We start from the raw sequence: 144,179 nt of genomic DNA, 5'->3' as shown, positions 1-144,179 counted from the left end.
AGTGTCGGGTCGGAAGGTGTGAAGTGAATGAGCTTGTTGATCCTTGCCTCCTCTCTCCTACCTCCTTGTCTCACTTCCTCTCTCCTAGAAGCCCAGGCCCCTGTTCAGGTTAATGAGGTATTGATTGGATGAGGGGCCGGGCGAGGGGCCGGGGGAGGGGCCGGGGGAGGGGCTTCGGTTACGCTGAATTATGAATGCTCAAGCACGGCTATTTATAGCTTCGGTCCAACGGTCACAAGAAAGCCAAAAGGCCGTGTTCCTCTTCGTCTCCTCGTCTTCCTCCCCTCAGATCGATCGCTCTGTTTCCTCCAGTGTCGAGTTCCTCTCCGTCCATTGTGTGTGTGTCTGTTGTGTGTGTGTGTGTCTCTGTGTGTGTGTGTGTTTGTTGTGTGTGTGTGTCTGTGTGTGTGTGTACATGTTCTCTGACTCGAGCTGGAATGAATCTTTGAGCAGCTCAGTTGCTCTCGACAGGAAGCGGAGCAGCAGCAGCACTGGGAGTGTTTTGATTTCCTTCCTCTGTCGCCGTGCCGACGCTGAAGCAGAAACCGACTTCGTGTCCGAGTCGTTGTCGTGAAGTTCATCTTTCAAGAAGCAAAAACATCTAATGACTTCCATCTTCTCCCCCCCCCCGAGCGCCGTCGACTCCCACCGGCCTCTGGCGACACCTCCTGACATGTGTCATATTGATGGTATCCAATGAGAAGTGTCAGCCCCCCCCCACCCCCCCCTCACAGTCAGAGCCTCCGAGTGTTTCATCCTCTGATGTTTTAATGCCCAGATTAATGTTCTGCATGTTTTAAGATATATGAATAATACTTCAGCTTTAAATGACAATAAGCAGTTTTGAGTTTGAAGTCAGGTGCTTAAATACTTTGTCAGGTGTGTGTCTCTCTGTGTGTGTGTGTGTGTGTGAGTGTGTGTTTATATAATCTACCTCTGCTTTATTATTTAAATCATATTCTGAATCGGCAGCACCTCCCTCGGCCTCATTCATATATTCACCGCATGTTTTAAGGCTGCATTATAGTTTGTTGTCCGTCCTTCGTGGTACAGATGTGGATTAGCTCGATGTCTTGTGATTCCCGTCATGCATGTAATAGTGTGTGTGTGTGTGTCTGTGTGTGTGAGTGTGAGTGTGCGTCTCTTAAGTTTGTGTCACGCTGCTCTGGGCTGTGCTGCTGGATCTGTGAAGTGAAACGAAGTGACACAATGGAGGTTTCAGAGATTGAGGACAGCTCTGTGTGTGTGTGTGTGTGTGTGTGTGTGTGTGTGTGTGTGTGTGTGTGTGTGTGTGTGTGTGTGTGTGTGTGTGTGTGTGTGTGTGTGTGTGTGTGTGTGTGTGTGTGTGTGTGTGTGTGTGTGTGTGTGTGTGTGTGTTGTATAGTCATGTGCATTTTTTGCATAACACACTGAGAGAATCCCAGATGCCATAATGTGTGTGTGTGTGTGTTAGTGGGTCTCTCTCTCCCTCTCTCTCTCTTTGGGCCCAGAGTTGCGTTCACTAACTGACCTACATTTTTTTTTTTTGTTGCCCGTGGCTCAGCTGAGACTTTTTTTTGTCGTCGTTATCTCATCGAGCCAATCACGTGCCCTCATGTCATTTGTTCCGGTCGCATCCTCGACCTCAACCGTCCAATCACAGCCCTCCAATCACAGCTTCAGCTCCTCCCCCGTCCACCACCGGAGCTGCGTTTGTGACGGACTGACCCTTTAAAAATATGAAAACACTCCATCATGTGGTCCAAGGGAAGGGGTGGGGGTGGGTGGGTGGGGGGGAGGGGGGTGGGGCTGTGTAACTTTGACTTGCAGTGCTGATTTCTCACGCTGCAACCACCCTAATTATTTCCCCCCCCCCACCTTGAAAGCCGTGTGGATGGCAGGAGCAGATTGAAGCTTTTGAAAAATTCTTTGAAGCTTCGGTTTTTTTTGTTTTCAAAGCTTCCTTTGTAGGCCGCATGAATTTTGCATGTGCAGGTTTAAGGGAACTTTGTGATGTGTGTGTGTGTGTGTGTGTGTGTGTTTTTTCAGAGGAGATGATCAGCTGCCTGTCAGAATCTATGATGGATTTAATCTCAACTGAATGAAATCTCCAAATATGAATAAAATGAACCTTTGAAAGTCTCAGTGTGGGTTTTGCAAATTCATGTTGAATATCTGAAGGGTTTGTACCATCGGGGCATGAAACCCAAAATAAACACAGGAGGATGAAGTGTGTGTGTGTGTGTGTGTTTGTGATACCATCGCACAATGATATCGGTCGGATGACACAACTTCATTTGTTTCTGGCATCTGGCCAAAACAAGACTGAAGGGTTGGTAATGAGGGATTACACAAACACAAATACAAACACACACATGCACACACTCACACACACACACACTTTAACAGCTTAACAACATGCTCTTTCACTCAAACCTTCACACTGAGCTGATATGAGATATCGTTGTGACTCAGTCTCATTTTTAAACGATCGGTTCTTTGTCCAGAAACTCACTGAAGTCAGAGTTTAAATCCTCTTCCTGCAGATGAATCCCTCAAATCAAAACCCGACCATCAGCATGTGATCCTCGCTGGTTTCAAACGTGCATGCTCGTGCACGTGGGTGCTCGTGCACGTGGGTGCAGCTGCTGTCAGGAGGTCACATGTAATGACTTTTTAACACAGAAACACGTTTGCACACAGGCTCGGTTTATTCGTCCGATGGAAAGTGTTTGACACGAGACATTGACCCTCTGCTGAGACAAGTGGCTTCACCTGGAGTGTGTGTGTCTGTGTGTGTGTGTGGGTGAATGAAATGTGAGTGTGTGTGTGCGTGCGCTGCAGACTTAACCTTTCTATTCCTGCTAAAAACACACACACACACACACACACACACTCATTCACACATGGACACTTTGTCTTTGTCTCTGTTTCTATCTGTCTGCCTCCATTTCCATTTAATGGAGGGTGAGGTGGGGGGTGCAGCCGCGGCAGTGGGCGGCAGCGGCGGGTGGGTGGGGGGGGGCCCTCTGGTTGAAAATTGCGATATGTATTTATGTTTCTCTGTATATGGTTGCTAAGCAACAGCAGAACGAGGGTATTTACAGTTAATAAAAACCGAGTGACATTAGCTTGGTGTATCAGAGGTAAAGCGTTCAGAGCTTTAAGATCCGGGAAGAAAGACAAGGCCGTGTGTGTGTGTCTGTGTGTGTGTGTGTGTGTGAGAGGGAGAGTGTCCTTTGTGAATAGTGACTAATAAATGGTTCCATATACTGTCTGTATAGATGTGTGTGTCTGTGTGTGTGTGTGTGTGTGCATTATAATTGCTCACTCAGCCGTGTCTTTGTAGATTTTTCTGTGTGTTTCTGTTTGTTTGTTCTGATTCCAAAAAGCCTTTGCATTAGCTCCGGCCTTGTGTGTGTGTGTGTGTGTGTGTGTGTGTGTCTGTGTGTGTGTGTGTGTGTGTGCTCACACATCATTGTCTGTGTGTGTTTGGAAACGAGCTTCCAGGCCATTGTCTGAACCAAAGTTTATTTTCCTTATCGGCATCTTTCATGAAATATTAAAACGTGTTTATTTGCGTGTTGAATCCACCGGTGATTTGCGGTGACAAACTGCTTTGTGCGGCAATCTTTGTTGTGTGTTGCCGCTGGGTGAGAACAGTGGAGGCTGTGCATCAGCAAAATGTGTCCTACGGGGGGGGGGGGGGGGGGAGGGGAACAATCATTGTCATTTATGTTCCTTACCCTTCAAAAGATAAAACCATGGTTCAAACAACCTTTCAAATTGTGTCTAAATATTGAATTGTGACGGTTTCTCTTTTTTTTTTATGGTATTTTCCTTGTTGTCACGTATGTTGTGTTGATGTTAAACACGTCAGCGTGTGTTAATATCACGTCTCTTCTCTGTTTCTCAGGCTTTGAAAGCATCTTGGAAGGCTTGTTTGGGCCGGGACTAGTCAAAGATATCACCCTGTTCCAAGGTAAACAAGCTCACACGCACACACACACACACACACACACACACACATACACACACACACACACACACACAAATAGGCATCTGTCATAATAATAATCATAAAATCGTGAACATTATATTAAATCAAATGTGATTTTTTAAAACCACTGATAGGATCTGCCCCTGGTGGTAATAACTGGTTTCTGTGAAGATAAACTTAATGACAGAAACAAATCAGGAAAATCCGAAATAATAAACATAATATATTAATAATTATAATTTAAAAAAGTGTCTGTATGTCTTCCCCTGACTTTGTTAGTGGTCGTGTCTGACTAATCGCTCCACGTGTTTTCAGTATCGTCCAGATAACCAGGGTCACTTTAACATCCACAAAAAAATATAATAACACACTAGTGGAAAGAAACACTGATAAAACAAAACCTCAGCTCTAAATCTAGATTGTTATCATCTAGATTATGATCTGTAAAAAGGTATTTTATGGCCCTGACCACAGAATGAACACATCTGAAAAGAAATATTTCATTCAGGACAAACTCTTTAGCGTCTCTTTGTCGAAGACTGAAAAGGACCAAATGCAGCAGCAGCAGCATTCATGGTCAGACCATGACCCACAGGAACCAGTCTGTCTGGTTTCCTATTGTCTTTATCAACAAAGGTGGCGTCCAACATCTGCTGATGCAACAGAACGACAACATACCAGAGATGCTTCTTAAACTCAACTTCCCACCTCAAGCTCATCCTGTCGAGTCAATTCAAAGGTTAACACACAGTTTCACTCTCGTGGGTCGTGTGATGCATTTAAATCAGCATTAACTCTCAGCTTTAATTTCACATTTTGTTGGACAGGCCAAACTCAGAGCTGTGATCCAGACGGATTCACAATAATAAAACTCCTGTGTAGAAAAAAGGTTGTTATTTATGTTTTTGTAAGAATTCATCATGTAGACCAGGGGTTTTCAACCAGGGGTCCGCGGCTTTGATATTTCTACACATTTCCAGATTACTCTTGAATATTTTGAAAAATATCTAAAATAAGAAAAATATGTCTAAAATAATATAAAGGTGCTGGTGATCATGAGGTTAAACTTAAGTAGGCCTCAATTGTTTGTGTGATATTGTATGATTATCATTTGTGACATATTCTGCATTACTTTGTCATCTTCCCTCTTCAGTTGTAGCCCCAGTTTATGTTGATTGTTATTGATCACCGTTACTTTAACGTTCTCTCAACATGTCAGCTACATGTCTGAACATTTAAGTCATGAACGTTATATATTGATGTACGTATGGTTCTGAGATGCAGTTCAACTACAAACTGCATTTTAATTTTGTGAAAATCAACCGTTTTTGTTGTTTTTCACACAGATTTTACTAGATTTGTTTGAGGTTTTAAATAAAACCAACATGGAAAACCAAATGTTACAACTTCCTTCTATACACACACACACACACACTAACACACACACACACACAGGTAGGCACATCAGTGGGCCGCGGATTACTTTCTAGGCAGAATGGTCCCTGGGACAGAACCAGTTGAAAACCCCTGATGTAGACGAAGCAGAATCTGTTCCTCAGGATCCTGATGAAGCCGTCCTGTGTCTTTGCAGTCGTTTTAATCCGTCATTTAGAATTTGTGCGTTTTATTTACATCCAGAGTGAAGTAAAAAACAATCTGCACTGAGGAACCATAAAACACTGTGGGATTCACGAGGCTGGTCATGTGACCCGTGTCTCAGAGAGGGGTTCCCAGCTCAGAGTGACACACATCAAATATAGATATAGATCATCTAAACACCCACAACTCTCTCTCTCTCTCTCTCTCTCTCTCTCTCTCTCTCTCTCTCTCTCTCTCTCTCTCCCTCCTCCATCTCAGGGAAAGGAGGTCAACATGGCGTCCAGGAGTCATGTGACCCCCTCCCCCACCAACTTAAGGCATTTTTAGAATATTTCCAATATTTTCACTCATGCATCACACTTCTCAGAGCGGAGCGGCCGTACATGCTACGTGCACACACACACACACACACACACACACACACACACACACTCACACACGCACACGCACACACACACCAGATCTCATATATACGTGCAGCAGCATTAAGGTTGAGAGATTTTGTGGCGTTGACATATTCACACATTTAAATAGAAAAAAAAAACCCCGTGGAACATGCTCCATACATGTTCCCCCTCAAATGGCGCCGATCCCTCTCGCCATCAGGGAGTAATGATTTCCAATATTTCCCAGAATTCCAGAGGCGCACCACTCAGGAGGAGGGGCTTGTGTGCGCTGCTGCAGTAAAGTGTGAATGTAGCGCTGTGAGCGTGTTGTGTGTTTGTAGACGTCAGGTCACTGCTGTGACACACCAGTCAGGCCTCAAGTCACAAGACTGGGACGAACATGAGGAAACAAAACCAGTCAGTGTCATGTTTGATTTTTAATTCTTTACACTCAACTACACACACACTCTCCTCCGTGTCTTACTGTATTCTCGGGGACCCGTCGTTGACTCAGTACAGTAGCTGATGTTTGTTCTCGGATCACGAGACCAGAGAGTTTCTGATTCTCGTTGAGTTTCACAGACAAAACCGACTCGGATCTCAAACCTTCTGGAAAGTCCGTCCCACTCAAGACAATCTAGGTGAAGGTGTCGGGGGTGCATGTGGAGAACCAGCTCTCCAATCCCTCTCAGGTTGTGTTTGGTTTGGTTCCTATATCTTGTTCTATATAAATACAGTTTATTATTATTCACAAACCCAAACCTGCCCCCTTAACCTGCAAGCAGCCATTTCAGCCTGTGGTGTCAGACCCCACAAATCCAATAAAACACACACACACACACACATTCATAAATCAGTGCAGCAGGAAAGCGTTAAACCGGTTTCTGTAAATATTAAATAAAGAAAACGATTCTCATTAACATGATGTTTAGATAAACAGGAAGCAGCAGGAACACGGAGCTGGTTAATTAAGAGACTGTCGACGCATCGACTGAGCACAAACACACAGAGTTAAAGATTCATGTAAACACACACACACACACACACACACACACACACACAGACCTGAGGGGTGGGGGGGTGGGGGGTCACGTTAGCAGTGGGACTGGAGCTAATTGGCGCCTTCCCAGGGAAACTGTATGTGGCGCAACCACAGGGTTCAAGCACAGTTCACCTTTGACCTTTTCATTACAGCGAGAGAGAGACTGTCCACACACACACACACATACAGACACACACACACACACACACAGACACACACACACACACACAAGTGTTGAGATTTGTGATCATGGTTATTGTTCTTAAAGTCTCCAACTTGTGTTTCTTGCAAGTCTTCGCTCGTCTTGTCTTCTCCTCTCGTGGTTAAAATGTTCATCTTGTTTCAGCACGGAAACAAAAAATTAAATTTCTGATTTTACAAAAAATGAAAAGATATCTGGAACGGTGCTTTTGAATTAGAGCCAGATATATTAGTCTGGATAGATGATAACACACGACAGACCCCAACCCTGTGTCTGCTGACTTACACCTGCATTACTGTCGGATAAATATACGTCTTTATAATTTCTCCATATTGTAAAACTATAAAAAAAAAAAAAAAAAAAAAGCCTTTAAATGAAATCCAATAAAAAGGGTTTTGCACGATGGAAAAGTCTCGAAGCCTTAAATAATGTTTAATGTTTATTACCTAGAAGTTACTGGAGATAAAGTTTTTTATCTGTAGAGACGAACTTTGTGCAGTTTTGGATTTTAAGACGTTTGCTGATGAGACCAAAAATAAAGTGAAAAGTCCACGAGCTGCTGCAAAGTGCGTCGTGTTGGGAGACGCTGAGCATCATGGGAAGTGGAGTTTGTGTGGATTCCTTTAACCCTCTGCTTCCTGTCCCCCCCCCCCCTGTGCTGCAGACTGCGAGCCGGAGGAAGTGTCCGACTGGTCCTTCGACGAAAACTGTCTCTTCTGCTGCTTAAGACGTGAGAAAATCAAGGTAAGAGACAGAAACTGAAAATACACACGTGTCCCAACATGTTCAAACGACTCCTTCAAACTAAATGTCGGACTCACAAACCAACAAATGGTTTTAGCTTTACACAACTTAATTAATCATTTAACATTAACTGTGCAACATTTTATATCCAAGCCTGATAATGAATTAATTATCAATATCTTTGTAACATATATTTAAAGCTTTCGCTCCTGATGGTTAAAACACATTTGATCGTAACGTTGAATATTTAACAAGAGCAAAAATGATAAAATATAAATGTGTGTTTCTATCACACACCACACATTTTGTGTTTTTTTTTATCTGCCGCCATTTTGAGCTGCGTGTTTAAAAAACTCTTCCTCTTCCTCCCTCACACTTGTTATTTGTGTTTTCCAACCATCATGGTCTTGACCCCAATTTAGCTCCGGAAAGGAATCCTACATAACCGTGTGTGTGTGTGTCTGTGTGTGTGTCTGTGTGTGTGTCTCTGTGTGTGTGTCTGTGTGTGAGTGTGGGAGGACGGAGACCGGGGTGTAAATTAGTGCGACTCCCACCGCAGCAGAGAGGCCGGCGACGCCTCCTCTCCGTGTTTATCAGATAAAAAAGTGATCAGAGCAGAATAATAACGAGTTCCTTCCTAACGTGCACACACACACACACACACACACACACACACACACACACACACACACACATGCTCGTGGTGGTTACCTGTGTCTCTGCTGCAGCCTCGGAACATTCACGTGAGGCAGCCTCTTGCCGTTACATCCCCCCCCACTCACACACACACACACACACACACACACACACACACTCTGCTTAAAAAGAACAAAAGGCAATGGCCCCTGTTTGATTCCCTGTGGGGGGGGCGGCTGCACGTCACCACACTGGCCCCAGAGACAGATTCCTTCATTAAAACACAGGAATCAGTGAAGTCTCTCTATTAATAAACATATCGATCTTATCAAAAACTCCGAGATGATTTTAACGTGACGAATGGAAACGTGTATATTTTTTTTATTTTTGCAGGAATTTTCTTCAAAACTTGTTTAATTGTTTAATTGAAAGAAACTTGGAGCTTAGAATGAGTTCCCCCCCCGGCTTCTCTTCTTCTGATCTAAATATTGGGTTAGGGTCGTTTTGGGGGATGTTTAGGGATGGTAGAGGGGGTCCTCCCCTCTACCATCGAGGGTCGCTTGTTTTTCAACTTGACCCCGGTTTGACCTCCAGGGTCGACCATCTGTCTCCTAAAAAACATCCCGGCTCCACCGGCTCCACCGCCGCTCTCCATCAACCCCATCTGTCGCTCGGTCGTCCTCTTCACTCTCTCTCTCTCTCTCTCTCTCTCTCTCTCTCTCTCTCTCTCTCTCTCTCTCTCTCTCTCTCTCTCTCTCTCTCTCTCTCTCTCTCTCTCTCTCTCTCTCTCTCTCTCCGTAGAGGGGTTAATAGAATCCTGAAGATCCACACAACATCACACAAGTTGCTTTGTGAAATACAGTAATTACAACAAAAAAAACACACATCTAAATAAACCAGAGAAGAATCAATTAAACAAAGTCTGTCAGGGATTAAAGGAGAGCGTCTGATTGGTCGATAATCCCGTTAGCCTCATCGTCTACAAACCATGACACCAATAACACCAACGATCCGCAGCCGGCTTCATTAGATTCCTCTTCTCACTCAATACAATTTTCATCTTTTATTAATCTGTCAGGGCTCCGAGGCTTCGTGAAATGCCAGCGGAGCTTCAGGGGGCGGAGCCATCGATTCATTGATCTGAAGCCGAAAGCAGAACGAGAGAGAAAGTGATGAGGGGGTTAAAAAACACGGAGAGAGGGAGGAACGGCCTTAAAAACACACACACTCCAACGTCTGTTTGTTCCTTTGTCTCAGACACACACACACACACACAGACACACACACACACACACACACACACAGTCCCTGTATAGTGTTGTAAACACAATGACAACACACTCATTATAGACACAATACGAGTTGTGGGTGTTAATCCCGTCTCCAACAAGACGCTGGATCCACATTCCGACTGAGCTCTGGTCCCTTTCAGAATAATAATGCCTCGTTGGCAGACCTGCGTCTCGCCCTGGGTGAAGCCATCCGATTGGCTGCCAGCTGGCCAAAGGCCCGCCTCCGACCAGTGAGCTGTCCCGCCGCCACGTCTCCCTGTCGTGGCTTTTCATTGGTCCTCGGGCCTTCGACTGTTCCCAGCTGCTTGGTGACACTGGGAGAGTCGAAGCATTTTGCAAAAATTCGCAAGTGACCAAATAAGAAGTGAGAGGGCGTCGCCGTGCGTTGAGAGGGCGTCGCCGTGCGTTGAGAGGTTTTAGATCCTGGGTTGAAGGTCGTGATGACGTCATCCTCTGACTCTGCTCGGTGACATGGAGACAGGAATGTGAAATATTCTCATGCAAACAATAGTAAAAGTCAACAGTCAGATTAGTGGTGAAGGGAGGAAGGAGAGGCTCAACTGAGCACTTTATTAGGAACACCACACTAATAGTACTCTTTGTATATGATTATTATGCGTACAATATATTTATGAGCTGAACAAATTGTGACATAAACAGAGTAAACAATTAATTATAATTGAAAAATATGTAAATAGCAGGGTTAATAATAAAAACTTAAAGGACACGTCACTTCACGTCACAATGTTAAAGAAAATGACATTTTTGGATCCGCCCCCTTAACTCGTCCTTCACCCCCCCCCTCCTTCCACCAAGTTCAGCAAAATTAGGTCGGCAGGTTTTGCATAATCCAGCGATGAAAACATAACCTCCCGGTAAGATTATGAGTTTCCTCCTCACGATGATGAACTTTCGTTTTATAAATCTATATTTTGCTGATGTGCATTTTTTAGACGGTAAAGAGTGAAAGTGAAAAATTGGGGGAGAGAGATAGAGACGAGGGGAATGTCTTTTAATGAATAGTGTAACCGGCTGGAATAGGGACCGGGGACCTGCTGCTGGGGACATGTGTGGTTGACACCTTAACCCTTCGGTCACAGACACTATGGAAGATCCACCGAGTGATTCCGTACACTCCATCACAACCAGGCTCAAGAACATGAGAAGTCTGCTCGTACCTTTAGATCTCTACAGTCGGACGAGGTGCAGCGAACCCGCGATGTGATGGTGTGACAGGGTATTTATCTTTTGACGGAACCGACTCACTAATTGTCTCCTGTGTGTGTGTCTGTGTGTGTGTGTGTGTCTGTGTGTGTGTAGGACCACGCTGCAGAGGACGGGGGAGGCAGCCAGTCGCCGTCCGAGTGTGAAGACTTCAAGCGGGAGCTGTCTCGGATCAGCCGGCTGGAGAGACAGGCCCAAGACTTCCTCAATGCTGTGTTCCACCGAAAAGGTACGACACACACACAGACACACACACACACACACACACACACACACACACACACACACAGGCTCTCATCAGTAATTTCTTTACTCATTATCACATTCCCTCTGGTCATGAATAACTAGAATATCTCAGTATTTCCAGAGGTGTATTTCAAACAGGTCAGAAAATTTGGTTAATCCACATGAGAAATCAGAAACCTATAAGGAAATATAATACCAGAGTATATTATATATTTTAATATTTCAGACATTACCTGCATTTAATTCTTTTCTGGACCAACTGTTGAAACGAGATCTTTTACGACCTGGAGGAGTCTTCATGTGTTTTGGAATCGGCCGCAGCAGAAATCTGTTTTATTGCTTTCAGTTGCAGAACTCGATATAAAAAACGTTATAATATCAATAAAAGCAAACGGTGCTGATGTCAAATGTTCTCGTTGCTTTGCTTCACAAAATCTAAATATGTTCTCGTCTGCGAATCAGTGTTTGTTCACATCAAGGAGTTCATTTGTTGATAAGTGCTTTGGAATAATCAGATGAGTGTCTCCTGTAGAAGAACTCAACTGTACTTTGGAATATCTGCCGTAGCTCATTAGTTTTCTCTAGGGCTGCGGAGAAGACAGAAATCAGTTTAATCATCACAAAAACATGAGCTATAAACTTCTTCAGGTTGTTAAACCTGTGGACTTTGGGAGTATTCAAGTTTTATACTCGTTGGGGTTTTGAAAACTATGTATAAAGCAGACTGAGGATATCTGAACCCTGAATTAGGAAGGACACACGTCTCTGTGAGAGACTGGAGTGTAAAGTGGAGTATCATCTGCATAATATGAGAATTTGTACAGTTTTTAAATGGATAGAGAAGGGACCGTGGATCGATCCCTGAGGGACGCCGCATGGAATTTTATCAAAGTTTTACATTTGGAACAAAGGCGTTTCTGCCCTGTAGGTAGAAGTTAAACTGGTTCAAATCTGGGCCAAAGAGGCCGACCCACTTTTCAAACTGAACCACCAGCCGTGTGGGAAACCCTGTAGAAGGTTATTTTACAGACAGGAGATGCCAGGGGTGAATTTCAGAAGCTGGAAACTTTAATAGAAGAATGAAAATTATCATCTGGTCGATTTGTCACATTTCTCAACAACTCACACAAACTGCAGGGAGCAGATACATGAAAAATACATGAACACAGTTAATACTTGGTCAAAAAAGTGCAAATCCGAGCTGCTCAGAGTATTTTCAGGGATTAATCAGAATCTGATGATGTGTTTTGGTCCATGCAGGCGGACGAAGGTCTAAATATCAACCCAGCGGATCTGTCCGGTTCACTGTAGGACTTAAACATAATTAGTCACAGGAGGATTGCTGCCTAAATGTTGAGAGCCAAATATAAAACTGCAGCATGTTGATGCAAATGTTGGGTAACCCTGAGCAGTGTGGGGGGGGCTGGTTCCCCTTCAGGCCATCGAGGAGACATTTCCATAAACCATGACATTGTTTTATTCAAGAGTGGAAGAGTTTTGCATTTGCTTTTCAGTACATATAATAAAAACAAACTCAAGATCTTTTCATTGGTATTTTTCAATACTTGATGGATTTTTTTTGTGCTCCAGCTCGAGCTGCCGAACCGAAGGTGCTTGCACTCATGGCACAGCAAATTATTTCCGTGGCTCTTTGAAGATTCAGTTTAATAACCTTGAGCCCGGGGGCAGAGGCAGTGAAAGGGGAATGAAATCCGTCCAAAATGTGTAGGCGCAGAGGCAAAGAGAGAAATGCACAATGGAGAGTTTAAGAGTTTCACTTGTCCTCTGAAAAGTTCTCATGGAATGAGTCACAGCACAAAGGTTTACGTACAGTTAAGTATTAATCATGAGTTTCTGAACCTACAGGAAATATTTAGCATTTCAAAACTCTTAAACTTCTTTCTTTGCACTAAAGCAGAATATATGTGAACATGAACTTAGAAGTTTTATAACTCAAACTATAATCAAAGCTCACAAATCAGAACTATGCACATTACAAAACATGCTCAGGTTGATTCAGGATCGGCTTTTTTAATTTAGAAAATTTGAGTTAGATGCCAAATCTAGGTCAGTGTCAAAATACATGTTCGAATCCTCAGAAAATATTATTTCATAACAAAGACGTATCCTGTTTTCCATCATGTTGCAAATACTAGACTCCGGTCGACAGATGAATTCTCCTGTGAGGAGCTCTCGCTTTCCTCCGTCCACACGAGGAATGTTTCATCTTGTCAGAAATAATTTCTCAATCTTTTTAAGACGCAATCTGCTTCTTGTGTTTCTTTATGTTTGAAAATGTACACATGAGAATATCCAGACTCAAACCAGCCTTTGGACTGATGTAAAAATACGATATTGGCGATTGATGGCGTATCTGCATCTGAAGAAATCGTCTCGAGTCTCATGTCGTCTTAAATATCCTTCAGTCTGTTTTTGTTTTTGTAACTTTTGATTAATGAACATTTGAGATAGAACCAGATAGAAGAGATAATATATAATTAATACGTGATGCAATAATTATGAAAGATCTGTTTTGATCCCAGTTCTTTATGGAGACGTAAATGTTAGGTTTTCTCGAGCTTTGATCAAGAGACCGGCAGCAGGTCGTTGTTTTCTGGAATCAGTGTTTTGTCACTAATCATTTTGAGGAGTTGGTGTCTGTGGTCAGTTCATCATTATGTGACAGCTGCCAAGTTATTAACTGGTTGTTAAACTGGAAATATGGACATGGTCATTTCTACACAACTCGTAACTGAGTTTGTTTCCACTTGTGTTCGGGACGTTTGGTAAAGAAGCGAAAGTTTCTCTGCAGGTCCAGTTGCTGGTTTGCTGCTCTTATCATATTTGTTCAGAAATGCTCTAATGCATCGGATGTGGTTGTTTTTGGAGCAGGGAGAATATAGAAATATAAATACTTCACTTAAGATGTGTTCATGTTGGTTCTGTATATTCTTGTATTTACATTCCTGCCCAGGTTTGTTGCAGGACTCAAACAAATTCAAAAGTCCCTGAATATTTGCTGATTTAACATTTTCCTTTCTGGTTGTACCGGGTTCTGTGTCGCGGTGGTTAGTTAGCGGCGAAGCGGAGGCCGGGCGCCGGGGGGGTGTGTTGTGTTGTTCCAGGAGTGAGGGAGGAAACAGATGTCTGTCCAATCAATGCCCAGTCCCAATCAATGTGGCTGTACTCACACACAGAGCTGCCCGAGGAACTGCTATATATAGACTCAAACAGTCACACAGGCCTCGCCACGATGGGACGCACACACACACACACACACACACACACACACACACACACACACACACACACACACACACACACACACACACACACACACACACACACACACACACACACACGCACACACACACACACACACACTGATAGAGGCACTCAGGGGCAGAGTACGGCTCAGGAATGTGTTGTCATGAGACGTCACTGCTCTGAGACAATGTTCTGCCCTCGTGGTCATTTTTTAATCGTTATACAGAAGCTAAAATGATATATATATATATTTATATAACTGGTTAAAATGAGAGATTGTGAACCTCCTGCTTCAGGTTATTTTAGAATAAGGCTTATTACGTCTTTTATGTTTTCATCTGTTAGTTTCTTAGACAGTTTGCAGGATTACACGGAAACTACCGGACTGATTTCCTGACTTTGCGACAGGATGTGATGCGGGTCAGGAAGGAAATCATCAGGGATCAGGGGGCGGAGCCAGGATATTTCCTTTGTTGATTTCTCAGAGAATTACTAATGGATCTTTATGGAAATATACAGACATAATTAGAAGCCTGATACTTTTTGTGAATTTGGTGCAAAGATTGGCATCTAGTAAATTTATATGCGGTTTTGTAAAGAGACTGTTGAGCCTTGATGAAAGAAGTAATAAGTAATCAATATATTAATTGTGCAGTTTTCTAACAATCAAATAATAATGTATAAAATAAAGTATCCTGTTTAATCAGCTGTAAGATAATTAAAAGTCAAAAATAAGGAATCATGGATATTTGTTAAAAGCTGAAATGTTTAAGTAAATTATCTAGAAAAGTAGCTTGTTACATCTTTTCAATTTCAAACACTTGTTTTGTTTTATCTTTTTTTCTATTTAGCTACGTAATTATTAAAAATTTTTTTTAACTCCAGTTTAATTCATATTAAAGATAATAGTTACGTCCCTATAATATAAAGATTTGCAATTCCAGGTACAGTCATAAATCGAATAACCCTTTTTATCACACCGACAGAAATACTGTATAATTTTGCCTTGACATTTAAAACATTTAAAACACCATCTACATCAAATTCCTAATTGTTGTCTTCTTTTAAATTCATTATTTCATTGTTTAATTCTTTCCATTGGAAACTATCTATTTAAATCTCGTCTTGTGATTATTCACTTGATTATTTCTCAGTCAGAAAAACATGTCGTCTTTTTCCTTCGGCCACGCTGGAGCAGCAGCTAAAAATACCCAGGATGCAATGTGACCTGATGTTCTGTCCCCGTGCATTGGACACAGCGTGGTGAAGAATGCAGCCAGACACACGATGTTATCTGCGTTCTAACACCAACACGTTGTTCCTGTCGGCTCTCTGCTGCTGGAAGCTTCCTCTCTCAGGGCGGACGCTAGAATTCCTGAGCGACTCAAGGAAATGTTTTTACAAAAAGCGCCGCTGCCTGACCTCTGGTGTACGTTTGCATAAGTGGCGTTGCACAATGGCCGTTTCCTCACAAACAGCAGCGGCTGCGGCGTTTCCCAGGAGAGACGCAGCGACACCACGCACCTGTAGAAACCAACTTCCACGTATTTACAGCACATTCATGCATTTTCTGGGTTTTCAAAAGGCCACTCAGGTTATTTACACGACTGAAAAAAACCTGATAAATCTGTTTATTGGTTGAACATGATACAGATGCTTCAGTTCACAGTTCAGGGTTTGTTATGTCCATGATAACCAGATCATGTCAGGAGCAGGGATTACAGGCGCGGGTCGTGTAGACCAGCGGGCGCAGAAATCAAACGGTATTAACCGAGGATTAATTCTTACTAACACAAAACATGCAGGTGAAATCAGAACCGTCTGGGTGGAAGTTTTTTAAAAGGACGACACGTACAGGAAGAATAAAACTGCTTTTGTAGCTTGTCTGTTTTTAAAATAGATGTTGTTCTTCAGAAGACACGAAATTAATTCTTTAATCACAACATCACCGTCGCTGACTTCTCCTCCAAAATCTACAGACGCTTGTTATTCAGTGGAGATGTGACACGAGCCCAAACACTCTTAAAACAAGTGTCATGTTGTTATTGAATATTGATTAAAGCAGCTCATGGTTTAATTATTTTTTCTCTCCGCCCGTTTCAGACGAGCTAATCGCTGTCGTCTTTAAAACGCCTCACACACAAAGAGGCTTTGGTATAAACAGCTTTATTGTTTTTTTCTGCTGTGTTTGACTCCAGGTTTTTATTCCTACCTGTCGACTCCAGTGTTCATGGTTACGCGAGACAATAATATGTGAACCGTCTGTAATTCTCCTGTGATATTAATTATGTAAAAAATTGAAATGTAAACTCACAGCGCTAAGTAGAGAACATGTTTCCTCCGAGACCCGACAGTCCAATCAGTCCTCTCAACAATTCAGTTTTTATTCATTCAAGATCTAAAATTATTCTCTGGGAAATTATTGAAAATGTTGAAAAACTTCCTATCTTGGGATGTAAAAGAAACCGATGTTTGATCAAAGTTCTTCGCTGATTAATACCTCAGAGTTTTCATGATAATCTGTTTGGTGGTTTTTGCTTAATCCTGCTAAAAAAACTAACAAATACGTCCTTGGCGGAGGGAATAACTTTATTTGTTTTAAACTGTGATTTTAATTATAACGTTTTTAACAGGTCACACCGTATTAGACACAAGAAAACTAAAGTTCCAGTTTAGGGATAAACTAGTGGGATAAATAAATAGGATAGAAAATAGTAAATTAAAAACTATATTAGAACCTGAGCTCCTCGTCCAGTGCTGCTGTTTCCCCGGAGCGAACAAGTGAACAAGTCCAAACAGCTTCAGGCCTATAGGTGCAGAGTTAAAAAAACAGGATGCATGCTGGGAAAGCAGATGTGAGCGGCACGGCTGGAAAATAGCAGCATTTAGGAGCGAGCCATGTGACTCTATGGAGCGTTAACCCCCCTCAGCAGACTGGGCTCAATATACCGAACATATACATTGTATGTGGGTTTCTGGATTATTTCATCATATCTCCAGGATTATATTTTGGGGATAATGTATTGTTTGCAGGATTTAGGGTTCGACTCGCTGGCGAACATGAAAGAATCCAAATAATAAAGCTGCTGGTTGTGAGGAGATAAGTACTGTTGACTTATCTGGGACAATGCCAGATTAATGCATTAATAACAAATGAGTGTCGTCATCGTCACTGTTTTGCTCAACGTGTATTAACCCGACAGATCCATGACCAGTGCTTGATGTGGGTTTGTTACGTGGCAGTGGGGATAATGGGAAGTTTTGTCATCTGTGTTTTCTGCTAGATACTAACGACCAACGTTTTAGTTTGAAAAGTGAAAACAAGAGTAAGATCTTTAGATTTCAAGGTTAATCCATGGGATCTCTACTTGAAGAATGACGAGCAGTTCTGTGTTGTCCACACTGATATCATGATGCTCTCATCACACGGATTAAGTCCATCTTCTCTGTGATTTTTGGATTATTTAAGCAAAGCATCAGGATTACATTTTCAGGATGAAATGGGATAATCGATCTGTTGAACGTAACGATGACTGAACACATTCCTGGAGGATTCTGACGTGTTTTGCTCTCCTGTGTTTGTTTCTCTCCAGACCTCCCAAGTTTCTCAGACCCGCACATTCCTCTAGTGGCTCGTGAGATCATGCAGCGAATGATCCGCCAGTTCGCTGCCGAATATACCTCAAAAACTACTCAGGACGACCTGCCCCTGCCCAACGGCACCATGAAGGACCAAAGCCTACCGCTAGCGGCGTCCCTGGCCCTGGGCTCCTGCTCCCCGCCCGGGGCCCTGCCGGCGCCGAGCTCCCCTCCATCGTCTGCCTCCTCCTCCCCATCTCCGACCCCAGGGCCAGGCCTCAGCCCCTCCTCCGCTAACGCCGCTAACGCCGCCGCCGCTGCTGCCGCCTCAGCAGCTACCTGCACCCAGAGCAGCAACGGCACGGGAGCCACTAACGGCGGAGGAGGAGGAGGAGGAGCTACGACGGCTGCTGCCTCTGCACAGAACCCCGTCCTCAGCAAGCTTCTCATGGCCGACCAGGACGGCCCGCTGGACCTCACGGTGAAGAAGAACCAGGTCGACGCCGAGCCCAGCCAGCAGGGTGAGAGCAACACACGGGTTTTTATCACTTGTGAGAACATCGGGTCAACTATTGATTTAGTTTCATCTTATACCGGACCACCTCTAACCCAGCTTTTATTTTAAACCTGGAAATAAACCAGTAACCTCATGGCACCATCTTTTTAGGCTAAAGACAGGACAGACCTCATAATGTAGCTGTGTGACCACGGTCCCCACATTGCAGTTAACACAGACACACACATAGATATAAGCACTAGATGACTCGTCTGCGTTGCCGGCCAACGGAGACAAACGTCACCACATGGCGGCCATCTTGCATCGGGCACCTCTCTCACCCATAACATTGTGTTGGTAAATAACCATAACTTGCTCAATTTTCAACCGATTTTGAAACAGTCTGGTTTGTTATAAACGTCAGAGATGTAGATATGACACTGTGTACTTGTGAATAATTATGTTACTTTCTAAAAAAAATTAATAATTTATGCAGTGTCATGACTACATCTCTGACGTTTATAACAAACCAGACCGTTTCAAAATCGGTTGAAAATTGAGCAAGTTATGGTTATTTACCACTACTAACACAATGTTATGGGTGAGCGAGCTGCCCGATGCAAGATGGCCGCCATGTGAGGACGTCCGGCTCCGTCGAACGAGACATCTAGTCTTTATATATATCTATGGACACACACACAACAAGTAGGAGGCAGGCTTTAGCATTTCACCACTTCCTGTTTCGAAGCCAAGTCGACAGGACAATAACAAATAAAGACAAAACATTCATATTAACATTCCGTCAACTATCCACACTATAGTCGGACGTTTGTTTTCCGTCTTGTTTTTTGGATTCTTGCAAACATTTTACACATCAGATGGAGAAACCCAGAGAATCCCACTTTTCTCTCGGAGAACTTCTCCTCACCTTCACATCAGTGACGCGCTGGTGATTGCAGAACAGATTCATTTCCTGCACGTAGAGACTCTGATTCCACACGTACGGACGCATGAGCAGATCGCTGAGTAGCCGTCGTCTTTCAGCCTGAGCCGCGGCAGCAGCGTGAGACCCGGCTCTGAAACGTAGCTTCGGCTCTCAGTCTCCGTTTAATCAAACTAAAGCAGCAGGGGGTCTCGGTTTCCATCAGCGAGCCGACCGCAGGGTGGAGGCGGCCGCTCGCTGCTTCAACCCTCAGCCTCAGTGTGACCGGTCACCCAATTTAATACCAGCTTTTTGGAATCTGCTTACAGTAAGCCTCCTTAATTTTTACAAAAAAGATTTAGGCATTTATATCCACTGCTTGCTCACATGTTATCTCTCTCTCTCACACACACACACACACACAGAAAACACCTTTTAGATGAATTCTGGCTCAGATTATCCTTAAAGCTGGATCATATACACGCCACTCCTTTAAATTATACCGTCCATGTCATTTCAGGAAATATGACGTTTTTAATGCTGCACAAATCAATGTTTCATCTAAATCAAGGAATCCAATGATTACATTAAATTTTAAAGCGTGCAGGGATGAACTTACAGACCTGAGCAGCTCCACTGGTTTTTAACTTTTTAGCTTCTTTCAGCTTTTAACAGTGTTTAAGTTTCAGGACTCTCCTCACCGGGGTTTCTAAAAACTTCAGGAAGCTGCTTCAGCGAACGAATCCTCAATAAATCCAAGAAATGTCCACTAGACGTTCTGTTTTCCACCAATACAAGACTCACATTGTTAATCTGGGTCTTTTTCAAGTCTTTAACACGTTTTCTCGTGAGTTCAGTAATGTGACTTACCCGGAGTGACAGGTCATGATCATGATTCAGACCTTTCCAGCAGGCAGCTCTCATTACTGCCACCAGCCTGTTCCGTGAAAACAAGCACGCTAATGTAGACGTGGAGGTTAATGAACATGTTGATCGGCTCAGGGAAGGACCTCGTTAGTGTTTAATAGTCACGTTCGTTATCACTGGAGGTTTTGTGACGAGCGTCATTTGATTTGTTTCGGTTCTGGATTCCTCGTGGTTATTGTCAGTGTGTGTGTGTGTGTGTGTGTGTGTTATTTCGATATCACCTAATGTTTTTCTGTTTTGTCCGATTAAACCACAAAAAGCCTCTGAAGATTAGCGCGTCGTATAGGGTTGTGTGGGTTAGAGGGGTCAGGAGGTCAGATGCACTTTAGGGATTACACCAGCAGAACATCGACAGAGACAGATTGTCCGGTTGTGAATTTATATTTATACGTTTTAATTTTTGTGTGTTTTCAGTTTTAAAGATGTGATATTTTACGTATAAAACTTATACCTTCTTTACTTCAGGCCACCACGTAAAGGCTTCATTGTGACGTAAATGATTTATTGCACTTTATTTGTCACACAAGCTTCACGTAAATCAACAATGATGCGGTTGCCACGGTAACACAGTTACTGCTCCTCAATCTTGACTAAAACATTTTTACCGTTGTCGAGTAAAAATGTGAATATAGGAGAAACATGTTAAGAGAGTTTTATTGTGAGTATAAAGGGAGATTGTGTATCTGTGGTATCAGCACTGAAGTTTAGAATTAGACAAACATTTTGCACAAGGCCTCTTGGTGTTTTATATTTCTTTGATCCTCATCATTTACATATTTTTGACATACTTTGTAGAACTTTATATAACGAAAATATGTCCAGCTTTAGTCAAATTTGATTTAAAAAAAAAGAAAAATTATGCCAAAATAGGTGTTTTTGTGATTATTTTTGGCCTAACTCTTACTGGAATTAATATAATAAGAAATAAATATATGTAAGTATTAATAAATAAAATCTTTTTGTTATCCTAAAAATCCCAAAATGTTAACTCTTCTCCTCAGTGAGTGAACAAAACACAAATTCATCATCAGAACTATTTCCCTTCTTGTCCTTTTGTCCAAATCCAATCGATCCTGTGAGTTAATATTCAAACCCACAGTTGTTAAACCTTTTGTACTTTTGTCTTTTGTGCGATTGTGTTCTCAGACGGCGTCCTGGACCTTTCCACCAAGAAGAACAACGGCGCAGACGTCCACAAAACCTCGTCCGGCTTCCCGCCTGCGTCTGGGGTCAAAGGGTAAGACAACAGGATTAGTCAAACTGGCAACTGTTCGCCGGGCGGCGCTGTCGTGGGCCTAAAACCACACGGCCGAGGTTAAAGCGCCCAGAGAGCAAATCCTGAGTTTAACACTGCGAGGTGATGATGTCATACTCAGGATCCAGATGCCAAACCACTGTCGGGGTTCTCATTAGTAAACAAACACTGGTGAAATGACAACTATCACAGAAACTGTTTCTTATCCTGTTGTCTGTTGAATATGCTTTTAATGTGCATGTGGATAATTCTCTGGAAGACAAACAGATGAGAGAATGAACATATCGACACCTTTTGTGAATATCTCAAGAAATAAAGCAGAGATTTATATTTTTTTAAACATCCTGAGCTGCACTGAGTAAGTTAAAGATGTGCAGCCACTTGTATTCGTTCATATTGTGCGGTTGCAGTTATTAATATTTGTCAGCGATGCAGCTTCATTCGTCCCAGATCCGATGTTTTTTGTGTTTTTGTGCGAGTTCATCCCAAACCTCTGCAACATTTAGAATCTGTCAGTGTAACGGTTTTATTAACTTCTGTGGGTTTATTATAAAAAATACCACAAACAGGCAGTGATATAAAATACTCACATTGTACAACACAGAGATGTCCACACTCTAAAGGAGCATGAGGGATTCTGTTGAACGGGGTTTGACCCTCGTTGGGATCGTCTCTGCTGCGTCTCCACGTTACTCGTGTTCCACGTCCGTCTGTCAGTCTCATAATAATCTGTCAGTTTATTAATAATCTGTTCACATAGATGCACTTTGAGAAATCACTCACAGGCTGAGGAGCAACCTGTTGATGGGAATCGACTTTGTAGAAACAGGAAACTGAGGATCTGCGGGTCTCGACAGGAACTTGCCCTCGGTCGGTCTTCCTACATTTCGGGGGCACATACTTCGATTCCCCCCCCCCCCCCCCCCCGATGGTCTTCGAGTGAGTCCTGCCAACGCCTCCCACATTTCACGCGGTTTATCTCGTACGTGTCGGGTTTTCGTTTAGCTGATCAATACCTAAGCTGCCATCCGTCTCACGGCAAGGTTGTACGCCGTGCTTGTGCACAGGTATTTATAATTCTGCTCCCGCCCCTGTCCCCCCCCCCCTTGATCGCCCGCCCGCCCACCCCAGAGAGAGAGTTCAGCGGCAGCACATGTCAAACACATGACGGAGGCTTGACCGCTTTTCTTTTTTCGTCCTGGTGTCAGTACCTTTTATTGACGACCCTCCGAGTTGCAGCCTGATCATTTATTGATGAACATGTGCTTTGCCTTGAAGTCATGTTGGAATCAGTGCTCATCATACTCAGCCCGTGCATCAGGAGGGAATAAGCAATCAGCGCTAATCGAAGCTGCCATTTCCAGGAATACTTCTGATCCGCAGGTCAGAGATGGATTAGAAAAGGTTCGATGAGCCGAGCTGCCTCCAAACGCCCGAGTGCGGCGAGGCAGGTGGAGGGCGTGAAAACCTGCGCCCACCATGTTGGCAGCGGAAGTGACACGTTCACATTACAGAGTGGTTCTCACGTGCTAATGCTAAAACTAATGCTGCTAATACAAAGCTACCGAACCAGTTTTATTTTACACAAACTCAAAGACAGTTCCATGAAGCCCCTGGTATTCAACCAGAGGCTTCAAAGCTTCGCACACTTTAGGTACTTTTATCGTTTTGTTTGGGATTAAATCTGAAACAGTTTACAGAACAAATTTCTCCGTTAAACATCAACCTGCTGCTTCATCACAACCATCAATTCTGCTTTTACTCCCCAAAACGTACAATTGTTTGTTTTCACCAAATACAGCAGAGTGAGGTCTCTGTTATTTATGTATTTAGTTATTTAAATGATCCAAATCAGGGGCGATGAAACTGTTTCCCATCAGGATCCAGTTCACATGTCTCAAAGATGATTTCTGGAGCTTCTCTTTAGGAAGGCGTCTGATGGCAGATGATAGTGATGTTGATGCTACTTGCTGCTGGTTTTCAGACAAACCTTTCTCTATGAAATCCTCATCGTTGTCTTTGTCAAACTCGCCTATGATTTCTTTTACATTGATATTTGTTACATCTTAATTGCAGGTTTAATTAGTAATTCTCTATGCAGCCAAAGGTAGAGTGAGCCCAAAGTCCACCGACATGCAGGTTAAGTTTATTGGAGACATTCAATTAAACTGGTTTAATTATTATGTATTTTATGTCCTTTAAAACATGCACATGTCTTCTCTGAGTCTTAACGGAGAAGCACACATGTTACACGTGTGTTTGGTCTTTAAGGGAGTAACACTCATGTGTTGGGTCCAGTTTTAACGGGTTAACACAGAAAGGTATTTCCTGACATTACATTCCACATGCGTGTCAACCCGGGCTAAATTAGAAACAGCACCTTAAGCCCCTCAGGACCGGCCTCCGTCTCCCGGCTGAGTTTTCTAATGCCCCAGAGGACCCGAGGCCAGAGCCTCAGTGTGCGTCTCTAATAATCAGGTCATATATTATTTACTGCAGGAGGGGGTGGAGCCTGTGTTTCCACCCCCACCAGCACCGACACAGCTACTGGACTTAGATGTAAAATTATTTTCTGACCATATTTGAAGGAAAATGGCAGAATAATAGTTTGTGGGTTTGTCACTAAAAGCATTCCTGTAAATGATACGTTGGCCATGAGCCCCAAACCCAAATAGATTCCTCTTAATGTCCCCTGATGGTTTAGATGAAACAAGAATACAGTACAATCCACAAGTGTTAAAAAATGTATTTAGTTTCAAATAATTAAATATCAGCTCCAGGATAAAACGTCCGTCTCACGCTGCAGAGAAGGAAACGCTCTTTCAATCCATCTCATCGGGGATCCTCCTCTGTTCCATACATTCCTTTGGTCTTTTTATTTCCACAAATATATGCATGCACTAAATCCTCAGATCCTCCATTAGCGGAGTCAGATGCTCCCCACCCCCCCCCCCCCCCCCCCGACGACTGTATGCTTACTGTAACAGAACGCTCCATTAGAGAGCAGACTCCGGAGCCTCTCGTTAACCCTGTATTGTTTTCAACGAGCCCGCGACCGCCCACTGTGATAATCTGTCTCAAAGCTCCTGCTGAGGACTCCCCACCTCGCACAGCCGGCCGCTCCGGAGCTCACCGAACACCGAACATCTCCGGAGCAAAGAGAGCCAGCGTTTCCCTCAAGTTTCCTCCCCCCCCCCCCCCCCCCCCCCCCCCCGCCGTCCGCCGTCCGCCGTCCGCCGACTTGACGAGCCATTTTCTGTTCATCTGAACCTGAGGGAACGCTTTTTTTAAGAGTCTTTCCTCTGTTGCTATAGTTACCCAGCAGTGGGAACACTGGCTGCAGCGGTTCAAGTGCAGCCACTTTGCATGTAAGTGTGTGTTAAAGCAGCAGAGATGGTTTTCAGAAATTTGAAACACTGGAAAACAAAATGCTTCCGGACCAGCGCTGGTCGACAGGAGGAGACACTTTGGTTATAATTTCAGTTCACGGCACCTTTATTCATCAGGAACATTTAAATATAAACATTAGTATATATATTAGTATATACTAATATACAAATCGAGTATTAACTCACAGGATCAGTTGGATTTGGAGATTTGGACAAGAAGAGAAATAATTCTGATGATGAATTTGTGTTTTGTTCACTCACTGAGGAGAATAGTTAACATTTTGGGATTTTTAGGATAACAGGAACATTTTATTTATTAATTCTTAAATATATTCATTTCTTATTATATTAATTCCAGTAAGAATAATTAGGCCAAAAATAACCACATAAACACCTCTTTTGGCATAATTTTTTTCTTTTTTTAAAATCAAATTTGGCTAAAGCTGGACATATTTTCGTTATATAAAGTTCTACAAAGTATGTAAAAAATATGTAAATGATTAGGATCAAAGAAATATAAAAATCCAAGAGGCCTTGTGCAAAATGTTTGTCTAATTCTAAACTTCAGTGCTGATACCACAGATACACAATCTCCCTTTATACTCCCAATAAAACTCTAGTATATTAGTTTATAAATAATTCAGAGTTATAAAACATGTTTTGAGCTTATTCATTTATAAGAATTTAGAATATAACGACTAATTATATTGTGTATTTTTGAATGACTAATGTCCTTGTGCCCACTCAGCTTGAATGCACACACAGAGTCACTGCAATCAACTAATTGCTGTTTAATAATGAAGGGCTGGGAAATAAGAAATGTTTTGCTAATGTCGCATTAACTGAGACAATACTAAAGACGTTTCTTGAGTCTTTTTGGTTTTACCGAGCAGGTGTGTGTGGGTATTCAGAGCTTCACTTGACCTCCGGTGAATTCCGCTTCCCACAATATGCTGCATTGTCTGGTTTTCATGGAGATTGTGTCACTTTGATTTGCAGATGTTTAGAAATAACCACCAGTGAGACTGAGACTGCCGATCTGACAGAGGGGAAAATGGAGAGATCTGTATTTGTACGAAAGGTTCACATTTAAAGTGCAGCCAGACGTTGTTCCAGTTTCTCACTTTCTCTGGACAATCCACAGCTTTTACTTCCAAGGGATTTAACAGAGGATCAAACAATGTTAACAAACAAAAAATTAAAGCTGCAGCAGCATCTGTGGCTTTTTTCCACAAATTAAATTAATCTCTGGTTCGTTAGGTCTTTATCCAATTAACCGATTAAAAATGATTTAATGATTAAATGTCACTAATCTTAAATCCTTGTCTTTTTTAATTCTTTCCAGACGTTCCCTCAAAGTGGAACATCCTCTGCCCGAGGTGGACGAGGACGACGGCCCTCTGCAGAAAAGCCTGCAGGACGGACTGAGGGAGAACTCCAGCTCCTTCAAGCCGCCGCTGGCCCGCTCACTGCGCATCAAGGAAGAGCTCCTCAGCCAAAAGCACCGCCTGCTGAGCCAGCCCGCTGCTCTCTCATTGGCCAATCTAGAGGCAGCCGGCTTGCTCAGTCACGGGCAGTCCCAGTCCTTGCTTGGCCAGAAGGGCTCCTCCTCCTTCTGGGGAAGCAAGGCCCATCTCGAGAGCCTGATGAAGCTGAAGCAGGCCAGCGGAGCTCTGAGTGGGGCCCTCAGCGACCTCAAAGACCTGCCTACATTCCTGGAGAATCACCACCACAACCACCATGGAGCCTTCTCCATCAAGAGTTCACTCCTCCATCACCACCACAATCAGGTCTCCAAGGCCCAACACCACCACCAAAACGAGGGCAAGAGAGACCAGGGCCACTCGCCTCCCGTCGACCTTAAGATCCCGCAGGTCCGGGGCATGGATCTCTCCTGGGACTCCCATGCCTCCGACCTGTACGGCTACAGCAGCATGGGCGGTGGCCATGGGGAGAATAGCCTGAGCCGGAAGTTGAGAGCCATCCTGCCCAAGCAGAACCGCCGGGGATCGAGCCTCGGAAGCCTGCTGGATGGGGCGGCCGACTACTGGAGCTCCGACTTGGAGCACTCCATCTCCGGACCAGCCTACTCCACCTCCGACGCGGAAGGGGACCCGAACTCCAAGCAGCCACGGAAGAAGAGGGGCCGCTATCGCCAGTACAACACGGAGATCCTGGAGGAGGCCATCACGGTGGTGATGAACGGGAAGATGAGCGTGTCCAAGGCTCAGAACATGTACGGCATCCCGCACAGCACCCTCGAGTACAAGGTCAAAGAGCGCTTGGGAACCCTGAAGAACCCCCCAAAGAAGAAGCTCAAGCTCATGATGAAGATGGAGGCGGGAGGCCAGGATTTTCCCGCCGAGTCGGAGAACACGCCAACCTCAACCCCGCGAGACGACGGGCCGCCTCTGGCCGCCGCCGAGCTCAAGGACAATGTCAAAGAAGAGATTGATGACAATTTCAAACCAATCGACTAAACGACTTACACATGTAAACCTCAGTCAAATGACTTAAGTGATTTGAAAACGGATGGGGCTTTATTTGTGCCAATTTACTTTGCAGTATCTGGGTGAGCACAAACGCAGGGATAATATGAGGAGGATTCTTAAAAACACACTGGAGAGAAACAACTAATCGGATGGTATTTAACCAGCGTCCCTAGAGCGACGCTGTGCCGGCATTTGTTTAGCTTTCATATCCAGGGGCTGAACAAATGCAGCTAAAGACATTGGTTAAATGACAATTAATGAAATTTCCTAAGCATGCTGATAATCCCGAGCCCAAAAACCCAATCGCCCTTTTTTCTGAACTTGATACACTGAACCACTGCTGCTTATAAACGCAGTTTGGGCTTTGGACTATACCAATTTGGGGAGAAACGAGGGGGGAAGTTTGAAAATTAACTCACAAATCTTGTCCCTTAACCACTCCCCTCTCTCATGGATAGCTGGTAAGTGGACTGTCTATTACATTCGAAGCCAACTGTAAAGTTTAATCATGCCACTGATGCTCCTCACCGGGGTTCTGAATCAAAGCCCATCCTCTTATCGCCAGGTAGCCACGACGCTTTAACTGCAAACCTTTACTTTCCTCCTGAAGATATTCTGCTAATCTCTGTGCGAATGAAAGCAACATTAACCCGTCCTTTTTGAAAAACGAGAAAAAGACACACAAAAGTCATTCAGGGATGCATGTCTGTGAGTAACGTGGACACTACTGACTTCTATAACTTGACTTCTTTTTCCTCTGTCTTTTCGTTTGATTTGTTTTTTTGCTTTCTTTTGCACTACACTCCGGGTCTGGCGCTTACAGACCAGGTTACCTCGGCATTGTTGCCCTCGCATCATGCACTTATTATGGTCTGTCTCTGAAGCCCAGTCGCAACCTCTCCACGGGTCAGAGGTGCACGTCGCCTGCGTTCGCTGATCCATCATCAGATTCAGGAGGCGGTCGAACCCTCTCTTCTGCCAACGGACAAGCGGAGGGCTAATCTGATCATGGATCAGCTGGTTTTTCAAGGCGGAATGCTACCTCATGGACCTCCTCCGTCAGTGTCTCACTGCTGATCCTGGAATGCCGGAGATGCCTTCAGGTTTTCCTTCCAAACGGTAACCGAAGTGAGCTCCTCCCCCGCCGCGGCGATCTTTACCTGCTGAAGGCCTTTTAGGATCAGAATGTGAAACTGCTGCTATACAGTCGATTATCTAGCTCCTACACGAGGCCTAAGCTAATGAGTTCTAGCTCGTCTTCGCTAACAACGATACATTTCTCATGGTTTTGTCTTTCTCCCTTTTTCTAATCAAACTAAGCCGAAGCAGCTTAGCTGATGAGTTTTTAAAAAGAATCTCCTCCCTCAAACGTCAAAGACAGTTTTAGAGGCCGTTTACTACAACAATGTGCATTTATAGAGGGGTGTTGATTTTGGGTGGCGGGTGGGCAATATGCAGTGGGGAGGTGTAGATGGTAGAGGTGAGGGGAAGGCAGATTTTAATATATTATAAGTTATTACTACTGATTATGTAAAAGCCGATCCGGGATTTCTTTCTCCTCATTTTGAACTCAGGGTAGCTGAGACGGATGATGTGGGTTTAACATCTGGTCATTTCCTCTCGGACCTGTAGTAGACACACAGGAGGACAACACACCAATCACACAACACTACAGGATACACACCGACCATGGGTTTAGGCGCTTAACTTCTTAAATAGCACTTTTCAAAAGTCAGAAAGACGAGAGATGTTTGTGGTTATGCATGTAGTTCTCTTCTCTGAGGGATATGGAAAATAAGCTTTAGTGTGTGAAGACTGTCAGAAGCTGCAGCTTGGGCCCAAACGACTCTTTTCTTTTTCTCTCAATTACCTCCGAGAAGTCAAGAGAAGAAAGAAGAGTTTTTTTTAAAAAAGGTCAACAGCTTGAACAAGTTCAGTTTTGTGTCGTCTTGTCACTGACGCACATGAAAAATGCTTTTGGTTGTTCTGTTTGGTTTTGCTCTGTGGTAAATGTTGCTCTTCGCTCCGAACACTGCCTGGTGCTCACCCAGTGTGTGAGATTTAACATGAGAATTGTACCTCTGCTCAGATGATGATGATGATGATGATGATTCACTCCTTTTGAAATGTATTGTATATTTAATTTATTTGATTTTTCTTTTATTATTCTCTTGAAAATGGCATGCACCACTTCCCTGGCTGATTCTGGGATCAGGCCACTTATTGATTATTTATGTTGAGAGGATTTCAACTCAATTAATCCTGAGCCAGAGATGCTAAAATCATCGAGAATTTAACTCTTTTACTACCTGTTGCTTACAATCTTCATTTTCCAGCTCAAGTTTTCCATTGAAGCTTGGTAGCTGCCTCGGCCTAATTGGCCCGTCCGCATGGCCAATGGGAAAAGCTTTAGCAAAGACCCCTGGACCTACAAATCGCCGGGCGGTCGTCATGCATGAAATGCGTCCAACACTGACAATGCTGAGCGTTGGAAGTGTCTAAAGGTTGTTGTTGTGTGCGTCGAGTCGGACCCAGCGAAGGACAATGCACTGACGTGAGAGTTAAGACAGGATCTCAGCCCCGGTGTTGATGCACTTCTCATGAACACGCCTCTTCTGAAAAGGCATGAAGCTGCTCACTCAGCCAGCCGTGAACAACCGCTTGAAAAAAAAACATAATTTAGCGTGAACACCCCCCCTTCCCCCCCGCTCCAGAAAAACAGAGCAAACACACTGCGGTAATCTGCCTGTTTGCCTGTCTCATGTAATGCATGTAAAGCATGAATTTGTGCTGGTAGAAAAGAAAATATATGTGTTTAGAACTAGTGAATTTGGCACTTACTGCACAGGCTTGAATGGAGAAACTCCAGCAGCACTTAGACTGAATTCCCCTGAGAGGGGCGATTCCTCCAGGGCCAAACGAGCTCGTGTATAATCTACACAAATCTCTAAATCACTCACAAAACTCCTTCTTTACCTTTACTGAGCATTCGGCTAAAAATTGTCTTTGCTTTTTAAAAATACTACTGATTTTAAATTGTTCTGAGGTCCCATTGTCAGCCGGATCTTATCTACTGAGGTGCATGCCATTTGTGGTATTTATTTAATTCCATTGTTGTTTTTTTTCTTGGGTTCTATTGATTGTTTCTGTGGTTAACAGCTCCCCCTGTCCGACAAGTCCTCCTCCTTGCAACTGAGTCTCACTGCAGTTTTTTTAAGAAACCCGATACTTATATTATATACTTAAGAGAGCAGTATATATCTATTTATATACATATATATTGACAAATACTCACATAATGAATGTAGTGACCTTCAACTTTCAAAAACACCTCAACAGTAATCTGCAAAAAAACAGAAAACCCCCACAAGCGATGGCACCGTCCGTTCATTTTTTTACAGACTGTTGTTTTTATCTTTCTTTTCTTTTCACTTTTCGCCGCCTGCATCGGAAACGTCTCGGCCGTCCGACGCGGGCGCAGCAGTAGCCTTCAGTACTGTAAACGTCTCAGGATCAAGCCAACGGGATGGGCAGCAATATTCGTCAGTCGGAAAATGGCGCAGACTTAACTACCTGTACTAGATGTAATTTATATACTCATAAATATATATAAATATATATATATATATACTAACTCAGCTTGGTCAGCAGAGACCAAGTGCTATACCTCATTCTCAGAATAATGACTGCTTTCCGTGCCTCGTACTTTTATGTCTCCCTCACCTGGGAGCCGGGCGAAGGGAAAGCCGATACTCTGGGAAATATAGTCTCCTCTGCTGTTTTCTTTTATTATCTGTTTGTTTCTCTCTTCTTTGTGTCGCCTCCCTCTTGTGAAGGGAGGAGGGAGACGCTTCAAGTGTCTGACTGACCAATATTTGCCACCCTACCTCTTTTCAGGTATATATATTTTTTTTTGCAACAACAAAACCTTATCGAATTATATCATGAGCTAAGTGATTGACAAAAAAACGAGCAAAGCGTCTGTGAGCGCCGGTCACTTCTTCCTCTAACAGTCCAGACATGTAGGGATTCAGTCGCCTGGTTTCCCCCGGGGGGGCAGAAGGTCCGGTCGGCCACGCCCGGCTCTGAGAACCAACTCGGCTTTTTGTTCTTTTTTACTTTATTGTGTGTTTTTAGATGTAACGCGACTCCAGGTTGAAACTTGACAGGGGGATTTCTTTTTCTTTTTTGGAGTGTTTTTGTTTTTTTATTTCTCACACCGAAAGAAATCAGAGACCCAGAGGGGAGATGGGGGGGGGGGGGGGGACGGGTGGACGAGTTAACCTTCCTTTATCTGCTTTTTACACTGCATTCCAAAAACACCCACCCCACACACAGGAAATGTACCTTTATATGATGAAAATGAAAAAACTCTATACAGTAAACCTATGAATATATGTATTTATTTTACTGTTTTTGCATCTTCAGGTAAACCAATCGGTTTCTCTTCTGCTTTTCAGGTTGGATTTTTATTTGATTTCGATTTTTTATTCTTTTGAGTGAAAGACCAAGTCAAAAACAAAGATGAAAAAAATGTCAAACAGCAACTACTGTAACCTCACCTCGCAGACGCCACATGACGCGCCATTTTGTTTCAGGATGGCGCGTGATGCCGTGCGCTGCCGGGAAAGAAAGAACCATAATGTATGTGATTGCCATGCTCCTCTCTGCGAAGAGGCTTCTTCTGTTTCTTCTCTCTGTCACGCTGCATATCTGGTTGTCATTAGTACCTCAGGTCTGACCACTTCAAAGCAGCTGATTGTATATTAGAAATACACACACACACACACACAGAGACACACACAGACACACAAAGAAGATTCAGGATTTTTAGTACGGCTCGTTTCCAGATTTTTAGATGTAACCAACGGAAGCAGTTTTTGAATAATTGTTGTTTCTTGTTGTCGTAATGTTGTTATTCTTATTACGTCTTTTTCCTTTCTTTGTTTTCCTATAAAAAAAAAGAAAAGACAAATTCTTTCACAGCCAGAAGCCAGGTCTCTGAATACAACGCTGTATTCTCTCTAGCACACACCGCCGTGGAAGAGCAGAACACACACACACACACACATAGAACATGACGCACCTACAGCAACTCTGCCTCCTCATCAGGTAGCCACACTTTGTGTGGGCAGGTTATATGTATAATTATGAAGCTGGAGTCTGCCGTGTCTCTTTTAGAAGCAGGTGGGTGTGTGTTTGGTCCACAGCCGAACCTCGGCCCTGCTGGCTGACTTTGATCTGACACACTGGGACACTGCCGGCGCTGCCTCTGTGAAAATCACTTTCTTTTGTTTCTCGCTTGAAATCGACCGACCTATGTTTCTGTGCAAAAGGAAGAAAAAAAAATCCTCCCCATCGTTTGTTCCGTCCACGTGACGCTCGGTTTGTGATGTTCGCTGCATTCCTGCTCTTATTTGGTTGTGGTTTCATTTTCTCTCTTCGGTATCTTTCCCTCAAACTGCCTGGTCTTTTCCTGCCGCCGTCAGAGATTGTCAACAACTCTCAGGTTGTAGACTCGTTGTACTCTGCTGTGTTAACTGTGGGAGGACCTGCTCATAACCACGACTGCTGTGAGTCTCAGGCTGCGCTCGGTTATTCGCTGGAAGTCGACGTTTATACGAACGTTTTGCTCCCACGTTGTGTCTTTGGTTTGCGGCTGTGCGATACTTTTTATCTTGTGATGATAGAAAGACGTCGATCGTTTCTTTTCGATTTTCCACAAATTGCACAGACTGTCCCCAATTAACACAGCTGAGGAACAACATGTGTTGTTTTCTGGATGTGAGATTATCTTCATCGTGAGATTTTGTGGTATCGCACAGCCCGACTTGTAGCCGCATTGCATGCTGGTCCATCAGGGCTTGAACGACTGGACTCTCTACCTCGACACATGACGAGTGAGACAGGAATGCAAAGAACATCACCAGTGCTTGATATTATTGTTTATATTCACAGATTAGTCTCGGACTGAAGCTGCTTTTCAGTGGCTAGTTGAGGATTTGGTTTATTCTCTGTGTGAGAAACCGCCTGCTGTGTTTTACATTTTCCTTGACGCATCACAGAGGACTGTCACTTTCTTGCAACAAGCTCTATTTTATACCGAGTGTGGTCTTAAAATAAAAATAGTAATCACGACGTTTACTGACAGGTTGTAAGCTTCTCCAAACAATCGTTTTCTCACGGCAGACATTTGTCAAAGTGCTGCGAACAGATCTGTTGAAATGTGCATCTCCTCTGTCGTGGAGCCGCGGTGTCAAGTCTTGTAAATGTCAAAGAATTTGTGAAAAACGTGACAAGCCGTCGCTGGGCTTTGAAAGCGGAGCTGAGAACAGATCTTAAAGGCCAGACACGCCTCCGGAGCGACGCTGCTCTGCAGAAACAACACAACGACACCTCCACTCACTGTCGCTGGGATGTTACAACTCACACACAGAAAAAACCTCACAGCCGAAAAAAACGTAGATCAGGATTTAACTTTACCTTTAATACAGAATTTACTAAACAACATGTTGACAGAAACATTTAGAAATATTTTGTTTCCAACCTGCACTCTGTAATTATCTCTGCAGCCCCGGTTTCCCTCCCTGACATTATTCAAAGCTATCGCTGTGTTTGTGTTCGCTCACATTCAGCGTCATGGTGCTGCCGAGAATGCGTGATTATATATTTGTTGTTCTTCAATCAGCGGAAGCGAGAGAGTGCCTTTTGAAAACTCTAATCAAAATCTCAAATCTAATCTTTAAGGGGGTTGGTTTCTTAATCACATACAATCTTAACCCCTCGGGTGAAATCACAGAGAAAAGGCCGGCTGTTCTCGCCCCCGACGAGTCCGCGGTGCTGGCGTACCATCCCCCCCCCCCCCCCTGTTAGAAAGCCTTCTTTCTGACGGCAGACAGACAGACAGACTGGCAGATAGACGCGTCGGTCTGAGGAGGTGGATGGGAGTGCGAGGATGGAATCTAAGTGCAGGAGAGAAGAATGAAGGCCGCTGAAGGTCGCCGTCCCCACCCCCACGCCACAGTTAAACAACAGGCTCTTAATGGCACAATGCTGAAATTCACGTTGCCTCGACGACTGAAAAGGTTGATCAGAAACTTGCCAGAAAGTAAAGATATAACATAAAGAGAAAAGAGATCATTAGGGACTAAAATATCAGAACTGATGTGCAGGTTAAAGTGTCAATTAGAAAAATAGAAATAAAAAAAACGAGGGCTGCGAGAAAGAAATCTGCTCAAAATGCTCAGACACAGAGTGAGGTGCCCTTGTGTGTTGCCATGACAATCCTGCAGCATAGTTCCCATGTGGAGGTGTGTCCGGCCCCTGAGAGCCACCGACAGGCACCAGCTGATCTCTGCTGGTTCTAACTCTGCTCACACCGGTTTGTCTCCGGCGTTCGCACACGAGCGTCGAGGGTTTAAGATTCGGAGAATTTGGCAGAACTGACTTTGTCTTGTTGCAGAAAGTATCAGTCCTGATTCCTCCATGTGGATTCTAAAGGTTTTGTGTCGTTTCAAGGAAAAAAACCGTCGACAGAAGATGGTAATTCTGAAAGAATCTCTGTCCGACACCGGTTGAGCGAACGGTTTCCACAGACTGTCGGATATCCACTTCTGGTGACCTCTCTCCCTCTGTTGTACTTCCACTGCCTGGCTCTCGATGTGAGAGCATCCGTCTCTTTGCTCGTCTCCGTTCTCTCAGCTACCTCACGCTGTCTCGAGGACTCGCCCGCGGGGAACCAGTCAGGAGCCACAAACTTGCACAAAGTTGATTTAAAACTAAAGCGTTGTCTATTTTAAAGCCGGTGAAGGACCATTACAAGCATTTCTTCCTACGCCCTAAAAGACGTTTGCTGGTTTGGACGACATGCGGTGAAAGTTGGACGCGGAGCCGAGCGAGCCGGATGATTTGTGAGGCGTCCCGCTGCCTGTCCTCTAAGACGCTGTCCTCTAATTGTCTGCTGACCATTGTAATCTTCCCTTCTTGCTTTTCCTCAAGCGCTGTGTCCGATCGTGATTGTCTTGTCACTCAAGCGTCCAGACTCGCGGTGTGATGCAGGTGCGCGGCTGCAGGTGGCCGTGTGGGGCCACGCGTCCCTTCCACATCTCCGTAAACATGGTTTGATTTTATTGTCACTTACTTTGATGAAAAGTCATAAACCCTTTCCTTCCCCATCCCTTTCCCCTCCGCCTCTTATTTATGTGTCCTCCTCCCGTCCTGCCTGGTCAGTGGAGCGTGAGCACCGCGGCTGACAGGCCCTCGTTCATCCCAGGAGAGATGGGACGTTCCTGGGCAAACGCAGGTCCTTCACTTCTCATCAGGCCTTTTCATAAACCTCCCTGCCACCTTCTGGGGGTTGAATCCACCACACACATGCCCCTGGGCCTCCACCTTTCTTTCTCTTGCTCTTTAATCTTTTCACAGAGGCTTTGCCACGCTCTCCTCTGAGGAGCAGCTCGCAGATTTAGATTTTAGAAAACAGGGCTCGACGGTCTTTCATTTACAAGGAGAGTCGATTCTCTTCTGCAATATCGAGAACTGATTCCAGAAGGAGGAGAGAAAAAAGCACTCACACATAGTAAACACTGTTCATGGCAGTTGGTTAATATTTCAGCCTCGGTGAAAATTTCATGAACCCCTTTCGCAAAAGAGAGAGTTCAATATTTTAACGGTCCGGACGTTTAATGTTGTATGATGTCTCTGATTTCTCGTTTTGATGTGTCAGGGTAACGGGCTCGGCTTTTAGTTCCTGTGTTTAAAAAACAGAAAAACATGGAGGGAAAAAACAGCTTTTGTTGAAATTGCCAGTGCGTCGCCGTGATCCTCTTGTAGCTTCTTTTCGACGTCTCTCGAGTTATCACTTGTCTTCTGAATTTGGACTTTGCTGTCTTGGACGACCACGTACCTTCTCTGTTACCTTTTAACGCTACATGCAGATAACCCCAGCAGCCAGTGTATTTATAGTCGAGCTGCGGAGCAACACTGGCTCGTGAGCCCGATCGATGGCCGGGTCAGACAGACCAGCGCTCGGCGAGCAGATATCAGAGTTCAGTCCTCAGCCAGGGAGTTTGACAGGTGAGATATTCCGTCAAACAGTACATAAAGTTAAATGTCATGCCGACGATTCCTGCTGCCAAACTGAATCTTTTCTCCTCATCTGGCAGAAGCTCACTCAACATCTGTTAAAAGGGTCTTGGAAAAGCCTTTTTTTTAATTGCTTTTGTCTGATTCTGTACATTATTTTCAGCCAAATACTTTTTCAGTGCTTTATAAACAGCAAGGATTGTAAATATGAATAACTCTTGGCAGGGGAGGCTCGTTCGGAGCTCACTTAACGGTCCACCTCGTTGGTCCTCTGGAGATCTAACTTGTAAGACTTGGACTGTTGCCTTTCCAAATGTCCCGATGAGGAAAGCTGCTCGTGGAAACGGAGAGAACGAGCGCTTTGTCCGAAGCTTGGTTTTTGGGGAAGCAGTGCTGAGTGTTCTTTCCCTTCAGTCTTTGATAACGTTGTCCATCTTGGTGTTTCTTGGTGTGCAAAAATGTAAAGAAGATGAAAAAAAATACAACACAGAATACCTCAGAAAAGAAATCCATGTAACCGTGACAACCTCCACATATTGTCAGATCTTGTCGATCAACACTCATCTCCTGGACATTTTTTTATCTCCTGTCCTTTATCGCTTTGTGTTTTCCCCTCTTGCGGTTTTCGCCATGCAGTCTGAAGCGCCCGGTGGAGGATCCATAGCTTTTTTATTACTCGTTCGTGCTGTTGATTTGTGAACATCCTCGGTCTCAAACCTTCTGCCGCCCACCTCGGGTTCCTGAGTAAAACGACGGGAGGAAGGTTGTTTCTCAAGAACATTTGATTTGTCACAATTTCCTTGGAAGATTCTCTGAATCCCTGCCACAGACGGGATTTCATCGAAAAAGAAAAACAAGGAAAAAAAAGAATCCTCGTCTTTTGAATTTGAAACTGGGCTTTCAGAAAGAATCAAGGCCAATAACACGTGGATCACTTGAAACCACACGGTCCACACGTTGTTCCGTTTACCTCTTTATCTACTTATCTACTCTTTATCGTTGTTAAGAAACTGAATGTAAAATAAAACGCAAACACAACTAACCTCTAATTTAACTATACATATTTAAGAATAAGAAATACTCTATATGTGCACATAGATATACCTATACAAGCCCCACACAGACATAAACACAAATGCATATGTATATAAAAATCTCTAATGTCATATACTTTTATCTTGAAAAGGAAGAGGATGAGCCTTTTCCATTGATAATTCAGGGAAACTACAGAAGTCCAGTGCAGTACGTTTAAATCACTCATTCTGTTGCTTTTGGTGTTCGTTTGCTTACTCTGTTCTTGCTTGTTATTTCCCTCATTATGTAGCATAGGGCAAAGGGGCATGGCGACTTGTTTTTTCTTTGTTTTTTCGTTAACAGAAGAAGAAGAAGAAGTAGTGGAACTAGGAACAAGTGTAGTTTTAGTCTTTTTAAGCCTGATTCTGTGAAAAGGGGAGTTGGGGGACGGGCAGGTGGGCGGGTCTTCTTTTCCTCAAGCGGACACTGTAAAGACAGTACATTTATGAAGATGACTTGGTGTATGAGTCAAAGTTGGGGGCGGGGTGAAGACGCGGGGTGGGGTAGGGAGGCGGGGTTATTCAGGATGGTTGTATATAGAATTGCTTTACCCATCAATCCTCGCCTGTCTTTTTCACAGGTGCGGTGGAAGTGTACATTGAAGGCACTGAGGAGCAACGGTTTGTGTGTTTTTATGTCTAGAAAAGTAAAGACTGTTTAAGTGAAGGAAACTGGGGGGGGGGGGGGGGGGCTGGGGGACGATCCCCTTCAGCGTTCGTTAGAAAGCTAATCTCCCTCAATCTGTGCCGGGAGCGACGGACGGTTTTGTGAACCTTGACCCTCTCGATATTTTTGCATGCTGGTGTACATACCTCTGTATCAGTCCTTTTGCTCTAAGAGGCTGGCTGATCCCAAAGCGCCATTTTGGGATGTTGTCCGCAGGACCGAGTCTGATGTTTTGAATATGAAATATTGCCCCTAAGAAAAAAGATCCCTCTCCCGAGAAGAAGGAGCACCTAAGGTGTTTGTTTGTCACTGCAGCAGCTTTCGTGGTGTTTTTTTGGCTAAAGCTCTTTTGCAATCATTTTTTTCCTCGTGTAAAGTGAAAAGTTTGTATGAGTGTGACTCTGTGTGACTGTGTAAGAAATAATGTGAAAAGCTTGATCTTTTTGAGTTTCCTCAGTTGTTCAACGATATTTTATCCACAGAGCTGTTTTTTGAGGAAAACTAATCGATTTGTGCTCTTACGGTAAATCAATGGAACAGTGAACCAGTTTGAAGAACTGCATCTCCTAACGTATCTTATCGCTAAAGGAGAAGACGCCTCACACGGGGCACCTCACAGATACATTACCCAGACACCCTCAGGGACCCTCGACAACACTGCTCTCACTCTTATTCAGGTACTTAATCTACACTGAGGCCTAGCAGTGATGAACCTTAACTCTGGTTTGTTTTCAATAGTCTGTTCCTATGAAGACGAAAATTACCGCCAAAATCTTTTTACGATCAGAAGCAGTTTTTCTCGCCCTCAGAGTTTTGTTATTTTATGTTCTACTCATGCGATAACTTCTGGTTTTTCTATCCTTTAGCTGTTTCTGCTCTATTTTTCATCCTCCTTAATATTTCTAATATCTTATGAATGTCAATCTTCTCAGTCCAGGACCTCTGAGTCTCTCTTCGCACTCCGTTCTCGCTCTGACTTCAGGAGCCACGGCGTCCTGCTCCGTGTTGAGCTTCAATGCAGGCGCCGGGTGTTGTGCGACGAAGAAGCCTCTATTTACAAACCTCTTAAAGCTGTATGTTGCCAAGCGGTTGTGTTGCTGCGCTCAGCTTAGCCGATGCAGAGGTCGTCTCCTGCAGACGTCAGATTCTGTTTCTCACCAAGAACCAATCAAAGAAAAGGAGCCATTTATTGCCCTGGTCAGGATGACGGGAGTGTGTTTTGAATTTTTGCCATTTTTTTACCTCTTACAACAATCAGTGACGTTTGGTGAGAACTGTGTAAAGACTCTTAAAAAAGAAGTTGTATTTAATGTTGTAAGAATTTAAGATTACTTTTCTACATTCCTTTCGGTGGTTTTGGTCGTAACCTGATTTTGTTGTGATAGAAATAGCTCTGATTGGTTTGGAAACAGCTTGTGATCTTTGGTTTAAACGCAGGAAGTGACGTCCGGGGGTTCGGACTCTAGTTTGAGTAAAACAACAAAACCTCCTCTTTTCTTCAGTCTCGATTGTTGTCCTTCTGAGGTTTCTAAGGTTTTCTAACCTCACCTCGGTTCTTAACGGGCGGCTGGACGCCCGCTGCCGGGCCTGCTGGGCTTTTTCCTCGTTTCTGCTGAGATTTTGCATTTGGGTTTGACGATATACCTCATTCCTCCAGTCCGGCGGGCCCTAGGGGGCGCTGTGCCGGTGCTCAGGACGCCCAAGCCCCCTCTTATGGTTTGGTCCCACCTGGACTGTACCTCTTACAGACACACAAACACTTACACCTACACACAGGTTCTCCAAATACCCCAATGGACCTAATTTTTTCAATATCTACTGTTTACAGTTTGACAAAATAATTGTATAATTTAAAAAATATTTTTCTCATATTGTAGTTTTATTTATGTACAATAATTTTTTGTTTTCGTTCTTATTTTGTACCTTGTGAGTTGGACATTTATTCTTCTAGGCTTATATTATCGATGTCCATGTAAATGAGCACTTAACGGGATCACAATAATTGGTTTTAGTTTGATTGACTGCACTATTTTATTTTTCTCTTGCTCTCCCTGTTCTGAATGCAAATCTGATTTTTCTGATTGGGCCAATGAATAATAAATTGTCTCATAATGTCTGTGATTTTTTTTTGACTAAAAGACGAAAGATGATTTGATTTCCTTCAGTCTTTTTTTTTTTTTTTTTACCTAATTTTGCATTGAACGTCAGGCAACGCTGATTAGATCTGTCTTTGTGCATGTGTAAAATATTTTACTGGTTATGTTATATTCAATTTGGTAAAAAATGTAAAATAAAAAAAAATTGCCATTTTTGCCACACATTTCAGCTGTAATGTTGTGTAAGGTAGTATTCACTGGATGCTAGGACCTTCTTTTCAAAACCACTATTCTTCTAATAAATTTTGTTGTGAAAATAAAAAAACATGTTGTCGTTTGTGTTGATTTGTTTGTCACTGGTGAGTTGTGGGTTTCTGCCGTGGACTAAATAAAGACAGACGACATGACACCGACCAAAGCGAAGCTTGGACACAATCTCAAGATAATATTGATTAGAAAATTATTCCCACCCCAAAAAAATGTATTATAGGACCATAGACACGAGCTCAAGCTGATCTATGTTGAAGAATTATTCATGATTTACTGTTATTATAATTTTATATAAGAGGACGTTTGGTATTTAACCACTGTTGAAGTGATGTAATCTTTAACATGCTTGTAAGTTTATTGTTTTGTTTTGAACTTTGACGCTGACACCAACACGCTGGAAGGTCAAAGCTGGTTTTCTGTCCCTGCTTCACGTCATCGACACGTTTATTCTTCCGTTCGCGGTTCCACGATGAAAAGTTTTCTCTGCATGTTGCGTCAGTGTCACTTACCCAGAGTTCCTGGTGCTGGAAGCTGTGAGTCGGCCAATGAGATCACTTCTGCCTGCGGACGAGTTTCTCTGCTTCCAGGGGAAGTTTAACTCCAGTGCAACATTTATTCTCTCTCCAGCTCACCTCTCGCTCTCTCTCTCTCACTTTCTCTCCATCTCTTCTCTCTCTCTCTCTGTCTCTGCTCTCCATTTCTTTTCTCTGTCTCCGTCTCTTTACATAAATGTCTCTCTCCAGGTCACCTCTCTCTCTCTCTCTCTCTCTCTCCCCATCTCTTCTCTCTCCTCTCCAGCTCACCTTTTGCTCTCTGTCTCAGTCTCTGCTCTCCATCTATTCTGTCTCTTTTTCTCTCCATCTCTCCCCCTCTCTCTCTCTCGCTTCTCTCTCTCTTCTCTCTCTCTCTGTCTCTGTCTCTTTACGTACATGTCTCTCTCTCTCGTCCCCTCCTCCGCTGCAGGGCCTGAGGACAGAGGCCTTTTGCAGTGGATGGAGGCAGAAAAAGACAAATAACTTTTCAGGGCACAGGAAGTAGGTCATTCTCCTATCAAATATTTATTTCTCATTCTGTGCCTAAGGCTCCAAAAGGGCTTCCTCTTTAGATACTGTATATATCTATCTATATATATATGTGCGTGTGTGGTTTCAGTCTCGGCTCATTTGCACATATATGGCTGCTCGTGGTCGTTGTCGGACTGAATTTGAGCAGAGATGTTGAATATTTGGAGTTTCGTCTCTCTCCGCGAGGTCTGACCTCTTTTCTTCATCCAGTCGTTTCTTTATTAAACACGTATGGAAATAGCTTTTCATTATAAATGTGTGTAGACATTATAGACGTGCACTTCTAGTTTAGCATCACGGGGAGTCACGAGCTGGAAACTGAGGATGAAACTAAAAATATGTTTTTATAATTAATTAGTGAAGTAATTCTTCAATTATCAAATGATGGATGTTTTTATTCAGATACACCGAACCTACAGTAATAATAATGATGAGGGAACTGTTATGAATATGAATGAATTCACAACACTTGTGAATAATTTACATTTTCTTATTCAGCTTTCTGTCGTTTCTCCGTAATGCCTTTTAAAAATCAATTATATTGAGCTTGGCATGAAGATGATTTAAGCTTTTTTAAACCCTTAAAAGTCCCAGAGGATCATTAAGGTAGAATTTTCTCTTTTGCCACAAAGAAAACTAAAAGCTTTGTCATGTCTCCGCTCTTCTGATGTGGTCCGGAAACATCTGAAGGTTCAGAGGTAGAATTTGTTGATCTAATAAATGAAATATCCCGGATTCACAATTAAAAGGCAAGGTTTAATTAATTGAAAGCAATGTTATTTAATAAGGCATAAATTACAGCATAAATACTAAATATTAAGAAAATTAAATAGGTGAAATTAATCTAAGCAATGTTGAGATCACAATAAAATTAAAAGTGGTTAATTGGTTCAGAGGAAGGTGATTAAAATACATTTGAGCAGTTTTTTGTAACCCTGTCAACAGGAGTTGTTTGGTCTCCAGGCTCTTAACGTTCTCCGCTGCAGCTCTTTTCCGCTGTGAGATGATGGAGAGATCGAGCGGCAGCGGCAACCTTGTGATAAAAAGCTTTAATGGCTCCATTGTGTCCTCGGCTCCGCTCAGCGCCACGGAAACCTCCGCCCAAAGAAAACGCACCAGCAGAAACATTTGATATGAGATATTTTCCTCATTCCAACCTTTACTCCCGAGACACAAACACGTCTCCCTCCTCTCTCCGTGTTTTTCATACACACACTGACTGCTGTGAGAATGTCAGAGGCCCCATCAGACGCCCGCCCCCCCGCTGCGGTGTGTGGTGGCTGCGCCCAGCAAGGATCCCCATTACTGATTAATGGAACCATATCAGCTCCATTCAATTAAGACTCAGCCCCATGCGGTCGTCTCCCCGGGCCTGTCTGAGCTGCAGCTCACCGAGGACCTACTTTTAAAAATCTTGCTTTTATTCCTGTGCCCCTGCTTCTCCGGGTAAATGTCGTTTAATGCTTCTTCTGAAACACTAAGAGAAAAACTGCGTGAGTCACAGATCAGGAAACCTCTGTAACCGTCTGTCGTGCAGCCGAACGTCTGAGGTTCAAGATAAATCCACTTATAGGATTCACTTTTAAAATACTGCTTTAGGAAACCATCCATTTTTTTTGTTTGAAAACTCGGGGGTCGTTGCTTTAGTCTGAACGACGCAGACGAACTCATCACTTTCCTGATTGACTGGTTTTATCACAACATGACAACCAGCCAAATGCTAAATACATTAATGTGCATTTATCAAAACAGTTGCAGAAGAATATCCCGTCAGTCGATTCATCTTCTTACGCATGAGAGCGACCTGCGTTCTCGTCGTAGATTGAATGAATTCTGTGGGAACCAGAGAAGCACTCGACCAATCAGACATCTTCTGCACTTCCTCTGAATGTAATCTAGATCCTGGTCTCTGCGGTGTAAACGACCGAGTTCCTGCAAAGGCTTCCTAGTTTCCGAGGAAATGTCCTGCGATGGAATCACTTTATAACAATATAATTTGATAAACATTTAGTCAAAGTCCGGACAAAGAGATTATTTGTCAGTGATCCAGTTTCTCTTCTGCTCTGAGTCCATAACTCGCTCTGTTGGATTCACAGGATTCATCGCACACAACAGATCTATGAGAAGAGACCTTCAGGAAACAACACTTTTTAAAGAGCGCCCACGCACGACACTCGAGTGTCTGTCGTCTTCACACAGCTCGGCTGCAGTTAGAGCACAGACACACACACTCTGCAGCTCCAACCTGTATTCATATGGTTCTTCAGCACTTCACACTCATCTATGTGCAGCACTTTCTATGAGAAGGGACATTTTGGGTTCAGTATCTTGCTCAAGGACACTTGGGCATCCCGAGTGGGGATCGAACCTCTTTCCCCGCTGAGCCACAGCTCGTGTAAATCTATTTTAGCAGATTATTGACACAACCTCTCAAATTACGTGAGTTGAAATCACGTTTCAGCTAAACAGAAAAACAACCACATTCACATAATACTGGTATAAATATTAGATAATGTGATGCACATAGTAGATATAACATAAACATATTATATAAATATATTGTATAGGGAATCAATTCATAACATAACAGTGATATGTGCAATGTAAAAGTAAGCAATATAATTATTGAACATAATCCACCTCACATTGAGTCTAATGTTGGTTTAATTTTTGTTTTTGTTTGAAAACCTCACGTCTCATTGATAAAAGGTTTTCACACATGAGCCTTAATGTTTTTAATAAAATCTTTATTTGATCAAAGCAGAAAAAGTGATTTCACAGTTTTCCTCCGATCAGCCTACGACAGACCAGGTTTAAATTTATTTTTATCAAACCTCAACCTGATTAATATTTAAACAAATGTTATTGATCAAAATCTTGTGACACTTTCATGCTTTTCGTCAAACAAAGATCTTCTCCTGACATCCAGATGAAACTGATCCAGAAACCTGCTTCATCAAACTGGAAGCGTTATTGTGATTAATTTGATTAAATTTGGAAGAAATTCATATAAACATCAACATGTCAAGAAAATTAACAAACTCACCTTCTGTCGACGTCTTTTATAAAACTGCTCAAAACTTCCCAGTCCACCTTGTTTTTTCTTTTATCATAAATATAACACGGCTTAAACTTAATTCATTGTTGTTTTAACTAACATCTCCATATAAGGAACTTTGTGCTATTTGCTTTTTTATGCTTTAAAAGATCTATAGGAATAAAGTTTATTTTATCATTAGAACTTTATTGCATTCATCTAAAAACACAAGTTTACGTCCCAGAGGTTTTTTTAATACAGCGAGAGAAATTAAACCAATCAGATGTATAGCTTTCACCTGAAATCTCACGTAAATCCCAGTTTATTCCACATTAATTTCACTATAGAAACTGAAATTCGTTTTACAGCAGCTTGTGTGTTATAGTAGAAGATATTTAATGTGGATCGATGCGACCTCTGACCTCCACGTGTCCGACTGCACGTCCTCAGCTCCGCCTCCTCCACATGTCACCGTGCCAACGCACAAACAAATAAAGGCAACATTCTCAGAGCAACTTAATTTAACGCTGAATGGAGAGAAAGTGTTTCGACAAGGTCAGAGCCGAGAGGAGAGAAAGGAAACACGGATCTATAGAGTCGCTCGTCCTTCTCTCTCTCTCCTCCAACACTAACTCCTCCCAGGTCACCTTGCTAGTTCCCACTTCTTTTGGCAAACGCCTGAAATATTCAGTTTGCCTGCGGCGCTCTCCAAACCCCCCCTCCCCCCCCATCTCTCTATATCTCTGTCACTCCTACCGCCCCCCCACCCAAGCTTCCTTTCCCAACTTCTTTCCTCCGTCTTCCCTCTTTTCTCTCTTTTCCATTTCAGCCTTCATCCCAACCTCCATCTCCTGCTCACTGCATCCAGGAGATGCTGTAGCCGCAGGGTGTGTGTGTGTCAGTGTGTTACAGTGTGTGTGTGTGTGTGTGTGTGTGTGTGTGTGTGTGTGTGGCTGCAGGAGGTTATGCAGTGGATCCAATGAGCACCTGGAGACCACTAACCATGATCATATCAATAAAAGGACATCTGCTCTACGGCAAGAAAGACCTGCACGAGAAGAGAGGAGAGAAAAAAGGAGGAGAGTGTGTGAATGGGGGGGGGGAGGAGGAAAAGCAGGAGGAGGAGAGCGAACAAAGAAGAGAGGATGACAAAAGGGAAAAAAGGATGAACAAAGGAGAGCAAGGTGATGGAGAGGAGGAGGAAACAGAAGGAGTGGAGGGGGAGGAAAAGACGAGTGAGAGAGGGAGGGGTGTGAATAAAGAAAGAGAGGGGGATGAAGGAGGAAAGGTGAACAAAGAAAAGTGAGCGATGAACGAGAGGAAAAGGAGTGAGGAGAAACAGGGGGAGGATAAAAGAGAGGAGAAGGAAAGAAAGAAGTGAAGAAATGAAGAGAAGAAATAAAAGACATGGTAAATAACAGGAAAGTAAACGTGGGAAGAAAGAGAGAGAGAGAGAATAAAAGAAAGACAGAGAGAAAGAATGATTACAGAAAATGATGGAAAATGCTGAGAAAAGAGTGTTACAGTGAAAGGAGGATGAATAAAAAGAGTAAAAACAAAAAGGAGAAGAAACAACTGTGTGTGTTAGTGTGTGTGTGTGTGTGTGTCTGTCTCCACATGAAAACAAGACCCCACTGTTTGTGTTGTGAAAAGTTTGGGACCATATTGAAGATGTAAAGGAATTCATCTGATTATTAATTATCTTTCTGATCAGTTTATTGATTGAAGAAAAATACTTTTATCAAACCTCGTTTTAGTTTTTAATATTCTATTAGAGGTCAAGCTCAAATTTCAGTCACACGTTTTGTCTCTATTCTTTACAAACGTGCTTTATGTTGTAAGAACTTTTCTGAGAAGTGTTTAATAATTAAAGACATAATAAAGTAAGTTTTTGAATCTTTATTCAAGCTGTTTTGGGCCTTTTTCATTTCTCTACAGGCAGTTCACGTGTTCATAAGCATGATGTGGGTTTCACGTCCGTTCACGTCTTTGTTTGATTTAATGAATCTAATAAAACCTGAAGAGACGATTCCTCTGAAGTCGCTCAAACATAAATTCTTCTTCTCACAGAACAGATGGATTTTAATATTTATCCAGTTTAGAGACAAACTGCTCAGTTATTGTGTTTGCGATCAATCAGAGCTGAGTGTGTGTGTGTGTGTGTGTGTGTGTGTGTTGTGGTTCTTTGTCAGTGTGAGAAGATGTGAAGGCTTTATTGGAATGGGGGGTTTTATCCTCCTTTAAAGACACAGGGAGACAGAAAGAGAGGAAGAGAGGGGGGAAGGGGGAAAGATGGCGGTGAGGAAAGGTTGTGGGGGGGGTTGCAGAGGTGGAGGATGGAGGGATGTGTGTTTGTGTGCTGGGGGGGAGGGCGGGGGGGTGTATATTATGTTTTATGGTCACAAGGGGACGAATAAATCACTGTTTCATTAAACGGCTTCAGTCTCTGAGTGCTGCCCCCCCCAACCCCAGCCCACCCCCCTCCCTGTGGGACGTCCCTCTTCCTCTCCTCCTCCTCCCTCCATCCGTCCTCACTTTGTCCTCCGTCTCCCACTCGCTTCTTAAAAACAGAGACAGAACCGGCGTCCCGTCCTCCTCCATCACTCCATCTCTCCGTCTTCTATACAGTAACACCCCCCGCCCCCCCCCGCCCGCCCCCCCGCCCATCACACACACTCTCTCTCTCTTCTTCACGAGCTGCCATCGCTCGTCCACTCAGCGCGGACACTAGACAGCCGCGACACAATGAGGTCAGAGGTCAGAGGTCACGGCAGCAACAAGGAGAGAAACCAGAGGCTGAAGAACGAGAGGAGGAAGAGGAGGAGGAGAAACAGCTCTTTATTTAAATAAATAGGAAAAAAGGAGAAGCTCCACTCGTCGCTTCCACTCGGATGAAACAACATCAACACCACTTCTTTTCTTTTCTTCTTTTTTTTTTAATTTCCATGAACGTGAAATCGCTTCGGAAACTTTTTTGTCTTTTTTGCAGTTTTGGTTTTTTGGCAAAATGAAAAAAAAACAGAGACTTTGAATCTAGAAGCTACAGACGAGACAGGTTCATCTTCAACATATAAAAATACTATGAGGAAATCAAAAGCATAAGAATAATATATTACAATCTGTTAGGCTGTTACTGTGTAGACGTTTCGCAGTTATAGTCATAATAACAATAATAATAATAATAATAATAATAATGACTATGTTAAAAGCTACGTTAGTTTACTTTATTCATGACACAACTCGGCCTTCATGACAAAAAACAACTAAAACAAATAAAAACATGTTAAAAACTCATTACACACACTTGTTATTTTTAGTTTCACGTCCATATAAATTACATGTCATCATATATATAAAAGTTACATCTGTCCCGTGTTTATTTGTACGAAGCGTTCACCAGAAGAGGAGGAGCCTGATCGGAGGGGAAACACGCGGCGGCGGCGGCGTATAATGGAGCTCATTAACATGGACGGCGTCTTGTTGTTGGAGGCGTCTTAACAATGACACACACTCACACTCGCACACTCACACACACACTTAGTTTTTGAGCATCTATACTTGTGAGGACTTAACCTTTAACCTTTTCCTTACGATTTTAAATGTTTTAAAACTATCGGCAGTAAAATTCCTGTATTTCTGTCAAATATCGAAGAACAAGAACAAACGTGCTCTCACACAAACTCACACACACACACACACCCCTCTCCTCACACACACACACCCCTCTCCTCACACACACACACACACACACACACACACACCAGTCTGGCGAGCAGCGGTGGGAACGACCCCGCTGCCGTCCCCTGTGAACTCCGTCACCTTTGACCTTTGGGTTCTGTTCATATTATATTAGAGGAAGTGGAACAAGCCTTTGTTATCCTCTTTTCAAACTGCAGGGGGCGCTGATGGTTCGACACATCAGATCATTAATTGACTTTATTCACGAGAGGAAGACGTGTTGATCTGCAGTGAATCAGCTGATGTAAAGAAAAGTTAGTTTTTTAATTTAGCAGCTTATTTTATGATAAATGTGATCAAACTTATTTTCACTTTCACACACGTCAACTTTCTGCTCTGCTCTTCAAACACAAACAGGTCTGAGGAGACTTGTCTTAAAATACCTGTTCAGTGTGATTTACATATATTATATTCGTATAATTATACTTTGTCACTGTAAAGTTTAAACATTTACAGATTAAATGGAGATTAAAGTTTAAGTAAAGGGGAGAAAAGTTTCTTTAATTTGAAAAAACACACAAACGACGCAGCATCGAGGGAAGAAGATGGAAAGTTGTGAATTCAGGACTCGAGTCAGATTAGAGGAGAAGAGCCGAAGAAACGACGAATAAGCAGCAACTTGTTCGGTTAGAGGAAGTTTCACAGATAATAAAATAAGTTTAGCCTCTTCAGCTCCACACGATCACTGGAATCAGGACTTTGTGTCAGATGTGAAGAAAGAACGAATGTGTGGTCGACTGGGACATTTATCATCGGTCACATCCGGGTCAAATATGATATGATTCCCTTCAGAATAGTAGAAATTAGACAATAAAATATGAACACGACTGTTTCTGCTGCTTCCAGTTGCTCTAATTTCTCCACTTTGACGTCAGACTGTTGAAGAAACGTTTCTCAACATGTCACGCGGCCGCTATCAGACTGAGGTCTTTTCACTTCCTGGTTGTCGTGTCTCCACCCCCCCCCCGTGACCCTCCAAAAGGACAAGTGAAATGGATGGATGCTGCTGGAAGGTCAGCGCTGTGATGGAGCGGCGGCGTGCTGAGGGTTGTTGTGAGGTCAGAACGCCACCGCCGCTGATCTGCTTCAATCAGCAGTCAGAGTCCGACCCCGGCAGCGTGAGGTCGAGTCTGAGGGACGATGAAGGAGCATCACTCGATTTCTAATACGTCAAATGGGACCTTTGAATAAAATGTGAACTCACGAGCATCGTAGGCGACATCCACACGACGATCAGGGTCGTTCAACTCGAACCTTCTCTGTGCACACAAGCTGTTTGTCTCGGTATAAATTTTAAACGTCCGTCCACGTGTGAACAGGACTCACATCCGTTCTCCTGCACAGGCAAAGACTTGTTTCATTGTAGACTTCAGAACTGTTAGTGTCTATGTCATCGTTTCCAAACATCTCCGCTTCTGTTCGTCCAAACTAAAACGCAGCTCCGGAGTTTTCAAACTAAAACGAGATCAGAGGCGTTTCCAAACTTCTGTGTTTTTAAAGTGTGGACGCCACACTTCTGGAGTTAGGTAGTTATCTCCCAGGTTCCTCTGCAGCCGGTGAGGAAGAGGAGGAGGAGTACGATGAAGATGATGATGAGGTTGACTCGTTGATGTCTCAGGAGGAAAGAACTGTCTTATGTTACAAAACTGCGTCTGTTCGCAAAAACACACGAAACAAACACGTCCGTTCATCAGTGAGAGTCCCTACAGTGTGTGTACCTCTACAGCTTGTGTTAATGTGTGTGGGTGTGTGAGTGTGTGTGTGTGAGTGTGTGTGTCTGCATGTGCGCACCACCCACAGCACTACACACACTCCTTGCAGCCACACTCCACCGGCTTCTCCACGTCCTGTGTGAACGAGGTCCCGTCGTCGCACTCGAAGGCGAGCCGCCGGCGCCGCACTCTCAGAGGAGCACAGCAGGGGGCGCCGCTGGCTCCCGGCCCCGCCCCCGGCCCGGAACCCGCCTGGCAGCGACCCCGACACTCCACCCAGGAGAAGGTTTTGGACGTCTGGCAGAGGACGGCGCCGCGCTGCAGCCGGTGGTAATCCCTCACCGGCTCGCCGCGGCACGGAGACTCTGAGGGCGGGAAACACAGGGGGGGGGGGGGGCGGCGGGTTAAAGAGCAGATCAGAGAAGATTTATATACGATCAAAAGTATTCATCAACAATTACAAACATGGATCCTGGTAGCTGTACAGACATGGAACATGGTTATTACTAACGTCCATGTTTTTCCTTTTTTTGTGACAACAGATAGTGTTGTTGTTGTTTCCTGTGTGGGCGGAGTTTAGTTAACGTAAACAAGTTGTCAAGATGATCAAATAACTTGTGAAGTACGAATGATATTTATTAACAATAAAGTGTAATATATATATATCTAATAATAAACCAACTTAATAACTGAATGTTTTAGACTTGCACATTACATTACCTACGACTTTTAATGTTTTTAAAACCATCGACAGTAAAATTCCTGTATTTCTGTCAAATATAGAAGAACAATAACAAACTCACACACACACACACACACACACACAAGTTTGAACTGAGAAAAAGGGCGTCTTGATATATTAATATTAACGTCCATGTTTTTCCTTTTTTGTGACCACAGATAGTGTTGTTGTTGTTTCCTGTGTGGGCGGAGTTTAGTTAACGTAAACAAGTTGTCAAGATGATCAAATAACTCGTGAAGTACGAATGATATCTATTAACAATAAAGTGTAATATATATATATCTAATAATAAACCAACTTAATAACTGAATGTTTTACAGTTATAAGCTACGACTTTAAATGTTTTTAAAACCATCGACAGTAAAATTCCTGTATTTCTGTCAAATATAGAAGAACAAGAACAAACGTGCTCTCACACAAACTCACACTCACACACACACACACACACACACACACACACACACACACACACACACACACACACACCCCTCTCACACACACACTCACACACACACCAGTTTGAACAGAGAGAAAGGGCGTCTGGATAAATTATTACTAACGTCCATGTTTTTCCTTTTTTTGTGACCACAGATAGTGTTGTTGTTGTTTCCTGTGTGGGCGGAGTTTAGTTAACGTAAACAAGTTGTCAAGATGATCAAATAACTTGTGAAGTACGAATGATATCTATTCACAATAAAGTGTAATATATATATATCTAATAATAAACCAACTTTATAACAATAATAGTGTGTTTACAGGTTTCTTCAGCGACTCAAACCTAAATTAAAACGTGATAGACAAACAAACTAATTAGCTAACGACCTTTTGACCTGTCGACAATAACTGGAAGTGAAACTTTGATTCAGTTCCTGATGTGTCGTCGATTCATTGACAATCTCATTATAAATGTGTCACAAAGCACAAACAACAGTTGAGATCAACTTTGACCACATCTCAGCGCTCGCCCACATTCCTTCTACACACAGGAACCTGAGGAGGCGGGGGGGGGGGTCAGCGGAGGAAACAGCCGAAGACACAAAGACGACGGAAACAAACGCACACAAAAACAACTAAAATCCGACACAAAGCTGCAGCAGATCTGACAAAGTGAACTGAACTCGGATCAGAGAGACGACAGTGACCAAGTGAAATGTCTTAAAATCAGTTTTCATTTGGATTTAAGTGAATCTGAAAAACACAGAAATCTGACATCAGTGTGAAATACGTACTTTTGTTTAACTTTTGTCGTCACAAACACAGAAAATGTGAATGTGTATTTTCAAGGTCGGCACGGATCATATTGTAATAACAGGATAAAGAGCTCAGGGAATAAAGAGGAGCGTCCACACCTGGACTGTAAATAAAGATGGACGATATGACGGCTCCAGTAAGTGAAGCCAAAGCGCCTTGATCGCCCCCTGGTGGAGAACAGCGTTCAGCACTGGGATAGTCTGGCTTCATGTCTGGACAGTTTAAGGAGGTGAAGACACGTCGTCCATCTTTATTTACAGTAGCAGTGAGAGTTATTAGAGATGTGTGACATCTAGGGTTGCAAAATTCCGGGAATTTTCAAAGTTGGAAACTTTCCATGGGAATTAACGGGAATTAACGGGAATATATACGGGAATAAACGGGAATAAAAGGGAATATACGGGAATATACGGGAATTAATGGGAATTAACGGGAATAAACTGGAAATGTTGTGGGTAATTTATACTAACTGTATTTACCTTGTCATATACAGACATAAATATAAACATTTTGTTGTGTCATAGGCTGATTTGAGCCCTGAGGAAACTTTGGGCACTTGACTATATGCTTCTGCATCGTTGTGTCATTCTTAACATAGGTCTTTGCACAGTATTTGCAAATGTACACAGCCTTTCCTTCTACATTGGATGAGGTGAAATGTCTCCACACATGAGAGAGTGCACGTGGCATTGTTCTGTAGAATAAGATGAGAAAAAAGTTTGTAAAAAAACACTAATGCAATGCCAGAGATATAAATAGTTAGCCAAACAATTGGAATCGTCTGTAAACATATTTTACAATTGATGGATAAATGAATGGAAATAGGCTAGATGAACAGATGAACAATCCTCAATCAGCATGCTCATATATTTTTCCCAGTAATTGATATTATTTTCAAAATTCACAAAATTCACAAAATTCACAAAATTCACAAAATTCACAAAATTCACAAAATTCACAAAATTCACAAAATTTCCGAGCTTAACTTCTCATGGAAAGTGTCCGGAAATTTACCGGATACTTTCCGCCCCTTTGCAACCCTATTGACATCACATCAGGATCCGTGGCTCCTCCCTCCTCGCTCACCTGTGGCGCAGCTCTCTCCGGTGAATCCCTCCTGGCAGACGCAGCGCGCCCCCCCCTCCGTCTCCTGACACTGTCCGTGCAGACAGGTCAGACCCTGGCAGGACGCCGCCGCCGCCGGCGCCCCCTGCAGGCTGCACAGCGCGCCGTGGTGTCCCTCCTGGCAGTCGCAGCGGTACGTCTGCGCGTCCAGCTGCACGCACACGCCGCTCACGCACCTGGACGCAGGCACACACGCAGCCAAGTCAGTGCCGGAGCCGAGCCTCCACTCAACCTCCACATTAAATATGATTCATAAACGTCACATTAAGTCTCTGTGCGTCGCTGTAATGACGTCTGACATTTGTGAAGAGTTTCTGTGTAAAGTGCAACGTGTGAAACGTCTTTAAATGCCAGAACAGAACAGAAACACTCTCACTTGTTGCCTTCACACGGGTTGACACCGGTTGCCGTGGCGACCACCTCCAGTCCGGTCAGGGCTCCTCCTATCGGCTGGTCACAGTGCTGTCCCGTCCAGCCGCTCTGACAGTGACACTGAGGACCCTGTGACGGGGGGACATGTTTACTACCTCGTGTGTCCCACTGAGACGTTAATGCACAGAGTGGGCGTGGCGCCGTCCGTCTCCTACCTGGGCGGCGTCCGCTCGGCACAGGCCGTGGAGGCAGGGGAGTTTGCGGCAGGCCTGGCAGCCCGGGACCACGCCGGGCTTCATGTGGCTGCGGGTGAAGTCCTGCAGCTCGTGGTTGATGTACAGGTTCCGGATGCAGCCGTGGAAGCTGGACGTGTTGAGGGTCGGAGAGGACAGACCCGGGGACGCCGGCAGCGCCTCCTCCGGCAAACCTGGACACACACAGAGGACAATGACTGTGGACTGTAGTGGATCAGGTCCTGATGCTGGATCAGGATCTTGCTGCTGACCAGAGACTATGATGCAGCAGGACTACTCCTTCCTTCCTTCCATCCTCCCTCCCTCCCTCCCTCCCTCCCTCCCTTCCTTCCTTCCTTCCTTCCTTCCTTCCTTCCTTCCTTCCTTCCTTCCTTCCTTCCTTCCTTCCTTCCTTCCTTCCTTCCTTCCTTCCTTCCTTCCTTCCTTCCTTCCTTCCTTCCTTCCTTCCTTCCTTCTCCTCCCTTCCTTTGCCTTCCTTCCTTCCCTCTGCGTCTCTTTCCTTCCTTCCTTCCTTCCTTCCTTCCTTCCTTCCTTCCTTCCTTCCTTCCTTCCTTCCTTCCTTCCTTCCTTCCTTCCTTCCTTCCTTCCTTCCTTCCTTCCTTCCTTCCTTCCTTCCTTCCTTCCTTCCTTCCTTCCTTCGCCTTCCTTCCTTCCCTCTGCGTCTCTTTCCTTCCTTCATTCCTTCCTTCCTTCCTTCCTTCCTTCCTTCCTTCCTTCCTTCCTTCCTTCCTTCCTTCCTTCCTTCCTTCCTTCCTTCCTTCCTTCCTTCCATCCTCCCTTCCTTCCTTCCTTCCTTCCTTCCTTCCTTCCTTCCTTCCTTCCTTCCTTCCTTCCTTCCTTCCTTCCTTCCTTCCTTCCTTCCTTCCTTCCTTCCTTCCTTCCTTCCTTCCTTCCTTCCTTCCTTCCTTCCTTCCTTCCTTCCTTTGTTCCTTCCTTCCTTCCTTCCCTCTCCTTCTCTCTCATCCCTTCCTTTGCCTTCCTTCCTTCCTTCCTTCCTTCCCTCTCCTTCTCTCTCCTCCCTTCCTTCCTTCCTTCCTTCCTTCCTTCCTTCCTTCCTTCCTTCCTTCCTTCCTTCCTTCCTTCCTTCCTTCCTTCCTTCCTTCCTTCCTTCCTTCCTTCCTTCCTTCCTTCCTTCCTTCCTTCCTTCCTTCCTTCCTTCCTTCCTTCCTTCCTTCCTTCCTTCCTTCCTTCCTTCCTTCTCTCTCCTTCTGTCCGTCCTGGGAGACGGATCCTCACATGTGTCTCTCTGATGTTTCTACATATTTTTACCTGTTAAAAGGGTTTTTAGTAGTTTTTCCTGACTCTTGTTGAGAAAATAAAATTTGATAAAATTTGATTGATTGATTGATTGACACAACATCCAGGTCTGTGTCCTGGGACGGATCAGGTTCACTGACATCTTGCGTCTGCCTCCACTCTTACCTCCCACATACAGAGGAGCCTCCCCCGGCACCAGCTGGCTCCGCCCCTGACTGTCCAGAGTGGTCGGCTCGCCTCCGTCCACGGACAAGTTCACCATCCGGTTAAAGGTCACCAGCTCCACCGTGTGGAAACGCCCGTCGTTCACCGTCTCAGTGCTGAGGGCAGAGGGAGGAAGGGTCACCGCCAGGTCACTGTGACCTTTGACCTTTAAACACTAAAGTCTAATCAGTTCATGTTTGAGTCCAAAGTGAAGAAATTCTCTAACGACAAAAACAACGTTTGACAAGTAAAATCTGCATCCAGAGACAAACATCCAGAGACAAACATCCAGAGACAAACATCCAGAGACAAACATCCAGAGACAAACATCCAGAGACAAACATCCAGAGACGAACATCCAGAGACAAACATCCAGAGACAAACATCCAGAGACAAACGTCCAGAGACAAACATCCAGAGACAAACATCCAGAAACAAACATCCAGAGACAAACATCCAGAGACAAACATCCAGAGACCAACATCCAGAGACAAACATCCAGAGACAAACGTCCAAAGACAAACGTCCAGAGACGAACATCTAGAGACAAACATCCAGAGACCAACATCCAGAGACAAACATCCAGAGACGAACATCTAGAGACAAACATCCAGAGACCAACATCCAGAGACCAACATCCAGAGACAAACATCCAGAGACCAACATCCAGAGACAAACTTCCAGAGACAAAACATCCAGAGACAAACATCCAGAGACCAACATCCAGAGACAAACATCCAGAGACAAACATCCAGAGACAAACTTCCAGAGACAAAACATCCAGAGACAAACATCCATAGACAAAACATCCAGAGACAAACATCCAGAGACAAACATCCAGAGACAAACATCCAGAGACAAAACATCTAGAGACAAACATCCAGAGATGAACATCCAGAGACAAAAATCCAGAGACAAACATCCAGAGACGAACATCCATAGACAAAACATCCAGAGACAAACATCCAGAGACAAACATCCAGAGACAAAACATCCAGAAACAAACATCCAGAGACGAACATCCATAGACAAAACATCCAGAGACAAACATCCAGAGACAAACATCCAGAGACCAACATCCAGAGACAAACATCCAGAGACAAAACATCCAGAAACAAACATCAAGAGACAAACATCCAGAGACCAACATCCAGAGACGAACATCCAGAGACAAACATCCAGAGACAAACATCCAGAGACCAACATCCAGAGACAAACATCCAGAGACGAACATGTAGAGACAAACATCCAGAGACGAACATCCAGAGACGAACATGTAGAGACAAACATCCAGAGACAAACATCCAGAGACAAACATCCAGAGACAAACATCCAGAAACAAACATCCAGAGACAAACGTCCAGAGATGAACATCCAGAGTAACTGGATGCAGTGTGTGTGTGTGTGTGTGTGTGTGTGTGTGTGTGTGTGTGTGTGTGTGTGTGTGTGTGTGTGTGTGTGTGTGTGTGTGTACCTGTAAATAGTGGTCGCAGGCTGGTTCCCGGGATCGTACGTGACCCTGACGTGACCCTGATGAAGCTCAACAGCGATTGGTTCATTGTCTCCGTTGTAGAGCAGGATGCCGTTGTCCTCTGCTGTCGACACCTGCAACACACACCAGAGTGTTGTGTGTGTTTGTGTGTGTGTGTGTGTGTGTGTGTGTGTGTGTGTGTGTGTGTGTGTGTGTGTGTGTGTCCTCACCTGCAGGGAGATGTTGGCCTGGGGCCAGTTCTTGACGTCCTGCAGCTCCACGTACGAGTCTCTGTCCACGAAGTTGACGCTGACCAGCTTCTCGCAGCTCTGCCCCTCGAAGCCGGGGGGGCACTGACACTCCGCCGTGCCCGTCCCCTCCAGGCAGGGGGCGCCGTTCTGACACTGAGCCAGCTGGCACGGGGACGGGGGGGCAGGGGCCACCTCACAGGACTGTCCACTGATGATGACATCACAGCAGATATCACAGGTGCTGCATTTGTATGATTTTCAGTATTTTAAATGTATTGAGATTATTACTTTCATAAGGAGCATTGTCAACATCCTTTTCAAGCTTGGTCTTATTGTTTCATGCATATTATGATATCAATATTATATTAATTAGATCAGGTATTAATATAAGGTTCTTTTTAATTATAATTCTGTTACTTTAGATAGATTACTTTATTCATCCCCGAAGGGAAATTAAGTCGTCATAGCAGCCGGTATACTTGAATACAATAAAATACAATACAATAGAAAAAAAAAAAAATATTGAGGTAGAAAGAATAAAAACAGAAACACAAGATAAATAGGTAGCTAAGGTGCAGTGGCAAGATGATGGTAATAGTACTGATGATATGATGGTAATGTTTTTGTTAGACAGTATATAAAAATAGTACAGTATATATAGTAAATAATATTACATAATATATACTTATATATGATAGTAATTATACCAATATAATAGCAGTATATAGTAATACTGGCAGCAACAGTATATATAATAATAATAGGAAATATAATAATAATAATAACATGTACACATGTATAAATATGTGTATATATACAAAGAATATACAAAGAGTATTATATAATATGATATGATATATAGTAGAGGTATGAATATAAGTATTTGACTTTACAATAGATAATATAATATACAATGAGTGTAAGAATATGTAGACAGAGTGTGCAAAAGACAATATTCTTGTATGAAATGATATATAATATCAATATGGTTTATATGAACACATATCACATATGATGTGAAGTAAGTGTATATGGAGCGGAGTGTTGTACAGGTTCACAGTGCAGGAGACAGGTCTATTTAGTGCAGTTCTGTGATGGTGGCTTTAGATCACCATCACTATATGATGCATGTGTCCCTGATTTTAAATCCAGATTCCTCTTCTGTGCTTCCTGGTTTTCCCAGTTAGTTTCTCAGGTACAGTTTCTAACAGCTTGATCCCAGAGCTCCCAGTGTTCCCAGTACCTGAATCCCTGAGGACAGACGCAGCTGTACCCGTCCAGATGGTCCACGCACTGAGCTCCGTTCTGACAGCCATGATCCACACACTCGTTATAATCTATACTGCAGTCCGGCCCCACCCAGCCGGGGATACACACACACCTGGAGCACACACACACACACACACACACAGACACAGACACACACGGGTACAAGATAACACGACACATGATTCAGTCAACACAGTTCTGCACAATCTACCCGTCTTGTTTATGTGTGTGAGTTTGTATTTTTCAGTCTTGTGGTCTTGGATCTTGAGTGTGTGTTTGAGGTTTGGGTGAAGAACCCTGAGTTGTGTGTAGTGTCACCTGGAGCCTGTGGGGGAGCTGACGCAGGTGGACTGATGCTGACAGGGGTTTCTACCCGGAGAACACGCCCCCTCCTCTTCCTCACAAAACCGACCTGAGTGACGATGAAGATAGAAACAGTTTGAACATGAACCAGCTCTGTGTTGTTCTGTGATAGAAGGGAAATGAATGGACGTACCTGTGTAGTTAGGAGAACAAAAGCAGGTGTAGTTCCCGACTCCGTCCACACAGGTGGCGCCGTTCTCGCATCCGTGGTCCTGACAGTCGTCCACGTTCACCTCGCAGAACGTGGCGTGGAAACCGAACGCACACGCGCAGCTGAAACAAACCGACAACTACTTCAGGGAGATAATGAAGACGAAGATATCTGAGAAACAAAGTCGTGATCGAACGATTTTATGAGAATCAAGTTGTAATTTTTTTCAGGATCCAGAATCTAGAACAATGTGATCGTTGATAATCAGACACAGACTCAAAGTCCTGATTCTGAGGATCGTGTGGAGCTGATGGAGATTTTTACTATTTATAAAACTTAAACTAAATTAAAACTGATACTCATACGACATCGTACGTGGGTTTCACAAATTAAAGGTGTTTTTCTTCTTTTTACTGGAACTTTTAATGAAGTCTGTAACTTAGAAACTATTTAAAAGCATAATTACACACATGTAATATATATAAATTACACTGAAAAGGTATTTTAAGATAAATAGTCACTATCTGGTGAAGCTAAAACTATCGTAATGAGATTTATAATATTTTTATTGTTTGTGAAACTTATACTAAAGTATAACTTAACATTACTTGTCCTCGACAGAATGATCCTTGGATTTTCTCTAACACGACAAGTAGCCTCAAATGTATTTATTCTCATAATATTACGACTTTATTATCGAAATCTCACATTTGATTTGTCTGAAAGTCGCTCAAACACTAAAACATACATATAATAATCTTATATGTGCTGTATGTGACAGCAGTACAATATTACATGGACCCATATGAATGATGAACATTCAACTTCGACCCAAACAGGGAAGAAATCTCTGAGATGAAATGACAGAAACAACGGACGGATCTTCTGATTTTCTCCCTCCAACGCAACACGTAGCCTAAGTTATTGCAAAAATAACTACTTGAACTTTTAATTTTAATTCTGTTGAGTCTGTAAATTATTCCAATTTACAGGTCGTTTCGGAGTCGAGTTAATGTTTAAAGACACGACGCTCGTTTTCGTAACGTTGACGTCTGTAACTATCGTAATGAGATATATCATATTTTAATTTCTTGTGCAACATACACTAAAGCATAACTTAACATTCCGTTACCTGAAGCCTCTGGTCTGCTCATCGCTCAGGCAGGTTCCTCCGTTGGTGCAGGGGTTACTGACACAAGCATCCACCGGGGTCTCACAGTGTTCACCCTGAAACAAACACACACAGACACACACACAGACACACACACAGTGAATAAGAATAAGCATATTTCTGTTTTTAAAAAGCACACAACATTAGATCAGGTCAACAGTCATTTGACGGGATTACCAGAGACGGCTGAGAGCTAAAAATAATCTCTGACAACACGCAAACAAAATATTGGATCAGTGGTTTTAAAACATTGGGCTCTGGGGGTGAAAATGGATTATTGTGCGTCTGCAGGGGGAAACTTTTTGATTAGACGACACAAGGCGCAACACACACACAGACACACACTGTTGCATACCGTGAATCCAGCCTTGCAGGTGCAGGTGTACGGTTGTGTGTGTTGCACTTGGCAGACGCCCTGGTTCTGGCAGGGGGACGACACACACGGGCTGCACTTGGCCTGAACAGACGCCTCCACGGGACCTGATCACACACACACACACACACACACACAGACACACACAGTTTATTAAAAAGTCACTAATGGAAACTTCACAGCGTCCCTAGGTCTCTTGAGAGGAGAAGTATCACCATGAAGCGATGGAATCTTTAAACCTGGAGCTGTGACCCTCTGTGGTTTTCACCGGTTTTCACACAACTTTAAATCCTCCATCTTTGTTGTTATAAGCTGTTATTACAATAATTTATTTTCACATCTTAAATTCACTGTGGATTAATTAAGCTTTTTACTCCCGAGTTAAAGATGAAATCTGAAATCCCCTTGGCAGAAAATTTAAAACACTGAATAAAAGATGGTTCTGTGAATCATCACACGCTTCAGTGTCACAATGATCTGAATGCAGATTGAAGCCGGAAACTGATTTAGATCCATAAGTGAGAGTTTATATTAATTTCTTAGTGACGCGCCCTGAGAAGCAGAAGAGGAGAAACAGGAACATTGAGATATGAACTATGTTCTCATGGAAAACTGGAGCGTCACAAAGAGCTCAACGGTCCCTTAGCATATTTATTATATTAATATTCAAGACGCATTCAAACTGGTGATTATTTTCTATAGATAGATAGATAGATAGATAGATAGATAGATAGATAGATAGATAGATAGATAGATAGATAGATAGATAGATAGATAGATAGATAGATAGATAGATAGAGAGATAGAGAGACAGAGAGACAGATAGATAGATAGATAGATAGATAGATAGATAGATAGATAGATAGATAGATAGATAGATAGATAGATAGATAGATAGATAGATAGATAGATAGATAGATAGATGGATAGATGGATAGATGGATAGATAGATAGATAGATAGATAGATAGATAGATAGATAGATAGATAGATAGATAGATAGATAGATAGATAGAGAGAGAGAGATGGATAGATAGATAGATAGATAGATAGATAGATAGATAGATAGATAGATAGATAGATAGATAGATGGATAGATGGATAGATAGATAGATAGATAGATAGATAGATAGATAGATAGATAGATAGATAGATAGATAGATAGATAGATAGATAGATAGATAGATAGATAGAAGGATAGATAGATAGATAGATAGATAGATAGATAGATAGATAGATAGATAGATAGATAGATAGATAGATAGATAGATAAGTAGATAGATAGATAGATAGATAGATAGATAGATAGATAGATAGATAGATAGATAGATAGATAGATAGATAGATAGATAGATAGATAGATAGATAGATAGATAGATAGATAGATAGATAGATAGATAGATGGATGGATAGGTAGATAGATATATATATATATAGATAGATAGAAGGATAGATAGATAGATAGATAGATAGATAGATAGATAGATAGATAGATAGATAGATAGATAGATAGATAGATAGATAGATAGATAGATAGATAGATAGATAGATAGATAGATAGATAGATAGATAGATAGATAGATAGATAGATAGATAGATAGATATATAGATGATTGGATAGATAGATAGATAGATAGATAGATAGATAGATAGATAGATAGATAGATAGATAGATAGATAGATAGATAGATAGATAGATAGATAGATAGATAGATAGATAGATAGATAGATAGATAGATAGATAGATAGATAGATAGATAGATAGATAGATAGATAGATAGATAGATAGATAGATAGATAGATTACTTTATTCATCCCCGAAGGGAAATTAAGTCGTCATAGCAGCCGGTATATTTGAATACAATAAAATAAAATACAATACAATAAAATAAAAAATATTGAGGTAGAAAGAATAAAAACAGAAACACAAGATAAATAGGTAGATAAGGTGCAGTGGCAAGATGATGGTAATAGTACTGATGATATGATGGTAATGTTATTGTTAGACAGTATGACAAGCAAGCAAACAATGGACAGGAAGTGAAAACATGATTAGTAGAGATGATTTAAAACTCTGACAGGAGAGTTTAAGTCTCACCTATAAAAACATTTGAATAATAACCTCAGAGGATGGAGCTGCCGTGTAGACGAATTGTCAATTAACATGCTCAGCCAATCACGGGTCAGTCTCAGCTGTCAGTCATGAGGTTTCACTAATTAAACTAATTCAAACCAAACTGATCAGAAACACTTGAGCAAACAAAGAACAACCGGAAATGACATCTTTTACAAACATTTAATTAACGTCTACTTTGAATTTTTATTGGTTCCACGCCCTATATCCTAACATGGAGGAGGCGGGGTTCACGATCTATGCTGCAGCCAACCACCAGGGGGCGATTGAGATGCTTTGGCTTCACTTTTTGGGAGTCGTCATGTCGTCCATCTTTAATTACAGTCATTGATCAAACCAGAAAAACGTTTTCTTTAAAAAAATAATTGTTTAAAGCATGTCTGGGAACTTTTATTTTAAAGGAATTTCTAGGACTTTTCTCCGGACTCACCGAGACACTGGAACTTGTCGGCGGGCGTGGTGAGCAGCAGCTTGCCCGACATGTCCCGGGGGCCGGCGCAGCGGGCGATCCCCGGCTCCTTGTAGCCGCTCTTCACCCAATCAGAGAGCCAGAGCAGCCGGCAGTCACAGTACAGAGGGTTGGCTCCGATCGCTCTGGAGACAAGACCAAGAGTCAGCTCAGGGACGGAGGGAGAGAGGGAGACGGACAGAGGGACGAGGAGAGAGGAGACACACAGAGGGACGAGGAGAGAGGAAACACACAGAGGGACGAGGAGAGAGGAGACACACAGAGGGACGAGGAGAGAGGAGACGGACAGAGGGACGAGGAGAGAGGAAACAGACAGAGGGACGAGGAGAGAGGAGACACACAGAGGGACGAGGAGAGAGGAGACAGACAGAGGGACGAGGAGAGAGGAGACAGACAGAGGGACGGACAGACAGAGGGACGAGGAGAGAGGAAACACACAGAGGGACGAGGAGAGAGGAGAGGAGAGGAGGAGACAGACAGAGGGACGAGGAGAGAGGAGACAGACAGAGGGACGAGGAGAGAGGAGACAGACAGAGGGACGAGGAGAGAGGAGACAGACAGAGGGACGAGGAGAGAGGAGACAGAGGGACGAGGAGAGAGGAGACAGACAGAGGGACGAGGAGAGAGGAGACAGACAGAGGGACGAGGAGAGAGGAGACACACAGAGGGACGAGGAGAGAGGAGACAGAGAGAGGGACGAGGAGAGAGGAAACAGACAGAGGGACGAGGAGAGAGGAGACAGACAGAGGGACGAGGAGAGAGGAGACAGACAGAGGGACGAGGAGAGAGGAGACAGACAGAGGGACGAGGAGAGAGGAGACAGACAGAGGGACGAGGAGAGAGGAGACAGACAGAGGGACGAGGAGAGAGGAGACAGACAGAGGGACGAGGAGAGAGGAGACAGACAGAGGGACGAGGAGAGAGGAAACACACAGAGGGACGAGGAGAGAGGAAACACACAGAGGGACGAGGAGAGAGGAGACAGACAGAGGGACGGACAGACAGAGGGACGAGGAGAGAGGAAACACACAGAGGGACGAGGAGAGAGGAGACAGACAGAGGGACGAGGAGAGAGGAGACATTCAGAGGGACGAGGAGAGAGGAAACAGACAGAGGGACGAGGAGGGAGGAAACAGACAGAGGGACGAGGAGAGAAGAGACAGACAGAGGGACGAGGAGAGAGGAGACAGACAGAGGGACGAGGAGAGAGGAGACAGACAGAGGGACGGACAGACAGAGGGACGAGGAGAGAGGAGACACACAGAGGGACGAGGAGAGAGGAGACAGACAGAGGGACGAGGAGAGAGGAGACAGACAGAGGGACGAGGAGAGAGGAAACACACAGAGGGACGAGGAGAGAGGAGACAGACAGAGGGACGGACAGACAGAGGGACGAGGAGAGAGGAAACACACAGAGGGACGAGGAGAGAGGAGACAGACAGAGGGACGAGGAGAGAGGAGACATTCAGAGGGACGAGGAGAGAGGAAACAGACAGAGGGACGAGGAGGGAGGAAACAGACAGAGGGACGAGGAGAGAGGAGACAGACAGAGGGACGAGGAGAGAGGAAACACACAGAGGGACGAGGAGAGAGGAGACAGACAGAGGGACGAGGAGAGAGGAGACAGACAGAGGGACGGACAGACAGAGGGACGAGGAGAGAGGAGACACACAGAGGGACGAGGAGAGAGGAGACAGGCAGAGGGACGAGGAGAGAGGAAACACACAGAGGGACGAGGAGAGAGGAAACAGACAGAGGGACGAGGAGAGAGGAGACAGACAGAGGGATGAGGAGAGAGGAGACAGACAGAGGGACGGACAGACAGAGGGACGAGGAGAGAGGAGACACACAGAGGGACGAGGAGAGAGGAGACAGACAGAGGGACGAGGAGAGAGGAGACAGACAGAGGGACGAGGAGAGAGGAAACACACAGAGGGACGAGGAGAGAGGAGACAGACAGAGGGACGAGGAGAGAGGAGACAGACAGAGGGACGAGGAGAGAGGAGACAGACAGAGGGTCAAGGAGAGAGGAGACAGACAGAGGGACGAGGAGAGAGGAGACAGACAGAGGGACGAGGAGAGAGGAGACAGACAGAGGGACGAGGAGGAGACAGAGGGACGAGGAGGGAGGAAACAGACAGAGGGACCAGGAGAGAGGAGACAGACAGAGGGACGAGGAGAGAGGAGACAGACAGAGGGACGAGGAGAGAGGAGACAGACAGAGGGACGAGGAGAGAGGAAACACACAGAGGGACGAGGAGAAAGGAGACAGAGACAGGGACGAGGAGAGAGGAAACAGACAGAGGGACGAGAAGAGAGGAGACACACAGAGGGACGAGGAGAGAGGAGACAGACAGAGGGACGAGGAGAGAGGAAACAGACAGAGGGACGAGGAGAGAGGAAACAGACAGAGGGACGAGGAGAAAGGAGACAGACAGAGGGACGAGGAGAGAGGAAACAGACAGAGGGACGAGGAGAGAGGAAACACACAGAGGGACGAGGAGAAAGGAGACAGACAGAGGGACGAGGAGAGAGGAAACAGACAGAGGGACGAGGAGAGAGGAAACAGACAGAGGGACGAGGAGAGAGGAGACACACAGAGGGACGAGGAGAGAGGAGACAGGCAGAGGGACGAGGAGAGAGGAGACAGACAGAGGGACGAGGAGAGAGGAAACAGACAGAGGGACGAGGAGAGAGGAAACAGACAGAGGGACGAGGAGAGAGGAAACAGACAGAGGGACGAGGAGAGAGGAAACAGACAGAGGGACGAGGAGAGAGGAGACGGACAGAGGGACGAGGAGAGAGGAGACGGACAAAGGGACGAGGAGAGAGGAGACAGACAGAGGGACGAGGAGAGAGGAGACAGACAGAGGGACGAGGAGGAGACAGAGGGACGAGGAGGGAGGAAACAGACAGAGGGACCAGGAGAGAGGAGACAGACAGAGGGACGAGGAGAGAGGAGACAGACAGAGGGACGAGGAGAGAGGAGACAGACAGAGGGACGAGGAGAGAGGAAACACACAGAGGGACGAGGAGAAAGGAGACAGAGAGAGGGACGAGGAGAGAGGAAACAGACAGAGGGACGAGAAGAGAGGAGACACACAGAGGGACGAGGAGAGAGGAGACAGACAGAGGGACGAGGAGAGAGGAAACACACAGAGGGACGAGGAGAAAGGAGACAGACAGAGGGACGAGGAGAGAGGAGACAGACAGAGGGACGAGGAGAGAGGAAACAGACAGAGGGACGAGGAGAGAGGAGACAGACAGAGGGACGAGGAGATAGGAGACAGACAGAGGGACGAGGAGAGAGGAGACAGACAGAGGGACGAGGAGAGAGGAGACAGACAGAGGGACAAGGAGAGAGGAGACCGACAGAGGGACGAGGAGAGAGGAAACACACAGAAGGACGAGGAGAGAGGAGACACACAGAGGGACGAGGAGAGAGGAGACAGCCAGAGGGACGAGGAGAGAGGAGACAGACAGAGGGACGAGGAGAGAGGAAACACACAGAGGGACGAGGAGAGAGGAGACACACAGAGGGACGAGGAGAGAGGAAACACACAGAGGGACGAGGAGAGAGGAGACAGACAGAGGGACGAGGAGAGAGGAGACACACAGAGGGACGAGGAGAGAGGAGACAGACAGAGGGACGAGGAGAGAGGAGACAGACAGAGGGACGAGGAGAGAGGAAACACACAGAGGGACGAGGAGAGAGGAGACAGACAGAGGGACGAGGAGAGAGGAAACAGACAGAGGGACGAGGAGAGAGGAGACAGACAGAGGGACGAGGAGAGAGGAGACAGACAGAGGGACGAGGAGAGAGGAGACAGACAGAGGGACGAGGAGAGAGGACACAGACACAGGGACGAGGAGAGAGGACACAGACACAGGGACGAGGAGAGAGGAGACAGACAGAGGGACAAGGAGAGAGGAGACAGACAGAGGGACGAGGAGAGAGGAAACACACAGAGGGACGAGGAGAGAGGAGACAGACAGAGGGACGAGGAGAGAGGAGACAGACAGAGGGACGAGGAGAGAGGAGACACACAGAGGGACGAGGAGAGAGGAGACAGACAGAGGGACGAGGAGAGAGGAAACACACAGAGGGACGAGGAGAGAGGAAACAAACAGAGGGACGAGGAGAGAGGAAACAGACAGAGGGACGAGGAGAGAGGAAACACACAGAGGGACGAGGAGAGAGGAAACACACAGAGGGACGAGGAGAGAGGAAACACACAGAGGGATGAGGAGAGAGGAGACAGACAGAGGGACGGACAGACAGAGGGACGAAGAGAGAGGAAACACACAGAGGGACGAGGAGAGAGGAGACAGACAGAGGGACGAGGAGAGAGGAGACAGACAGAGGGACGAGGAGAGAGGAGACAGACAGAGGGACGAGGAGAGAGGAAACACACAGAGGGACGAGGAGAGAGGAGACAGACAGAGGGACGAGGAGAGAGGAAACAGACAGAGGGACGAGGAGAGAGGAGACAGACAGAGGGACGAGGAGAGAGGAGACAGACAGAGGGACGAGGAGAGAGGAGACAGACAGAGGGACGAGGAGAGAGGACACAGACACAGGGACGAGGAGAGAGGAAACACACAGAGGGACGAGGAGAGAGGAGACAGACAGAGGGACGAGGAGAGAGGAGACAGACAGAGGGACGAGGAGAGAGGAGACACACAGAGGGACGAGGAGAGAGGAGACAGACAGAGGGACGAGGAGAGAGGAAACAGACAGAGGGACGAGGAGAGAGGAAACAGACAGAGGGACGAGGAGAGAGGAGACAGACAGAGGGACGAGGAGAGAGGAGACAGACAGAGGGACGAGGAGAGAGGAGACAGACAGAGGGACGAGGAGAGAGGAGACAGACAGAGGGACGAGGAGAGAGGAAACAGACAGAGGGACGAGGAGAGAGGAAACAGACAGAGGGACGAGGAGAGAGGAAACAGACAGAGGGACGAGGAGAGAGGAGACGGACAGAGGGACGAGGAGAGAGGAGACGGACAAAGGGACGAGGAGAGAGGAGACAGACAGAGGGACGAGGAGAGAGGAGACAGACAGAGGGACGAGGAGGAGACAGAGGGACGAGGAGGGAGGAAACAGACAGAGGGACCAGGAGAGAGGAGACAGACAGAGGGACGAGGAGAGAGGAGACAGACAGAGGGACGAGGAGAGAGGAGACAGACAGAGGGACAAGGAGAGAGGAGACCGACAGAGGGACGAGGAGAGAGGAAACACACAGAAGGACGAGGAGAGAGGAAACACACAGAGGGACGAGGAGAGAGGAAACACACAGAGGGACGAGGAGAGAGGAGACAGACAGAGGGACGAGGAGAGAGGAGACAGACAGAGGGACGAGGAGAGAGGAGACAGACAGAGGGACGAGGCGAGAGGAGACAGACAGAGGGACGAGGAGAGAGGAGACAGACAGAGGGACCAGGAGAGGAGACAGACAGAGGGACCAGGAGAGAGGAGACAGATAGAGGGACGAGGAGAGAGGAGACAGACAGAGGGACGAGGAGAGAGGAGACAGACAGAGGGACGAGGAGAGAGGAGACAGACAGAGGGACGAGGAGAGAGGAGACGGACAGAGGGACGAGGAGAGAGGAGACACACAGAGGGACGAGGAGAGAGGAGACAGACAGAGGGACGAGGAGAGAGGAAACACACAGAGGGACGAGGAGAGAGGAGACAGACAGAGGGACGAGGAGAGAGGAGACAGACAGAGGGACGAGGAGAGAGGAGACAGACAGAGGGACGAGGAGAGAGGAGACAGACAGAGGGACGAGGAGAGAGGAGACAGACAGAGGGACGAGGAGAGAGGAGACAGACAGAGGGACGAGGAGAGAGGAGACAGACAGAGGGACGAGGAGAGAGGAGACAGACAGAGGGACGAGGAGAGAGGAGACAGACAGAGGGACGAGGAGAGAGGAGACAGACAGAGGGACGAGGAGAGAGGAAACACACAGAGGGACGAGGAGAGAGGAAACACACAGAGGGACGAGGCGAGAGGAAACAGACAGAGGGACGAGGAGAGAGGAAACAGACAGAGGGACGAGGAGAGAGGAAACACACAGAGGGACGAGGAGAGAGGAGACAGACAGAGGGACGAGGAGAGAGGAAACAGACAGAGGGACGAGGAGAGAGGAGACACACAGAGGGACGAGGAGAGAGGAGACAGACAGAGGGACGAGGAGAGAGGAAACAGACAGAGGGACGAGGAGAGAGGAGACAGACAGAGGGACGAGGAGAGAGGAGACAGACAGAGGGACGAGGAGAGAGGAGACAGACAGAGGGACGAGGAGAGAGGAAACAGACAGAGGGACGAGGAGAGAGGAGACAGACAGAGGGACGAGGAGAGAGGAGACAGACAGAGGGACGAGGAGAGAGGAGACAGACAGAGGGACGAGGAGACAGACAGAGGGACGAGGAGAGAGGAGACAGACAGAGGGACGAGGAGGGAGGAAACAGACAGAGGGACGAGGAGAGAGGAGACAGACAGAGGGACGAGGAGAGAGGAGACAGACAGAGGGACGAGGAGAGAGGAGACAGACAGAGGGACGAGGAGAGAGGAAACAGACAGAGGGACGAGGAGAGAGAAGACAGACAGAGATACAAGGAGAGAGGAGACAGACAGAGGGACGAGGAGAGAGGAGACAGACAGAGGGACGAGGAGAGAGGAGACAGACAGAGATACAAGGAGAGAGGAGACAGACAGAGGGACGAGGAGAGAGGAGACAGACAGAGGGACGAGGAGAGAGGAGACAGACAGAGATACAAGGAGAGAGGAGACAGACAGAGGGACGAGGAGAGAGGAGACAGACAGAGGGACGAGGAGAGAGGAGACAGACAGAGGGACGAGGAGAGAGGACACAGACAGAGGGACGAGGAGAGAGGAAACTTTCTGGAGGTAAAACTGAGGAGGGAATAAATGAATGACTTGAGAAGAAGGAAAAAGGAACGAAAAGAGGAAGTGGAAGAGGAAGAGGAAGAGGAAGAGGAAGAGGAAGAGGAAGAGGAAGAGGAAGAGGAAGAGGAAGAGGAAGAGGAAGAGGAAGTGGAAGAGGAAGAGGAAAAGAAAAAGTCAAGAAAACCGAGAATGAAGAAGAGATAAAAGAGGATGAAGGTCACCAGCTGATTAACATGAACTGCACCTACATGCACTGCCACAAGGTGGAGCTGTTACACCTCACAGCTCTGCTCACATACAGGACAGGACACACACACAGGACACACACACAGACACACACACACACACTCTTCACAGGATCAAGTGATGACCACGACAACGGTTTGTGTCCGACATCACGTCTCAAAGTAACTAGTTACAGTTACTCTGCAGTTACTGTAACAAAGTTATGATGTCCTCCGAAGGAAATTCCTGAGCAGGTGATATATTTAGCTTTTTATTTCTTTGCACTGAACAAAAACGTTTTTAGATGATTTAAAAAAATAAAGTAGTTCTTATGTTTGATGGAATAACGTCTATAAATCAGTTTATTCTTTCATCTGCAGCAAAAAGCCTCAGAGAGAAGAAAGAGCTGAACTCCATCGAGATCATTTTCCAGCTCCGTGCGTCTCACTGGGATGATGTCACGTTTCACACCACCAAAATAAAAATGTCTTCCTCCCTCTGCTCTTCACCTCCTGTTCACATCCCTCCCCCCAACCCCCGACTCACGCTTGACAGAAGATGATTGTGCTGAATATGCACACACACACACACACACACACACACACACACCCACACAGACTCACACACAGGCATCAGATCAATAAAGCCTCATGAAACGATGGATCTTTCCTGCTACTTATTGAAACCCCTCACTCTCTGTGAACTGGACTCTGACTGGAGCCAGGACACACACACAAACACACACACACACACACACACACACACACAGTCCTCATTGTGTCAGTGTACGTGCACGTGCGTGGACTACATGTGTCTTTGCTTACAGGTGAGACAGGGAGGCCACGTCGCTGAAGATGCCCTGCTGCAGCTCCGAGATGTCGTTGCCATGGAGAGAGCTGGAAGACGAACACAGCCGAGGGTCAAGAAAACCAATGAGTTCTTGTGTGTGTGTGTGTGTGTGTGTGTGTGTGTGTGTGTGTGTGTGTGTGTGTGTGTGTGCGTGTGTGTGTGCGCTCACAGCAGCCTCAGGGAGCGCAGGCCGCTCAGCGACAGAGGAGGGATGCAGCGGAGCGAGTTGTAGCTGAGGATCCTGAAACATCACGATAAAAAAACAACGTTGAATAAAACACTGACAATGAACATATATAAAACTGTCTCATCGGTCTCATCTCTGAGGGTGAATCAACTTTATCAAAACTATCAAATCAAGCCTCTGGAGTCAAACAGTGATTTCAAACGAGGTGACATACAGATGGATTTGACCTCTAGGGGGCGCTAGCAGGACTGATGGCCTTTGTGACCCAGGTTTCTGTTGTACTTTTAACTTTCTCTCTTTCTCCGTCATTATTCTACATTATCATTATTAATAGGGCCCGAGCACCTACAGTTGGAGGCCCTATTGTATTTCGAAGGATTTGTATTTCCCTTTTGGGTTCAGGGCCTGGACGCTCAAATTCTTACCAAACTTTGCAGGAAATTCAAAACCCTAAAAAGTAATTATTTTGGATTAAGTGGCCATTTTGTCCTTTATCTAATTTTTTTCTTTGACGTACTTGTCCCAGGGTTTTCATCAGATCAACTTCATATGGACATGAGTGTCATCACAACAAGATCGAGATGTAAACCACCTAGAATTTCGAGTTTTCATCACACGGTGTGATCGTGGCGTGGCGTAAAAGTTTGATTACACGCCATCAAATCACGATGTTCCTGCTCTGGGAGCGAGTATTGTGGGTATTAATAAGCAGGCAAGGATCGACATTCCATGTCGGACGCAGGAAGTGAGGCGTTTATCCTTGCTGCAAAACGCAAGCAACGTGGAGACGTGTGCTTGGTCATCGATCGCTCTCTCCACCGACCGCAACAGGCTCCAACGTGCGGGTTTAATTTGTATTATGTGATTTATCATCAGCATTGCTATTAATAAAACTGGGTATATTATAAAATCAAAGAGTGATTGTGTTTCTCTGGGTTTGAATATTAGTGGAGACATTTTTGATCATGTAAGTCAACAAAATGCATACCGGAAGAAAAAGACTCAAAGAAGAATTGTTACATATTATAACTGGTGCTGCTTTAACTGGGCGGCTGTGGCTGAGGGGTAGAGTGGTCGTCCTCCAACCTGAAGGTCGGCGGTTCGATCCCCAGTCTGAACCATCTGCATGCCGAAGTGTCCTTGGGCAAGATGCTGAACCCTCATTAGCCCCCATAGAATAACAAAAGTGCTGTGAATAGATGCACTGTATGAATGTGTGTATGAATGGGTGAATGTGAAACTGTACTGTAAAGCGCTTTGAGTGGTCATCATCAGACTAGAAAAGCGCTATATAAATACAAATCCATTTACCATTTAATTAATAAAACCGTCACATCTATATCACAGTTATTATTGTGATTTAAACAACCAGACTAGTGACAAAGCGTCGGCGTGTTTCTGTCTCTCTAGTGTGGGGATAAGGTGTGTGTGTGTCGTGATTCGTTGCTGTAGAATTAAAATTGAATTGAACTTTAACTCTTGTTTGCACGTAGTTTAGTATCGTCTAGAAATCAAGGTTCAGCTCCGACTAACACTTTAAAACACTGACTTGTTGAACTGACAAACGTTATTTTTAAGTGTGTGTGTGTGTGTGTGTGTGTGTGTGTGTGTGAGTATGTGTGTGTGTGTGCACGTGGACTCACAGCGTGGTGAGCTGGCTCATGTTGGAGAAGGAGTCGTCCGACAGGGAACTGATTTTATTGTTGCTCAGATCTCTGCGGAGGCAAAAAGTCAATTCCAATGAAAACACACACGCAATGAATATCATGCAGGAGACACACACACCCACGCACACACACACCCACGCACACACACACACACACACACACACACACACACACACACGCACACATACACATTCACACTAAAAACATAATCTCTCTCCATTGACTTCCCTTCTCACACATAGACACAGTGTGTGAGTGTATGTGTGAGAGTGTTTTTGTACGTATTTGAGTGTGTGCGTGTGTGTGTGTGTGTGTGTGAATACATGAATGTACAGTGTGATCCTCATTGAGCTGAACCACAGTTTTAACTACAAAGTCCACAGCTCCCCCTGCTGGATTTCTATATAAATGCAGTTTATCTGCATGATGAGTTCTGGTGAATCTTTCTAAACATGTTGGATTATATATTAAAAATCTGCAGCCTATATAAGGCTAATATGCAGCTGATATACCGTCTATTACAGATGTTTAAACTGTACAAAGTCTTTAGGAGACCTCGTCCTTGTTTGTTTCTTCTCTTTTGGAAAAAAATATCCTGATCTCAATAAAACTGTCGGATTAAATTAGAGACTAAGAATAATAGTGATCCTCTTCCTGCTGGTTCTGGGGCCTGTCGCCCTCAGTTTGTCTTCTGAGGTTAAAACACGGACTCAGTCTGACTCCCTGTCTGAATCACTGCTCGACTACTTGGTCTCTTTGACCTGTTTTTTTTTTTTTGTTATGTCCTGATGTGTCTTGAAACGTGAACCATAAATAAAATGCATCCCTGTTGTTTTTCGAGTGTAATTGTGATATTTACAGTCAAGTTCATACGTCCACTTAAGCCCAACAGTCCCTTAAATTCACGCTCAAAGAGATCAGTGCCCTCAATGTCTCTGAATCTTCATCTACACCCGTGAATTACTCCCTTGGAAAATGGTGAAAATGTCACAATGTCTAAGAAAAAGAAAATAAATCCGGGATTGGGCGCAGATTCACATAAAAATCTGGATTTCCTGAATTCGAACGTGGTTTCATGGGGTTGTTGGAGCTTGTCGGAGGTCTGAGCTCTGAGGGATGATCTAGTTGTGTCAACAGGCTCAGTCATGTGTGAGAAGTCATGCTCTTACACGAGCTGCAGGTACTTGAAGGTGGCCAGGTCTTTGGGAACACTGGTGAACTGGTTTCCATCCAGATACCTGAGGAGACGACACAGAAGCGTTAATTAAAACAGTCTCTGAATCTTCATTAAAGATTCATCTACCATCCTGACTCTAGAAATGCATCGTGGTGTGTCGCCTGGATTTATTAAATCAAAGAACTAAGTTGAACAGATTCATAATCACTGTGTTTTTGTTACTTTGAGTCTTAATATCTGCACCAGCATGTTTCTACAGAAGCTCAGAGTGGACAAACTCCGGCTCTCGAGAGGCCTTTTCGTATTTGGCCTACGTAGATTCTCCTGGTGGTTTTGAGTTGGTCGCCATCTGCAACCTCACCACTAGAGGTCAGTAAATCACTATTAAAAGCATTTCAATTGGCCTAATGCAAAATTACAGAAAGAAACTAAAATTAAAATGTTACAGTAGACGTGTGGTTGTGTTGTGGGACTCACAGCTCGGTGACGTTGCGCGGCAGCCCCCTGGGGAGACCCTGAAGGTGCTTGTTGCTGCAGCGGACCACCGTGTCCATGCAGGTGCACTGGGTCGGACACTGAGGCCCCGAAACACAGCTGCTGTCGTCCAGCACCGACCCTGAACAGGAAAACAACGATTCGCCGCACAGTTACCAAGAATTATAAGTGTTTATATAAGTTCTTGCCTCTGTCTCTACTTTGTGAGGGTTTCCAGTTGAAAGTCCTAAGCCTCAATACAAATGGTTTAAATAATCCAGTGAAAAGAGTTGCTATTTTTGACCTCCTCCGCAAACAAGGAGTCCATTTTGCTATGCTACAAGAAACTCATATGGTTAGTCGTGATGTGAACTGTTTAACTAATAGATTTTTCCGGATACTTGCTCATTCTTCTGCCACCAATAAAACCAAAGGTGTAGCAATTATCTGCCGTCGTAATCTGCACTTCAAATTGCTGGATACATGGTCTGACAATAAAGGCAGAATTACTATTGTCAAAATTCGTATAGAAAATACAGACATTGCACTTGTATCGCTTTATGCTCTTAATGCTTTTGACTCACAATTTTATGAACAGATAACTAAAACTCTGCTTGATCTTCCTGACTTTAAGCTAATCATAGGTGCTGATTTTAATGCTGTATTGGACCACTCTTTTGATAGATCCGGTCAATCTGAAAACAAAGAACAAAACAGAGTTCGGATGCCTTGTGCTCTTGGTCAAATAACACTGGTGTGGTAGATTTATGGCGTTTGATACACCATAATTATATAAGTTCTGGAAAATGTGCAGAGCAACGAACTCTGAAAGTCGTGATCTCACACAGAGAGCCACCAGAAAACGTCCTGAAAATGTCCAGACAGGTCTTAGATCAGCTTATGAGTGTGCGTGGTCTTTACCATCATCACAGCGGAAGTCGGGCACAGCTACGTCCTGCAGGGGGATCTCCCGGAGGAAGGCGGGACCCTGGCAGCGAGGATTCCCCGTCACGATTCGCCTGCTCCGGAGCCACGCCCCGAACCAGGACAGGCGGCAGTCGCAGGTGAAAGGATTGGCCAGCAGGTTCCTGGTGGATGGAGAGGGGAGAAGAAGAAGAAGGAGATAAAGAGGAGGACACACAAACACACAAACACACAAGCGGTGGGTGTGTGTGCAGCGGGTGCGGCTCACAGCGTGGACAGGTTGGGCAGCGTGTCGAAGGCCCCGGGCAGGATGGTGCTCAGCTGGTTGTCGTAGAGCGAGAGAAGCCGCACGTTGGTGAGACCTGTGAAGCTGCCGTTATGGATACAGCTGATCTTGTTGTTCCTCAGCATCCTACACACACACACACACACACACACACACACACACACACACACACACACACACACACACACACACATAATGAATTCAGTTTATAGGGGGGTCAGCATTAACTTTCCTTTATAGAAACAACTGTTTTAACCTCCTCACGCTGGCGTCCTGTTTGTTTAAGGTTCGATTCCCTCCTGCTTCTGATTACATTTGAGAGCTTCTAATTCTGTATGAACCTTTTTGTAGCTTGAGCTCCTCGGACAGACACAGAACTTCTCTCTGTCCCAGAGGCTCCAGGAAACAAGTCAGAGTCGGGTTATTTACTTGCTCTCTTTAAGTCTCTGGATTGTGTCTTTTAGTGCGACGCTATGTTTCATTTTTGCTTCCTCTGTCTCGACAGGGTTGAGAATAAAGAACCATCGAATCCTCGGTAACGATGAGCTTCATGTTTCCTCTTCTACCCAGGACTCATACGTGTTGTTTCTCTGAATTTTTCGGTGAACTCACAGCATGCGGAGTCCCTCCATCCCTCGGAACATGCTTCCTCTCACAGACTCCAGGTGATTGGCCGTGAGGTGAAGCTCCACCGCCGAGGACGCACCGTCAAACGCTCCGTCCTCAATGTCGGAGATCTTGTTGTTGCTCAAGTTGCTGGACGGAAGGAAGACAAAGTGAATCAATCATGAGTTTCTGTACTGGGAACGTTTTCAGTTCCCTTTTGAAGAGCGGCCATTGTTTGGAGTTGTCTGAGCGACCTACATTTTCTTGAGCTGCGTCAGGCCCTTGAAGGCGCCGGTGGCCTCCAGCACCGAGAGGTCGTTGTTGTTGAGGCGCCTGCGACGGGAACATGGAAAACTTCATTAGCAGAAGAGTCGGTTTGGAAATCTGAGCGTTTGTGCGTCCATGCAGCACGAGTCCATACACACTTACTTCACATCATATGTGATATGTGTGCATATAAACCATATTGATATTATATATCATTTTATACAATAATATTGTCTTTTGCACACTCTGTCTACATATTCTTAGACTCATAGTATATTATATTACCTATTGTATAGTCAAATACTTATATTCATATTCATACTTCTACTATATATCATATCATACTCTCTGTATATTCTTGTTTACATAAGTCTATATACACATATTTATTTATGTGTACATGTTATAATTACTATTATTATATCACCATGACTATTATTATTATATATACTGTTGCTGCCATTATTACTATATACTGCTTTTATATTGGTATAATTACTATCATATATAAATATATATTATGTTATATTATATACTATATATATACTGTACTATTCTTATATACTGTCTAATAATACCATTACCATCATATCATCAGTACTTTTACCATCATCTTGCCACTGCACCTTATCTACCTATTTTATTGTATTTTTATCTTGTGCTTCTGTTTTTTTATTCTTTCTACCTTTTAATTTTATTCTATTGTATTGTATTTTATTGTATTCAAATATACCGGCTGCTATGACGACTTAATTTCCCTTCGGGGATGAATAAAGTAATCTATCTATCTATCTATCTATCTATCTATCTATCTATCTATCTATCTATCTATCTATCTATCTATCTATCTATCTATCTATCTATCTATCTATCTATCTATCTATCTATCTATCTATCTATCTATGTCAACACGGATATCCGTAACGAGGCCGTGCCCAGCATGTGTGTATTCACATGATACATATGTGTGTGTGTGTGTGTGTGTGTGTGTGTGTGTGTGTGTGTGTGTGTCTCACAGCTCTTCGGTGGACGAGGGCAGGTGCTCGGGGAACTTGGTGAGACGGAGGTTGGAGCAGTCGACCACGTTGGCTTCACAGCGACACTTAGCGGGACACACCGGCTTACTGTTACACTCGTAGCTCTGACGTCTGTCCTCAGTGCCTGGATGCACACGCACACAGACACACACACACAGACACACACACACACACGTAAACATAAGGCACGACATGTGTGGGTCCAACTGCTCGAGATACGAATCAGTCGCGACAGACAGACGCACACAGGTGTTACTCTTTTTAGTTTTCAATGATGATGAATGAAGTCTCATGGGTTAGGGTTGATGATACTTCATAAATATTGATGACAATGTACAAGACACACAAATACACACACTAACACACATGATCACCTGGGATGTGGTACTGCTCTTTGGCTGTCGTGGGAAAAGATAGAAAAACGACGTCAGTCAAAAGGTTTGAGAGTTTAGACACAGGCACACACGTGCACACACAAACACACACACACACACACACAAACACACACACACACACTGGCACTGACCGGAGCATCGGAACTTGTTGCTCTTGATCTGTGCGATGCGTTTGTTGGCGAGGCGGCGAGGGCTGGCACAGCGGGCGCCGCTGGTCTCGATGGGGTTCGAACGCAGGAAGTCGGCCAACCACTTCACGTTACAGTCGCACACAAAGGGGTTCTGAGCCAGGTGGCTGATGGGAAACCAGAGGGTGGTGGGACGTCAATGTGGTGGAGCTGAACGAAGCAGGACCTTAAACAGTGTGTGTGTGTGTGTGTGTGTGTGTGTGTGTGTGTGTGTCTGTGTGTGTGTGTCTCTCACAGGGTCTGGATGCTGTGCAGGGAGCTGAAGGTCCCTTTAGCCAGACTCTGGATCTTGTTGTCGTACAGCGACAGCAGAGCCAGATTCTCCAGATCTTTAAACACAGCGGCTCTGATGCAGTGGATCTTATTAGCGTTGAGTAACCTGCAGAACAGGAACAGGAAGTGAGTCGCACACAAGAAGGTTTTGTCTAAAACAAAGAGAAGTAACGTTAAAGGGACTCTTACCTTTGTTGCATTTGAGAATTACAGCACATTCAAATCATCCCGCCTTCCTCCAATGCCCCACCCCCCGCGTTCCCATCCGCGTTTTTTTTGAAGAAACTTTATTTACAAGCAGACCTACCACCCAATGCCTCCGCGCACGCACGTGAGTTTTTGTTTACCAAAGCAATGGATTCGGTAAGTTATATACATTTACATTCACATGCCTTGATGACGCGGGCCCGAATGCGCCACAAGAAGCAGACGGAAAACCTGCATGTCCATGCAGCAAACAGACAGGTCTGTCGGCCAATAAGGTCCTTCGGTCCGAAGAATTTTATTGGTTGAAGTTTTCACTAAATATTATGAGAGTGAAATAATTGTTTGTTTTTACTCCTGGTGGGTCTGTCTTGCATTTTAGAGTGTCATTACCTTATTAATACCAATTTAACCTTATCCACAAAAAGTGTAAAAATGCAACAAAGGTAAGAGTCCCTTTAAATTAATGTAATCATAGACTTTTTTTTAGACGGAGGGTAAACCCGGTGTAAACGATAAATCAACAAAACTTTGGGACGTATCTTAACAATGACTCCACCCATTTTCTTGCCCGACTCCCATCCCCAGATTATTCAAATATTCCAAAACTAATTCTGTTGATCATCCGACTTCTGAGCAGTGAAAAAACCTTTAATCTGTTCCACATCTATAATTTGACCCTTGGTTTTTCCAGTGTGTGTATTAAACTTTCATTTATATCACACACGTTAGTTTCCATTGTTGTGTGTTGTGTGTTGTGTGTTGTGTGAGTATTTGCACTCACAACAGCTCCAGTGAAGCCAGAGCGTCGAACACTCCGCCCGGCAGCTCCGTGATCTTGTTGCCGTACAGAACCCTGCAAACACACACACACACACACACACACACAAACACGCACACACACACACACACACACACACACACACACACACACACACACACACACCACGGGGATTTATGAGTTACTCTCTGAGTCCACTGCTGAAATGTTCACTTCAGACTCAATCACAACCCTGCTGATTGATGGACTCACACACACACACACACACACACAGACACACACACACACACACACACACACACTCACACCTACAACGCACAACACACACACACAAGCCACCCGCTGTACGTCCTTGTACTCTCCAACAAATGTGTTTACAGAGAGCAGGTTGCCACTTCTGCATTATTCATTCCAACAATCGCACAAACAGTCGCGTGTGTGGAGTTACAGACGGGCTGAACGTAAACACACATGTTGACAGAGACACACACACTCACACAACACTGTGTGTCCACACACTCACTCAGGACGCGTGTGTTACTCACAGGGAGTTGAGCGCTCGGAGGCCGTGGAAAGCGTCTGGAGCGATTTCAGAAATCTGGTTGTTACTCAGGTCTCTGAGTGAAACAAGAACACAACCACACTTGAGTCAGAAGGTTATATATTTAATATTTCATTCATTTTGGCCCAACCCGTCACACACATACATCTTTTTATGGAATCATATATATATATATTTATTAAATTATTCATATATTTATAATTTTCTAACTTGGCTCAGTTCTGGTTTAACGCTGTGCTTTGATTTCCATTTTGGGATTATTTTATTATTTTAATATTATTTGCCAGTTTCATTGCTTTGATTGAATCTGTGTGTTATTATGAAAACTTTTGTGACTGTATTTTGACTGAAGTACCATAATTACTGAGTGTATTATTGTTAAAAGGATGAATCTGTGCCTCCTCCTCACGTGAAGGAAATGAGAAAGACTCTTAATGTTGCATGTTTGTCTTCATGTGAATCCCCATGAGGAATTCTCCGGGGTCAAACGTACATGAATGGTTTTATAGTGTGTTCTTCGAATCCCCAAATCAGTCTGAACAAACAGAAAGCATTCATAACGTGGAGTGACTGCCTGGAATGGGAGGACGGGACCCGGAGTGAACTTGACAGCAGTGTTGTACGTGAGCGGCCGACTCGGAGAGAGAGAGAGAGAGAGAGAGGAGGAGCTTGTGGAAATTTGTACATGTCTGGTTCGGTCCGACCCGACCACAACACGTCAGATTAGAAAATCCTTGTTCTGCTGCCAGTCAGTCGCTCAACTGTCAAAACGAGTTCTGAGACAAACCACCAAATCCAGCCTGGTAATGTAATCAACCCCCCAAAGGCAAAGGAGGAGGGGGAGGATAAGATTGAGAGGAAAAGGAAAACCACAGAGAGAGAAATGTCTGAGGACAGAAACGGGAAGAGGAAGAGAGGAAGAGAGAAGCAGAAGGAAAACCTAAAGGAGGGAAGGGAATAAGAAACCAGAGCAGAGTCGAGAGTCAAACAGTCACGAGCATCACGGTAGAAACTGGACTTTGTTTCTGAACATGCAGCAGATCACAAAGATACGAGCTCCATCGTCTGGGACCCTGGAGAGGCCCAGACACACTAATCTGATTGGTTGAGAGGAACATGGGGGGGCGGAGCTTCCCTGGCTCGATGGCGCTTGGACGACCTCGTCTGAAGAAGAATGATTATTACATTATCATATCGTACAAATCATCCGTGCTGAGGGAAACGCAGAAAAACATTACGGCTCAACATTACAACAAAAATAAAAAGAATACGGAGGAAAAATGTATTTATATTTCATATTTAAAATCCCTCCAGTGAATCCAGAGTCTTCTTCTGCTGCTGACATTGGTACGACTGCCGCCTGAAAGATGAGGATTTGTATTATTCATTCTTCTTCTGTTGATCTCTGGCTTCTCTTTTAGGTCATAGTATATTATATTATCTATTGTATAGTCAAATACTTATATTTATACCTCTACTATATATCATATCGTATTATATCATACTCTTTGTTTATTCTTTGTATATATAAGTCTATATACACATATTTATACATGTGTACATGATTATTATTATTATATTTACTATTATTATTATACATACTGTTGCTGCCATTATTACTATATACTGCTATTATATTGGTATAATCACTATCATATATAAATATATATTATGTTATATTATATACTATATATACTGTACTATTTCTATATACTGTCTAACAATAACATTACCATCATATCATCAGTACTATTACCATCATCTTGCCACTGCACCTTATCTACCTATTTATCTTGTGTTTCTGTTTTTATTCTTTCTACCTCAATATTTTTTATTTTATTCTATTGTATTTTATTGTTTTCAAATATACCGGCTGCTATGACGACTTAATTTCCCTTCGGGGATGAATAAAGTAATCTATCTATCTATCTATCTATCTATCTATCTATCTATCTATCTATCTATCTATCTATCTATCTATCTATCTATCTATCTATCTATCTATCTATCTATCTATCTATCTATCTATCTATCTATCTATCTATCTATCTATCTATCTATCTATCTATCTATCTATCTATCCATCCATCCATCCATCCATCCATCCATCCATCCATCCATCCATCCATCCATCCATCCATCCATCCATCCATCCATCCATCCATCCATCCATCCATCCATCCATCCATCCATCCATCCATCCATCCATCCATCCATCCATCCATCCATCTATCTATCTATCTATCTATCTATCTATCTATCTATCTATCTATCTATCTATCTATCTATCTATCTAGTGCAAACATAACAAACATCGGTTATTAACGTAGTTAGCATGCGTTAGCTTGAAGGAGAAACTTGGCTTGTGAACTGTCACCGTGAATGTTTCTCTGAATCCTGCTCAGACATAAAGTGCTACATCATGAGGTTTTTACTAAAAGGAAAGAAACAGCTTCATATTTATATTTTACACCCGAATATGATAAAGGTTTTGAGAGACTGAAACCATAGATTTAGTCTTTTGTTGTCTTTAAAAACAAAAAGTTGTTTGCTTCAACCTGAACTGATTCTAAGGAGCATTATTAAATTGTGTGGTGAAATCGAGCTTCTTCTTCAGTGGACTCACATCCGTCTGAGTTTCTTGTAGGAGGTGAAGGCGCCGGGGGGGACTGACTTGATGCCGTTCTGCTCCAGACGACTGGGGGGGGGGTGGAGAGAGAGAGAGAGAGAGAGAGAGAGAGAGAGAGAGAGAGAGAGAGAGAGAGAGAGATTAGTAACAGCTCGTCCTTTACCTTCCAGTTCAAAACTCAAACACTTCTAGGCTCAGTAAGCTGCTCTAGAGGAGGGGCTGTGTTCACTCACATCTCCGTCATGGCCTCCGGGAGGTGGGCGGGGATTGCGGTGAGGCCCCGCCCCCGACAGTCCACGATGTTGTTGCTGCAGGAGCACATGGGAGGACAGGAGCCGGACGCCAGGCTGCACGGCTGAACGAAGGCGCTGCCTCCGTGGCCTGAACACAAACAGCAACACAAAGGTTCCAACTTCCACCTGAAACCATCGACCTTTTGACCTTTCAGAGAGCGAGCACCACCCGGGCGCGGCCGTACCCGAGCAGGCGAAGTCGCTCTTGCGCAGCTCGGCGAGGTTGAGGCCCCTCAGCGTGGGGGGGGCGCTGCACTGGGTGTAGAGGCCCAACGCCGGCCGCTGCCGCAGCCACGGAGACAACCAGGCCAGGTGGCAGTCGCACCGCAGGGAGTTGGAGTGGAGACGACTGGGAAGAGAAGGAAGAAGAGAAGGAGGAGAAGGAGGAGGAGAAGAGGAGAGGAGGGATGGAGAGGAGGGATGGAGAGGAGGGATGGTGAGGGAGAATCAATGAGGAAGGGGAAGAAGGAGGAAGGAAAAACCAGAGATAGAGGGAAGAAGTGCAGGAGGAGGAGAAGGAGGAGAGAAGAGGAGGGATGGAGAGGAGGAGAGGAGGAGAAGGAGGAGAGGAGGAGAGGAGGAGAGGAGGAGAGGAGGAGAGGAGGGATGGAGAGGAGGAGAGGAGGAGAGGAGGAGAGAAGGAGGGGAGGAGAGGAGGAGAGGAGGAGAGGAGGAGAGGAGGGATGGAGAGGAGGAGAGGAGGAGAGGAGGAGGGGAGGAGAGGAGGAGAGGAGGAGGGGAGGAGAGGAGGAGAGGAGGAGAGGAGGAGAGGAGGAGAGGAGGGATGGAGAGGAGGAGAGGAGGAGAGAGGAGAGGAGGAGAGGAGGAGAGGAGGAGGGGAGGAGAGGAGGAGAGGAGGAGAGAAGGAGGAGAAGGAGAGGAGGAGAGGAGAGGAGGGAGAAGGAGAGGAGGAGAGAAGGAGAAAGGAGAGGAGAGGAGAGAGAGGGATGTAGAGGAGGAGAGGAGGAGAGGAGGAGAGGAGGAGAGGAGGAGAGAGGGATGGAGAGGAGGAGAGGAGGAGAGGAGGAGAGGAGGAGAGGAGGAGAGGAGGAGAGGAGGGATGGAGAGGAGGAGGGAGGAGAGGAGGACAGGAGGAGAGGAGGAGAGGGAGGGATGGAGAGGAGGAGAGGAGGAGAGGAGGAGAGGAGGAGAGGAGGGATGGAGAGGAGGAGAGGAGGAGAGGAGGAAGAGGAGGAGAGGAGGAGAGGAGGAGAGGAGGAGAGGAGAGAGAAGGAGGAAGGAGGGATGGGAGGAGGAGGAGAGAGGAGGAGGAGAGGAGGACAGGAGGAGGAGGAGGGAGAGGAGGGAGGAGGAGAGGAGGAGAGGAGGAGAGGAGGAGAGGAGGAGGGGAGGAGAGGAGGAGAGGAGGAGAGGAGGGATGGAGAGGAGGAGAGGAGGAGAGGAGGAGAGGAGGAGAGGAGGGGAAGTGGGATGGAGAGGAGGAGAGGAGGAGAGGAGGAGAGGAGGACAGGAGGAGAGGAGGAGAGGATGGATGGGAGAGAGAGAGGAGGAGAGGAGGAGAGGAGGGATGGAGGAGGAGGGGAGGAGGGAGGAGAGGAGGAGAGGAGGAGAGGAGGAGAGGAGGGATGGAGAGGAGGAGAGGAGGGATGGAGAGGAGGAGAGGAGGAGAGGAGGAGAGGAGGAGAGGAGGGAAGGAGAGGAAGGGAGGAGAAGGAGGAGGGGAGGAGAGGAGGAGGGAGGGAGGAGGAGGGGAGGAGAGGAGGGATGGAGAGGAGGGGGAGGAGGAGAGGAGGGAGGAGGGGAGGAGAGGAGGAGAGGAGGGATGGAGAGGAGAGAGGAGGAGAGGAGGAGAGGAGGAATGGAGAGGAGGAGAGGAGGAGAGAGGAGAGAGGGAGGAGAAGGAGAGGAGGAGAGGAGAGGAGGAGAGGAGGAGAGAAGGAGGAGAAGGAGAGGAGGAGAGGAGAGGAGGAGAGGAGGGATGGAGAGGAGGAGAGGAGGAGAGGAGGAGGGGAGGAGAGGAGGAGAGGAGGAGAGGAGGAGAGGAGGGATGGAGAGGAAGGGAGGAGAGGAGGAGAGGGAGAGGAGGAGAGAAGGAGGAGAAGGAGAGGAGGAGAGGAGAGGAGAGGAGAGGAGGAGAGGAGGAGAGGAGGAGAGGAGGAGAGGAGGAGAGGAGGAGAGAAGGAGGAGAAGGAGAGGAGGAGAGGAGAAGAAGGAGGGATGGAGCGGGAGAATCAATGAGGAAGGGGAAGAAGGGAGGAAGGAAAAACCAGAGATAGAGGGAAGAAGTGCAGGAGGACGGAGAAAAGGAAGAACAAGATGTTTTTTAAGTCAATGAAACGACAGAAAAATGAAAAACAACAGTAGTTAAATGTGCTGCGGCATTCTGGGTAATGTAGTGAAGGACTCACAAGGTGCGGAGCTTGGGCATGTGGTTGAAACTGGAGACTGGGATGGTGCTGATGTTGTTGTTGTTCAACGTGCTGGTTCAGAGGAGATAAGAGAGAGGAGGAGAGAAGGAGAGGAGGAAGAGGAGGAGATGAAAGAGAGAGGGAGAGGAGGAGAGGAGGAGAGGAGGAGAGGAGGAGAGGAGGAGAGGAGGAAGAAGATATCAGAGCTGGATGTGAAAGAATCAGAATCAGGTGCACAGAGATTTTTCCTGATACTCACAGAACCTCCAGAGATCGCAGAGCTCGGAACGCTCCCTCCTCGATGCAGCTGATGTGGTTTTTATCCAACTGGCTGGCGACAAAAACACCACAAACACAACTTTACACAACTTTACACAACTCCTGCCACACAGGTTTAGATAGGTGTCTACACAAAAAGGACATTTTTGATTTTAAATAGTCTTTGTGACGAGCTTTTGTCCTTTATCCGCTATTTTGTATCCGATATGTGTTTGTGTGCGAGTGTGCGTGTGTGTGTGTGTGTGTGTGTCTGTGTGTGTGTGTGTGTGTGTGTGTGTGTGTGTGTGTGTGTGTGTGTGTGTGCCGTCACACACAGGTTCTTCAGGTCCGTGGCTCCTCGGAACGCTCTCCTCGGGACGGCCTGGATGCCATTTTCACTCAGGTCCCTTAAGACAGAAATGAAACAGTGGAGAAAAACAATTCAACATTTACTTTTAATACAAATTCAGTTGTTGCAAAATGTTTTGGTTGCAAACGTAAAGAAGCTGAAACCCCAAAAGACGATTTATGTGATGTTAGGCCTTAAAATCCACAAGGTGATGAGTTCACAGCTCATTCGCATGTTGCATCTTTCTTATTTTGAAGCTTTTTAACTTCCTGCTTCACCCTTCACCCGTCAGCAGTTTAACTCGAGGCTGATCCGCTCCGCTTCATTCACGGGTTGTTTAATGTGAATCATAACACAATGGAGTTTCCCCTCGTAACACAACACGTAACACAACATGTAACACAACATTACGACTTCACTACAGACAGAAAGAGGAGAGAGATTCATCCTCCTGCCGCTGAGAAGACGAATGAACAACAGAACCCGACTGATAAGAGCAGAACCACAGAGAGGATAAACCGTGTGTGTGTGTGCGTGTGTGTGTGTGTGTGTGTGTGTGTGTTAGAGATGAACCACAGAGGAGGATGTAGATCATCTCTGCCCTGGAGGACCTCAGACACACTCCATTAACGTCAGGGTCAAACCACAGAGCATGACAGCAGAGGAAACACCCAATTACTGAGAGCTGCTCTCACTGCTGATATAACAAACGCACACTTTCACACACTGCGCCTCAGTGATCTGCCACACAACCCTCTCTGGTGATCGTTCTCTCTCGTGTCTCTTCATTCAAATCTTCATTCGTGGTCTAGAACTAAGACGTCGGCTCAGACCAGAGTTCCAAAGAACTCCTCCAGCAGCTCCAGGTCATTCGCAGGTTAAAGAAACTATGAAAAGCAAAAGTTTCTCGACATCTTTAATCCACCCAACAATTTTATTTTATATGCATTCAGCCTGGCAGAGCCATGACCACAGCTACAGTCGTGTTTGTATTGTGAGGCTGAAGTCTTCAGTTCTCTGTCTGTCTGTCGGGGGGGTGGGGGGTGAACCAGAGGTTGTGATCCTCGGCCAAACCCGAGGATCAACAGAGAGGTCAGAGGTCAGTGGTGAAGAGCAGCCGGTCCGAGTGGAACCGAACCCACGAGCGGGACAGAACCAGAGGAAACAAGAGGAAGACAAACAGAACCTCGGCACAGGAGGTGAAGAGGGAGATCCAGAGCGACAGAGCGGGGGGAGGAGGAGGAGGAGAGGGGGATGGAGAGATGGAGGGAAGGAAGGAGGGTGGGCTGGTACAGAACATGCAGACAGATCCAGAGAGAAGCCAGAAGAGCGGAAAGCATCTCCACGGAATTCGACGGTGCAAAGAGACGGCTGGAGCGGGGGGGTGGAGGAGGTGAAGTCCAGTTTTTCTGCTTCATTTCAGAGAGCGCTGAAGGCCAGTGAACCGAACCAGCTCTTTACTGGAGTCTGTCTGCTCCTCTCTCTGTGTGTGCTGTGAGCTTCGTATCGAGCAGAAGAAAGAACCGAACGTTTCTCTACAACACAGAGAAATGTTCAGAACCTGGTCGTCACAAGAACAGAGATTCTGCAGGTTTCAGATTAATTTAATATCTTAGTAAAGATGACACAAACTAAATCTGGAGCACATGGAACCAGACAGAAGCTGAGACCATGTGGATCTAAAGAGGATCACCCGTTGGAAAGTATCTTCAGAAGTTCAGGAACTCGGTGCAGGAATGAGCTCCACCGAGTTCCACTGAGTGTTTTTTTTGCTGACGCTGCTGTTTGTTCTCTGAAGAAAAAAGCTGAACTTATAATATGAATAAATTACATAAGTGTCCTCAAACTTAAACATAACTTTATCTGCACAACAGTGTGGAGCATAAAGTCAAGATAAATCAATAAGAGGGTTAAATGGAGGAAGTAAAACACTCTCGTGGCTCAGATTCAGTTTCAATCTGAGTTTTCATAAACATTGATGAGAACAGTGATGAATTAATAATGATGGACGCACACACACAGTCACACACACACACACAGACACACACACAGACAGACACACACACACACAGGCCAATATTAAAGATGCTTTCCCATCAGGTTCCCAGGACATCTGTTGCCAGGACACCAGGAGGCTGGAGAGTATGTTTACTGGAGGGAAACAGAACGGTCACAGCTGGACCTGTGTGTGTGTGTGTGTGTGTGTGTGTCTGTGTGTGTGTGTGTGCGTGTGTGTGTGTCTGTGTGTGTGTGTGTCTGTGTGTGTGTGTCTGTGTGTGTGTGTGTGTGGACAGTTGTCTCGTAATATTTGCTCTCTGTCCTGTTATCTCCTCTATTCATTTTCTGATCCGCTCTGTCATCCGTTGTGTGGGTGTCCATCCTCCCTCCGCCCCCCCCTCCTCCTCTTCACCCTCTCATTGTTCCTCCGTCTCTCCTGTCGTTCTAATATCCCTCCCTCCCTCTTCCCCTCCCTCACTCCCTCCATCCCTCAATCCCTCCCTGATGATGAGGGTGAGAAAGGTAAACTTTCCCACTCGTTCCCCTGACTCGTCTTTCTCCTCGTCACCTCCGTGTCCGTCCATCTCGCCCCCCCCCCCCCTTGGGGTCAAACCCAGGTTAGCATGGAGCCTTTTCCTTTCCTCTCGCTCTATCCCTCCCTCCATCCTTTTTATTCCTTTATCCTCATTCATATCTTTTCCATCCTCCCAATATATCTTCCCCATGTGTGAATCCTTCCTTTGCCCTCCTCCCTCTATGTCCCCCTTGTTCCTTCCTATCATTACAACCATCCTTTCCTTTCCTCCCTCCTTTCCTTTCACCTCTCGCTATCTTCATCTATCTTTCCTCCCTGTTTTCTCCACCTCCCTCCCTGTGAACTTGCCTCTTTCCCTCTCTCCATCCACAGGGGAGCGCAGGCAGCGCTTAATTGAAAAACCCAGAAGGCAAAGGGAAGGAAAGGTGACGAGGTAGAGGAGGAGGAAGAGGAGGAGGAGGAGGAGGAGGAGGAGGAGGAGGAGGAGGAGGAGGAGGAGGAGGAGGAGGAGAACGACAAAAAAAAAACAAGGGAGAGTGAAAAGAAGCAGATGAAGCAGAGATGTGAGAGTTGAATGTTTTTGTCCGTAGCCACATTAATATTTGTCCTATAATCTGAGATTAGTGATTGGCTGTTTGAACAGTGTGTGTGTGTGTGTCTGTGCTAGCGTGTGTGTGTGTGTGTGTGTGTGTGTGTGTGTGTGTGTGTGTGTGTGTGTGTGTGTGTGTGTGTGTGTGTGTGTTCCTTCCCATCATGCTTTTCCACAGCCCTCAGCATGTCAGCTTTACTTTGGACGAACATGACAGGGGGAACATCAGAGTCTGTGGTCTGACCTCCCACACACACACACACACACACACAGACACACACACACACACACACACAGACACACACACACACACACACACACACACACAGACACACACAGCAGCTGAGAGGGTTTTCCTCACACCCAGCAGGCAGCGCTCCACAGTCCCAGCTTCAACAAAAACACATTTCTGGGAGAATCCTGCTCCTGCGTCGGCTGCAGTGACACATGTGAGTCCTGCTGTTCGAGTAAATACAAGAACTGCATGCGTGTGCAAATGAACCGAACACACACACACACACACACACACACACACACACACACACACATACAGACACACAGAGACCGGGCTGCAGGGATGAGACAGTCACCGCTTCACGTTTTAGAATTAAAGCTGTGTTTTCACATTTGTTTCTTTTCTCCACATGTGACCTGAAGCTTTCAAGTAATGTTAGAAAAGGAGCTGGAGATTCATCTGCAGCACAGCAACTCCTCTTTGCCTCCAGACTGAAAACCTGTGTGGTATATTCTGGTCAGCCGAGATGTCGATGGCGTTTGTAGAAGTTGATGATGAAGGAAAGGAACGCGGACCCAGTACTTACAAGTATAATAATGTTTATGACACAAAGGTAGTACAGGTCAGGACGAGCTCTAGAACTCGGAGAAATCACCCAGGCCAAATAGTGAAGTCTGACTTCCAGGGGTCGGACACACATTTATATAGAGAGATTGGTTCCGCCCGTGACTTCAGGTAAATGCTGTCCCACATGAGGATTCTGACATGTCTTTGTGTCTGAACATGAAGACACATTGGTCAAGAACATTCCTTCTGCACCCATCCATTAGCTGGTCAGAGGTCATTCCCAAAGTCAAGGATCATTTCAAAAAGGTAGAGAACTTCTAAAGTAAACACCTGGAGGACTCTCTGAGAATGTCTGAGAGTCCAGGAGGCAGGTATCATAAACGTGAGCCTGTCATTATGTTTTGAACACACACCAAAACGATCTAATCTAACGAATATACGATACCTGCAAAGTTCACGTTTATCTGAATCGACTTAAACATTCAAAAGTGCCTGTTTCTCTCCATGAGCTCACATGTCGACTCTCTCTCTCTCTCTCTCTCTCTCTCTCTCTCTCTCTCTCTCTCTCTCTCTCTCTCTCTCTCTCTCTCTCTCTCTCGGACTCGTTTCCATTCTGCAGAAACACCGATAAATAATCCCGTCACACACACAAACACAGCACGGTTACATTGCTCGATGCAAATCTGTGCAATTAGCACATGCACACACACACACAGACACACACACAGACAGACAATTAGACAGAACAAATGCTAACAGACGCAATTATCACACACAGTCACAGACACACTTGTGCTGGTCTCCCTCAGACGTTTAGTCAGGTGAACGTGGAGCTCACCTCCCAACAGCTGCTGTCAGATTCACACCGTTAATTAGCCGCGCTCAGACGCCAATCAGCAGCGCTAATGAGCCCGGCGCCGCCACTCTGACTAATGAGAGACGCTCTGCCAGTGTCTGAGGGGAAACATTAACACACACGCCAAAAACACACACACACACACAGACACACACTGTCAGTTTCCTGGTTCTGTTTCGTGGCGTCTTCCCAGTTCCCTCACACTCACACTCACTGGTTTAGTGTCTGCCCCAGTGACAGCATCACGTGTTCAGGCTGTTTGTCCCATTTCCCTCACACGACATCTTGAGTATGGAGGACCATACATGACTTAAGTATAAATAAATAAATAAATGTTGAAAAATATTTAAGACATTTATTTAGACATTTCTGTTGTTATTAACGTATTTATTTATTTATTTCTGTATTAATTTCTGTATTTCCTTTTTTATTTATTTATTTATACATTTATTTCTGTATTCATTTCTGTATTTCTGTATTTCCTTTTTTATTTATTTAAACCGGGAACAGGAGCTGAGTGTCGCCTGGCTCAACACACAGTTCACCTCCAGGTCAAGGTGAGAGAGAGTGTGAGTGTGTGTGTGTGTCTCTGTGTGGGTGTGTGTGTGTGTGTGACATCTAGCTTCACTCCCATAATTCCTGGGTTCCCCTAGGCTAAAGGGAGGTTCTGGAAGGTGGTGGTGGGGGGGGCAACCTGGTACAGGAACACACACACACAGGCAGCCTCTGGGTATCATCAAAACACACAAAGGACCGTCACTGGGTGTGGAGCGAACCAACAAAAGACTGCGGAGAGAGAGAAATGAGATTCTGCAAAAACAAGAGAAGGAAGGAGAGGAAACGACGAGATAGAGGAGGAGGAGAGGAAAGAGAGTGAGAGGTGGAGATAAAGACGAGCTGACACGGCGAGGAGGAGGGATGAGGATCCGTGAGGAATCCAACACCAACACACTCCGTCCGTCTGGGGAACTGATGAAAGTAACACAACCGCAAATTAAACTTTGTGAACACAAATTAACTGTCGACAAAAATGAAGCAAAGAAGAAAACGAGTATGAAAACAGGCTGGAGGAGGAAAGGAGGAGTATTTAGGACAAAGAGGACAAAACAAAGCACACCAACATATTTGTGTGTCCACAGAATATGTTGTGGGGGAAAAACAGATTACACTAGAGACATATGTGTGTGTTTGTGTGTGTGTGTGTGTCTGTGCTTCATAGAGTCCATCAACGCAGCAGGAGAAAAAGAAATCGCTCCTGCTGGAGGAAGTGCTAATGGCTCTGCACTGCGAGTGTGTCGTGTGTGTGTGTGTGTGTGTGTGTGTGTGTGTCTGTGTGTGTGTGTGTGTGTGTCTGTGTGTGTGCTGATTGATGGAACATGCCAAGTCCATCTCTGTTTTCCCTGATGGGAGCCAGAGTGTGAAATTGCCAAAAAGACAAACAGCAAATAATCAGGACACAAACACTTTCACACACACTTTGTTTCACCATTTATCGCTCTCGACAATTTCTCTTTATCTGCCTGTCTTGCTCTCCCTTTGTGTCTCTCTCTCTTACACACACACACACACACTCACACACACTCACACACTCCACCTGTTCATCTCCTGTAATTACTGTTATTTTTCATGGCTGGTATCCACTTTACTCCCGGTGCTCAGGGGGAAAGTGAGAGCGTCTCTTTGTAGCTTTCTGTGTCAACCATTTAAACCATTTTACACACTCACAAACAGACAAAGACGCACACACAGACACACACAAAAAAAACCACACACATACACAAACACAACACTGTCATAAATGGATCAATCAGTAGAGAAAACTTAATTGAAGAGCGCTGGTATGTTTGCTTTTCTTTCTTTCTCTGCAGCAGTGTTTGTGTGTGTGTGCGTGTGTGTGTGTGTGTGTGTGCGTGTGTGTGTGTGCGCTTGTGTGGGTGTGCGTGCGTCTCCAGGCAGTTAGCAGATACTCTCCTCTTTCCTCTCCACAACACAGATCTGATAACAAAGACTTCACGGCAGCGTGTGACACATTTAGCCGCAGAGAAACCAACTGTGTCCGAGCTCTCACTAATTAAACAAGGACAAAATAAAAGCTCTTTGTGTGCATGTGTTTGTGTGTGCATGTGTGTGTGTGTGTGTGCACGTGTGTTGGGTTGTCAAATTAAAGCCTGGCTGCTCCTGCGGGAGCCTGTGAGTGATCTGCTGTGCTTCTGCCGTCCGATGGGAGACTTGCACTGAGTTTTTCTAGGTGAGAGAAATGGGTCAATTTTTGATTAGAAAATCCAGCGAAGCCTGAAGCTGCAGGAAATAACTGTTCCTCCAGTGTCTCTGTGCTGGTTTACTATTATTATAAAAGCCAAACAAACTGGGAATATGGCATCAAATACACTGGGCTCAGTTTGTGTTGCCTATAATAAAATACAATCCTGGTTCCAAGCCAGTTAGCCGGTGGTTCTTTGTGTCCACGAGAGTAAATCTTCAGGAGCAGGATGAACTCTCTTTGCCGTGACTAACAGATCGTGTTCATGCACAAGAGAGCGAGAGTGTGAATGAGCTGCAGGATGAGGGAGTAGAGTAAGAGCTGCTCTATAGATCTGAAGGTGTGAAGGGTCGGTACTCACAGTCGAGACAGAGCTTCATTCTTCTGGAACAGCAGCTCTGGAAACTGACTGAGATGATTCTTGTTGAGACGTCTAGATGGAGAAAAACATGACGGATTAGGGAACTCACAGACGAGAAATCATGAAAACATCACCATGGTTCCATAGTGTGTGTGTGTGTGTGTGTGTGTGTGTGTGTGTGTGTGTGTGTGTGTGTCCTCTCACAGTCTTTCCAGCTCCCTCAGCTCGTCGAACGCTCCCCTCTCAACGTTACTGATCTGGTTCTCCATCAGATGTCTGCAGCACAAAAACACATCGATCATAACTAATCAGTCAGCAGATCGTAGACGTGTGGAGCTGCGTGTTTTCATAATGTGGATTCTGACAAATAACAAGTGCAGGGAACAATTTAAATTATTGTAATTATAGTTTCATTTGAGCTTTTTAGCTTAGAAACAGGGAAATATGTTTAGAGTTTATCCTGATCGGCTGAGATACGTTTGGTAAATAAAACTAAATGTATTTGTTTGGTGGAGACGTTATAATAGAGTTTAATCACGGGAGAGAGACGCCCACGACTGACTTCCAGAGAAGAGACGAGCAGATTTAAACTCTAAAAGACGTCTTTGCAAGATGGCACCGTTCATATTTGGGAAACTAATGCTTCATCTCTGGATAGTGGGAGGAGCAATCTTTATTTGCTGTTAATGGCCGCGCTCGATTCCCGTTGATCATTTCTTGAACCAACCCAAACATTCATCTTTACATTTGACAAACACACTGCACGGGTTTCTCCATCATAACCCCCCCCCCCCCGGGCCTCCGGAGATGTCATTAGTTCCTGGCGTGTCGTCCTTTTAACACCTCATGTCCATCACTGTCCGTGGGCGAGCACAGGAAGCCGCTGCTCCTCCAGCCTCTCCCGGAGGGCACGGTGTTCCCAGGTCAAAAGGTCACAGACAAACCCCTCCCTGTTGTAAATCTGACTGACACCTCCGGCTGGTTCGTGTGTCAGAGCCGGGGCTGAGGCGGCGCTCGATGCCCTCTGGCCTCCGATGGCTCCGATGGCTCCGTGCCGATGATTCCCAACATTCCTACCGGACCCAAAACTAACTGAACTCTCTGCTGGACAAACACAAGCTGCTGCCGCGTCAACACTGAGCGCGACAGCAGTGAGTGAAGGTCGGGGGGGAATGGACTCACAGGACTCGGAGGTGTTTGAGGCCAGAGAAGTCCGTCTTGGTGATGACTGTCAGGTTGTTTCCATTCAGATCCCTGGAGAAACAAGAGAGAAGACAGGAAGATCAACAGCAGATCAGAGAACAGGAAGCAGGGACAGAAGTTAACATCAAATGAATAAACTGTATCAATCGTGACTAGGGTTGCAAAGGGGCAGAAAGTGTCCGGTAAATTTCCGGACACTTTCCGGAAACTTTCCACGGGAATATTAAGCTCGGGAATTTTGGGAATTTTGAAAAAAAAAAAAACTATGCAAATTAAACGCTGAGCAATAAAAACATCATTCAAAACTCTATTTTAAAGATGTATGGAACGTTGAGTTTCAAGCCTCCACTGTGCATTCTTCCATCACATGCACAGATAACTCCCAGCATCCTTCACTCTACAGCAGGGCTATTGAGGCCTGCTGTAGAGTGCAGGACTAGTCAGGTAAGTTTCCATGATATTACTGGGAAAATATATTAGCATGCTGATTGAGGATTGTTCATCTGTTCATGTAGACTATTTCCATTCATTTATCCATCAATTGTAAAATATGTTTACAGACGATTCCAATTGTTTGGCTAACTATTTATATCTCTGGCATTGCATTAGTGTTTTTTTACAAACTTTTTTCTCATCTTATTCTACAGAACAATGCCACGTGCACTCTCTCATGTGTGGAGACATTTCACCCCATCCAATGTAGAAGGAAAGGCTGTGTACATTTGCAAATACTGTGCAAAGACCTATGTTAAGAATGACAACGATGCAGAAGCATATAGTCAAGTGCCCAAAGTTTCCTCAGGGCTCAAATCAGCCTATGACACAACAAAATGTTTATATTTATGTCTGTATATGACAAGGTAAATACAGTTAGTATAAATTACAAACAACATTTCCAGTTTATTCCCGTTAATTCCCCTATATTCCCGTACATTCCTGTTAATTCCCGTTAATTCCCATGGAAAGTTTCCAACTTTGAATATTCCCGGAATTTTGCAACCCTAATCGTGACATATATACATAAGTGCACGTACAAAGAATACAGACACACAACAGAGTTATCGTTGTGTAAAAGTATTGATTGTTGCTTCCACACATTCAGTAAAACACCGACCTACAGAGGTGACACAGCAGCAGCACAACAACCACAAACATGTTTGTGAGTTTCTGAAGGTTTTTATGACTTAAATAACTTAAATAACTTAAATTTAAGATCGATATCAAGTACGACAGATATGAAGAAATATCAGAATTACAAACACGTCCTCGTAACAATATAAAACAACCCTGGAAACACCAATCAATCAATGTACTGACAGAGGCTCCAGGAATCCTGAGTCTTCACCACGGACATGATGAGTCACTCATAACGTCTCAATCCATTTTATTTATATCATCAAATAACTGATTGAAACCAAACTGATCAGAAACACTTGAACAAACATCTGTGTGATAAGAATGACCTGAGAGGACAGAAACTCTTTAATCGAACATCAATCAATAAATCAATCAAATTTTATTTGTATAGCCTGTATTCACAAATCACAGTTTGTCTCACAGGTCTTTAACATGGTGAGACATCCTCTGTCCTTCACCCTCAACAAGAGTCAGGACAAACCACTAAAAACCCTTTGAACAGGTGAAGATACGGAGAAACCTCAGAGAGACACATGTGAGGATCCGTCTCCCAGGACGGACACAAGTGCAATAGATGAAGGTATGACCTATACTGCAGCCGACCCCCAGGGGGCGATGGAGAGCCCGTCATGTGTCCGTGCTTCCTACAGGAGGAGAAGGTCAGAGGACGACAGGAGTTCCTGGATCCTCCCGTCGCTCTGAGCTCAGCTTTCCTTCCTAATCTCTGCAGGTGCGAACTCTCACTTCAGGTCCAGCGTGTGTCATGTGATCTTCTACCTATCCAACCCAAGGGGGGGGGGGTTTAACCCTATGACCTCATTGTCCGCCTTGATTGACAGCGGCGAAGAAAGAGAGGGGGATGATGTCACTCTTCCCACGAGGCTTTGTGGAAGGAGAGGTAAGCTGAGCCCTGTGCACGTACCTGTGTGTGTGTGTGTGTGTGTGTGTGTGTGTGTTTGTGTGTGTGTGTGTGTGTGTGTGTGTGTGTGTTTGTGTGTGCGTGTGTGTGTGTGAGTGAGAGAGAGAGTGTCATGTTCCTGGACTACTGTAAAGGGTGGAGCAGAGTGTGACCTTGTCCTGTCCCATGTGAAGGAAAGTTGGAGAGCGAGAGAGATAGAGAGAGAGAGAGAGAGAGAGAGAGGGAGAGAGAGAGAGAGAGAGAGAGAGAGATCCCTTTCATGACTACGTCCAGTTTTGAAACATCTATTTTATTTCCTCTTCTATTAACTGACGGATCATTCTGTCACAACGATAGAAACGTCTCCTCCATCGAGTGTGTAACCGACCACTGAATGAAAACACAATACACAAACGATACACAACATTTACAGGGCAAACAGGTTCAGTGTCTGCTGAGGACTTGGTCTGTGGTAAAGTGAAGACCTGCTGCTGCACAAGGATCTGTTCACCTGTTTGTTCACCGTTCAGAAAAAGCTCCAATCAGTTCACAGAACCAACACAACTCTTCCTTGGGCCACGACAACACACATGACAAGTGTGAGGCGGATTGACAATTGTTGACATGTGAGCCACAGTGAGACGGAGATTTCTGCAATCAGCAAAGATTGGATATCGGAAGCTGAAATAACCTTAGAGACGGGAGAAGCTACAGCAGAGGAAGGATTGCAATCTACGAAAGAGAGTGAACGTAAGCAAGGACACTAGAATCAGCCCAGTTCCTCTGTTGGAGAACATGTTTCGACTGTGTTAGGGTTATTACGGTAACAACAAACGTTAAACTATCCCAACTTCTGCCTCCTGTCGATCCAGGATTTCCAGTGGATCCACATGATCAAGTCCAGCGTAGTTATTACACCTCTGAGTGTTGAATGTGGTCGAACTGATGAAGATGAAATCCAGACAGCGTGAAGGAAACCGGGTGAAGGTCACGTGGATCTGTGCAGTGGGACACGAGCTGCTGGGACTCAGGACCCGACTGAGACCTGGGTGCAGGGAGCGATCACAGGTGGAAACCATCTCATCCCACTGGGAGACGTTCAGAGGTGTTCCAGTCCAGTGATGGAGAGGGAAGCAAAGGGAGGGGGAGGGGCTGGGAGCGAGGGAGGGAAGGGGGGCGGGCAGGTCCACAATCACTCTCTGGATGTGTGAGAAATTACCCCGACTGTTAAACCTCGATGGAATAACAAGCACAGGGAGGACTGGGAGGACAAGGAGGACCAGGAGGACCAGGAGGACGAGGAGGACAAGGAAGACCAGGAGGACGAGGAGGACTGGGAGGATGAGGAGGACGAGGAGGATGAGGAGGACCAGGAGGATGAGGAGGACGAGAAGGACCAGGAGGACCAGGAGGACCAGGAGGACCAGGAGGATGAGGAGAACTGGGAGGACCAGGAGGACGCGGAGGACTGGGAGGACGAGGAGGATGAGGAGGACAAGGAGGACAAGGAGGACCTGGAGGACGAGGAGGACGCGGAGGACTGGGAGGACGAGGAGGATGAGGAGGACCAGGAGGACAAGGAGGACCTTGAGGACGAGGAGGACTGGGAGGATGAGGAGGACTGGGAGGACGAGGAGGACCAGGAGGACCAGGAGGACCAGGAGGACCTGGAGGACCAGGAGGACCAGGAGGACCAGGAGGACCGGGAGGACGAGGGGGACCAGGAGGACTTGGAGGACCAGGAGGACCTGGAGGACCGGGAGGACTGGGAGGACCAGGAGGACGCGGAGGACTGGGAGGATGAGGAGGAACGGGAGGACGAGGAGGACAAGGAGGCCCTGGAGGACGAGGAGGACTGGGAGGACCAGGAGGATGAGGAGAACTGGGAGATCCAGGAGGACAAGGAGGACTGGGAGGACGAGGAGGATGAGGAGGACGAGGAGGACAAGGAGGACCTGGAGGACGAGGAGGACTGGGAGGATGAGGAGGACTGGGAGGACGAGGAGGACCAGGAGGACCAGGAGGACCAGGAGGACCTGGAGGACCAGGATGAACCAGGAGGACCTGGAGGACCAGGAGGACGAACAGGCGGAGGGGGACCAGGATGAACCAGGAGGACTTGGAGGACTAGGAGGAAAAGGGGGACGAGGAGGATGAGGAGGACCAGGAGGACCAGGAGGACCGGGAGGACCAGGAGGATGGGGAGGACGAAGAGGACGAAGAGGACGAAGAGGACGAAGAGGACCAGGAGGACCAGGAGGACCAGGAGGACCAGGATGATGGGGAGGACGAAGAGGTCAAGGAGGACGAAGAGGACCAGGAGGACGAAGAGGACCAGGAGGAAAAAGAGGACTGGGAGGACTGGGAGGACCAGGAGGACGTACAGCGAGCGCTACGTCTCCACACTTTCCAGGAGCATGAGGGACGATGCAGGACAGACACACTGTCTTTGTTGTGTGAGGAGCAGGACGGAGACGGACACAAGCAGCGGCCTGAGGAGGCGTGGCTAATTGAGTTTTGTGCAGCATGGCGAGGTCAGAGGTCGGCTGAGCGACAGACTCCCCTCGAGTGGCGACTCTGCCAAACAATAGCTCATTAAAGCAGAACGCGTCTCACACACAGACACAGACACACACACACACACACACACACACACACACACACACACACACACACACACACACACACACACACACACACACACACACACACACACACACACACACACACACACACACACACACACACACACACACACACACACACACACACACAGCCTCAGTGGGCAGTGAGGCAGTTGATCCGCTCAGCTCTGCTCTCCACTGTCAGACCTGACAAGGAGGGAGAGGAGGAGGAGGAGGAGGAGGAGGAGGAGGAGGAGGAGGAGGAGGAGGAGGAGGAGGAGGAGGAGGAGCAGGAGGAGGAGGAGGAGGAGCAGGAGCAGGAGCAGGAGGAGGAGGAGGTGTATTCAGTAAGATGAAGAGCTACCTCATGTGGATACAGAGAGAGAATGAAGCAAACAGTGAGTGGAGGCGGAGCTTAGAGTTTAGCTGCGAGTCAAACCTCAACTGAAACGTTTCCATGGAATAAGACAAACCAGGAATTACTAAAAAACAACATTAAAGGGGACATATTATGAAAATTCCACTTGTGTAGTGCTTCTACACGTTAATTTGGGTATCTGGCGTGTCTACTGTCCCAAAAAATCTGGAAAAAAACAAGTCCCGCGATTTTTTGTGGTTCCTCTCTGTCAGAAACGATACTCTAGAGTGCGTCCAATGGGATTACGACCACTATTCACGTCATAGAAACACCATACCCATGTAGGGAGTCTCGCTACATGGCCTTGGACCATGGACCACCATCGCCATCATCACCACCGGAGATAATGCTAGCTCGCGAGCTAACGCTAGCTAGCTCCAGTAGCCATATTTCTACAGAGGTAATGGATAGCTAAAAATCTGGGCGCTTGTATCTCGTGAAGGGGGGGGGGGGCACTCAAAACAGGTCAATCTGAGGAGGGCTGTTTTAAATGATCCTTGTGGTATTTCGACCAAAATATGTTTCAGACATTTCATTAAGACCCCAAGGAACCATATCAACTGCGGAAAAATGGGCATAATATGTCTCCTTTAAACACTTTCATTCACTCAGACGTCATGAAAATGCGAATTAGCTCGTCTCCTCTTCCTCCTGCTGCCAAGAAGATGAAGCCAAAATATACCAGAACACAAATGCTGCCATCTTGCACATTTCGAGCCAGAGTCCCGTCGATATAATTGAGCCGTTTTCAGACGTGACCTGTGGGTGAAGCCCAGAGAATTGGGTCTGGGGTTTACCCAGAGTTTGTGTTTTACACTCATATATAATAGAAAAATCATCTTTCTTTCACTTTTTTCTCTGAGAAACGTTTGTATAAACCCACTGTGCACACGCAGGACACATCCGAGCGTCTGGTAAATCGATGGCTGATTGTAATCTGCTAATAAACCGAGCATGTGTGCAGCCGGAAAAAAAGACCAGTGAGGTTTCACCGTACAAACGTGAAGCATTAACGAAAACGCTGCTCGCCACGAAAACCACAGCGGCGTCCGTCAGGGAGAAACAACACAAACACAACACAAGGAAACGTGTGTTTGTTTGGTTGAGGTTCATTTTGCTTCTGGACCAAGAACTTTAACTGACAGAGTTTGGAGAATTTAAGGCTAAACTCTAAATGATTGTTTGTTTTTTATTATTTCTGATGAAAAATTGTTGGTAACCAATGGTAACCAGACGTTGTTGTTGTTGTATAATTCATAAAGCCCGCCTCCTCCATGTAAGCAGATGGGACATGGACCAAAACGTCAGAGTAGACGTCAAATAAATGTTTCTCAAAGACGGTTTCTCTTATTTCAGGTGGATCTCATCACACTGATGTTTCTGCCAGATGTGGTTTTAGAGTTTTATATTTGATGATATAGAAACGTGTGAAACATCATCCGCGGCTCCATCCATCGATCGCAGCTGCACAGACTCTCGCTCCAATTACATCTTCGGCATTCGTCATATCTGAGTGCGTCATCCATCTTTATTTACAGTCCATGACTTTGAAGCTGGACAGAGAAACAGCAGCTGTAACGACTCAGGTCTCAAAAGATGGTTTCCAGAAATCAAGTAACATTAGAAATAGCATTACCGTATCGATAACTGGTACAAAAGCTTAAAAACTTAATCAAAAAATAATTAAATCTAAAACAAAACCTTGCAAAAGATGAGATATTCTTTGTCCTGGTGTGACCCCTGAGGTGACAGACGAGCGACAGCATCATTTGCAGCGGGGGGATTTACAAGCACCACAGGAAACACGTTATTTTGGGGGTTAAAACGGTTTTGGAACCCTTGGCTTAAAGGTACAGATACGATAAAGAAGGAGAAATAAAAAAGAAAATACATTTAATAAGATTCATCAGAAACACGACTGTTTATAAGATTCCAAGACATTATCTCGTGAAGCTGTGTATTTAAACTCTTTTCCTGAACGAGACTGAACCAACGAAAAGGCTCCGCTGAAATGAACAAGATGCTCCTTATTTCCAAACTCATTTTCACAGAGAGAAATCAAAGTCCAAACAAAGTGAAGGACAGAGATAGAGAAGATCTATGGAAACCTGCTCCACTTCCCCACTTCACATTTTAAAGATTAAAAACCAGCTCAAAACAGTTCACTGGCGTCGGTTTGGATTCTCTGTCCGGTTCCAGGAGAACAGAACCTCCAGTACAAGATGCTACGTGAGGTTCCTCGGGTGGTTCCTCGTGTATAAAGAACCAGGAAGTGTTTACTGATGAATCACCATCTGCCCAAAGCCGTTCCTGTGAAAACCAAAGTCCACACCAAGACTTTCTCTGAGGTTTCACTGTCGTCTCCCTTATTTTCATCTCCTCTTCCTCTCTATAACACCTCTCCTCCCCATCTCCTCCTCTTCATCTGACAGCCTGATAACAACCCTCCTCTTCCTCCTCCTCACTGTCCCAATCTCACACACATTCAGGACTAATGGCACTTCAGTAGCTTTCCCACTGAGGAGCTGCAGGGGAAAGGGTTCCGTGATTAGAGGAAGGTGAAAGAAGCTGAGGTGGCACTGGTGATGAAACAGAGAAAGAAGGTGTGTGTGTGTACGTGTGTGTGTGTGTGTGTGTGTGTGTGTGTGTGTGTGTGTGTGTGTGTGTGTGTGTGTGTGTGTGTGTGTGTGTGTGTGTGTGTGTGGGTGTGTGTGTGTGTGAGAATTCAAACGTGGAAAGAGAACGGGAACATATAGATCCATTCAGGCTGAACACCAGCTCAGAATCACACACATGACGTCCCAGTGAAATGAAGCAGTAAACTTCAGTTAAGTTTCCAGTAACTCGATGCAATGTCCTCATAAGTGTGTGTGTGTAGCGTGTGTGTGTGTGGGTGTGTGTTTGTAGCGTGTGTGTGTGGGTGTGTGTAGCGTCATTGTGTGCACGTGGCAGCTCAGTTTCCCGCTCTCTACTCACAGCGTCAGTCGCTAACGCTAATCCTCTGCACACTCGAATAGCCGTCTGACTGGCTGCAATACAGTATGGCACACACAAACACACACACAAACACACACACACCAGACACACACACACACACTTGAACGTACACACGTGCACAGATTGATTCATATTTTTATTTCATGCCCAATTTGTATAATGATGCATGGAGATAATAAACGAGCGTGTGTGTGTTTTCAGTGTGCAACTGTTCATGTTTGAGTTGTTCTCTGCTCAGATTCCACACGATGCACTCGCCCTCATTCACACACACACACACACACACACACATACACACACACACACACACACACACACACACGGGCACACACGCACACACACTCTCTCTCTCTCTATTGCACAGAGATAAAACTCCAGAGTCCAACTCCGACCTCCGTCTCTCTCCCGTACAAACACAGTTTTGAATCATATTTCTTTTGAGTGTAATATTTGTGGACTGATTATTTAAAGTCACATTCTCACATTAATCACTTTTAAACTTTAGGAGTTTTGACTTCTTAATCAAACCCAGTAAAATCATGGTGTTGACCTTTAACCTCTAAATTAAAACGCACACAACCTGCATTAAACTACAACTACTGAACATCTACTCATTACTACTACGACTCAAGTACCAGAACACAAAACTCTGTGGAAACTTTGAACGTTTGTTTTTTGAAAATATAACTTTTACAGAACATTATGACGTCAAAGTGAAGTTAACCTTTGACCTTTCGTAGTTAACAAGTCATTGATTTATCCTATTATCCATTTAGACCTTTGTTATCATTCATAAGTGTGAAAAGCTTTTTGCAAATCAACACAATTAGTGTCGTTTCTCTGCTGGTTTCTATCGTGAGTATCTTCTGAACTTCTGAGGACAATATAGTCCAGGCAAAGTAGCCCATTTTGGAGCCAAAAATAGAAGTAATTGTAAAAGAATTTTTTTCAGCATAGATTATTTCTATGAGGTGTCCAGAACAACATACTAAAAGTCCTAAGAAATCCTAGTTGAGGAAATATGTTTAATTCTCATCAATGTGTGCATATAAGGCCCGGCAACAATACACCCCAAAAAGACTATTTTTTTCCTTTACTCCAATCAAAATGAAACTTTACACAATGAAAGTAGCCATGAAACGTAACATTTTTTGTATTACAAGTTTCTTTGAAAATGAATTCATGTATGTATTTTGTCATACATATGAATGGTGTTTCTGCCTATGCAAATTAGGACATATTCAATAAGTGTGGAGCTCATGTGCTTGTCAAATTCATTTCAAAAGAAACTTGTCATACAAAAAATGTTACGTTTCATGGTTACTTTCATTGTGTAAAGTTTTTTTTTGATTGGAGTAAAGGAAAAAAATAGTCTTTTTGGGGTGTATTGTTGCCTTATTGGCACACATTGATGAGAATTAAACATATTTCCTCAACTAGGATTTCTTAGGACTTTTATTATGTTGTTCTGGACACCTCATAGAAATGATCTATGCTGAAAAAAATTATTTTACAATTAGTCGGTCGTAAAACGCTACTTTGCCTGGACTAATAACCTGTTTCTGGAAGTCACTGATCCCAGAGCAGCAGAAACTTTCTACTCTTCACTCTGATTACACTTCACACACTCGCAGACACACACTCCCTCCGCTCTCTCTCCTTCTCACGCACATTCCTGTTCCCTCTGCTCAAACAGCCGAGCTCATCAGGGCCCAAAGGGGCATCCATCTTTCAGCGTTGCCATGACAATCCGACAAGGGGGGGGGGGGGGTGTTTGGTGGGACCGGTGCAGTCACCTTGATAAATGACTCTCTTATTGCCGGCTGTCTCCCAGGGAATACTGTACACACACACACACACGTCTCTATCCAACGCACACACCACTAACCCTGTGTCCCCGAGTGGCCAGCACACACACACACTCACACACACACACACTCACACACACACTCACACACTCACACGCACGCACACTCACACACACACACACACACACACTCAGATCACTTTACATGCTAATTGGGCGACAAGCCCTTTAACAAATAGCAGTTTAATGAGTCACTCCTCTCCACGGTCTGAGTCCACAGGGCGGTCGGCTGGTGGAGCTCTGGGGGGGGGGGCTGAGAGGTCAAAAGGTCACACTGGCTACGTCTACATGGAACAAGCGGTTGTTGGTCCTTCTCTGGTGTCGTTCACATCACCGACGGGAAGAGTTTCCCTGCAGAGAGTTGGAATTCTACAGATCTGGGTTTTGTTGTAAACAGCGATTCATGTTTCTACAACGTTGTGATTTATTCTTATTCTTAAGTTTCTGTCCGGGTGTATTAGGGTCAAAGTTCAAGTCGATGCACACCCTAGTGAAGGGTTGAGGGAAGAGGATGTGGCACCTTCTACAGATTATTGAGGCAAATGTGTGATTTGTGAATATGGGCGATACAATCACGATCTGATTTGAGGTTCTTGTCCACACGAGGTTTTTCCTGCAGTCGGTGCTCGTATCTCCAGGAAGTGGTTTTCACATCACTCAACAAAGTTTCCACAACCTGCGCATGATCGACCTCTGCGTCCTAAACAGACTGATGAGCATGGGGTCATTTCTCCTGCAGCTGTTTGTAGAATGTAGAATGTACAACAACAAGATCACTGCACTGATCCTGGGTCAGTTTGTGGATGAGATCCTCTTCTGGGATGGAACAGAATCACTGCTGCTCGCCACCAGGTCCCAGAGGTCACTGCTGACAAGGGTCAACCGGGCCACAGCAAGATAAGAAGGATCTTGTGCCTCATCGTCCAAGACACAGAATCGATGTCTCATCGACCGTCTGGACAGACTGGACTTTAGGACCAATCACAGGAAGTAGAGACAGCAATAAACAATAGAAGAAGAGGAAGAAGAAGAAGAGGAAGAAGAAGAAGAAGAAGAAGAAGCAGCTGCAGTCTTCACCTCTGACGATATAATGTTTGAACCACGAATCGTGTAGATGAGTCACATTTTAAAGGTCGCACGTAAAATGTCCGAGCATCACTGGACAGAAGAAGAAGAAGAAGAAGAAGAAGAAGAAGAAGAAGAAGAAGAAGAAGAAGAGGAAGAAGAAGAAGAAGAAGAAGAAGAAGAAGAAGAAGAAGAAGAAGAAGAAGAAGACGAAGAAGAAGAAGACAAAGAAGTAGAAGAAAAGGAAGAAGAAGAAGAAGAAGAAGAAGAAGAAGAAGAAGAAGAAGAAGAAGAAGAAGTCCTAGCATCTCTGGAACCTGTGGATTCTGCTGAACGCTCCTGCTCCTCCGACCCACAGCAGCATCACTTCTGTCTGAGCCGCGGTTCGATGCTGAGCCGCTGTGACCCTCTCAGCGACGTGAGGGGACAAACGGACGAGTGGCTCTGAGATGTTTCCAGGCCGTTTCACTTTGACCGGGAGCCCGAGCCCACCCCCCCCCTCCCGAGCCCCCGATCATAGAGCGATCAGCCTCAGAGGGGAAAACATCCTCCACGCTACAGTGAACCAGAGAGGAGGACGGATAATGTATCTGTGCTGGCACCGCTGACAATCATCAATTATTCACACACAGGCACTCTGGAACCTGGAGTACACACACACACACACACACACGCACACACACACACACTCACACACACACACACCACAAACCGGAGAGGCAAACAGATACAAGTGTGTCCTTATATATACACACACATATAAATTCAGATTTCTTAGGTTAGAGTTTCAAAAGAGGACAACCTTGTATTTCTTGGTTCTATTTCTGGGACAAATCGGTCGATACCATAAGAATCCAGCAGTGAGTCGTTCTTTCACACTAACACCAGTAGAACCTCTCTGGAGGACGGACCAGGAAACCAGCAGCGTCTTCAAAAGACAAGAGGAACTTTGGTTTTGATCACACAGCTTCTCGGACTGAAGCTTGTGTTGGAAGTGTGTTGTTGGATCTGAGCGCTCGTGGTCGTGCTCGTGGTCGTGCACGAGGCGGAGGGAAGATTAACGACTCCTGGAGGTTTCAGGAAAACTAGATCAGTGGGGCAGAGCGAGAAGTTATCTCAAAATATCTACAGCGACGTGAGTCACTTCTCAAAAAGTGGCACGAAACGTTTATCTGGAATATAAAGGAGAATAAGGGAGAATATGATTATTTGATGGATTGATATTTCACTTTTCAGTTAAATGCTGCATCGCGGCTTGAAGACGAATCCACAGAGTGAAACCTTCGTCTTCTGAGAAATGTGTGAAGTGTCGTTTGGTGGAGACAGGGTTGAATATTGAATGTATCCTATATTTATTGATGAGGTTGCAGTTTTTCTAATGTTTTGTCCAAATCATTCACAAACATGAAGGAGGAAGAACAAACACATTCAGTACCATGCAGTTTGTCTATAACACTATCTTCAACCTCATATTAAAATCCACATAGTTGAATTAACACGTGTTGGAAAGTTTAAATAAATATATTAGGGTCGTTACAGAGGACACGATACGCCTCATTAAGGAGAAAGATGTTCTACGATGTTCTGAACCTTCTGCAGTTTCACTTTATGAGTTCAGACAAGATGCAGAAAAGAGTGAAATGAAATAAAGAGGACGGAGGATATTTAATTTCTCTAAGAGATGATGAGGACGTGTGAATAATATAAACATGGATCTTTGGAGAAAATACAAATAAAACCGATTAAATGTGAAATGACAACAGGGAAAAAGCTGGAAGAGGAATGATGCCGCAGAGCAGCACTGTGAGGAAGGTGTGTGTGTCTGTGTGTGTGTGTGTGAGTGTGTGTGTGTGTGTGTGATGAAGTTAAACAGACGTAAAGAGACCTAATGAGCACCAGAGAAGAGACACTGCAGCAAAGCAGAAATGACACAAAGCCACACACACACACATACACACACACAGACACACACACACACACGTACTATGATAATAACTCCACACAGGGTGAGTCACACTGATCATTAAATTCCCACTACAGACTACTTTATAAATCCACACTCACAGAAACTCTCTCCTTCACACACACACACACACACACAGACACACACACACACACACACACAGACACACACACACACACACACACACACACACACACACACACACACACACACACAGACACACACACATACACACACACACACATCCCATCATATTCAAATGCAGATATCTGTGTTTTATCATACATGTGGGGACCTTCAGGCTCTGACCTATAAAGACCAAACATGAAACCTGGTCCTACACATGAAGTGAGAGGTGCCGTCACTCTGAAGGATTCCCCTCAGCTCACATGGACACACACACACACACCTCACACACACACACACACACACACACACACACACACAAACACACACACAGGGCCAGGGTACTCACAGCCTCTCGGTCCCTCGGGGGATGTTCTTGGGCACGGAGTGGATCCCCAGGCCGTGGCAGTCCACCGTGTTCCCCAGGCAGCTGCACAGAGCCGGGCACGCCTCCGCACATCCTCCTCCTCCTCCTCCTCCTCCACCGGCGACCAGCAGCACCACAACGCTCCATGCCACCGTCCTCCACAGCCCGGGGCCAGGAGCCCGACCAGGGGTCACGAGTCCTGACCCGGGGCCGAGCTCTGACCCGGCTCCAGCCCCTCCTCTCCCAGCAGGCATCCTGCGGCACCACACTGCAGACACACCGGTCCTGGGATGTGAGTGGTGACCACGACCAGCAGCAGCACCTTGGAGAGGGAGAAGGTGGAGGAACAAAAGCCTGAGGAGGAAGGAGTGAGATGCTTCAAGAGACGGAGAGAGAGAGAGAGGGAGAGAGAGAGAGAGGAGCAGCGCAGGTGAAGTTGAGCTGGGACTGAACGGCTGCCACTTGATCCCAGAGTGGCCTTTCAGAGAGAGAGAGAGAGAGAGAGAGGGAGAGAGAGGGGGGGGGTGGGAGACCAGTATATCCTCCCCTTCTGTTGTCCACAGCCTCACAGCTCCCTCCAATCACCTCCCCTTCCTCTTCTCCTTCTTCTTCCTCTTCTTCTTCTCCCTCTTCTTCTTCCACTCTGCTCTGTGTTCTCTGCTCCCTCTCTCTCCCTCATGCAGACGTACAGTGTGCTCGCTCGCCCCTCCACTTTTCATTGAGTCATTGTGCACCGAACAGTGAGCCACTAGAAAAAAGAAAAGGAGAAGGGGGGGGGGGACTCCCTCTGTCTCTCACACACACACACACACACGCACAGACAGACACACACACACACAGACAGACACACACACACACAGAGCAATCATCCATCAAAAGCTTTTACAAATAACAGCACTTAGACTCCTCCCATAACACCCCCCTCCACACACACACACACACACACACACACACTCACACACACACACATAGACACACACACCCAGGGTGAACTCACATCTCTTCAGTGACAGCAGCAGCGGAGGAGCCGGCACCTCCAGTGACAGAAGTCTCTCTCTCTCTCTCTCTCTCTCTCTCTCTCTCTCTCTCCTTGTTTCTGTCTATCTCTCTCGCCCACATGCTCTCTCCTCCCTTGGTGATGGGGTGGGGGGGGAGAGAGAAAGAGCCTAAGGCGAGACGGACGTGATGAGAGGAGAGACAGCAAAGGGGAGGAAGGGGGAGAGAGAGAGAGAGAGAGAGAGAGAGAGAGAGAGAGAGAGAGAGAGAGCGAGAGAGAGAGAGAGAGAGAGGAGAGGAAATCGTGATGAGGCTGAAGCATCCGACCGGGAAGCTCCGGGGAAAACGTGAGGAGAGAAAGAGAAAAACAAATTTGTGGAGCGATGGAACAATAAACGTGAAATGAAAGCAGTTCTGCTTCTGGTGAATGTGATAACACATAATAATAAACTGGTGTTTTTGACTCAAACTGAAAGGAACTCAAGAGGAGGAAGGTGTGCGTTGGGGGGGGTGGGGGGGTTCTTCTGAAACTGGCATAACTGGAATGCCATAAGCTGCCACAGAGCTTACTCAGAAGTCTATTATGAATTCACTGGCGAGGCTTTGAAATTCAAATAGGGCTGTTTCTTCTTTTTTTTTTTAAATCTCCACAGAAACGCTGGCTCCAGCTTTTGTGACATATTACCAAGGAGAGGGAGAAGGGCGGGGGGGGGGCGAGAAATCTGAATCAGAGGAGAGAAAGCTAAAAAACAACCGAAACCCTCTGTGAGCTTCACTGTTTACTACGTGTTTTGGCTTCAGGTCTGCAGGTGCTCGATCAGAAACCTGATTCAGAACTCGCCCACGAGCCACAAGAGAAGTTTCTCACCCTCACACTTTGGGAAACTGAGGATGTTCAGCTTCTTCTCTCGATGAACAACAAACTGTGACAGTCTGTTGGGATTTCCAACTTTTAGTTTCTCTCTGTGCTGGCAGAATTCCAACCAAATAAAGATAGAAGCATTTCAAATAATATTTGTACTCTTAACAATAAAGATAGAAGTAGTTTTAGTTAGATATAAGGCCTTAGTACAAATGATTTTATAATAACCTTTTCCTCTCCTAATGTTTAATCTACAAATTATAAATGTGTGCGTCATATTGTTGGTCAGTCTCACAGCTGTCTTGATAGGAGGTCGGACAGAGTGACGTTGTTGACTTAATGTTGTATGTTGCTTTGGTTTCGAGGATCCGAATGTTTACACAGTCAGGTTTGTTTTGATTTAGCTGAAACATAATATTCTTTGCTTCGCTGGACAACAGTTTTGCCCCACATTGCATCTACTGGTTCAAGGCCTTTTATGAAGTAAACAGGTTGCCGAGCAACTATAGCGTCATTGGGAGTGTCTTCCTGTTCACTTCCTTATTCCAAATGCCAGGAGGATGGATTACGCCTGCGCACTTCCGAGGAGGAGGAACAAAGATCTACTGTTATAAAATAGACAGACGCCGGATGTTCGTGGCGCTCTGATACAACTAATGTACTGGAAGCCCATTGCTTTGCTGTAACCTGTTCATTGCTTTCTAAATAAATACTTTAAAGGGACTCTTACCTTTGTTGTATTTTTACACTTTTTTTGGATAAGGTTAAATTGGTATTAATAAGGTAATGACACTCTAAAATGCAAGACAGACCCACCAGGAGTAAAAACAAACAATTATTTCACTCTCATAATATTTAGTGAAAACTTCAACCAATAAAATTCTTCGGACCGAAGGACCTTATTGGCCGACAGACCTGTCTGTTTGCTGCATGGACATGCAGGTTTTCCGTCTGCTTCTTGTGGCGCATTCGGCCCGCGTCATCATATGTGAATGTAAATGTATATAACTTACCGGTGCTTCTGAATCCGAATCCATTGCTTTGGTAAACAAAAACTCACGTGCGTGCGCGGAGGCAGTAGGTCGTAAGTCTGCTTGTAAATAAAGTTTCTTCAAAAAAACACCGCGGATGGGAACGAGGGGGTGGGGCATTGGAGGAAGGCGGGATGATTTGAATGTGCTGTAATTCTCAAATGCAACAAAGATAAGAGTCCCTTTAATTGAGCAAACTGAGTTTGGCTCATCTTCTCCTAAAGGATAAAAGAACACGCTTTAACACAGACTCAACCTTTTTAAAATCACAGATAACAGATGTCACAGCAGCAGTCAGGGCAGATAGTAAAGATGGAGGCATTGTTTTCGTCCGTGTTTATCACCACATCAGGTTGCGTGCTCTATAATGAGATTTCCCACCGGCTAACAGATCGGATTCGGTTTGTTTACAGTACGGCGATCAGCAGCCGCAGGGCCGAGTTTACCCGGCTTTTTATTTACCAGCGTACATGAGTGATTATTGCTCGTGGCCTCACTTTGTCTTCTCCCTGCAGAGCCGCTGTGACGGGTTCATTTAACCAGGCGCTCTTCAGAAGTGATGGAAAACAAATTGGCCACAGGCAGAGTCCCGGCTGCTTCCTTTGTGCGTCTGAACCGAACGACTCATTCAGCGATAATCTGCAACAAAGGGAGGGACGAGATGTTGACATCTCCAGGGGGGGGGACCCCTCATTCCTGGGGCCATAATAGCTTTTTTTTGAGGCAGGGGTAGGTGGGTGGGTGGGGGGGGGGGGGGGGGGGATTTCTGTGCAGACGCGTCTGAATTGATTTCTTGGAGGTCGGAGCAGATGCTTTTTGTCTCAAACACATGAATTCACAATAACCTCAGATGGAGAAAAGTCCCTGCAGTGTCCCTATCATGTGACAGCAAAATGTTTGATGTCGCTAACAAGAGGAAACATATTAATAAACTGAACAGAGCTAATAAATAAATCATTAGATTCATCTGATGAATCCAGAGGACGTACAGGTGGTGGAGGTGGAGCGGAATATCCATACAGGAATATAGAGATATGAGTGATATCAACATATAATAATTCAGTTATATAGTTTGGCACTTTATGGATATTTTAAATTATAACGATGGCACATGTGGATATTAAGAAAGTTAATGTGTTTGTTAAAGACTAAAGAAACATTAAAATAAGACTTGATGCAGTGTTTCATCTCAGTTTGAGTCGAACTGAGATGAAACCAAATCAAAGTGAATTAACACAAATCCTGCACTTCAACTCTTTAGGGGCATTTTTCATTTTCTATATCCATATCCATATTTCCATATCATGTTTGATTCTCTTGCATTATATTGTGATGTTATCGTTATCGCGTGTCGTGAGTTACTCTGCGATTCCCAAAACTTCTAGAGACGTTTCAGATTTATAAATCTGAAACAATCTGCCTGTTAATTGGCATGGACGGTAACACTTGATTAATCAACTTAACTTAACCTTAAGTTATATTCAACATAGATTTTATAAAAGCCAAACATGGTCATGTTCAGTAAACTACTGATTGAGAAAATTACCAATCAATCACAATTATTCTGTACTTGAAATCTTTGAATCCAAACACACTGTTTTAAAGACTTTAAATTTGGTGATTTCTGCTCATTTACTGTGAATGTTTAAATTTTAAGTTTTGATTTAAGACAATCTACCAACAAGTTAAGTCAACACATGAATTAAAAGTTTATTTCCCAATCGAAAAGTCTCCCATTGATACTCTGGTGTCAGGTTTTGAATTATTGGCAGTTATGTGAAGTTTGCTTTGTACAAATAGAAAGTTAATCTCACTTCCCTTAAAACACACAGAATATTTACAGGTGCAGGTTCATTTCAGTACAGATGTAATAAAAGTGATAAACTATAATCACATCCTGTGTGTGTTCTACTATTTCTTTTGACACATTAGCAGAAATCATTTGTGGGATTGTGTTGAAGCCACTGCAGTAAGGCTCAGTTGTGTAACTGTCACTGAAACAGGAGCGTTTCTTCTACTTTACTTCTGAACAGGAATCAGGGGAGTGAAGCTACTTGTTCTGTGGAGTCAAGACGGACGATGTGAAAGCATCTCTGCTGAATCTCTACCAGTCACTTCACTGCCTGACCTCTGACCTTCCTGTAAGGGGAGGGGGGGGGACACAGTTTGTCTCTGATGAGGAGTTTGAACATTTAACACAGAAGCTGACTCAATACTATAATATACTGTAATCTGATTGCTGTTTTTGCTTCTATGGAATTATATATCAGCGTTTTATATCATGACAAAGGTAAAACTGCATAACCACCAAGTTATTTTTGATATCTGTAATATAAAATTGTATGATTATTATTTAATGTATTTTAATTTTTGATATTTGTAATTTAACGTATGTTTTAAATGTTTGATTTTGGTATTGTAATGTATGTTTTAAATGTTAGATATCTATATGTATGTCTTCAATGTGGACCCCACTAAAAGCAGCTCTGTCTTAGGGTAGAGCTAATGAGGATCCTTCTAAATAAACAAATAAACAAAATCTGAATATGTCCTCCTGATATTTAGCAGATAATGTGACTTTAACTTGACGTCTGTGTTAATTCAGCTTGAGCCAGATGAACATATCTCTATATTGTCCAATAGCTCCCCCTGCTGAGCAAACAGAGGCACTACAGAAACTCAAGCACAATCTGCCGGACGTTCGTTCAACTTTACTTTTAAATAAAGATGGACGACTCAGCCAAAGTGTATGAACGCCCCCTGGTGGGTGGGGACTGTATCTGGGCTATTTTAGCTTCCTTTCAAGAAAACAGGAGGAAGCGGAGACACGTCGTCCATATTTAAATAAAGTCTAAATACAGTGAGAAGTTAGAATACAGCAGAAACAACTGAGACATTTAAAATAAAAAATAACATCAGACTTTCTGTAGTAAACATAAAAAAAAAGATTTAATCCAAAGCGGAGCATTCGCCAAGGAATCCAATTTACAGGGTTAAATTATTTTACACTAAAAAAATAAAAACAAACAAACATGTTACCACAGTTTAAACCACACGGTCCAACAGTCACTGACGTGAGTTCATCAGGAAGTTTCAGTTCATCAAGATAATAAAAAGTCAAACTGACATTTCAACATCTTATTGTCTCAGTAAACAAACAGATCAGACGCTGGTCAGGGAGTTTTAAATTTACAAATATCCAGCTTCCTTTAGTGTTGGTCTTCATTTTCACAGCGTGCAGAGGAACTCAGAGACGAGTCACAACAAGCAGAGGAACTTCCTGTTTCACATTCATGTTGAAGACACTGATAGAACAGTTCCAGGGAAACAGTGGAGAAAATGACTCAAAAAGAAAAAACAGTGTCACTTAAGTCAGTGGTTTTTTTTAGGAAATACCACAGACATGCAAACTCTGTGTTATTTTAAATAATCAAAGTTGTAAAGAGGAATAAATACACGAGTAAAACAATTTGACCTTCCCTTAAATCTGGCTCGTAAAACTGCAGAGAACCGAAAACTGATGAGGAGAAATCGTCAGAAGAGGAAACGACGACATGGAGACGTCTCAGGTCAAAAGCTTGTTTCTCCTCCGAGATGAATTCAGTCAAAACAGAAGAGAAGTAAATCTCGAGTGTTTATCTGTAGCGGGCGTTTCCCTCTTCGTCACTTTCACAAACCCATCGATACAACATCCACAAAACCTTCAACCCCAGGATGCACCAGACGCACACTCAGCAGCACAGACACATTACCCAAAAAATACACAATTAGAACCATGAAAAAAATAAACCTTTTTAAAGTTTATAAAAAAAATGTTGCCGAGGTGCCACTGAGCAAGGCAGCGTTCAACCACCGGCTCTGGAGTGTTTAGAAAAAAGCTGAAAATAAAAACAAATGTATTTCTCTGGTGCTGAGAACTCTGGTGCATCCGAACTGACGATACAACAAACTGACTCAGATTAAATCAAATCCTGAACAGTGAAGTCGAGGATCTGAGAACAATACATTTAAAAACTATTAATTATATAGTTCAAAATATTTTAAAAAAGGGACATTAAGTAACAAGTTAAGTTTCTGCAAATACAAAAATAACAAAATAAGTTTTCTGGTGTTAAACATCACAGAAAACTTTTTCCTCCGTTGCCATGTAAACCGTTAATGCTCAATAGTGCAAAAATATGAGAAAATATTCCAAATTGATCCTTAACTCAAGTAATTAGACAGTTGTTTGTGTTAATTCCTTATAGATGCTCTTATTTTGTATTACTTAATGTCCCTTTCATCACACAATCCTGAAAAACCCTGTTCGAGATGAAACACATGAAATCAAAATCTGTAACAGTCGCATGTTTTATCACAACACATGAACATGATGTGTTAATAAAACAACCAGGTGACGCCGTCCAATCACATCTCGATCCTTTCTTACTTCACTCAGACTCTTCTTCGTAACACAATCACCCTTCGATAGAACACAACATGCACACACAAAGGAAGACTCTTCATCTGAGGAAGACTCTTCCTCTCTGTAACAGATTGCTTATGTAGAAACATAAAATCCTTTCATTTCAACAGAAACAAAACCCTCAAGCACTCTTGTTTCAAATTAAGACAAATGACTCCATCACCAGCTGCAGTTTAAAAAAAAATACAAAATTAAATTAAAAAGCTCCTCGAGATATTCAGGGAAAGTTTCATATTTGACAGATTCGCAGGGATCCCAGTCCGTGGGAGTGGCTACGATGATTATTAATTATTGCTTTTCATATCAGAAGGAGGAGATGTTGGAAAAATTTAAATCCAGCTGATTCCAGATCAGCAGCACAATCCCGAGACATCTTTCACCCAAGTGTCGTACCCAAAGCGCTCATCACAGTTCCCAATAAGAATAAAGTGTAAAAACTTTCAGAACATGCACCTCACACACACACAAACACACACATATTACAACATATATATACATATTCTACTTGCTACAGTAAACTGTGAGCTCTGCTAACTACAGGCCAGTGATTCTGATTCAGCAGCTTTGAGCCAGAGACGCAGAACCAAAGTGAAGAAGCTGCTTCAGATGAATCGTTGTTGATTAGATCAGGCAAACTTATTACGGTAATTTTGAATATCTATCATACGTTTTAATGTCTTAATAATGTTAAAATATACTGTTATAACAGGTAAAACGTGAGAAAAATCATGAGAACAATAAACTTTTCGTGCTGTAACAGGATATTCACCCATTTTTCTTTTTCTCACGTCGCAGCAACAAACCCATTTTGTTGTCATTACCAGATTATTATTTCCAAATTAAAAACAGACAAAATGCCTAAAAAGAATGTTTAAATTGATTTGAAATCACTCAGACTGATTCTCAGAGTATTGGATCTCAATCAAAAGTGCACTGTGGGGTCTAAAAATTTAAATGATATTTAGAATATTAACGTCTGTAGCATCTAAAGACAATATTAGATCCCGAACTTTACCATATTAAACATGAGAAACCCTGTTAAGTGCAGCTGAGGATTCCAGATTGTTGATTTTGGCCCAATTTCAAATCAGAATCACAAAAAACTAACATTAAAAACTATCAAACATGAATTTTCTCCACCATCCTTCGATCAACAGCATGTAGAATACAAGCTGCTGGTACCAGTGAAGTTCAGTGGTGAAGTGAACCCAGTGGCTGACTCTGGCTCAGCTGCTCTGGCTTAAATCTGCTGAATATTACTCACAGTTGTATCAGACTCACTACAATGAAAACACAATGACACAAGATGAGGGTTAATTATACTAATACGGCCCAAATCCGGTCTGAGGTGAGAGGAAGGTGTCGGGTTTTACACAGAGATCTCCTGAGCAGGAGAGAAACACATCCTGGTCACAAGGGGGGGAGTGGCCTGCTGAGTGATGGAGGGAGGAGGGAGGAGGGAGGAGGGAGGAGGGAGGGAGGACGGATGGATGGACAGAAAACAACACTTTAACAATTCACCTTCATGTTCAGGAGAACTTGAGGCACACGTTGTTGGTATTTAGAATCCCTTCGACCTCGGTGAGTTAACAGAGGTGATTCACAGCAAGTCAGAGAAATCCACAGCTCGTGTTCCCCCCCCAGTGCAAGTCTTTGTTGGTCTGTTTGTTGGATTTTACTTGAGCTTCTTTTTAAACGGTGATTTTTTCTGCTTTCAGATGTGAAGAAGAAACTGTTTCATACCTTGGAAACCTTCAGAGCCTTGTTCTCTGTAAAAGTAAAGTCTGGGTTTTTCACCACCAGTCCCACCTTCCCCAGCACAGGACCAGTTAAGGGACTGTTCACCTGCACACACACACACACACACAAACACACAACACAATAACACTATTATCACTCTCCTGTGACAGATTGAATAAAAAGGGTAAATAACAGAGATGATCCCAACCCAGAGAGTTCAGTCCTGGAGGAAAGAACAACAATAGGAAGTGCATTGGAGTGTCTCACCCCTTGGAGGATGACGTTCTCTTTCCCAGCTTTCCTTCCAGGCCTGTTGAAGGCCTCGGGGGAGATGTGTCGGACCCGCCTGTCGGACGTCAGCTGCTCCGCTCGAGCTTTACGCTGTCGGCAGAGCATCGGGTGTGAAAGTTAGAAAGAGGTCAGAAAACCAGTGGTGGGAAGTAACGAAGTAGAAATACTTTGTTACTGTACTTAAGTAGATTTTTCACATATCTGTACTTTACTTGAGTACTTCTTTTCCTGACGACTTTTTACTTTTACTCGTTACATTTTGAACAAAAATATCTGTACTTTCTACTTCTTACATTCTCAAAATGGCTCGTTACTTGAGCAGCGGAGGTTGGCGCAGCTCTCTCTCTCTCTCTCTCTCTACATATGTGTATTTACTAAGTTAACTATAGAATTTAACAATGTAAGTGTTGTGTAAGTGTTTAGTCAGAGTTGGAACGATCAATATAAATGGTTCACAGACGCATCAGTATCTGGGGTTTATGTCTGTTGATGCAGAAAATGTGAATTTATGTGTATTTTCCTTAATTCAACGTCTATATATTTGTGTTTTCTTTTTATTTGTAGTAATGTATAATACAGCTTATGGTTAAACTGTAAAATAACAAGCCTCCATTACATTTTGTTGTTATTTGGGTTTGATAATTATTGATCATCGTGGGAATTTGATCGATAAATTGGCCGATTATCTAAATAAATTAATAGATATTTATAGAATAGTATAGTATAGTTAAAACTGTTTAAGTTTCTCTCTCTTTTTATATCATTGGATATTGTTTATCGTTGATTTTTGATTGTTTGTTTTGACCAAAAGAAGTAAAACTAAATCATAGGATCAAGGTTACTCGAGCTGCTTTTTAAGATCTGGAACTATTGGAAACTTAATTGGAACAAACCGGGGTGGGGGGGGCGAGGCTGGAGTCTCTCTCTCTCTCTCTCTCTCTCTCTCTCTCTCTCTCTCTCTCTCTCTCTCTCTCTCTCTCTCTCTCTCTCTCTCTCTCTCTCTCTCTCTCTCTCTCTCTCTCTCTCTCTCTCTCTCTCTCTCTCTCTCTCTCTCTCTCTCTCTCTCTCTCTCTCTCTCTCTCTCTCTCTCTCTCTCTCTCTCTCTCTCTCTCTCTCTCTCTCTCTCTCTCTCTCTCTCTCTCTCTCTCTCTCTCTCTCTCTCTCTCTCTCTCTCTCTCTCTCTCTCTCTTATCCAGGGTTCAAAATTTGTAAAATTATACATTATATTCATATTGTTGTTATAATTTTTCAGTCAGTTGAGATAAATCTTGAGGAGAAACATTTTGGGTTGTTTTGTGTCTGTATAGGCCTACTATAAAAAGCACTTTGCATTTAAAATTTTGGTACTTGTACTTTTACTTTTGATACTTAAGTACATTTCCACACCAGATACTTTGATACTTAAGTACTTTAAATATGAGCTACTTTAAGACTTTTACTCAAGTCATTTTCTGACGGGTGACTTCTACTTTTACCGAAGTCACTTTCAGGTAAGATATCTGTACTTTTACTCAAGTATGGCCTTCAAGTACTTTATACACCACTGGAGAAAACAAACCTGGTCATGTGTACGTTTTGAGAATCGATTACACAGATCATTGCTTTGTTTCTGTCGCTAAACTTCTCGTTGGACTCCACCTCTCCGCTCGCCACAACCAACATGGACCTCCGTACCTTGATGAGGCCGCCGAACGACCGCGAGCGGGGGTGTTTCTTGCCGGGAGCTGGCGCCGCCTGCTGGGGCTCGTTGGTCGGCGTCTCTGAAGTCGTCTGTTTGACCAACTGCACACAGGGAACAAAACATCACTTTGTGCTATGAGACATTTAACACTGGGAGAACCTCCACAGCCGGACTGTGGGACGGAGGGAAGACGCTGAGGCCAACCTGTCGGACGAGTTTCTTTTTCTTGGCGGAGTCCGGCATGTTGTGGTGGACGTGTCTGAAGAGGTCCTTCAGGGCGTCCTCTGTGTACTGCTGAGCCGGGGACTGGCAGGTCTCCGGAGCAGCCGTCCTCTTCAGGGGACACACGGCACGCCGGGCCGGAGAGCTGCTCGCCGCCAGCAGCTCCAGATCGTCCTGAGAGCACCGAGCAGGTTTAACTGGTTTGATTCAGAGCTTTAATCTACGTCTCAGTTCACTAACGTTTGGCATTTTAAATGAAAAGGGTCGATCTACTGTGACTCTGTGAACTCACCTTGGTCTGCAGAGCCTTGGTCCCAGCGAAGTGAACTCTGGCATAATCCCTCAGGTAAACTGGAGCCTGAGCATCGAACCGGGGACAAGTGACACACTTCATTCATTACATCACATGCACAGATAACTCCCAGCATGCTTCACTCTACAGCAGGGCTATTGAGGCCTGCTGTAGAGTGCAGGACTAGTCAGGTAAGTTTCCATGATATTACTGGGGAAATATATTAGCATGCTGATTGAGGATTGTTCATCTGTTCATCTAGCCTATTTCCGTTCATTTATCCATCTATTGTAAAATATGTTTACAGACGATTCCAATTGTTTGGCTAACTATTTATACCTCTGGCATTGCATTAGTGTTTTTTTACAAACTTTTTTCTCATCTTATTCTACAGAACAATGCCACGTGCACTCTCTCATGTGTGGAGACATTTCACCCCATCCAATGTAGAAGGAAAGGCTGTGTACATGTGCAAATACTGTGCAAAGACCTATGTTAAGAATGACACAACGATGCAGAAGCATATAGTCAAGTGCCCAAAGTTTCCTCAGGGCTCAAATCAGCCTATGACACAACAAAATGTTTATATTTATGTCTGTATACGACAAGGTAAATACAGTTAGTATAAATTACCCACAACATTTCCAGTTTATTCCCATGGAAAGTTTCCAACTTTGAATATTCCCGGAATTTTGCAACCCTAATTACAACAGACACACACTACATCTCAAGGAAGTGGTTTTTAGAGCATATAACTGATGTAGCTCTACTGGCTTGGTCGTGTGTGTGTGTGTGTGTGTGTCTGTGTGTGTCTGTGTGTGTGTGTGTGTGTCTGTGTGGTCAATAATCACCCTGAAGAGCTTCTGTGAGTGTTTGATGAGGAACGCCATGCTGCTGTTCAGTGTCTTCAGGTTGTCTTTCAGGTCCCCGGCCGTCATCTGGAGGACAACACAACAACAACAAACAAACTAAATAACACACATTTACTACATTAACAGATTTCCGTGGTTCAAACATCCTGTGTGCAGCCTCTGGCTCAGGTTCTCAAGGACAAGTCGTACGTGTCTGGGCCACAGGACGTGCGGCGCGAACATGAGGGCCAGGTTGAAGGCGGACATCTTGTTCTTGTCCTGCTGCTTGGCTGTGTAGTACAGCAGGTCCAGCAGCAGCTTGAGCAGCGAGCGGTTGGCCTGAGGCAGCAGCAGGAAGAGAAGCTGCAGCGCCTCGATCTGACGCTCCTTGTTGGGCGCCTCCGTCTTGTTGCCTTGCTCGTCAAACAGAGTCATGTCTGGGACAGAGATGATGATGGAGGATGTAAAGTTACACAGAGTTTGACCTTTTCCCGCTTGATATCCATTTCCCAGGGACATAAACATTAAAAAACACTTTCAAAAATGCAATCACCTGCATCTCCAACATCTTGACTACTGACAGGATACTGGTATTAAGATTAAGATTAAGATCCATTTATTTGTCCCACACACATGCACAGACATGCACAGGCACACTCATGCAAGGGGAAATGTAACCTCTGCTTTTAACCCATCTGGTGCAGGACACACAGAGCAGTGAGCAGCCATGTACGGCGCCCGGGGAACAGATGTTGGGGGAGTAAGGTGCCTTGCTCAGGGGGCACTAGACAGGGTAGGGAGATTTTTGGACAGATCAATCCAGGTTCGTCTTTTTGTTGTTTCTCCGTGGAGTCGAACCAGAGACCTTTTCTGCCCATAGTCTAAGTTTCTGCCACTAGTCCACCGCCTCTCCTCCTATATGTGTGTGTGTGTGTGTGTTTTTTGTGTGTTTGTGCTCCTACCAGCTATCTTAAGGTGTGCGTGGAAGTGTCGGTGTGTGAGCAGCGGCTCGGGCAGCTCTCCCAGGAAAGTCTTGAGCAGCGTGGCCACGTCGTTGGGGTGGAAGTCTCCAGACGCCAGGTCCACATCGGCGCCGCTGTTCAGAAGCTCCTTGAGGGTCTGCTGCCGCACGCTGTTCCCCGGCACCCGGAACAGACCCTCCACCTGCAGGTCTGAGGACGGAAGAGCAGGGGCTGAGCACGGCATGGAGCGAAGATGGGTTAAGTTGCTTTTCTCCTGAATGACAAAACACTCACTTTTGCTGAGGTACTCAATGAGCTGGTAGATCTGAGCGATGCAGCTTTCTGTCAACGGGGTTCCAAACACAACGTCCTTATCTGTGATGTAGCGGGAGATTTTTGAGAGTCAGTGATTATACTTAAAGTTGCTGAAGTTCCCATCAGACAAACTGTTCCTGTGTTTCTGCTCCAGGCTCGTCACAGTCGCACAATTTCCTCAAAAACAAACTCAAAGCTTGAAAGAGTGATGAGGCCTCAACTAGGGTTGCAAAGCGGTGGAAAGTTTCCGGAAACTTTCCATGGGAAGTTTAGCTCGGGAATTTTGAAAAAAAATAAAAAATACGCAAATTAAACCCTGAGCAATAAAAACATCATTCAAAACTCTATTTTAAAGATGTATGGAACGTTGAGTCTCAACCCTCCACTGTGCATTCTTCCATCACATGCACAGATAACTCCCAGCATCCTTCACTCTACAGCAGGGCTATTGAGGCCTGCTGTAGTGAGCAGGACTAGTCAGGTAAGTTTCCATGATATTACTGGGGAAAATATATTAGCATGCTGATTGAGGATTGTTCATCTGTTCATCTAGCCTATTTCCATTCATTTATCCATCAATTGTAAAATATGTTTACAGACGATTCCAATTGTTTGGCTAACTATTTATATCTCTGGCATTGCATTAGTGTTTTTTTACACACTTTTTTCTCATCTTATTCTACAGAACAATGCCACGTGCACTCTCTCATGTGTGGAGACATTTCACCTCATCCAATGTAGAAGGAAAGGCTGTGTACATTTGCAAATACTGTGCAAAGACCTATGTTAAGAATGACACAACGATGCAGAAGCATATAGTCAAGTGCCCAAAGTTTCCTCAGGGCTCAAATCAGCCTATGACACAACAAAATGTTTATATTTATGTCTGTATATGACAAGGTGAATACAGTTAGTATAAATTACCCACAACATTTCCAGTTTATTCCCATTAATTCCCGTTTATTCCCGTATATTCCCGTTAATTCCCATGGAAAGTTTCCAACTTTGAATATTCCGGAATTTTGCAACCCTAGCCTCAACTGATCAAAAGTAAACTGATCTTCATACTGCACGTCACTCACTCCACCTCTCACCTTTGCGTTTGAGGAAGTTGAAAGAGCGGAAGAAGCCTCCGTTCCCCCCCGTCGGGGTCTTGGGACTCTCCTCGCCGAGGAGCTGGGAGAACTCGGTCCCAGGAAGGTCGATGAGGCGAGTGATGTTACTGAGCACCAGCTCCAGGAACACCTCCGGGCTCTCGTGCCGGAGCTTCTCCACAAAGAAGTCTGGGTTGAAGATGACGGGCGGTCGTCCTGCTCGAGAGTCGCCCGGTGATTCCTCTTGATTCATCACCATGCTGGACACTGTACCTCTGAAGGGGGGGGACACAATGTGGTCAACAATTTGAAAAAAGCTATTTGATGGATCAGAGTCTGCTTTACCTACGACTGGAGTTTGGTAAAAATGGAATGGAAACGGACCAGAGGGTAAATAGATGGAAAGAGTTCTTTATTAATCCTATAAAGAAATGGGAGTGCAACTTAAAATTAATCAAGAAAGAAACAACGAACAAAAACAACACAATTAAAGATAGAGACTCAAGATAAACACACGTAATAATAATTCTATGTGATGAATATACACACTGTCTTTAAGTGATGTCGCCTTTTTATTGCTTTTATGCAATCTCATCATCTTTTTTAATTCATTTTTTTACTAATCTTTTTATGAAATACTCCTTTAAGTACTTTTATTTTTGTCTTCATCAGTTTGACCCCCGAGTCTGCTTTGTCGGTCGAAGAACTTTGTAAATCCCTGTTTTAAAGATGCTATAGGAATAAAGTTCAATCATCAAACATATTAAGCAATATATCAACACATGTTAGACATTGTTGTGTTGCTATTGGTGAAAATGACATTGGGATAATTCTGGATATTGCTCCGTGGGTCTGCTGTGACAGATGTCTACTCAGTCCTGTGATGTCCTGGTTGATACCAAGGATCAAAGGCAGCTGCTGAATCTGTTCACAGGGACAAAGTTCAGTTTGTGTTGTTTTATGAGCATTTTAAACCCATAAATCTAAAAGGTGCTGTATTAAAAAGTGTAATATTTCATTATAATCCCTCTGAGCCGGTCCATCATCACAGGATGATCAAAGGCAGCAGCAGCAACATGGTTCTGATCACACAGTGTCCACACAGCTACACACATGTGCGGTGTAAACATGTAAACAATCATGTAAACAAACATGTAAACAAAGCTTGTACACATCGCACTCCATCACAGTGCTGTGTGTTTAGTGGAAAACAACATGAACGCGTTGATGGAGAGAGAGTGAGAGAGAGAGAGTGAGAGAGAGAGAGATCGAGAGAGATGGGAAGATAGATAGATAGATAGATAGATAGATAGATAGATAGATAGATAGATAGATAGATAGATAGATAGATAGATAGATAGATAGATAGATAGATAGATAGATAGATAGATAGATAGGGAGGGAGATAAAGATAGAGAGGAGGAGAGAGAGAGGGATGATAGATAGATAGAGAAATAAAGAGAGAGTGAGAGAGAGAGGAAAAGAGTGAGAGAGAGAGGGGGGAGAGGGAGAGAGAGAGAGGGGGAGAGGAAGAGAGAGAGGATAGATAGATAGAAAGAAAGAGAGGGAGAGAGATGGAGAGGAGGAGAGAGAGTGAGAGGGATGGAAAGATAGAGATAAAGAGAGAGAGAAAGGGATGGATAGATAGATAGATAGATAGATAGATAGATAGATAGATAGATAGATAGATAGATAGATAGATAGATAGATAGATAGATAGATAGAGAGGGAGGAAGATAAAGATAGAGAGGAGGAGAGAGAGAGGGATAGATAGATAGAGATAAAGAGAGAGAGAGAGAGAGAGAGAGAGAGAGAGAGAAAGGGATGGATGGATAGATAGATAGATAGATAGATAGATAGATAGATAGATAGATAGATAGATAGATAGATAGATAGATAGATAGAGAGTGAGGGAGATAAAGATAGAGAGGAGGAGGAGAGAGAGAGGGATGGATAGATAGATAGATAGATAGAGATAAATAGAGAGTGAGAGAGTGTGTTTAGCCGGTTAGCTCCACAGACGCTAGCAGAGACGTGTGGGAGCTGCCTGGGCTAACGGGGCTAACGCTAGCTAACCCCGGCGGGATTTCAAAATAAGAGTTTAAATCGCGCAGGTGGAAGTTTCTGCTCGGGTCGCGCTTACCTTTTGTTTTGACTGTTTTCCTCGACTTGTTTCCCAGCAGCCATTTTTAACTTTGAATCCTCCGCCGTCTGCGCTCAGGCCCCGCCCATCGAGGCTGCCATTGGCTGTTTGTCGCACGTAGGCGGGAGAGGGATTGGCTCCGATTTGCATGTTCCTCGCTCTGATTGGTCGGTTTGAATTCGTAGCGTTTGACAAGAGGAAAACAACATGAACGCGTTGATGGGAGAGAGAGATAGAGAGAGAGAGAGAGAGAGAGAGAGAGAGAGAGAGAGAGAGAGAGAGATAGATAGATAGATAGATAGATAGATAGATAGATAGATAGATAGATAGATAGATAGATAGATAGATAGATAGATAGATAGATAGATAGATAGATAGATAGATAGATAGATAGATAGAGAGGGAGATAAAAAGAGAGAGGAGGAGAGAGAGAGAGAGAGAGAGATAGATAGATAGATAGATAGATAGATAGATAGATAGATAGATAGATAGATAGAAAGATAGATAGATAGATAGATAGATAGATAGATAGATAGATAGATAGATAGATAGATAGATAGATAGATAGATAGATAGATAGATAGATAGATAGATAGATAGATAGATAGATAGATAGATAGATAGATAGATAGGGAGATAAAGATAGAGAGGAGGAGAGAGAGAGGGATGGATAGATAGATAGATAGAGATAAAGAGCGAGTGAGAGAGAGAGAGAAAGGGATGGATAGATAGATAGATAGATAGAGAGGGAGATAAAGAGAGAGAGGAGGAGAGAGAGAGAGAGAGAAAGAGAGAGAAAGGGATGGATGGATAGATAGATAGATAGATAGATAGATAGATAGATAGATAGATAGATAGATAGATAGATAGATAGATAGATAGATAGATAGATAGATAGATAGATAGATAGATAGATAGATAGATAGATAGATAGATAGATAGATAGATAGATAGATAGAGAGGGAGATAAAGATAGAGAGGAGGAGAGAGAGAGAGGGATGGATAGATAGATAGATAGAGATAAAGAGCGAGTGAGAGAGAGAGAGAAAGGGATGGATAGATAGATAGATTTAGGGTTAGGGGGATATGCTACAGATAGGTAGAGGATAGTTTTTATTTTTGTCCCGTTAGTGGCTTTATTATAGAAGATTGATGTGTAGTTCCTGTTATAAGCAGGTTGGTGGTTGGGACTCTTGTTTTGAAGGGGGTTCTATCGATAGAGAAAAGTGTGAAGGAAAATAAACAAGTGTGATGTCCCGATTCTAACCATCTCTTGTGTCCTCTTTCAGTTGAGGCCTCCTGACAGTATAATAATTTTTTACCCAAGGCTTTTTTTTTTTATAAGTGAATGCAATACGCTTCCGTAGTTTTCTATTAAATATGGTTAAATGTTTATTAAACAGTTTCCTCAGAGACTTAAAGATGCTCTGCTCTTCATCGACTCTTCTTCATACTGTAAATGTCTCATTCACTTTTTAGGGCCCGAGCACAGACATCAAAGGTGTCTGGTGAGACCCTATTGAAATTGTAAGGATTATTATTATTATTATTATTATTATTATTATTATTATTATTATTATTATTATTATTATTCAGGCAAACGAATTGGCTTTTTGAGGGCTTTAACATGCTCAACTTCTTACCAAAATTTGCAGAAAGTTAGAAAGTGGTGAAAATTTACGTATTCTGAACGAATTTTCAATGGGCGTCGCAAAATGGCTCAACGGTGCCCCCCGAGACCCCCTGAGACCCCCGGAAGGTGTTCCCATTGACCTATCTTCACAAAAATCGATATACAGGTGTATCATGACCAAACAAACAAAAAAGTCTCTGGGTGCAATTGTAAAAATAAATCAGGAAGCCTGATATTTTGTATTTAGTGGCCATTTTGGCCATATTCCACATTTTTTCTTTGATACACTTGTACCAGGGTTTTCATCGGATCAACTTCAAATTGAGATGAGTGTCATCACAACAAGATGGAGATAAAAACTGACTGACGGATTTTTTTTTAATCACACGGTGTGACCGTGGCGTGGCGTCAAAATCTGATTACACGCCATTAAAACACGATGTTCTGTAACGCGGACATACATGGACCATGAATCCTTTGATTTCAGTCTTCCTAAATCAAAGGAAACTTTATGTCTTGCAAAGGTCACGTCTCTTTCTCTCTCAGAACTGGTTATTTTTGTTTTTTCAGACAAAAAGCATGCAACGCTTCAAAATGGATGTGCTCGGGCCCACCCAGTGCTGCTTTGCAGCCCTAAAAATTTGAGTTATTATTATTATTATTCAGGCAAATGAATTGGCTTTTTGAGGGCTTTAACATGCTCAACTTCTTACCAAAATTTGCAGAAAGTCAGAAAGTGGTGAAAATTTACGTATTCTGAAGGAATTTTCAATGGGCGTCGCAAAATGGCTCAACGGTGCCCCCCGAGACCCCCTGAGACCCCCGGAAGGTGTTCCCATTGACCTATCTTCACAAAAATCGATATACAGGTGTATCATGACCAAACAAACAAAAAAGTCTCTGGGTGCAATTGTAAAAACAAAACAGGAAGCCTGATATTTTGTATTTAGTGGCCATTTTGGCCATATTCCACATTTTTTCTTTGATACACTTGTACCAGGGTTTTCATCGGATCAACTTCAATTATTATTATTAGGGCCCGAGCACAGACATCAAAGGTGTCTGGTGAGACCCTATTGAAATTGTAAGGATTATTATTATTATTATTATTATTATTATTATTATTATTATTATTCAGGCAAATGAATTGGCTTTTTGAGGGCTTTAACATGCTCAACTTCTTACCAAAATTTGCAGAAAGTCAGAAAGTGGTGAAAATTTACGTATTCTGAAGGAATTTTCATTTTAATATTTTAATGATCTTTGCTTTATTATTTATTTTTATTTAGTTTAAACCAACATGTTCCTTCATTGAGGTAAAAATATAAATAATATGTTTTCTTATGATTCAACACATAGAAGCTGATTTATTTATCAGACTCTTAACTAACTTTGTTCATTTAACCAAACCCTGAAGCTGGGATTCCTGAGGTGGTTTAGTCTCAAGTCACAAGAGATACACACGAACGAGAGGTGGGGTTTATATAGATTTAATGATTTACAACAAAAATAAATTCATACATTAGTAAAGCAGGTGGTTGCCTGCTTTATAAATTCAGACAGTCACTGAGAAAGTGATTGATCCCGTACTCCAGAATGAGCTGAATGAGTGCGGCATGTTCAGCGTCACGGGTTTATTTCATATTTGGTAAAACAAATAAAAGTGCAACGGCTCTTCACACTGAAGACGACGTCAGAGGCGGACGTACGATTTAGAAATCAGGCCTGTCCTTCTCCAGCTTGGAGTAGTCCATGTTAACTGCGAAAAGCTGGAAACACACACACACACACACACACACACACACACACACACACACACACACACACACACACACACACACAGAAACAAACATACACAATCAGTATAAAGGAATATGGACTTTGAGGTGAGATAAGATATGGGACATCCTTTACAGATGGAGGTTCATTCTTTGAATCAAACCAATCAAACCAATCACACACATAAGTGTAAAATCAAAATATTCCATATCATTATCATTATCATGATTATTATTATAATTAGAAAGCTGTTACTTTGTACTGGTAGTCTTCTGCTTGTTTCCATGATGTCAAACTGGTGATTTTGTTCTTTTACCTGCACCAAGGACGAGATGTTTCCACCAGTTTGTTTGAAGAGGAAAGAAACGCTGAGTCATGATTCCAGTGAAGTCGGTGGAAGGATGTTTATTGAGCATTAAAGCAGAGACAAGTAGAAACAGAACTTTTCTCCCTGAGATGTTTTTCTTCTCGTTACATCTGGTTTGTCACAGAGGAAATGATCCATGTGTTTGACTCATAGACTGAATATAAAGGCTTTGACTGGGATGTGCTGCTGTTATACTGCAGCGCCACCTGTGGGTCAAAAGTAGAAAAGCCACCACCGCTCTGCACCTGATGCAGAAATGAAAACGTCCCATTTTTAAGTCCAGAGTTTTGATCTTTTGTGTCAAAGACAAAACTCTGATTTTTAACTCAAAGTGATTTCAATGTGTTTAACTTTGTGTTGAACTAAATCAATTTGTGACGTGAATCCAGGAACTTTAAGATCATAAACAAACATATACACAGAATGTGGTTCTACACACATGGAGACATACTGAGGGACAAAGGTGGAAAATAATAAAGACAAACTTAAACACACTGTATGTGACTCTTTATAGAGGGTTTATATATTCTGCTTGTGTTGTGTCATTTCAATAAACACATTCACAAACACAATCATGGCAGGAAGGTTGCTGGTTTGAATCCGGTTCAGATGGGTTCTTCCTGTGTGGAGTCTGCATGTTCTCCCCGTGTTTTCTCCAGGTGCTCCGGCTTCATCTCACAAACACATGCAGATTAGGGGTTGTGTAGATTGGAGACTACACACAAGCTGCTGCTGCTTCAGCCTCTGGATCCTCAGGACACAGCTCAGCCTCCGTCCACACACACTGTCCTCTTCACACTCAGCTTCACTAAGATCCCCTCCTCCACCTGTTGAGAGAAGAAGACATCAGTGTCACAGAGACTCACTTCATCAGCTGTGAGTCAGTGATGCAGCTCATCCAGTAGAAAGAGCAGCAGGGACTTCAGTCCTGTTCAGAGGTGGAGCAGCTTCCTCTCTGCTTCATGTTCACGTGTTGGAATGAACACGCTAAGAGCTCAGTGTGTGTCCTCTGCATGTCAAAGTGCAGAGTGGACACCTGATCAGTTCTTCACTGATGAAGTGAGAGGACAAACTGTCTCAGATCAGATGAAGACGACACCGTCTCTGTCCCTCGTGTGAGGCTGTCAGCTGTGGTCCAGCTTGTGTAAGTTACAGCGCCCCCTGGTGGCATCTGTTAAAAATATATTACGTGACCACGACATAATAACGTGTGAACGAGATAAATAACTCGAGGCCACGAGATCTGAATCTGTTGTTTACTCACAAGACGAGTGGAAGACAAGAAGACACACACTGTCTCAATGACTCTGTCATGAATTCACCTTCCTATTAATGTTTTCACTTGTCATATTTCCATATACTAATCCCTGTGTCGTTTCAGAGTTCAGCCACTCCTCTCCTGCTCTGCACTTCCACACCGGCTCCACCCACATACGCACCTGTCTCCAATCCACTCATTAGTTACCTCCAGTATATCTGCCTGCCAGTTTCCTTTGTCCTCTGCCAGATCGTTAGTGTTTAGTACCTTACCTTCCAGCGTTACCTTCCTTACTTATCGCCTGCCTGACCTCCTTGTGATCTACCTGCCTGTTCTCTGGACCCTTCTCTCGCCTACTCCCTGTCGGACATTGTTTGCTGTGGATTGACCACCTGGCTCCTGACCTCGGCTCTGTTTCCTGGATTCCCCTTTCGCCTACTCCGTACTGGTTCTGTTTGCTTCGGACTGTCTGCCTGGATCTTGATTCGTAATAAACCAAGAACTTTGCTTAATCCCAGTCTGCTTCTGTGTCGTGCATTTGGGTCCACGCCTGGCACTTCTGCCAGCCCTGACAGTCTCTGAGGACAAACACATGGACCTGTCTCCAGGAAGCTGACTGAGGTCATCTGGTGTTTTGGGGACAGGATGAGTCTGGAGACATTGAGATGTTCAGGGTGAGTTAGAGATCAACTGAACCAACCAGACCTTGATTTAAACTTCCCTTATCCGTCCCTTTAAGGAGAGTGTGCACCACACAACAGTGTAGAGTCACTGTGGTCAGTGGGCGGAGCTTTTATACGGGTTGATCTCCAACTTAACCTGGAGCAGGTTAACCGTTCATTAGAAGTTACCATGGTGATTTACCTTGTTAAGAAGTGGACGAGCTTCGTAGGACTGAAAAAACTAAACCTGAGGTTAACCTGATAACCACAAATCCTGCTTGGTAGCACAGACCCTGGATCTGTGATACTGACTGTGTTTAGTAAAATACTGATGAAAGCAGCGTGGACTGACTCCACCCATCTACTGACCTCAGAGTCTCCAGTCGACAGGTTGGACTCTGCTGTAGATCAAGCAGCTCCTTCACTTTTGAGTACTGCAAGTTGTTGTCTCTCAGATCCAGTTCTCTCAGATGAGAGGGGTTTGACCTCAGAGCTGAAGCCAGAGAAGAACAGCTGATCTCTGACAGACTGCATCTCCCCAACCTGGATAAAGAATTAAACTTAACCGTAAGTCAAAGTTCATGTGTGAAAATAACAGACACATATTCATGTCAGCACAGAATAATAGCAGGGAAGATATATATGAAATCAGACATGTTGGACTAAAAACGAGTCCTGATTCAGTACAAATAGATTATTTGGACCCGGTCTCTGTCCTGCACATCAGTTTAGGAAATCCAGAACTAAAGTCAGTGTTTTAGCATGTAGCTGAATATTTAAAATATAACAGATTAATTAATGAATGTATTCAAGTTATGTATGAAGAGGAATTATGTTGAATTAGAATTAAATGAGATAAATTGTGTATAAATGCTATGAGATCTACAAAAGTCAGTCAGTGAACTGACCTCAGAGTTGCCAGTCGACAGGTTGGACTCTGTAGAAAACCACACAGCTCCTTCACTCCTGAGTCCTGCAGGTCTTTGTTTCCATCCAGATCCAGTTCTCTCAGATGAGAGGGGTTTGACCTCAGAGCTGAAGCCAGAGAAGAACAGCTGATCTCTGACAGTTTGCAGAGACTCAACCTGGATAAAGAAATATGAATATTAGAATGCGTCCTCCTGTTGTTGTGGATCGTCATCATGTCAACACAGACTCTCAACATGCTGCTGACCTCAGTCCAGTCTGTGACCTGAAGATCAATATCAGATCAGACATGTTGGACCATTGTTTCATTCATCAGCTTCTTCTCTATGTGTTGGTCACTGAGCAGGTTTGTGTATTTAAACACTGTTTAAAGTAGGGAGGGCTCCTGATGTCACTTCCTGTTTGTTTCTATACTTATCAACTTTCCAACGTGTTTCAATAAGAATGTGTCTTATTTTGAAAACCTGAGGAGGATGAGTGCTCGGCCTCAGTCCACATGTTATTTACTGACACTTTCTTAGTGATCAGGAGCAGGTGAGTGCAGGTGAATGGAGTTGATGAGGTGGACGTGACTGACAGGCTGGGTGAGGGACAGATGACTGAGGGACAGTGAGCAGAGCAGAACTGAGACAATTTAAATAAATAATGACCCAATAAGAAAGAAAGTCTGAAAAGTGAAGAAGGATTTAAGGACCTCAGAGTCTCCAGTCGACAGTTTGGACTCTCCAGTCCAGAACACAGCAGCTTTACTCCTGAACCCTTCAGGTTGTTGTTTTTCAGATCCAGTTCTCTCAGATGTGAGGGGTCTGACTTCAGAGCTGATGCCACGACTTCACAGTGAGTCTCTGAGAATCCCCAACCACAGAGTCTGTAATTAAAGAAAATATCAAATCTGTGAGAATTAAATCAGAAAACACAACATTCATACAAAATGTGATCAGGTGACCCTCACCCTGGTAAATCCCCTTTTTGTTAAAATCTCCTCAAGAGGATCCTTTCAGATTTGGTTCAAGCATTCATTCAGACTAACAGAGGAACTCCTGAGATGCAGGTGGTCAGAGGTCAGAGGTCAAAGGTCACAGAACATGTATATATATATATATCTATATAAACAGTATATACAATAACCTCCCTTGGACCCCACATGGTCGTATATCTGAACCCTCAAACTCCAGCACAGTGATCACATTGGATTTCATTCTCCACATCTGATCTAGTTGTTCTCATATGTACATGATAATAATAACTTTATTACACACACACACAACCCCCCCCCATCCACACACACACACACACAAAGGCTACACTAACAGTGTTGACCACTGCGACACCATGCTGCTCAAAACAATGAGAATTCCCTCTCTCTGCCAGCTGACACACACACACACACACACATACACACCACACCACACCACACCACACCACACCACACCACACCACACACACACACACACAAGAGTGTATTTGAAGAACGACTCATCTCCCCCGATTGAACATGTTATTGATCATGTCTGGACTCACCGAGCCTTCCTGCAGTTCCTCACAGCTGGGATCAGTCTCCATCGACCCTGGTATGATGTGTTGAACTTCTTCAGGTCCAACTCATCCAGAACCTCCTCTGACATCTGCAGCATGTAGGCCAGAGCTGAGCAGTGGATCTCAGAGAGTTTCTCCTTTGATCTGTTCTTTGACGTCAGGAACTGTTTCATCTGCTGATGAACTGAGTGGTCTTTCATCTCAGTCAGACAGTGGAAGATGTTGATGCTTCTGTCAGGAGAAATGTCATCACTCTTCATCTCCTTCAGGTTGTTGATGACTCTCTGGATGATCTCTGGATTGTTCTCTGTCCGACCCAGCAGGCCTCCTAAGGCTCTCTGGTTGGACTCCAGACTGAGGCCGTGAAGGAAGCGAACAAACAGGTCCAGATGACCATTTGTACTGGTGAGGGATTTCTCCATGGTTCTCTTCAGGAGGTCATCCAGGGAGAAGGTGCTGTCTGTGTCCTCACATGTTCCCAAGAAGCGGTTGAGTTCATCTGTGTTCCTCTCGGTGTAACAGTGGAACATGTAGACTGCAGCCAGAAACTCCTGAACGCTCAGATGAACAAAGCAGTAGACTGATTTCTGGAAGATCACACACTCTCTTCTGAAGATCTCAGTACAAACTCCTGAGTACACCGAGGCCTCTGTGACATTAAGACCACAGCGCTCCAGGTCTTCTTGGTAGAACATGATGTTTCCTTTCCTCAGATGTTTAAGTGCCAGCCTCCCCAGCTTCAGGAGAACGTTCCTGTCAGTCCTCGTCAGCTGCTGTGGAGTCGTCTCATGTCCCTCACCGTACTTGTTGTTCTTCCTCTTTGTCTGAACCAGCAGGAAGTGTGAGTAAAGGTCAGTCAGGGTCATGGGCAGCTTTCCTCTCTGGTCTGTGGTCAACATGTGCTCCAGAACTGTAGCACTGATCCAGCAGAAGACTGGGATTTGACACATGATGTGGAGGCTCGTGGACGTCTTGATGTGTGAGATGATTCTATTGCAAAGCTCTTCATCACTGAATCTCCTCCTGAAGTACTCCTCCTTCTGGGCATCAGTGAAGCCTCGTACTTCTGTGACCCTGTCAACACATGCAGGAGGGATCTGATTGGACGCCGCAGGTCTGGAGGTTATCCAGACGAGAGCCGAGGGAAGCAGATTCCCCCGGATGAGGTTTGTCAGCAACACGTTGACTGATGACCTCTGTGTGATCTCAGAGACAAGCTCCCTTTGGTTGAAGTCCAGAGAAGGTCTGCTTTCATCCAGGCCGTCAAAGATGAACAAAGGTTTACAGACAGCGAGCGTCTCTGCCGTGAGCTTCTGTAACGCTGGATGGAAAACACGGAGCAGCGTGAGGAGACTGTGCTGCTGGTCCTTCACCAGGTTCAGCTCCCTGAACGAAAGCACAGTCAGCAGACCCACATCCTGGTTTTCTAAACCCTCTGCCCAGTCCAGAGTGAACTTCTGCACCGAGAAGGTTTTTCCAACGCCAGCGACGCCGTAGGTCAGGACGACTCTGATGCGTCTCTGCTGGTCAGTGGAGGCTTTAAAGATGTCGTGGCACCTGATGGGAGTGTCGTGGAGGATCCTCATCTTGGAAGCCGTCTCAAGCTGCCACACCTCATGTTGAGTATTAACCTCTTCACTCTGTCCCTCTGTGATGTAGAGCTCAGTGTAGATCCTGTTGAGGAGGGTTCTGCTTCCTGTTGCATCACTTCCTTCAGTCACATGTTCACATCTCCTCCTCAGACTGAGCTTATGTTCATCTGAAACCTCCTGCAGACCACGATCTGCTGAAAGACAAGAAACAATGTCAGAGACAGAGAATCTGAGAATCTGCTGATTCATCAGATAAAGAAAAACTACAGAAAATAAAAGCTGTTTAACTTTGTGCTTTTCTAACGATGTTAAATGTTGATGCTGTATGAAGGAACAAAATAAAACCACATGTGCTGTTGTCAGAAGTGAAGACATCAGCAGACACATGTACAGTGCTGCTCTGACCGGCTGTCTGACCTCCAGCTCCTGTTCTGGATCTTTGTCCACACTGTGGACAGGAGGAGTCTCCTGAAGAACCAGACTGGTCCCAGTATGAGGTGATGCACTGTCTGCAGAACCAGTGTCCACAGCTGGTGGAGACTGGATCCTTCAGGACGTCCTGACACGAAGCACAGCAGGACGACTGCTCCTCCTCAGAAACATGACTCCTCCTCCTCTCCCTGTGAAGACATGTCCTGATAACTCACATGTCACAGTCACAGGTTGTCATTACTTCTGTCAAGGACGTTTGGTTTTCACCCAGTATGTTTGTGTGTTGGTTCGTTAGTGGGATTATAAAAAATTACAGATTAGTAAACTTGGTTTGAAGGTTGTTGTCTGTGAACCAGATCGGGGGGGGGTTCCTCTTTCACAGACATGTTCAGAGGACTGATGTTTACCAGTGTGTGGAATTTGGTGCAGATCCAAATCAAAATGAGTCTCTAGTGGATTTCAAAGTGGTTTCATAAGGAGCGTGTTGGTTCTTGGTGGAGGTCTGAGCTCTTTGAGTGATTCTGAGAGATTAGTCACCAACTTCAATGAAGCTGTATCCTAATGCAGGGGCCACACTAGAGGAAACTAGATCCTCTTCAGAGCAGGTCCCAGTAGAAACAGTATCTTACTCTGTGTGTGAGGGTCCAGGTTCATTACTGAAGTTTGGAGGCTGTCTCATGGACCAGTCACTCTTCAGAGACAGACAGCTGGACCCTGGAGACTCTGCTCTCAGTCTCTTGTCCTGACCTCTGCAAACACAAACATGTTTTTATTCAGAACACATCATTCACTGGTTCATTCTCTGAGGATTCAGTTTGGAGCTTCACATGTTTGTAGCAGGTCTCTTTCTTTGTGTGTGAGGGTCCAACTTGCTCTGAAGTGTCCTCGTCCATGTTGCACCGGGTCGGCTGCGGCTCAGTTGTGGTTCAGGCCGCTCTGCTCTTCTAGATATTCAAGGTCTGGTCTATTTCCTTCTGGTTCTGCGCTCAGTTTACAGCAGAACTAAGTGAAATGATCTTTCACACCAGTTTCAATGTTTATCTGTTGAAAATGTCACAAACACAAATATTGGCAACACTTCCTGTAGCCGACCCATTTCCAAATAAAAGCACTCCATCATTTCTGTTTGACTAAATCAATTCATTTATTTTTAAATGTTTTTATTGTGAAAAGATGCAGGGCTTCATAGTTTGTCTTAATGGTATTTATTTGAGTACACAGGATGTCTTATATACAAGGAAATACAGTGATCACATCAGAAACCTCAGGAAGGACAAGAGTCTCTCTCTCTCTCTCTCTCTCTCTCTCTCTCTCTCTCTCTCTGACATGTGACCTCAGGAAGCCTCCATTATTTTTGGATATTTCAGTCAATTACACGATTTATTCAGCCAGTTTCAACCATTTCATTGAGAACATTATTACATTAATAATATTGATATATTTTTAAGGGTACCAGAGGTTGTCTGGTTGACTGTTTTCTTCTGAAATGTAACGGACCCTTCTGTTCTGACATAACTATGCTCAAAGTTCAGTTGGATTGACCTGAAAAACATCATTATATAAATTCTACTTAATGTTTGCATCTGCCTGATATCAGGAAATGTTAGTTAGTCTGAACCTAAACGTCCTTGTGACTATTTAATGTTCTGCCCAGTGTCTATATACACTCAGGAGAGAGGGGGGCATTTTGTCTGAGCACTGGACACGTCCTGCCTGCATGAGATCGAAGGATGACTTAAAAGCATAAAAGCTGGCACATCCCACCCGCCATTTGTCAGATCCTTGATACCTGCAGAGGTATTGAGGATTCTGTCTTGATTGGCAAAGTGTTTGCTTAGTAACTCTGTTTGTGTTCAAATCTATTATCTGTAAATTGTTTCTTGACCATTAATTGAATACTTTGATATAATTGAATTGATCACTCAGTCTGGTGGTTTATTTCCTCACCAGGGAATTAAATACAAATTCCAACCACAGAGGTGTACTATTGTACAAGTACAATAATAAAGTTCCCTTTCATGTAATTTTTTTTTTTTTAAACTGTAGTGTTTATTCAGTTTTTTCTATTTACACATACAAGACATATACAACAAAGAAAAAATCAGATTTATACAGTTTACAGTTCACATGTCTTTCGTTATGTCATACAACACCCATTTTTTCCACTTTGTTATAGAAACATCTTCCTTCAGTCGAAGTTGGTCATTCTCTCCATACAGTATATTCTCTTACAATCCCGAACCATTGTTCTATGGTAGGAGATTCAGTTTTGTACCAGTTCCTTGTTATTGTTTTCTTAGTTGCAATCAACAGTATCTTGACTATATATCTATCACTTCCAGTTACACTTCCAAGGTACATAGTCTTGCTTTGATTTGGTATTTCATATCCCAGTATGTCTTTAATTGTGGCACCCACAGGCGGTGGACTAGTGGCAGAAACTTGGACTATGGGCAGAAAAGGTCTCTGGTTCGTCTCTGGTTCGACTCCACAAAGAAACAACAAAGAGACGAACAGAACCTGGATTGATCTGCCCAAAAATCCAAGAGGATTCTCCCTACCCTGTCTAGTGCCCCTGAGCAAGGCACCTTACTCCCCCAACATCTGCTCCCCGTGCGCCGTACATGGCTGCCCACTGCTCTGTGTGTCTGGCACCAGATGGGTTAAAAGCAGAGGTTAAATTTCCCTTGGCATGAGGTTGCCTGTGCATGTCTGTGCATGTCTGTGCATGTGTGTGGGATAAATAAATGTATCTTAATCTTAATCTTAATCCCAAAAGGAGCGCAGCCTGGGGCACATCCAGAAAATATGTGCATGGTTAGCTTCTTTGCTCCCACACTCCCGCCAGCATGATTGTTCTGTAGCACTTAGTCTACTTTTTATCTTAGGTGTTATGAAGAAACGCGTCAGATTTTTCCACCCAAATTCCCTCCACATTCGTGAGTTAGTGGTAGTATGTGGTGTTTCACACCTTTCAAGCCACTCCTCAGGGGTGATGCCAGCTCCCTCTCCCATCTAGCCCTAATGTAATCAGTTGAAGCATTCGTACAGTCTCTGAGGTTTTGATATAACACAGATACGACCTTGATTTTCGACCCATTATATACTCGCGTTAGTACATCTATCACTCCGTTTAATTTTTTTGGGCTCCCTATTTCCCTTATAAAATAATCCCTTAGCTGTAGGTATCTAAAAAAATCCTCATTTTTTAATCCATAAGTTTCTCTAAGGTCCTGAAAAGACATTACGTTTCCTTTCTTGAGTATTGTACACATGGCTGTGATTCCCTTCCTCTCCCAGTTTCTGTGTGACAGGTCACTCAAGTTTGGCTTGAATCTTTCATCATATGCAATCCAGCTCAACAACCTCACTTCCTTTTCCAATCTATGCCTTTTAATGAAATCAGCCCAGATAGTCAGTGTGTGGGAGGTTATTGGATCTATTGAACCTTTTAATGTTTTTATCAATGTAATGTTGCCCAAAAGGGATTGCACTGGTTTATTAGTCACCCTCATCTCAATCTCTTTCCATTTGGAGTTATAATGTTTGTCACACCACTTGACTATTGGTCCAAGTTGTGCTGCCTCATAGTAATCCTTTAAATTTGGGAGTACCATACACCCCCGATTCTTAGCCAGTTGTAGCGTGCTATATTTTATTCTTGGTTTTTTACCGCTCCAAATGAACCTCAATATCATTTTGTCCCAGGTTTTAAATCTTTCTAGCGGTATCTTAACAGGAAGGGACTGGAAAAAATACAACAGCCTAGGGAAAATGTTCATTTTAATAATGTTGATTTTTGAACTGAAGTCCAGTGATATGGTCGACCATCTCTCAATATCCCTCCTAATTTGTAGGTGGATCTGATCATAATTTATTTTCTGAAGATGGCTTATCTGTTTTGTTAAGGTTACCCCGAGATATTTTATGCTTTCTGAGTTCCATTTCAATTTATAGGCGTTTGTAGTTTCTTGGGACATAATAATTGGTATAATTAAAAGTCAGAAGCTGTTTTTTACTCACATTTGTTTTATATCCTGAGTGTTCTCCGTATATACTTATAAGTTTCATCAAATGTGTTAGGCTTACATCAGGTCTTTCGAAATATATTATTACATCGTCTGCAAACAGACTTATTACATGTTTTTGTTCTTTTATATTTATTCCCTTTATGTCCTCACACTGCCTTATAGCCTGCGCCAGAGGTTCAATGTATAAGGCAAAGAGGAGTGGGGACAGGCAACATCCTTGGCGTGTTCCCCTCTGCAACTTTATGTTTTTTGTTATACTACCATTCATTTTTATTCTAGCTATAGGATTCTGGTAGATTGTATTGATGCATTTAATGGCTTCTTTGTTAAATCCAAATTGTTCCAATGTTAAATATAAAAATGTCCAATTTACGCTATCGAAAGCCCTTTCATGTAATATTGGTTTATGTAATTTGTAAATCCACCAATAAACCTGCATGGCCACAAATAAACGTTGAATAAAAAAAATGTTTGCAACTTGAGCATTTCCTGATCTACACTCAAACTAATAAACTACATTAAAGTTAATTAATACAAGCTTGTAAAACTTCCTGTGTCCTTCAACCCCCGGCCACTAAGAGAAGGAAACTCAACATCTAGTATCATGTTCACGTCATAAAGGCTGGAAATGAATTACAGATCTTTATAGACAGTAACACTGAGAGCACATCAGTCAGCAGCTTGAAGCAGCACTTGTCAGGATTTCAAATTTTAGTTTCTCTATGTGTCTGACTGAACTCTTAACCAAATAAAGATCGGAGTAGTTTTGGCTAGATATTATGCCTTCATACAAATGATTTTTAATAACCGTTGCTGTGTAGTGTTAATAATGAATCTTTTAATTGTTCTAAATTCTAACTTCTGATATTAAAGGCTTATTCCCTTCGATGCACTCAACATCACACAGAGTTCACGGAACTGTCCCTTCTGGGGCAAAGTCAGACTGACGATGTTTGGGTTTAGTTTTCGAATGTTTACACAGTCAGGATTGTTTTGATATAGCAGAAACATAATAATCTTTTCTCCAATTGTAAACACTGTTTGGCCCTTGCAACTATCAAAGGAGGCTTGAGATTGGGAGATTTTGCTCCTTGTCACTTCCTGGATCCAGTGCCAAGAGGAGTGGGACCTTCAAGGGCCGAACCTCAGTGATTTGCGGGGACGCCCCTTCAATATTTTATAACCAATCACATTCAATCTACTGTTATAATTATATCAAACCCCTTCTGTTCCCGGCCATTGTTAACTTCCTATTGCTAACTGAATTAGCATGGGCTGTGATAATTGTCCATTGCTTTGCTGATTCATACCTGTTCATTGCTTTCTAAATAAATACTTGATTGAATAAAACCGAGTTCGGATCTTCTCATATAGAAGGATACAAAGAACACGCCTGACACTAGTATCATGTTCACGTCATAAAGGCTGGAAATGAATTACTGAACTTTATAGACAGTAACACTGAGAGCACATCAGTCAACAGCTTGAAGCAGCACTCTGTATCTCCACTCAGTTCTATGGCTTTGTGCCCAAATGAAGGTCCAACACAAGCTCTTCAACTTTATATTCACTTCAAAACCACTATGAAGTTGTGTGTGTGTGTGTGTGTGTGTGTGTGTGTGTGTGTGTGTGTGTGTGTGTGTACCTGGTCGATGTTCCTCACACCTCAGCCAGTGAGTCCAGAGCTTTACTGGGATCCACAGTGAAGACTCTCCACTGGTTGGTGACCACTGCTGTAACGTATGATTGTGAAAACACGTTCTGTTATTAAACACTTGATGAACAGATGAAGATAAAAAGTGAAACTGTGAGTTAACTCTGTTAATTAGTCCTTTGAAGGCTCTTTGATCCAGACCTGCTGCTCACATCTGTCTCTGGGATCCGATCACATGACGTCTGTCACCAGGTGTGAACTGACAAACTTAGAGTCATGTGATCAGCAGACGGATGTTAACAGCAGGTGTGAGAGTGAGACAGTAAAACTTTCAGAAAGTTGTGTTCACACTCACCTGCTCACTTTCTTTCCTCCTGCTCGTCCAGGTGAAAATGGAGTCTGACCGCTCGCTGTTCTAATGCTCCTCTTCCCTGTTGAACCAGTTCACTCTTGATTCCACCCAGTTCAAAGTCCAGTTCATACTCATGAAGATTAACTGGTTCACAGTTTTATTGTGATGTTATGATGTAGATTACAAATTAATGATCATGTATTTAGTTACTTATGGACGGTGTGGGATCATGAATCCAGATCTTCACTTTAACACTGAGTCCTGACTGTGAGCGTCTCCTGGGACTGAGCCGTACAATGTGATTCATCATGATGTTTAAATCATGCTAAAAACTACTTTCTATGAAAACAAGAAATAAAACTGATGTGTGAGTGTAAATAATATTTCACAGAAAACTTGACCAAAGCCTTGATCATATTTTCATTGGATTTATTTGACATGTAAGTTGTCATTTAGTGTTTTATTCACATACAGTATAAAACAAGTTGATCTCAAAGCTTATTGGAGAATCGTGACGTTGAAAAAACAGTTTTTATTTCCTTCAAAGAAAAACACACGTTTGTTTAAGTATAAACACAAAATACTAAACTCTAACACATGAAGGAAGAAAACCATAGAAAATAGAGTTCTTTAATATACATTGTCGTGAATAATAATTATTAGTTACATGGCAGAACTGATAAGATGCACAAACCAGGTATTTTCAAGCAAGGTCCATTTCATGTGTGCGTCTCCACTCAGGCCTTTAATCCACCCACTGTAATAAGTATGAGGTCTAGATCTCATCAGTGTAGATCAGCAATACATAAATACATGTAGAACAACTGCCAGTTTACATGAAGCAGAGAGAGAGCGAGAGTTTTAAAAAAATGTTTTATTAGGTCATATTTTTTGACAATACACATTGAAAGACCTAATAAGTTATTTTTAAAAGACACATTTATCCCTAAATGAATAAATAAAAGAATCACACAAGATAATCAGCATGAACAAGTTCTCGATTTGTCACAGAACATAAAACATCTTGGAAACATCACAGATCATTGAAATAGTCCAGGTCACCTGATGCTTTATAAAAACTAACATCAACCAACAGTCTGGCTTTAATCATGTTGACAGGGGCTGACTCAATGTGGACTTCCTGCTCTACCTTCCTCTTCCTGGTTATATACACGGCCATCTTAGCCTGACCTAAAACAAAATTTAAAAGATGGCTTTTGCGTTTTTGTTGGCGAGTGTATTTAAAACCATAAATAAAAACCCTGCTTGTTAAAAACCTCTTTAAAACTGGTAAAACAACTTGTAAAAACAGTGAAAGAGAGTTTCCTTAAAATCACAAAATGAGCATTTGTCTTCCACTGTGTTCTTGATTATTGATAAGAAGGCGTTCACCGCCATGATGCTTAGGAGCAACCTCAGTGGAGGTTTGTAAAGTTACCTCCACTGAGGTCCGGTTTCTTGGGCTCCAGCAAAATATCTCCCCGAGGGAGTGTCTCCTCGTCCATTCAGTTTTTTAATGTTAAGTCTTTTTATCATCATTAGACTTGGTCGTTATATTGTATTAGGGACAGTTATGACTTTTATTACAACAGCATCAAGACTCCAGTATCAGGTCCTGTGTCCTCCAGAGTAGGAGTGTACCTGGATCAAAGTGCAGGTGTTCTGTCCTTCTACAGCGTCTCTGACACCATGACTCTACTCCACAGAGTGCAGACCACATTCACTCAGCCTCTCTATGCTGGAGTTAATGTTTTTTGTCCTGGAGACACAGCTGAGTTCTGTAAACTCAAATAGACTTGAGTCATTAAAAGCAGTGATTTAGATTCTGTGAGTAAATCTTTAACTTCTTTTCTCTCCATGTTTGTTGACCAAAGTTCGTCGTTGTGACGTTTCTGCTCCGCACAGAGATCAGCTGTCAATCATTCCTGACGGACAGCACTATGACGTCTTTTCATTGGTCGTTGTGTTGATGTTTCAGTTTGTCGAGCTGGACCCATGTTGCATCTCACAGCTCGTTGCTTTAAGCTGCAGAAGCTTGGGTGAAGCTTTCACATTTCTCCTTGCAGAACAAGTGCAATCTGAAAACTAATGCACAACCACAAGAGGGCGCCTTTGTTTTGTGGACCACACCCTGTGTTGTGCACACAACTTTCATCTGTCAAGCTGGACTCTGTCACAGCCTGGCTCTGTAAAACATTCGAACATCTCTCTTTACCTTCAGCCGCGCTGCAGAGGTTATCCAAATGAATCCTTTTCAACACGTGGCATGAAATTCAATCTGTGTTTTCTTCTTCACCTCCTGAGCTGAAAAGGTGGAATATGTAACTTCACTTGTAATAAAGAAAATCCCCAACATGAGCGTCTGCTTTCATTAGCTTCTTTAAAGTGGCTTCAAGTCTTTATTTGTGTTTTCAGTTGAAGAAATGATAATTTGCTTATTTTTTTAGGGGTGCAACTGATTCAGTGATTGATTTCATCAGTTCAATCAATTAATCAATTAATCAATTAATCAATTAATCGATTAATCAATTAATCAATCAATCAATCAATCAATCAATCATTCAATCAATCAATCAGCTCCACAACAAGACAGGGTCCCATAATGCTCATCACTGTTTAGTTCCCTGGTACCAGAGGACGTTTGACATTTTCTCTTGTGTAACTTCATGTTCTGATTTTCTGATGTGAAATTATGTTTTACATAGATATATAGATATCTACTTGTATCATTTAAATTCTGATTGTATTCACTACTTA

The 144,179-nt window shown here is 44.2% G+C and overlaps 4 protein-coding genes across 5 annotated transcripts in view; 1 reads left to right on the top strand and 3 right to left on the bottom strand.

Moving 5' to 3' along the window:
* Positions 1 to 27,665, top strand: part of lcor (ligand dependent nuclear receptor corepressor) — a 64,968-nt gene extending 37,303 nt beyond the window's left edge. Inside the window, exons 2-7 of the mRNA XM_061067448.1 lie at positions 3,896 to 3,961; positions 7,873 to 7,952; positions 11,201 to 11,333; positions 18,211 to 18,717; positions 21,688 to 21,778; positions 26,531 to 27,665. Coding sequence (XP_060923431.1) covers positions 3,896 to 3,961; positions 7,873 to 7,952; positions 11,201 to 11,333; positions 18,211 to 18,717; positions 21,688 to 21,778; positions 26,531 to 27,665 — 2,012 coding nt within the window. The remainder of the gene's footprint in view (positions 1 to 3,895; positions 3,962 to 7,872; positions 7,953 to 11,200; positions 11,334 to 18,210; positions 18,718 to 21,687; positions 21,779 to 26,530) is intronic.
* Positions 27,666 to 50,508: 22,843 nt separating this feature from the next.
* On the bottom strand, positions 50,509 to 108,508 carry LOC132997773 (slit homolog 1 protein-like). Its single transcript, XM_061067472.1, has 37 exons — positions 108,237 to 108,508; positions 94,772 to 94,843; positions 93,794 to 93,865; positions 93,590 to 93,661; positions 86,175 to 86,246; positions 85,841 to 85,912; positions 85,582 to 85,653; positions 83,398 to 83,561; positions 83,153 to 83,300; positions 82,917 to 82,988; positions 80,274 to 80,345; positions 79,732 to 79,803; positions 78,706 to 78,849; positions 78,414 to 78,577; positions 77,867 to 78,011; positions 76,842 to 76,916; positions 76,590 to 76,733; positions 75,960 to 76,103; positions 75,689 to 75,855; positions 74,771 to 74,909; positions 74,286 to 74,354; positions 73,093 to 73,164; positions 71,432 to 71,503; positions 71,238 to 71,309; positions 63,236 to 63,399; positions 60,655 to 60,779; positions 60,261 to 60,355; positions 59,111 to 59,250; positions 58,933 to 59,026; positions 58,589 to 58,726; positions 57,325 to 57,553; positions 57,098 to 57,228; positions 55,585 to 55,739; positions 54,124 to 54,335; positions 53,913 to 54,037; positions 53,498 to 53,712; positions 50,509 to 50,783 (listed from the first exon to the last, which is right to left on the bottom strand). The coding sequence occupies exons 1-37, from the start codon at positions 108,506 to 108,508 to the stop codon at positions 50,509 to 50,511; spliced, it is 4,737 nt and encodes a 1,578-aa protein (XP_060923455.1).
* Positions 108,509 to 116,977: 8,469 nt separating this feature from the next.
* Positions 116,978 to 125,243, bottom strand: arhgap19 (Rho GTPase activating protein 19). 2 transcript variants are annotated; one of them, XM_061095148.1, is made up of 12 exons: positions 125,200 to 125,243; positions 123,057 to 123,331; positions 121,942 to 122,022; positions 121,648 to 121,857; positions 120,896 to 121,122; positions 120,686 to 120,772; positions 119,835 to 119,900; positions 119,525 to 119,716; positions 119,314 to 119,421; positions 117,616 to 117,729; positions 117,352 to 117,453; positions 116,978 to 117,037 (listed from the first exon to the last, which is right to left on the bottom strand). In XM_061095148.1, exons 1-12 carry the CDS (start codon positions 125,241 to 125,243, stop codon positions 116,978 to 116,980), a joined length of 1,566 nt encoding a protein of 521 aa, XP_060951131.1. The 2 variants fall into 2 exon arrangements, with proteins under 2 accessions (XP_060951131.1, XP_060951138.1); XM_061095155.1 differs by having other exon boundaries at positions 116,978 to 117,040; positions 123,057 to 123,316.
* A 7,607-nt stretch (positions 125,244 to 132,850) lies between these two features.
* Positions 132,851 to 134,920, bottom strand: LOC132997757 (NLR family CARD domain-containing protein 3-like; the record flags this gene model as incomplete). The annotated part of the gene is made up of 2 exons (XM_061067471.1): positions 132,851 to 132,865; positions 134,192 to 134,920. Coding segments are annotated over 2 exons (744 nt in total), but the record flags the coding sequence as incomplete, so codon positions are not given.
* Between the last annotated feature and the right edge of the window lie 9,259 nt (positions 134,921 to 144,179).

This window comes from Limanda limanda, chromosome 2, assembly GCF_963576545.1.
Source record: "Limanda limanda chromosome 2, fLimLim1.1, whole genome shotgun sequence".
Classification (NCBI taxonomy): Eukaryota; Metazoa; Chordata; class Actinopteri; order Pleuronectiformes; family Pleuronectidae; genus Limanda; species Limanda limanda.
The sequence above is the reverse complement of the archived record's forward strand: the minus strand, read 5'-3'. Positions and strand labels throughout refer to the sequence as shown.

What these genes read in the sequence shown, in the direction of transcription:
- LOC132997773 (XM_061067472.1), bottom strand. Translation starts at nt 108,508, where the DNA reads ATGCCTGCTGGGAGAGGAGGGGCTGGAGCCGGGTCAGAGCTCGGCCCC. An exon ending in CTGGCTTCACTGGAGCTGTT is followed by an intron (nt 78,850 to 79,731) that starts GTGAGTGCAAAT and finishes CCTGTTCTGCAG; the next exon opens with GTTACTCAACGCTAATAAGA. An exon ending in AGGCCAACATCTCCCTGCAG is followed by an intron (nt 57,229 to 57,324) that starts GTGAGGACACAC and finishes TGTGTGTTGCAG; the next exon opens with GTGTCGACAGCAGAGGACAA.
- arhgap19 (XM_061095148.1), bottom strand. Translation starts at nt 125,243, where the DNA reads ATGGCTGCTGGGAAACAAGTCGAGGAAAACAGTCAAAACAAAAG. An exon ending in CAACTTCCTCAAACGCAAAG is followed by an intron (nt 122,023 to 123,056) that starts GTGAGAGGTGGA and finishes GCTACATCACAG; the next exon opens with ATAAGGACGTTGTGTTTGGA. An exon ending in CATTGAGTACCTCAGCAAAA is followed by an intron (nt 121,858 to 121,941) that starts GTGAGTGTTTTG and finishes TTCCGTCCTCAG; the next exon opens with ACCTGCAGGTGGAGGGTCTG.